At 43.6% G+C, this 144,179-nt stretch overlaps 2 protein-coding genes and 2 long non-coding RNA genes across 17 annotated transcripts in view; 1 reads left to right on the forward strand and 3 right to left on the reverse strand.

The window, feature by feature from the left end:
• Positions 1–11,923: 11,923 nt before the first annotated feature.
• On the reverse strand, positions 11,924–52,584 carry LOC118233220. Of its 5 annotated transcripts, none has more exons than XR_004766489.1 (5): positions 52,254–52,584; positions 14,488–14,707; positions 14,239–14,284; positions 13,939–14,049; positions 11,924–13,142 (listed from the first exon to the last, which is right to left on the reverse strand). It is a non-coding gene; the product is annotated as an uncharacterized LOC118233220 (long non-coding RNA). The 5 variants fall into 5 exon arrangements; XR_004766486.1 differs by having other exon boundaries at positions 14,229–14,284; positions 52,254–52,582; XR_004766485.1 differs by having other exon boundaries at positions 13,939–14,045; positions 14,229–14,284; positions 52,254–52,581.
• Positions 52,585–53,080: 496 nt separating this feature from the next.
• Positions 53,081–60,567, reverse strand: gata6 (GATA binding protein 6). The gene is made up of 6 exons (XM_035430884.1): positions 59,701–60,567; positions 58,117–58,283; positions 57,162–57,287; positions 56,536–56,623; positions 56,124–56,227; positions 53,081–54,655 (listed from the first exon to the last, which is right to left on the reverse strand). The coding sequence occupies exons 1-6, from the start codon at positions 60,539–60,541 to the stop codon at positions 54,488–54,490; spliced, it is 1,494 nt and encodes a 497-aa protein (XP_035286775.1). The 5' UTR covers positions 60,542–60,567; the 3' UTR covers positions 53,081–54,487.
• On the forward strand, positions 60,558–74,370 carry LOC118234390. Of its 2 annotated transcripts, none has more exons than XR_004766659.1 (3): positions 60,558–60,681; positions 64,078–64,247; positions 73,762–74,370. It is a non-coding gene; the product is annotated as an uncharacterized LOC118234390 (long non-coding RNA). The 2 variants fall into 2 exon arrangements; XR_004766660.1 differs by lacking the exon at positions 60,558–60,681 and adding an exon at positions 61,834–62,378.
• Positions 74,371–103,971: 29,601 nt separating this feature from the next.
• mib1 (mindbomb E3 ubiquitin protein ligase 1) overlaps positions 103,972–144,179 on the reverse strand; it is a 105,131-nt gene continuing 64,923 nt past the window's right edge. For 3 of the 9 annotated variants that reach the window (XM_035428832.1, XM_035428831.1, XM_035428830.1), the window contains 10 exons: positions 124,631–124,763; positions 118,688–118,774; positions 114,817–114,975; positions 111,047–111,228; positions 109,988–110,177; positions 108,806–108,884; positions 107,105–107,224; positions 105,441–105,512; positions 104,732–104,832; positions 103,972–104,125 (listed from right to left, as the gene is read on the reverse strand). In XM_035428832.1, the coding sequence (XP_035284723.1) occupies positions 103,985–104,125; positions 104,732–104,832; positions 105,441–105,512; positions 107,105–107,224; positions 108,806–108,884; positions 109,988–110,177; positions 111,047–111,228; positions 114,817–114,975; positions 118,688–118,774; positions 124,631–124,763 (1,264 nt within the window). In that variant the 3' untranslated portion in view covers positions 103,972–103,984. Of the gene's footprint in view, positions 104,126–104,731; positions 104,833–105,440; positions 105,513–107,104; positions 107,225–108,805; positions 108,885–109,051; positions 109,118–109,987; positions 110,178–111,046; positions 111,229–114,816; positions 114,976–118,687; positions 118,775–124,630; positions 124,764–144,179 lie in introns of those variants that run through there. The other 6 variants (XM_035428835.1, XM_035428834.1, XM_035428833.1 and 3 more) reach the window with 6 other exon arrangements.

The following is a 144,179-nucleotide window of genomic DNA, read 5'->3' on the forward strand; positions in this document are numbered from 1 at the left end:
AAACCCTTTTAAAGTCAGAACTTTGGAAATGGGGATATTCTGCATTTCGGCAATAATGCCACCTTGTGAATTTAAGTATTGTTATCATATCATTCTTACAGGCATTAGGGTGATCTCACCGAGTAATCTCACCTTCAGCAGAGATTGGGCAACATTTAGAATTCTAGCCACCTCTCCCATGATCCAAAGCAGGGTCTACCAGTTGGTTGCCGCTTTCCCCGATGACATCCTGATCCCAGTGTCCTGATAACAAGGTCCACCAATGCCTTCCCCCAACCATGACCAGGCAAATAGCAAAGACACAGCTGTAAGAAGACTTTCCATACAACAGTTTCAGTTAACAATTCTCCATGCTGTTACATCAGCTTATACCAATTTTATGATGCAATTAAAGGGACAGGGCAACAAAGTGATATGTGGACACGCCAACAACATCAAGGAAAATGATTAGCGGCAGGGTTAAACAATTGAATGTACTGCAATGGGATTATCATTCAGTAGGTCACAAGGAGAGAATATAAGCGACACCGTACCACTGGGAGAAGCACAGGCTATAAAAGAAGACAGGAATTTCTGTGGGTCCCATTCACCACCCCAATGCAGTTTACCATCTTCACTGCAGGAATACTATTCTATCAATAGAAATTCTATCAATGATGACTTTGTAAATGTTCATGCATCTAACTGGCATAATAAAAAAAATAACAAGATGAGTTTCCTTGAGCACATAAACTCCAACAGCATTGAAGCCACCGCCATCCACAATAAACTGTGCTGAGCAGGATGGATGGAAAAAATTAATAATATCCAAATAGATCTTTTACTGGCATGTGCAACACAGGATGTGCTCAAGGGGAGGCAACAGAATCCTGTGATCATGTGATAAAATCAATGCATACCATACAAAGTGCCGTCTAGACCCCAATGCTCCAAGCAACTGGAATCTCCACCAAACATTCATCAACTGGAGTGAGGTCAAGGCTGGAAAAAAAGACCTAGTGAAGGCAACGCCAAACTGAGGTGAAAAACATCCCTGGTCCCACTGCCAAAAAGTACACTAGCCAGCTGCTCCTAAACCCACTGTCAACTACCCAAGTCACTGACCAAATCACCCTGGTCACCAACTGCCAGCATTTAAAAGTGCGTCAAAGCCTAGGAATTCCAACTACTGCAACCATTTCCTGCATAGAGGCTCCAACAAGGTCAATTATGAGCTGGGCCTTTTAAAAAATAAAAGTCCAACTCATACTCCATTATATGAGAACCCTGTGCTGTGAAGAAGCCATCTTCACAGAAAAAACCGTTAGTTTTCCAAAAAGAACATCCTAATTGTAATATCCTGTGTCTAAAAGCGTAATCCCTTTATATTGCAAAGCTATTTTCGACCTGAAATAATATTAAAACTGCACAGACTTGTCAGGAAATTGTTTTCAACAGCAGAAAAGGAACAGGTAACTGTGTTTGCATGTCTGACGCCCAAAGGTTTGATATCCAGGTGTGGCACTGCAGTTGTATTCGAGTAAAGTAAATATCTAACTGTATAAATTGACTACATGTAAAGAATGTAAACCGTGTAAGTTGTTCTGGATAAGAGCATTTGTTAAATGCCTGACAGACTGCATTTGTAAGAATAAGACTGTTTGTCTTAAAGATGCCAAGAACATTAAAGTCCAATTCAAATCTCTTTCAGAGGTAAATCTCACAGGAAATTTCAGTTTTTTTGTCCAGTGCAAGCAATAAATATTTTCACCACCAGAGAGCGCCCTAGTACACATTTTAAGGTGATGTTCTGCATTGACCAAATCAGGTGTGTTACTGCATTGAAGGGGGTGGGCTAAGCTCAATAAATGCCTCCAAACCTACCCTATGGCTTTCTACAAAAACTACGACGACTTCATGGTGTAAGATAAATTTGAAGCATCTTAAATTTTACCAGTTGAGGATAGAAAATAAAAATATGATTTGCAGGATGTTTTTTATTTTATTTTATTTTTTTTTATAATATACATAAAAAGGTCCTTGGAATGACTCACCAGCCAAGCAGTTTTAATTCATTTCCATATAAGATATATTTGAGACTGTCTAAACAATATCTGAGACAGTAAATTAAGGAGAGGTCACAGCCAATAGTACAGAAAACTATGTAAGTCTTCATTTCAGTAACCACAGAATTCAGGATAATGAGCTCGGATAAAAAAAGTTATATTTAAATGTATTCTCAGATGATGAAATGAATGAATGCATTTTATGTGGTTTTTCTGACTCTCATTATGTAGTGAGTTTGGTAGCAAGGTGCAGGGCAAGCTTTCAGAAAGTCTATGTTAAAACTATAGCAACTTATCTATGTATGTTTAATGGATGATTTCATTCTTTGACTGAAAGAGGTTGGCTGGCTGGCTACTTTATATAAAGCTGGTGGCTACTTTAATCTGGGCTAAAACTGTTGGAGATTTGACATTTCACCGCAAATTGAATGTACTTTTGGGTAAAAATGTATTTTAGGCCTAAATATGTGTACAGCACCACAACCTGTATGTGAACATAAGTTTTCAACTGAAAATGTTGAAAATGTTTTTACTGGGGCCTATTCTTATGTGAAGTGAGAAGCAGATAAAGAGGAGCTACTGGCGCATGTACTTGAATACCTGTGTAAAGGGCAAATCTACTCCGATACGAGGCTTACCTGTCAGGGATGACTAGAATGAAACCTGAATCATAACATGCAGAATGGTTCTTCCGGGGGAGTGAAGGGTTGTGTTTCAAGGGATCTACTGAAAACTCTCGGCTTGAGATAACCCCTTACATTTCAAAACATGAGGGTCAATGCCATTATTATAACACCGCTGTTCAGTTAGACCTTCCCTGCTACTGTGAAATTTTGCAACTTTGCAATGTCTCCAGGTACAAATGCTTTGCCTCTCAAACTGAAATGAATAAACATAAAAGAAGGTGACTCTAGTAGAAGGTGAAGTGTTGCCACCACCAGCTGATTTGTAGTCTTGTCTTCTGTTTATATGTGTTATAATGTCACTCATTACAAGAGTTCATTTATGTTGTGTTCTCCTGACTCACCGACTAGTTTGAGATTTATGGTTTAGGCCTGCCTGCTATACTATGCTTATTTTTATTTTTATTTTTTTCACATCCTGACCTGAACAAAATAAGGAGCCAAAACATTGACAAGATCAGAGTTCTCAAGAAAAAGCTTGACATAAATTAAAAGCAAAATGGCAAAAAAGGAAAAGCTTACTGAGTCACATTCTTTTCCACCATCAACCCGGCGGATCACAGCACGCATCACGGGCAAGTCTGCCGATGTCAGACCACGCAACAATGAGGCGCTGGAACGGCAGGTGTTTTCCCAAGTTAATCTGCGCCGGCCATCGGCTGCGAGAGGCTCACAGTTCAGCCTCTAATTTCTTCAGCGTGAAATGCCCTGCTTCCTGTGTTTGTGTGAAACTTCCTACTACTCGAGAGTCTTGGCACCTCATTGTGGGCTGCTGTGCACATGACTCTACCTCTTCAGCAAAGTCCTGAGAAGCAGCAGGTTTTTTTTCCTTACAGCAAGCAGCAACTGTCTGAGATTTCTTACTGGTGAACGATGGCATAACTGTGTGGCTTTTCAGGTCAGGGGGAATCAGTCATCATAGTTACTATAGCCGTGATACCTATTAATAACGATTGACCTTCAGTCAAGTGTCTGGCCTTTTAAGAGAGCTGCATTTTCTAAAATGTGCATACTATGTTAAATAGTAGTACAAGGTTTTTATTTACTGAATATCTAAATTTGTAGTGCAAGGTAAATATGTAAATTATCCAAAATAATCATCTCATTGATGATTATAGTGGACATACTGAGCACAGTGTTTTGTTTGGGCTGCTAACCTGAATGAGATGTGTAGGTTTGTTGATTCAATTCCTGGGTATTGCATAATTTAAAGAAAAAATGATTGACTTGGCCATTGCATCTACAAATTCTGTCCTTTTATTATATCCTATTATTGAATATAATAAAATGCATGTATAATGACATAGTACAGAAATAAACTATCCACATGCATCCTAGTTCATTTACTGAAAATTAATTTGTCTTTAACTTGTTCTAAAACTTTGGTCAACTTAATCACCTCAAATCAAATAATTAAATACAATTTACACACATCACTTTGTCCATTGCAGGTTTCCAGTTCTTTATTTCAACCCTAAAACATGCATGCTATGGCAGTGTCTGGCACTTGGTCTAATTAAGATTCCTCCTGCTCTATTTTCAGACTGTTATCAGTTATTTCTCGGCATGCTCTGTAACCATGGAGATTGTGTGTAAACACATTTCAGCCATGCAGGCATCCAATCTGCTACATTCTCATTCATTTTGGATTTTGAAAGAACTTGAAACACATTAACATTATCCTGGGCACATATTCTAAAGATATTCTTATGAAAAAGTGTTTCCCTAGACATTTGGATGCAGTTTGACCAGATTGACCAGAACAAGATGCAAGATCCAGTTTGACACGAATACACAGGTTATCTAGAAACCCTCATAGATACAGGTGCACCACAGCAAGCTTGTAAATGTGTCTGCTTTAAACCCATAACAGCTCACACTTGCATGTTCAGGCAGCTGTGACCTTGATGTTGAAAATACAACATGATAACGATTATGGCTTCTCAAACTGTTCAGATGGCTTGCTAACAGTGACTTTTACAAGCTCTTTGCCTAGGCTCCACTACATTACACCTAACATTCATTGCCCTGCGACTGCGTCCGCTAGGAGTGGGGAAGGGGTAATCTTTATTAATGTGTATGACATGTTTACGTGGAACCAAGATAACAGCAGGGGTTTGGGTGAGGGCTCATTTGGAGAGCGTACAGTAATGGGCTGAAGTCTTATCAGCAGCATCTGAAGAGCCCCTTGCAGGTTCACATCAGTTCACAAAATGCATCTTCCATCAGGACACGGGCCATTGATAAAACTCCCAAACTTCTGTGCTGTGGGGGCTATTTGTACACCTTGCACCCACCCCCACCTCCCATCACCATGTTTTTGGAACGACTGAGACTGAAAGTGCCCCATTTTAAAATGTTTTTAAAATATGGGGTCAGTGGAGGAGAGGTCGACATCAATGATGTTCTAGAGCCCACCCATTTTTTCAACCTTTTCACTATTGAGGGGAATCATAAAGCTAAATTATGAATATTATGCACACATTTGTGTTTTTAAACAAATGAAAATGGAATTTTGTGTATGCAGATGATGAAAAATATAGAAAGAATGTATTAGTTGGATTATTCTTTTTGTTTTGCATTCTAAAAGGACAACATTGTTTAAGGATCATTTTTATACTAGATGACTAATGTTTTGTGATGACAAAATTCCAGAACAGTTTCTAAAGAGATATATACAGTACAATCACAGTCAGCACTGAGTGGCCACAAAGCAAAAATATCAGTGTTAAATCAAGTGTTTCTAATTGTTTAATAGGCCTGAAGGTAATTAGAATTATAGAAACATTGCCTTTCATTTTTTTACTGTTGTGCCAGGCAGTTTGCCTTCATTCCAATAACATACTAATCTGTATGGATTACAGTACGCATAAATAACAAGGGTTGTCCTGAGAAAGGGCCTCTGTCAAGAGCAAACTTTGTGCATAAAGATTTTTCTGTTATTTTCAGGGAGTCAACCTGTAAATCTGGGATCCCACAAGTTCACATTTAGGTTACACAACAATTAAAGTAGATATTGAAGCGATTTACAGCAATACTAAGTTATATTAAAGAGTGTATTAAAATTGGTATGGCACAGCTGTGAATCAAGCCCAGTTGTAAAGTAGCTGATGATGAAGAAGCTCTATCAGTGTGGTGAGATTATTCATCACTGCACTGTGTAGTTTAAACGCTATTTAAAAATACATCCTATCCCGGTTTTGGATCCTGTCCCATCCCTATAATTACAGTATTTTTCTGTTATGAGATTTGATTACTCTGGGAGCATTATATACAACCTTTCTTTATAACCCACAAGCTTCCGATGTCCACCATTGGGGGAAGGGGTGGGGTGGGCTGGGGTGGGTTTGGGTTAGAATGATTCCAAGAGCCCTGACTGCCAACATAGGATTTTCTGGGGTGCTGGGGCCCAATGCGAGACCTTTTTATGGGGTCCAAAATCCCTGGTGGGACCCCTTGTCCTCGCTACAAGCTCAGACTGAGTGAGTCAAGCCATCACAGGTGAGTATCTGAGCTATGTCACTGGCTGCTCATGACTGGGAGCTAAACAGAGTTTAAACATACAGAAACTCACTTTGATACTGAAAGCTAATTAACTGAGAGAATGCACAGTCCATTGAAAGCAATGCAATTAACAGCCAACTAGTACAACCTAAAAGCTCATTAGTATAACTAGGTGGCGTTTCAGTAAAAGTTTGTATAACATGGATTTGAACAAGGCTTCCTTGTAAGTGATTTATTTGCACTATACCTCCCTTATCAACTTTTTCCGTGTTCGGGAAACAGTTCTAAAATAATAACAAAAGGAAGCTTCGGTCTGACTATCGTCCAAGATGAAGTACTTTCAACACAGTCCTTAGGTGCTCCTCTCGTAAATTTCAAATGTCCCCCTGAATGTCCTGAATGGACGTCATGTCCCCCATTGTTTCACAGCCCAAGCTGACCGGGAGTAAAATTATTTCTCTATTAGTAGTCTTTGATATATTAGTCTGGGGATTTACGTTCGCTGTAATTTAATTTGTGGAGTGTAGGGTGATGTGTGACTGTGCGTGGTGTGTCACAGTTCAGCCTCTCGCAAAGTGCTTCCTGTTGTGGGTTTCCTTCGGTCAGAGTGACAGAGGTGGCTTGGCGGGGGGGATAGGCGGTGGTTTGGGTTCTGGCCCAGCCCCAAGATTGATGACTGCGTCCAGGGCTTGAGGAATACTCCACCCAGACCCCCCCCCCCCCCCCCCCGACATCTAGCCCACCCGCGCACCTTGGCCCCCTATCTTCAAACGCACTATGCCGGAATGATCTATGAAGATGAGCCAGGCGCCACTTTCAGCTGTCACTCGGGTGAGACGCAGACCAGACGCATCAAAGGATTCATCCCTTTTTCGGGATTAAAGGGGGCGAGGCGTTCACCGAACAACAGCCCACTTGGCAGCCATCGTGGGTTGAGGTTACTGCAAATGACAGGCCTCCTGACTCCATTGGTTGCAGCATTCAATCTGTCTCTGTGACGTTCATCCTTCAAACAACAGGATTAGCCTGACCAGATATCAAGCATGGGGTGCAAACAGTTCTTTGGGGTCCAACAATAACAAAACACAATGGATACAGAACAGAGAAGCACAAGGTGCCGTCGTATGATGTAAAAAATAATGATATCAGTAATTCAGTAATCAGAGTTATTTTAGTAATTGCTGTAATAATTTCCATTATGTGCTTGGCTGTAGGTTTCACACAGGGTTACTTACAGTTGTATTTGACTTTGCAATCAGTTGTCCATTCACACAGCTGGATGTTAAAAAAGAAAAATATGAAAAAAGTATTTCCATCAAAAGAGGAACCTTTCCCTTTCCCAATTTTAAACATGCATGCATCCTTACAGGAATGCTTGCTCTAACCAGTACATTATCTGCTGCCACACAAGGAAATTGATAAATCTGGAAATTGCATATTTATGTATAGAATTCTTGTGTTCCGGATGTACTGTTTTGCCGATGTGCATATCCAGGCACAGTTGTAGAGTGGTATGCCACTACGATGTAATCTATTGGAGTGGTAAACGTTATTTAACTTGATTCTAGGTACAGCCAGGGCTGAGCAAAAGACTGTGGGCAGCAAAAGAACATAAACTATAATCTCACCTTGGTAGGAGAGTATGGTGAATTATGAAAAGTATATTTTTAATTCTAAAAAAGTCTGTTACCGCATACACTCAAGTATATGGGTGTTTTAAAATTGACAATCTCAGTCTCATGTGTTGATTTTTTTTTTTTTTACACTTACTGATCATTTAAAACTGGTTGAAACTAACTCAATAACTCATATTCAAATCAAATGTAACCAACCTATTGTGTTCATAATTATAAAAAGAATGTTTTTTTTGCTGAGTGCACTCATATTACTCAGCTACATACATTCTTTATAACCGAAAAATTATGGGAAATAAAAAGCATAATGCTTTGTGGCAACAGCTGCAGTGATATCACTGCCACGCTGAGATCTAGCCTGACTCACCGTAATATGCATCACAGTGGCCCCATGTGGTGAAATAATTACAGAGAACCATTACAGTGCACCGCAAATGACTGAGTATAAATATGTATGCATCCCTACAGTGATCTATTAACCGATTTTCGGTGCCTGGTACTGGATTCTGTTCAAGCACTACATTAATAGCTCAAAATGCTTGACCTCTCTTTACCTCAATATTTCTCAAACCCAAATGAAATTGTCAACAAAAATACCCATAAACACCTCTACTGGCACATAAGCACATACCTGCTATCAGACGGCGAAGGACTGAGTATGTTTTCCAATCCTCCTTTACAATTTTGACACATTCCTGGCACTTGCCAAGATTCCGCAGTAATGAGGAAATCAACTTCCTGCAAAACATTCGCTTAAGTATAGATGATGTTTCGTCAACTTTAAAGTGAACTTAATTTGATCTCTTTTTTTTTTTTGCTCATCTAAGAGTGCCATCTTTTCTAGGTGTGAAGTGCATAACTGTTTGTGGTCCACTGTTTCATCCTGTGGTGTTGACTGTGAGAGAAAACTGATGAAATTTAGCTTGATAGCTAATTCTGGGACAGCCAAGTGGCTGCACTGAAATTATACTGAAGTTGTATGTGTATTTAAACTGCTGCTAGAGTACTTCTATGAGACGGTTAAATCTAGGGAAAATTTGTTATTGTAAAATGCAATTTGATAAATATAGGCTACGGTTGGTACATCCCATTTTTTCTTCATTTCATTTAAAAAATCTTTTCACACTTGACTTAAATTGGATTTTATGAAGCATTCATAATCCCTTTATTAGCATGAGCTGTCATAACCCTAATAAGAAGCATGAATACGTAAGCATTATCATTACTTATAAGAATTGATATTAAGATTCCATTATGATATAGTGACACAACATAGTTCATCATCTAAAATAGTGTAATTATAATAATACTGATGGTGGATTATGTCGATCTGTATTCACAAAGGCAACATAAGATCCACTTCAGGTTAAGTGCTATCAAGATACGTACTGTTGATCCTGTTGAAGTGCCTGGTATTATCTTTTTGGGAACATTTTTCATGACAATAAGTATTGAGTTCTTTATATCAATTAGATGAAAATATGTGCATAAATAATTTATTGATTCTATTGATGTTGTCATCTTTCTCTGTATGTGTACACTGATCTTATTGTCTTGTTTGTTTAAAAAAAAATTTTTTTTTTAATCAAAGATAGCGATCTCAGTACACGAGTGGACATTAAGCTAGAGTAGCATACTTTAAATTAAACATTTCCCTTAAAAAATGCAAGATCATTTTGTTCATGCCGGCGGTGAGAGAATTAGGACCCTTAGTGACTGCCTGACCAGAATGTCTCATAAAACTGTCAACTGCAGGCTAGAGGAATTAATCAAGCCATTATTCCCACCCTTAAATCCAGCGAATTGAAACACTGGCTGCAATTTTATCATGCTACGATTCTGTCTTTTCCAGTTTTGGTATTTATTTTTCTTTAAGACGAGATTGCTCCTGAAAAGTGAGTGGGTGTGTGTATGTGGTGGTGGTGTGTGTGTGTGTGTTTGGGGGGTGGGGGGGTGTGATAACATTCTTTGCAGTCTAGCTCAGTAGGAAAACACTCATTTGTATTCATTTAGTGGGAGTTGGCTAGGAGGGGCAGGGGAGGTGACCAGGGTAGGAGGGGATGTGAGCAGGTACAGGCGGTGGGGAGGTGGTGAGGAGTGTGAGTCAAATGAAAAGCAAGGTCACCACGGGGTCAGCGAGGAGGGCGTGGCAGACACACTGGAGAACTGAGTCTTGAGCAGGGGCGAGGTTAACTGTAAGGTGCAGGACACACAACTTGGGCTGTGTAAAGATGTTGGCCAAATAAATCAATGGCTGACTGATGACAAGGGGGAGAAAAAGAGGTGGAATGTCCAGGCAGGTTGTTCAGGTCTCCATTGCAGGTAGCACACTAATTGTCTGTATCTTAATATGAATAGCATCAGCAATCTGGATGCAGATGTCATTTTTGGGTCAGTTTCCCTCTGCTTTCAAACAGCCAGGACCTGGAAGCTGCATTTGCTGAATGGCTTGACCATTCTAGTTTAATGCTGTGTTTTGAAGTTTAGTGTCACTATAATGAAACTGTGGGGTAAAAAGGGCATTCATCGTAAAGCTGAGAGGGAGCACAGAAATGGTAGCCAACAACTACAAGGACTATTCCCTACAGCTTATATATTGGCATGGAATTTAATTTGTCTATTCAAAAACACACCGTTATCATTTGAATAAATGCACTTGTTCCACTCAAAACATAAATTTGGATGTATTTTTAAAGCAGGTTTATGATAGAGCTTTATTTTCGGCAAAACAAGGTATCCTTGGTAACGGACCCTCCAGTCATGATGCTTCTTGCTCACCAGGACCACAGGCAGGACTGGGTGTGCTCTGTTACAGCTGTGTGTCATATCCTCAAATATGTGTGTCCAGCACATTGGCAGATAAGTGGCCTCACCTTGTAACCTGCATTCCTACAACTGACCAGGACTGCTAACATTATCTGTGGAAAAATAAGCATGGTCAAGAAAAACCAAAACCAGGATTATATAGGGAAGGGTCGTGTTTTGTTAAAATAACCTTGGCAACGGTGATGTTTAGGCCTATTATCTACTTCCTGGATGATTTCCTAATATTTTTTTATTTCTAGGAATTTTACTTTCAGAGATTCAAAGAAGGAAAAGGGGGACTCACTGGTGGTACTCCCAGCTAAAACGCATTGTTTGGGTGCAGTGACATGTACCACAGCTCAGATTCATGTCCTGACCTTGCCAGCGGAAACAGGTGGCAATAGCTTTGCCTAAAGAGGGAGGGCCTCATCAGCAGGGATTCCTGGTGACCATGCAAAGAAAGTAACTCTTCTTGTTATTCAGGGACATGCCTACCAATTGCATATGAAACGCACTGTTCTACCCAATAACTGCACCGCCCAGCTGGCGTAGAGAGACTGCTGCTGTTCCAATTCACAATCTAATGGGTTTAATGGGCCTACAGATATGAGTAGGCCTTCCAAATTTGCAGAAAAAACTATTGTTAAAAAAAAAAGGTCAAGAAATGCTGGAACAGAAGAAGAAAAAAAAACTGAGTATACCCAGAATTCTTCTCTCAAATCCCTAGTCTTTTGAAGTTGCCAGTTTGTCTGCCTTTGAAGGCCGTTACAACCCTGCAGATACATTGATGCGCATAATCTGTTTCTCCAAATACTGCTCGTTGGCAGTAAATGCATAGTCGAAACTGCTGACCCGGGGAATAAATATTTAGGGCTCGGGCAAAGGTTTCTTCAGGAATCTTTCTTTGGAATGGCCGTGCTGTTATGACTGGACAACCCTGGTCAGATCCTGTGGCTTAACTGAGTGACCTAGGATGACCTCTGCCACTTCACCCTTCACCCTCGCGTGACCACCATGAAGCATGGACCGTGATGCACTGGGGCCATGACACAGCACACAGCAGTCTGAAGAGTTGGTGTCTCCTTGTCCACTTTGATGTGTGCAGAACTGTATACTGCATTCCTCAGGCCTGTTATGAGGGAGTTCATTCCTCTCTGTTTAAATGATCCAAGGAAGGTTCAGTCATCTTTGTCAGGGAAGCTCTTTTATAAACGTTCCCTACAGTATACACATTTTCAGAGGTCAGTAAAGTCTGAAATACAGAACACAGGGAGAGGCTTTTTGGTGAGTTCTATCATTTTAAGTTTACAATACATTCAAGTAAAATAGGAACTACTATCTTGCCAAGTGATAAAACAAACATGGTGGTACATTTATTCTCTTTTGAACTCCGGCAGGTATGTGCAGATATACATGCACACTATTGCAAACACTGGTCCCCACCCCACCATTTCTCTTCTCATTTAGGCATTACATCACATTAATTTTGCAGATGTTCTTATCCAGGCAGACTCACAATGAAAGAGAACATAAGTGCATCCACCAGAGTTATGTGAGCAATAGAGCCAGACCTGGCTAATAACATTCCGAGACCAGAGAGGCAAAGTGCAGCATCAGCATTCACTAAATGTAAGTGAACATATGCCAACCATAGAACCATAAATAGAAATCAGATTCATATAGCTAATGTCTGTATAGAACCATAAAGCATGCAATTATAATCTTTATTCATAAAATAATTGCAAGAGAGACAAGTGTTGTGGGGTGGAACAGATGTAGATAAAGGTGGGTGTCCAGACTGATTATAGCTTAGCATTCATTGACAGCTCTACTGTTAGAAAGACATTATTTCATATTGCGGTATTAACTCAAAACTAATTTCAGAACGCCACTCTTTCGATAGACCTTAGCATCTATGCTCCAATTTATTAATCAGTTAATATTTAAAACACAATCAAATCCCTCCTGATCTTCTATTTACTGAAACGAGAATAAGTGGTAATTGGGCTCTGTCCTTATTATGCATCAAGATGCAATGGGTCTTCAATCTGCATCACAAAATGACCAGGGAGTGGGCAGTCCCGACCTCCCTGAGAAAGTCCATTCCACCATTTGCAAAAGCGTCCAAAGTCACTTATTCTCTTTCACACAGCCTTGTATATGCGCTGGTGAGTCCCCTAAGCCTTCCTGGTTTCTGTTGTGTTTGAAGGCCCGGCTGGCCATGTTCAGGGAGATCCCCTGCTCCTCTTACAGGATGCATTCAGACCGGAGTGAGCGCTTCTTGGGTAACGGACCCGATGCTGGGAGGCGGAGGAGGAGAAGAGAATCCATCACTTTGCTCAGAACTGGCGGGGTCAGTGTTGGGGGGAGGGGAGACGGCTCTCACCGTGCCAGGCACCTGCAGGAACGGCAGTGGGTGGGACCAGCACCAGAAACCTCAGCCTTCCCAGAGGGGTGCTCCAACTGCAAAACTGCAACCGACAAATGGATCTCTCTCTCGACCTCTGCTTCTCTATCTCCGTTTCTCTCTGGCTCCCCAGTTTGGATGCCAGTTTGATTAATTAACAATAATAAGTATGTATTGCAAAAACATTACAATGGGATATTTTATGAATGTTGTTTACCATGACTTTTTGAAATAAACAAAAATAGTTAAGCAGATTATGCTTGTAGAAACCTTGCGTTGGTTACTTCACTCCGGTGGTAAGTTTCAATATGAGTGAGGTTTAGGTTCAAGAGGGCTGGCTGCAATCAAGCCTGGCTGTGTTCAATCAGCTGAATCTAATTATCAATTATAAATAAATTTGGGTAATTGGTTGATTGAGTAACTAAGGGGGCAATTCATATGAGTGCAATGGGTGTTTAATTACTTTTTTCATTAAATAAATAAGTAAAAATTCCAAAAAACATTTTAAATTTACACAGTTTCCCTTTGTCTAATATTGCATTATTACATTTTGTTCACCATTCAGAGCAACAAATACGCAATAATAGTGGAAATCAGTGAGGGGTCAAATACTTTTTCACAGGCACGGTATATTATTTCACATTACACATTTTTGTAATTTTGTTATCAAAAGATTATCATGACCATTTCAGTTTGATGTAATTGTTGTGTTTCTACATATATCATACTGGCACAGTGGATTAGTCGAAGCCTGCACGGGCCCATGGTAAATTTAGATTGCCATGTAACCATAATGTCGAGGTTGTGCCTAGTTAAGGCATGGAAACTCATGATATTGTGCGATGTTCTTGACAGAATACCTATGGTCCAGGGCTGTGCCTTTTCATTATCACCAAGCCTCTGCCAGTTGGATGACCTCCCCTGCCTGTGTCTCCTCTGAAACATCTGCAACACCTTCCCATCAGCCCTGTCTTGACAGAGAAGGTCAGAACACTGCATTTGGAATACGGCTAAAGCACAAACTGTGATGGTTTGTGACCTTTAGCCTGACTCTGTATCATAAAGTTCATAGGATTATACATGACAATATGACAAACAGCCAGTCTAGAAATTACCAAATTTAACTCAGATAAATACTAAGGTTACGCACAATTTCTCACTTTCAGTGAAATGTTATCCTTGATTCATCATGAGGGGGCCAAACACCTGTATGAAATATGGAATGTCATGGGTAACAGTAGATGCACTGTGCATAACATATATAAACCAATATGATATCTGCCCCCCTATAAAGTTACCAGGTATCTAATCCACAGTGTGCATTTGCACCACATTCTCAGACACTCATATCTCTATTCCCACTTGTCCTTGCCCCTTCAAACTCAACCACCACCACATAATGACTCAACTTTGCTCTTTTCTTTCTCCAGGGTCTGATTTGCTCCTTTCTTCAGCCGCTCTTGAGAGTTGTAAATTGTAATAATATTGCCAATACCCTTTGTCTTCCGTTTCGCGTCTGTGAAACTAAACAGAAGCATGCTCTCTCTCAGACTTGGAAAGCATTATCTGTACAATATGTCCAACAGTCTCTCGGTCCTCAGGAATGAAGGATGGTGCCTGTTCTGCATACTGTTGAAAGACAACATGAGAGCAGTTCACATTCCAGCTCTTCCAGAATTATCCAGCATGCTCCTAAAGCCCGGTGTGTTCCAGTAGGCCTAGGTTGCCTCTAATGCACGTTTCCCACTGTACCTCAACACACTCACTGTTTTCATACATTTCCTGTGTGTTTATATGGGCCTTCAGTATTCTTAAATACCCTGCTTCCAATGTGTCTCAATTTCCAGCATGTTTTGATGTGTCAATTGTGTCCCTAAGTGCTCATTTTATGTTTTACAAGTTGAGTCTCCTTATACAGTAGATTATGTGCTTCTACAGAAAGATTTGTGTAGTCTGTTTCTCCATAGCCAGCATGTCTTTACCTCCATTGTATTTCTATAGATCTACAGATTATTTGTCCTTAAACTGCTAACTATTGACAAAATCCACATTGGTTATATCACATGAAATGGCCACTTGCCCCCAAACAGTCTTGAAATGACAATTTATACATTTTTCATAGAACTCTTCAATGTGCTGCACAAGTCATGGTTTGGCTGCAGTGTACTGTGCATGAAAGCATGTGGCATGCTGCTGACATCAAAGGCACAATTGTGTATTTCAAAGTAGAGAAAAAGGGAAAAAACAAACTGTGTGAAACTGTTTCCTCTGTAGATAAAAACAATTGAACAATACTCTTTCATAGTAATGCCAATACATACTAAACTACAAGTTAGTTGATTTTGAGCCATTTTTTTGTTTCCATTTACATTATGCAAATCAGATCTGCCTCAAATAACATTGAAGAATGACTTTTATAGGCTAAATGCAAGTAATTTCATCACCATTTTCATAAAATTTGCTCCCTATTTTACAGTTCAGTTCATTCAGCTTGGTGGATGTTTATCTCCCATTGACTTCTCTCTCTGGCAACCATGACGCATACTTCACTTTCTGGTCTCAGTAAATTATAAAAAGAAATAAATATACCTGAGGAATATTTCCTCGTGTCTGACAACACATTTTAAAAATAATAAGGTTCTATATAACAGTAAATTTCCATCCATCCATTATCTATACCAGCTTATTCCTGATCAGGGTCACGGAGGGTGCTGAAGCCTATCCCAGGGTGCATTGAGAGGCAGGAATACATTCTGGACAGGTCGCCATTCTATCGCAGAGCACCATTCACACAGACCATTCACTCATACACTCATACCTATGGTTAATATAGAGTCTCCAATTGGTCTACCTGCATATCTTTGGACTATGCACAGTGCATCAAAATATAATTTGTATTAATATATTATTGCTATATTTCCATTTAGTTCTTTTTTTGCAATTATAACAATCACGGATGTCCAAAATTATAGTTGGGTCATTGTATGAATCAGATGACCCCTTTCCCACTCTCCCTTGTGTCTTGTTGGGAATTCTGCTCACCAGAGAAGGGAAATTCTAGTCCTGCAGTTTCAGTGGCTGCTTACTGTCCCAGTTAGAAGCATAAAAATACGTGCTCTGAGTTTTATGGCTTTGCCTGCATCTGTGACAAGTGCCCTGTCAGACAGGCTCTGCAAGATCTATGGCAGTACCCCTGGCCTGGGATTACAGAGCTTCAAATGCCAGGGGCTCCAGCATCTTCCCTTCAGTGCGCTAGAGCGAATGAATGTGACATGATCTGGTCTGATCTTCCTCACACTCATTCCCCTCGTGCCCTGTGGAGAAATGCTAGCCTGGAGAAACTCTGGTGCAGAGCTGTTCATATGAGTGAAATGTTTACTAGACGTTATGAACCTGTGAACCATAAAACAGGGTTGGATATTAGGCTATATAATACTTCATAAACCTGAGAGATTAATTGTGCAATATACTACTGAAGACTTCATAAACCGTAAAGTTGAGAATTGTGTGAGCAACAAAAAATATGAGTTTGTTTCTGGCATGAAAATTTAGAGGAAACATTATGCTCGTTGACCATAGAGGACTTCCATAGCTCACTGCAAGGCCATCAGTTGTGCAAGCATGCATGCATGCACACACTCACATTAACTGAAGGACAGTGTGTGTAGAGTCTTCACAGCCAATGGGCCTCAGATATGTATATTCGTGTGTACACACATTTTAGCTAATTATGGTGTGAACAGATTCACTAAGTCTGAATATCACGGGGCTCTGGAGTATAAACGTTCCTGTGATTACAGTGTCCATGCCGTCTACTTTATATAATTACAGAACTGAATTGTGTGTGTAATATGATTTTTGCACAAAGAAAGTGGTTATTGCTTTTATTTATTACCCCTGGTTATGACAATTGCAGATTAAGGTATTTGGAGTTAGTAGAAATATTATGCATTGGCTGGCTATCACATGAAAAGAAGGCTTTTAAGCCTACACATAATTGTGTGTGTGTGTGTCTGCATATTTAATGGGTTAAGATGAGTGTATACTTTAGCTTTAGCTAGTGTGTGTGTGTGTGTGTGTGTGTGTGTCTGTTTAACTTGCGGGTTTTTATGTGTGAACATCCAGTACAGACAGTGGGTGTGAGAAAGAAAGAGATGGAAAGAAAGAGGGGGGAGTTTCATAGATCAGAGAGACTGAGAGGGAGAGAGGGAGAGAGGGAATGGGAGAGCGTCACTCAAGGTCAGACATGGCGCAGAGGAGACTTATTGTTCCCTTGGGTCTGCAGCTCCAGGCGTCCATTTGGGTCCTTTGACCCGCTCTACTACTCATTTCCCCCTCTGCCCCCTCCTAAAGAGAGCAAGTGAACTCACTCCAGGCCACACCCCTCACTGCTGTGGCCCAATCAGATCCTGACTCGTACATTCCCTGCTATATTTGACCTAATCCCTTTTTCACACGTAAGGCTGCTTGAGTTTTCAGAAAGGCCACTGGAGTTAATTAAACTAAGGCCACAACATCCATTTCCCACCTGGGCTTTGTGCCAAGCTCTCTCTGGTCACAAGTCCAATGTCCTGACCCGTGAAACTGATCTCCAAAACATGACCGAGGCCACAGGGGACACGCTGAAGGGGTATCTACGTTAATACTTTTGTGTCTGTTTTTTTAGACAAAGATATCTAAACAAATGTATCCAACATTACAAGTATATCTGTACAGTAGTATATCAGTATCTGTATAATATATTCCAGATATACTGTATGTGCATTATATATATATATACACACACACACACACACACACACACACACACACACACACACACACACACACACACACACACACACACACACACACACACACACACACACACACACACACACACACACACACACACACACACACACACACACACACACACACACACACACACAGTGAGCTCCATTATGTTTGGAACAAAGATGTTTTTTTTTCTAGATTTGGTGCTGTACTCCAAGTTTAGATTTGTAATCAAACAATTAAAATGTAGTTAAAGTGCAAAATCTCAGCATTTATTCAAGGGTATTTTTATACATTTGGGTTCACCATATAGAAATTGTGGCACTTTTTATACATAGACCCCCCATTTCAGGGCACCATAGGGCTCCCTTTACATGGGAAACATTTGGTTGCCACATTGGTTTTTTTTTCTGGTTTGGTTGAGAATTCTGTTGGGTTGTCATTGTTGGGCCACCACAAGCCACCAGAAGTTCAATGCACCTTGGCATAGATTCTACAAGGCAATCCCAGTCACCTGAGGAAGAGTTGCCCTTCTGTTTTTTCTTCCATATCGCACTAATGCAAGAGCATCACGGTCATCGAATGTGAGCTTTCGACCACAATTTCCGACCCTAATTGCTGATGTCCTTCCCATAGATCTAAATGCAGATGTCACTTTAGTCACTGCTCCTATTGAAACAGTAGCCAGTTGAGCAGTCTTTATGACCGAAGCTCCTGCACTCCGTGCCCCAATAATGAATCCTTTTTCAGAGTCACTTAGATCTTTTCTTCTTGCCATCTTGATCCAAAATCGAGGTCAACTGGGCCTACTCAGCATTTTTATACATGCCACAGAGCATGATAGGATGTTAATGGCTTAATTGTATTGTGCAGTACACCTGTATGGAAGCACCTGCATTCGTTATGTTTCTCCAATCATTTATTCAGATTTTTTCTTTATTTTCTAACTTGTTTATATAGTCCATTGGTTCCATTGCTGGAGTCTGTAGTCACATATATCTCATCACCCCCACTAGATGTTTCTTAAGTTATCCCTACATTGATTTCCTAATATGATACGCAAGTGCCCGAAGGCATTTAGTTTTCACCAGCGAGACAGACATGCGACTCTGAAAATAGGCTCATGTCTCCAGCTGAACTGATTGTCGGTTGTAAGCCAGTCGCTAACTCTTAAGCAATGAGTGCATACCCCTACACTGCAGTGCTCCTGGCGTGTGGATGCAGGTGCAGTCCAAACAGAGAAGGAAATTACTTTTATTTAAACCAATGATGGAGCAGTTCTGAAGCCACCACCAAGTCTGCCATGTTCAATGACTGTTGGATGTTCTCCTTTAGGCTTATCAACCATCAGTTAGTAATAGTCACGTTTTCAGTCTAAAACTCTAAATAAGGAAAAGAAGCCAGTGTTCAAGAAAAAGAAAAACAAGCTTTCAGTTCTCTGGAACTTGCCTCTCTGTGAGGCAGTGGTCAAAGATTCATCACCATTTCCCCTGATTTTTCAAATATGATTTTCAGCCTCTGAATTACCATACAAGCATACTAAGTGAACTTTTAAAAGCATTACATAAGAGTGACTAGTCATGGGGTTGGTTTTCCTTGTAAAACTGATACAAATGGGAAATATGCTAAAACACACATATAAGTATTAAAAGTGGATAGTACATTACACATACACACAAAAAACTATTTTCATTTAGTCACCATGCAGACAACTCAGTTTGAGCACAGTCTGCTTTCTCAATTACAGACCCAAAGACTGATTTGGTACTGTCAATAGAAAGAATGGCCAACATCCATCACAGTACACAGCAATTTTTAGACACTCCCTAACGAGGTGCATTTTCTTAAGACATTACAGGATAATGAAAGATTTAAATAATATCACCCTCATGAAGGTACGTTTGTCTACTAAATAAATTCCATTTGACTGAAGTATTGCCAGGCAGAACCTAAATATTAAATTAAGGACATTTTTTGGCTTTTCACTGCAAACTGCAGAAAGTGTATGCTTTGTCTTTTATTGCTTATATTAAATAATTAGTTTCAAATGGTTTGGAGACCATTTGCAAGATAAGAGCAAAATAAAGTTATTAGTTGAGTTTCTTAAGTCTGGAGTCCATTTCCTGGTGCATTCAAAACACTTTGGACAGATTTCCATGGTAAATCACGACCCAGTGATGTCCCTGGTATTACTTTGCTATTTGAAAAGCTCATTACTTCAGCCATATTACAATAAATCAAGTATTAATGATCACTGGTATTGTGCCCTGGTGGCTATAACTCCTGAGACCTGGAGTCAGATCCCAGTACAGAGACTCTTCACTTTGTTGATTTATTTTCACTTTGCCGCTCTCTCTGAGTAGCTCAAAGGGAGCTCTTTTCTTCCAGGGATGAACCGCCAGGCCCCTCTTCCTCTCCAGGCAAAACAGAGCAGAGGAGAAAAAAGAAACGTCGCTCGCAGCTTTTCAAGCATTCTGCGACACAGTAGGTCATGAGAACTGCAGCGTGCGCCGTCCGGGTGACGAAATAACCCTCCGACGGGCGTCTGAAGCGGTGCCCGCAAGACCGGCAGGCCGAGGTCACGTCCATCTACGCTGCAGATGACTGATGAATGGAGAGCAGAGCGGGAACCTGTCATCCACTTTTGTAAGCGAACAGCAATTTAGCGATAATGGCAGACGGCTCCCCAGCCAGCCAAATAATGTCCTTACAAATTTTTTTTTGGTTGTGGACAGTTGTGAAAGCAATGCGTTATTATGAAATGTTTCTCTTGCAGAAGAAATACATGTCATATGAACCTATTTTTAAGATAGGTGGACAGTTGTGGTTTGGGTGTGATAAAAAAGAACCAATAGAAAAACATTGCTAACGTGTTAATTTTCCATAACCTTACTGCAACATTGTTCAAAGTTGAAACTGTATTTTGGGCTGCATAGTGAGAATGTCATGAGCTTACTTTTGTGGGAATGACTTAAAATGGTGGTAAGAGGAGGAGTCTGAGGGGTGGGGTGTGTATGTGCGTGTGTGTGTAGGGAGGGAGGTTAGAGTCAGAGCTTCTATTTCTGTTCTTGGAAATTCAAAATAAAGAGGTGACGGCGTTTCCCCAGAGGGTCCTTGTGTTTTCTGAACGGTTCAGTGAATTGGCCTGCTCTGGGCAGCCAGCTTCCCACTTAACCCCCCCCCCCCCCCCCCGCCCCCCCAATCAGGAAGGTCCTGCTGCCCGTAGAGGAGACGGCCTGGCTGCGCAGGCGGCCGGCTGATGCACTGGAGATAACTGTGTGTGCGCAAGCTGGGTCTCGACCCCCAGGGGCAGGACACAGACCAGGCCCTGTCAGGGAGAGGGCAAGAGCCGTCCCCAGTGCCCCCTCACCTCCCCCCTCCCCCCCCCGCCCCACCCCCCTCTCGCTGTCCGTCACGATGAACAGAGGGCCGTGTGGGAGTAGAGACCCGGTGGAGCCAGCGCTTTCCTCCATGGCACTGATTCCCCCGCAGTCCGGCTTTCACACACAAGCTTGCTAAGCACACACAATCTGCACCGGGATCACTTCCCCCCTGTCCACACACTTAATGGATGGTTGGGGAAGGAGCGGGATGGGGGGGCATGTACGGTTGGGGGGGGGGGGGGGGGGCTTCTGTGATGGCGACGCCTCGCCACTTGTGAAAACACTGCAGTCCAAAGTCAGCATCAGCAACTTTTCCTTTGTCTTGGGTAACAGAGAGGAAAAGCATTGTGGGGAAATTTGAGGGAGATGTCAGAGGAGTGCAGGGGCTGGAAAATGACTCCATGTGTTTATTGTCCTTAACAATCAGTCTCGCAATGCATGGCTGATGACTTGAATGTATGCTGAATCAGCAGTTTTGCATCTTGTCCAGGCAATAACATGGGATGCAAAATGTTTTGGCACAGTAAAGAGGTGATAGTTGACACTCAATACTGACATTTTGTAGTCTTTGCTATGTTATTTGTGTGTGTGTGTGTGTGTGTGTGTGTGTGTGTGTTGGGCAGCCTATTATCATTAGAAGGACTTGAAATGCACAGACACTGATCTACAGGGTTGCTTTTCATGATGAGGAATGATCTAAGAATGTCTGAAACATAATATTTTTTTATAAATCTTAAATGCATTTTATGGACAAAAATACAGTAAATAAATGAATAAAAATAAACCATTCATATCCAGTACAATTTAGAATTTGAGATTTGCAGTCTCCGTGCAACTCCTAACCCATTGTTTCATAGTGTCCTTAGTCCACAGTGCATGTTTTTGTTTTATCTTAATCCAAAGAGTTATCTATACATGAGTGTTTTTTTTCTCTAGGGAGTCCCCATTGATTCAAAGACCCACAGACATAATGGTAATTGCCTGATTCACGTAGAGCCTTTCAATAGACATAATGCTTTTAAGAGTTCCTGAGCTATTGCACTCTTGTTGCATTTCTTAGTCAAAAACATAGTATGACAATCAAAGTGTTACAGGCTGCCCACTTTAGCCAGACCACACCCAAGATGCAGTTTTAGGATTAAAACACTACTATACTGTACATCCCACTATATCGCTAGATTATGAAGAGCCTTTCTTACTTAAACAACAAGACTGCCACTATGGTTCAGACAACACGTTCCACACTCCCTGACAAGCTTCTCTTCCTTGATGCCAAGGGTCTGGCCATGCCAGAGAGGGCACCCATCAGGACCACAACCCCTCCCAGAGTCAACAGCAACTCTGTCCCATGAAAGCCAACATGACGGGCGTCGCTGATGACTTCCTGGCTCCATCCAAGTGCAGGACCCTCCTGGGTCCCAGGACGAGATGAAAGAATTGGCAGAACTTGAAATGCCAGGGAAACGTTGGGAACGCGCTTGCTTTGAAGTATGACTAATTGGGCTTTCAGGGTTTTTTATCTCCTTTGGAGAGTATATTTAGAATAGCAGGTCCCGCCTGCCCACAATGCATCTGAGTATAGTGTGCATAGTGGCCTGCGGTCACAAGGGTCATAGAGTACCTTTTTTGAAGGACCTCACTTATTCTTGTAGGGCTAGTGTTGGGGAGAGAATGGGAAGAGAGCAGATTGATGAGGTGGTAGACCAAAGGAACTGTGGAACCTTTGGAAACTTCTTTGGCAACTGCCATTTCAGTAGCTTTACGCAAACACAGGCTGAAATTAAGCTTGCAGGTGAACCAAGAATTTCAGCGCAATATATTGGTCACAGCCAAGATAGAGTGCACCAATACATGGCACAAGTCAACTGATGCTAAGATGATTTTTTCTGAAGCCGTCTATGCCCCAAGAGATACTACCATGGCTTGTCATACAAAAAACAGGAGAAGTGAGGAGATGTGGAGAAAATGTTCGGGAAAACAGTAGAACTATCCATAAACAAAACACTGTAAGGCTTAGGCCTTACAATCATCAGTTCCCTCCTGCTCAGTCCAGTAGGAAAGCGCAGGTCATGCACCATTAACACAAATCTAAGTGGGCCTGTGAGCGCAAAACCCTGATTACACAATGCTTTCAGTGGCTGGGAGCCCAACAGGCTGAAGCACGATTTCTGAGACTTTCACTCATGGAGGGTTTCAGTTGATAAGATATCCCTCAAGTCATTCTGTTACACTAGGTCTCCTTGCTGATTGGTGGCCTGTGGTTAGGCGTACAGTCTACAAGAACAGCACGGATCTGCTCATTGATTTCAGTTCTTACTGTATGATTCATTATAAGATTTGTAGTTTCTCCAGAACTTTCATAAAAACGTACTAGAAGACATACTAGTGTGGAATCCGGAACTCAGAAATCAGAAAAGAAAATGACATTCAAACGAATGTCGTCCATTGTCTCATCAAAGACCTCACATTAAGATAAATAAAATACTTTAAAAAAAGGACCACATGGAAAAAACTTTACTGTCTCCAGTGGCCTGTCAAATAGCCACCATAAGTTAACAAAGTGAATAAGGAGTGCAACAGTTTCCAGATTTAAAATGGTACAAAAGGACTGCAGGACGGCAAATATTTATCTAACAGAAGGGCGGTAGATGGAGGAAAAATATCAATGGGCATTTTACCACTGGGTTAATGAATAAGCGGCAGGAAAAACCATCAGAGATATGGCGTGGAGCTATCCATGTGAGAATTAGCAATAAGGCTTGAGCTGATATCTTTTACAGGATTAAACAATATGAGCCCTGATTAAGACCAAATAATCGCCCTGCCTCTGCTACACTCTTTGCTTAGCAGTGTTAAGCAAATGATATGTCCCTATGTGACATTTTGTCCCTTTTATTAGCTTGTGAAACAGCTCTCCAGCAAAATTCATCAGGAGAGATTAAAAGATCTAATGGCAGAAAATGAGTATGGATTTATATGCAGAAGATAATTCCCCCCCCCCCCCCCCCCCCCCCTCGCACTCCACCTACCCTCCACCCAAGGTTAGCCACTCCTATTGTTGTACAAATCACATGACTCATTCAGTAGAGGTGGGATACCGGCTTATGACTCACAATATGTTTTGATTTTTTGCTTATTCACAGATTCCCAGTATGTACCACTTAACAACCAACGAACATCCCCTCAACCCCATCTATTCACCAGTTCATTGGCCAAAATAAAAGACTCCTACATTCCTTGAGGCTGCCAAGATCCACAGGATACTTTTTAACCAAAGGTTAACACTACTACATACAGAATTCCAGCACGAGTAAAACTTGTAAGCACGGTCCAACTTCCTTTTCCCATTCTTACTGGAATGTTTGTAGTCTATTTCTTGGAAGCCAGCATCTGCTCTCATCTCCTGGGCCCTACGCCCTTACATTATGTGAAGTCCCTGCCTTCACCTGCCACAGCCTGTCTTTACTGTTCAGAATCCATTGGTGCTTATTCATATCCAACTGTCTCTCTGCTGAGGAGCCTTCTTTCTCACTCATCATTTGGCTCAGAAACCAGGCCAGATGGAGATGAAATACATTTCATTATATTAAATTTAATTGTTTAGCAGATGCCCTTATACAGAGTGAGCTACACGGGTTACAGGGCTTACATTCAATCAATTGCTTCAGTAAAAAATCCAGTCCGTACAGCTGGATTTTTACTGAAGCTATTCAAGTGAAGGTACCTTTCTCAAGGGTATAATGGAACCATCCCAGCTGTAAATGGAACCCAGAATCAGTATTCAGCTCAGTTTCCACTATACTCCTACTCTTGGTAGTGGGTGCAATTATATCAATCATCAGCAAGTCTCTAAAGCAAGTATTGAAATGGTGGTATTTGAATAGAAGGACATGCAAGCTGCCATTTGGGAAGATCTAAAACTAGAACTCTAAGTTAGAGTTCCACTAAGTGCGAAGGAGCTTCCGTCTATCTTAGCTATTCAGGAAGAACCATTCCAAATCTCCTTTTCCCTCTCTTCCTAAATAATACCACCTCTATCATTTCATGAATGTATCAAAAGGCAGAGATGTCCAAGCCAAATTTAGACAGTGGGTTCAGCTCAGGGCTATAAATCAAAGACAGCTGAAGAGACTGTGAGCATCAGGTCACAGAAAAAGATTCTGAAAAAGCTTTTGATCTCATAATAAATAAAAATACAAATCTTAATTTTAAGACTCCTGTAACTCTTTCTTAAACTGTACTGTATGTGAACAGCATTCTCTAACAAAATCTTTAGTGACCTCACATATGCATGAACAAACATGCTTCCATAAATCATGTTTGTTCCAAATTCCGTTCGCAGGCAAAATGATTCCTACTCTATGAATATGTCCTAAGTACTGTTTGTTTTAATCATCCATGAGTATGACAGATATTTCAAAATATCTTAGCCCTGAGAGAGGGCTATGTGGGGATTAACTGTGAATCATTAACACCCTGAAACGGATAGAGTATAACGGATACAGTAGCTTTCACAGGAACCAAAACAGACTCCCATGTTCAAGCAGCCACTTATTTACATTACTGTGTAAGAGGTGTGTCCCTCTCTTTTCCCTCATTGAATTTATTTTATGAGCAGTCCAAACAAAAGTCAAGACTCTGAGTCAGAGAGACATTTTCCTGACCTGCTACCATTTTAACTGGAAATCAGACGTGCATTTTTTCAAAGGTTAGTACGTCACTATATTATATGAGAGATTATGCAAGGCTTCTTGCAGCTGGCTAGAACATTTTTAAAAGCCATAACCACAGCAAACAAAATAAAAAAGAAACCCCATTAAAAAAATGCAAAATACCCAGCATCAACATATTGAAATGTCTGGGAAGGTGTGCTAATCAACATGTATTACATGTCCTCCTTCCTGTTTGTGGTTGAAGCCAACCGCCTCCCACTGAATTCTTCTGATATTCCAGAGAACAATCCAATATTCTATTCTGAGTCATACACTATGTAAATTGTATTTTATTTGTATTGTTGGTATAGCTGCTTGCATATGCTGAAATCATTTGTGAGTGTTTACAGTGTAAAATAACACTATTCTGTAGAGCAAAGTATAGTAATAGTAGTAATTTTTGGTGACCATAATAGTATTGTTCTTAGGCTGTATGATATTGGCAGGAGTTAATGTTTATTCCAGTACTGGGCTCAGCTCTTACCATGACATGTTGTTGTAATATAGCAAAGATAAAAGTTAAAACAATAAAAACTTTTTATTGAAGGTTTTATTGAAAGTTTTCCCCTTGAACATATTGGATACTTATGCAGAACTCAGGTTTCAATAAGGCATTATCCCATTTACAAACCTGGAGTAGGTGAACAAATACACAATTCAGGATCATGAAGGGCAATTATCTAAATCGTATGGCTGCCCAACCCTGTTCCTGAAGCTCTACCATCCTGTGGGTTCTCTTTCAACCCAAATTTGGCACACCCCATTACTACTGATTAGCAGCACAACAATATCTCTAGCTGTTGAATGAGGTGTGCTTTGATAGGTTTGGAGTGAAACATACAGGATGGTAGATCTCCAGGGACGGTGTTGGCAGTTCTGATCTAAATGATTGATCTTTAACTATTAAATTATGTACAATGGAGGATTTTATTTCTTCAAACTATTAAAAGCCTCCCAGCTTTCTAAAGTTCACTACTCAGCTGTTTTCTACATTGTCCAGTATTCTTGTGCTTGGCTGAACTATACAACTGTTCAGTGACATCTGAAAGAAGCAGGTCATTTGAAAAAAGAGTGAGAACTTCCTTTCCATGCAGAATGAACACGGGAACCACACAACATTCCAACTGCCCAACTGGACTCATTCTTACTCCTCCCACTTGAATGACTTATTTAAAATTATTTTTTAATTTTGTGCTCACTCTTATACCCAATAACAGACAAGGAATCCCAACAATAGAAACCCTCCCTTCTTGAGCAATGCCAGGAGTGTTGAGTCTTGAGTGTTGCCCTGTAGGCCACTATCCAGTCAGCACTAATATGGTCAGGATTCAGACCATGGGGCACATCCACACACTGGAACTCACTCTCTGACTCTCACTCTCTCTCTGCCATTCTGCCTTAATTTACCTTCTCATTCTTTGCCTCTCTCTTCATATTTTGCCACTCTCTCTCTTTCCTTACCCACTTGACTCCCTGGAGAGGGGGTCTGTCAGATTTACGATAAGATGGATGGGGGAGGGAGAGCCTCTGATCTGAAGGGTCATGGTGGAGGTTATGGAGAGCAGGACCGAGGAGTGTTCAGGCTGGGAGGGACACAATGTAAGGAGGACCGAACATTCCCCTGTGCATAGGTCACTACTAGAGGATCGGGGCTGCCTCACTGCAGTCTGAGCTCCCAGCTACCATTGAATGTGAAGAATGTAGCTGGGCCATGTCTGCTTCCACAGACATTCAAAGACGTTCTCAGTATCTTGCATGAGGTTATTTGATGAACTGACCTTCAAATCCACATGCTTTCACATCTGGGTCCTCAGGTGCCTTTCATTTTAGCTGTTAGCATTTCCCTTTTCCATACCATGTCAGCTCGGCAGAATTTAAATTATGTGAATGAGGTTAATCAAGGGTTATAGATGCAGGTTTTTGAGCATCTAATTTTCACTAGCTTATGTATTTCTTCAAACAGACAAGTAGACATTTACATAAAAGGCAATAGGCCTACAGACCTAACCAAGAAAAGTATCGCAGGTAAGCTTTAAGTAAGATTTAGCATTCTTTCAAGGGAACAGGGATAGCTTACAGATATTATTTCTGACCATTTTGATTTCCTAAAGAGGCAAAAGAGGCCCTGACATTTTAAAGTGCTATAATAAAGGTTTCTACAGATTCTGACAGAAAAGGAGCACACAAATATTGTGTGACATTTCAGAGTATGTTAATATGTGAAAAACGAGCATCACATTTTCACATAGTATGCAGCTATTTAACATTTCAAGGGAAGTGATTGCATAGCTGCTTTTACTGCCCATGATAAGGGAAACAAGTCTTTGGATTTAGTGCTAAAGCTCCTGCCTGGCTCAGCAATGTCTTGGCAACATTCCATAAGTGTCTGATAAATGACAAAGGACATGCAAGTGTTTAAAATGTTCTTGACTACCATTGTTTAAGTTCATAAACTCATCAATTTACCTGCTACCACATAAAAGTTAAACAGTGAAAATATATGCCCCAGTGCCTGCCTTCGATGCACATGCCTGTGGTTTTCCTGCCCATCGGACAGGGCACCATGTGGACACAGAAGAGAAGATGCGCGCTGAAGACGAGAAATCACCTTACAGACACTTTTCTGGTAGATTTTTTTGTTTTTTGAAATTTGGTTCAAATGCATTATAGTCCAAGTTTGCTATTATGACTAGAATAATTTGTTTTGACAAGGACATTGTTTTGATTCAAGTGAGGTCACAGGAACATTCTATGAAAACAATTTATCAATTTATGTTTAAAAGTGAAATAGAAAAGACGATAATGAGATTATGGATAATAATTGGATTAGCATATTACTGTTAATTTAATGGGAATTAATTTCATGGAAATTATCAAGAACACAAACAGAGCAAGAAAATGTAAAATCTCATGTGTATGTGCACAACAGACCATGGCCTTCTGGCAACTAGTGTTGTGTTTTAGTGAAATAGACGATCAGATTATGAACAGATATTACATATTCTGGTGTGTATAGAAAATGAGAACATGAAAGCATTAATATAAACATAATTACCCATCCAGTGCCATGAAGAAGTATTTGCCCCCTTCATGGTTCCCTTTATTATGGTATATTTGTCACTCTGAACAGATTCAGATCTTTAGAAAAAAATTATATTAGACAAAGGGAGTAAACATGAAACACATTTTTAAAATTATTATTTCATGAAAAAAATGTATCAAAGACCCATGCGAAAAAGTAACTGCCCCCTAAAACTTAACTGGTTGCACCACCTATAGCAGCAATCACAGCAACCGAACACTTCCTATAATTTGATATCAGTCTTTTACATCACTGTGGAGGAATTTTAGCCCAATCTTCTTTGCAGAACTGCTTTAATTCAGACAAATTAAGATCATATAGTCCTGGGATTGTTTTGCAAACAGTGTTTTGGACCAAAGTTAACCACTTTAACGAGTTTGCCCTCTGAGAGGAGTTATGTTTGTAAGCATGTTTCCCTAAAAGTGGGATATCGGGGGGCTATATTTGTTAATGTGTTCTGTCTACTGTAGTGCCACCCTGTGGTAACATATGGCAATTGCACATCTTGTAACAACTGGACTGGACCCATTATAGACTGGCGGCCTGTCCAGGGTGTAATCCTGCCTCTCGCCCAATGCACGCTGGGATAGGCTGCAGCACCCCCCGTAACCCTGACCAGGATAAGCGGGTATAAATAATGGACGGATGGACTGGACCCAATACTGGGAATACTGGTGCGGCAGTATGCAAGAAGATATTCCATCTTTTCACAAGCTGAAAAAAAACTTTTTTAAAAGATGGAGGGTGGTATGACACCCTCATTGATCTGCTTTTTGCTAAATAAGCCAAAAAGACCTAATGATGTGAGAGTTTGACTAATTTCAAAACTTGCCAATGTGATAAGAGTTTCAAATGACGAGCAAAAAAAGTTACGTCAAACAAGCAAATATTTTCTACTTGCGAGAAAAAAAGATTTTAAGTCTTATTACAAGACTAAAACCCCTGTTGACAGGCTTTTTTACAATGTATGAGACAATGAACTGACAACATGATAGAGCCTACATCCTCTTTAACAGTGGAGTTTGTTCAGTACAATTACAGAACAGTTATAACACACTCTCACACATGAACACACACACACAAATACATGTGCAAACTTAAAGGATTGTACTGCAAAAATCTACTTTTTGATGATGTCATACAATGACCGTTGGTCGGAAGAAAACCCACAAGGTTCAGGCTTTTCATATTTTTATAGAAACTTTTGAAAACCATTTTCAGCCACAAGGCATTCTTTGGAAGTTATTCACTCTGTCACATCATTGCATTGGGTCATTTACTGTTCAGTGAGCACAACATGTTATAGTTCCAAAAATGGCTTTAAATGTGAACCAGAAAAAATTAGTCACTTGTACTACATATCATTACACATTTAGTAGCCATTTAATCTTATGTTACTATCAGAAAGCTGGTATCTTGAAATCGTGCTTTTCAAAACAACTAGGTCACAAGATTATTAGTCTAATTGCAGAACAATGTATAACAAAAATAACTGTAGCACGTGGTGTTGGACCAAAAACAGTCGTGATTATGTAAATGCTCATTCAATCATAGATGCCATATTATTTTAGGCTAACCTTCCTTTAAGCTTGGCTGCATTTAAGACAAGTAAACAACATGGAAGCTTAGTAATGGAAAGAAGTCAAATTCTTCATCTAAGTGACTGTAAGTGACAGCAAATCTTCTTGGTATGGTTTGACTATCCGTTTCCAGAGTAAGCCATGTTATCTAACTTGCCTATAACATCTTGCCTGTAACGTGCTTTTTTCGTGAGAAAAGGATTGAAATGCCCCTTGTTGCACAACTGCAACACTGTTCACATAATTCTACTGACTGATGACTTCAGGCAATGTTCACTCAACATCAAGAGCAACAACAGGTTTACTTTGCTACCACGTCACACACAGGGCATTTGACACTGTGGGCAATTTTATAGATTATAATATACATATATTTGACTCTTCCAAAGAGAAAATTTCAGAGCATAATTACAGTATGTTACAGATGTTTTACACCTTGTCAGCACAACTAGTAAGACTTCTGTAATGAACAGAATGCTTCAAAAGGGTCAATTCACTTGCGAGCCTCAAACAACTCACATTTGAAGGTCATTTCACCTTTAGAGGCATCCAGTAATGCACTGTGGGACATCAAAATCATTATGATGTCATTTTAGTGGGCAGGTCAGTACGGTAGCTATGTGGTAAAGTGTGCTGATTGAAAGCAGGACTCTGGGCAGAGAGATAAGGCTGATTGTTCTACTTTGTGTCTCCAAGCCTCAGACAGAGACAGGACGCTGCAGAGAGTGGGGACAGTCACCTCCTGAAAGTTATCTAAATGATAGCTGCAGAATATGAAACCATGGGCCTGCGTCCACCCAGTACTCTTCCATAGTGTTTGCAGTATGCTGCTATGAATGTATGTGTATTTTTTCACTCAGCTGTCTTGAACTTGATGTAATAAAATTTTCTTTCTTGAAAATGTTTTTAAGAGAATAAACAGGGGGCAATAAATTTGATAAATATCAGTGGTGGTTTCCTTTATGGGTTTTTTTTTTTTTTTAAACGAGTGATGATCCCCCACTCCCCCACCCCTCAGTAAGGTATACACAGCAATGTGCACTTTGACTAAGCAGATCCTAAAGAGCAGCAGATATGCGAGTTCAGATCAGAGTGCAGGCCTGGGCCTAAATCCCCTCCGCCCGATGAGGTGGTGCAGCGTGGGCCCCTTTTGGGTTGATGGTTCACAGGAACGGAATGGCAGCAGCCGTCGCCGGCGGAATGCGAGCTGCTTTCCCAGAGCGCTGATGTCACGGCTCTGCAGAAGAGCCTTTCTGAGTGTCGAAGGAGGGGCAGGCACTGGGCCTGGAGGTGGGGGGGGATACAGCCCAGCCCTGCCTGCCACTGCCCTGCACCAGCCTACCCCAGCCTCAAGAGAACACTGGCGCATGCCCAGGAAGTGATGCGGCTGAAAACGGATGAACAAGGAGGCTACATGCTTGTTGTTAACTTTTTAAAACATATTCACAGATGGGAATATCTGCAGTCATTTGGCCATTTCCTCCAAAATAATAGATGAGGCCTTTTTAAGAAATGATTTATCATGGGTAAAACAAAGCATATTCCCAACTCCTATTACAAATGTTAAGGTTCTCAGGGGAACATTTAGAGTTTTCTACAGAAAAACAATTACTGAACTGTAGAGGGTACTGACTAGCTTCAAGGGTAATTTTTGTGACGATGCAAAATGGATGAATTATGGATTGTTGTTCACATCACACGGGAATTCATTATAATCAAACTCCACTACAAGAAACAAACAACTGAAGGGGATGATGAAGGTTTTATTGGAGGAATTGTCATTTGATCACTGATGGAAATATGCCTTCTGAGTGATGCATCTGGGTAAGGAAACCTGCTTGTGTGCATGGTGCAGTCATTGAATCAAATCAGTGGCCCAGATTAAATTGGGAGCATGCCAGCACCTTTAGTTTTACAGACAGCATGGCAATAGTGTCATCCATGGGAAGAAGACTTTCAGCCTGGGTAACCTCATCAGTCATAAGCAACTTCTAGATTGCAGACCTGCAAATGTGCCCACCTTTGTCCCTCCGGCTGCATGGTCACATAGTGCAGTAGCTGCAGTGGCCTACCTGCAGACTGAAGAGGAAGCAGTTGGCCTTTAGTTGAGGTGGGGCATTTCTAATCAGGAAGAGAAACCTGTGTGTGGATGGTTGACATTGTGATTGTGGACCAAAAAAACAATATGTCTTTAGTTACATGCCCATAGCATGGTATACTGTCAAGCAAAATGCTTCACAATAAAAAGCAGAATCTTTGTTTTGCATAAGGTAACCTTCTCTTTTTTCTAAGGGTTATGCCTCCATGCCATTTGTTGAGAAGCCTATGCTGCTACCATTTTGATTGTACATAAAAAGAAATGTAATCAATCGTATCCCTGAATAACATTCTCCATTTTATTTCAACCTTGTGCCCCCTGATTGTACAATGTAGCTAAACCTCGACTAACACGTTCTCACATTTTTTGGCAGCTATGCAGAAGAATAAGCTGCCCTGTTCCTACAGCTAATACATGAGTAAATGCCAAACAACAATGGGCCAAGTTGACATGAAAAATTTTGCTTGGAATGGGTGAAGCATTACTCTGGTGTATCAACTTCACACTCACCATGATTTAATGTTTAATCCCTCTTGGCGCAAGAGACACTACAAGAGAATTGCCTTTTGTGTGAAGCAGCCAGCACCTCTGGTGACTGTGTGTGGTGTGTGTAAAACCCCTACTGTACATACATGTCAACGCCTGATCAAAGGCCACCAGGCTGGGGTTTGTCTACAGTTGAGAGGTTGGGAAAGGGTCAACCATCGGCGGTTCGGTCTAGGCAGGTAAGGGAGGACAATAAGTGAAAGAGGCGGTCGTGAGTTTGGGGATGGGGGAGGGGGGTTCCGCTGACCTGAGGGGGGGCGTGAGTAGGCGCAGGGCGAGGCCCTGGCGCCTTGGTGCCACCGAAGCTATTCAGACACTCCTTAGGCTTTCCTGGAAAACCGCAAGGCAAACAGCAGCACCGCTTGCACACTCAGGAAACCCAGGATCAGATGCGTATATCATCCGGTTGGCAGTGGCAATAGTGCCAGATCTGTTACCAGAGCATTGCCCTGCTAGCAGCACCTGAAACCACAACACAGCTAGACATGTTCTGAGTTTTTAGGAGCCTATGGACAGCTTGCTGGTTTTGTGGCTACCATTCTATACTTCCTGCTGCACCCCCAGTCTCTATTTAACACTCTGACACCTTAAAGATGTGGTACAATGTAACTTATGGACCTCTTGGCTTTCATTCATTTGAATAACAGCCTGACTGAATGCTGGCTGTGACTACAGAACTGTTAAGACTGTCAAGTGAATTGTCCTTATTTTGTTACCTTCTTTTTAAGCAGTCATGGCACTAGAAAGAGGCATGCGCACGCACACACACGCATACACACACAAACACGCACAGACATACACGCACGCACACACATTGTGCTCATGCCCAGAATAAACCTCTTAGACCACACAGAGTGTATTTACACCTCACACTCCAAGGCCCAAACACTGTGTCTAATTAATTGGGCAATTGCTGTCAGCAAATGTTTGGAGGTGGGGTTGGGTGGAGTGGGGTTGTGTGGAGACAAAGAAGGGAGGAGGACGGGGGTTGCAAGGCAAGAGTTGGCATCCTTTTCCCTTGCTTTAGTAGTGCAGCCATTCTTAGGTGGGTGGGTTAGGGGATTAGTGCTTCCCCACCATTGTGACGTGTCATAATCGGAGGGCTTACTGGCCTTGGCCCCAGGATGGCCCCACTTTCCATTTTTCCCACCCCCTCACCCCCAAGGGCCTCTCGAGAGGAAAGCAAATAGAGGAGTGGACACAGGAGAGAGAGAAACAGAGAGAGAGAGAGGCAGAACCCCAGGTCCTTGTATCCCCGCCCACCTGCCTACCGTCTATCAATCAGCGGTCCCCATACGGCCATTTTGCGAATCAATCACTCGCTAAGTGGTCCAGAGGTGCCGGGCCTAATTATAAACAAGGCATGGATGTCCCAGGGGCCTGCGCGGGGCCCCGCAGATAGCTGGTGTGGAGGCGAGGGCTGGGATGGGGGGGTCAGGGGACGTTCTGCTTGAGGAAACCTTAAAAACAGGCAGGCGGCAGGCCGTGCCATCACCCAGGGACCACATCAAGATAAGAGCGCAGTGACAGGTGCTAAGGAGTGAAAGCAAAGCGAAATGGAAAGAAACTCACTGGAGAGTGAGGCACGGAGGCAGCCTGCTGTCATACACGGCCGCAGGTCAGTTCTCCTTCAGCACATCCAGCTAGTTTGCATTACAGTGTGAATAAAAGTCTGGAATAAAAAATAGCAGCTATCGAGACTCCCGGGTATTACATCTGGCATCCTGAGCCTGGAATCATAAGCCGGTGTCTGGCCATGGCTGTGCTAACCGTGGCAAGAAGTTCATCCTTACAGTCTACTGACCGTTATAGCCTTGTTGCAACAGCACCTCGATTGGGTGTTGTCAGTTGATTAGGCTCAGGTGGTCTGCACGCAAAACCTGCATCAGCTGCGAATCTGCAATATGCATAGTGACAACCGACACAGGGAGTTTTGGCAATGAGACAGGCCTGCAAAGACGGCAAGTCAGTACAAACAGGGGGGAAAAGAAAGGACCATGATTTTTTTTGAATAGCAGCTAATCAAATAATTTTATATACCTTTATATATATATATATATACCTATATATTTTTTTAGAGATATGCAACTCAAATGTTGAGACCTTTCCATTCATTCCTGGATTGGACGTTTATGGAAAGCATATGCAAACTAAAACATCCTCATCCACAAGAGAGACAGTTAAAGCTACTTTCTCTCTGCCTGCCTTCAGCTATGTTGAGTATCATTGGAGTGTGATCCAGCACAAAAAGCTATTTGCTCTGGCTGAGGTAAATCCACAAAAAAAATTAAACATTCAGCCATGTTGTAAACTATTGGGCACCTAAATGGTACTGGTGGTTAGCATGAGATCTGTTGAACAGAAACGTACCTCCAACATTCACCTCATATTGAAATCCATTGTGCAAAGGCAGTCAGACAAAGTTTTTATATATATTCATGGACATTCCATTGTTTTGCCTAGTGGCAAATCCAGTTGAGATCCAGACACTGAACTTAAGAGGGAGGGAGTTTGTTTTTGAGGTGGGGGTTGTTGAATACAAGTCAAAAGGTCACTTGAAATCAGCCAATTCTTACACAACAGAAAGAACATGTCTTCATGGTGTGAGAGATGTAGTCCAGTAATGGCACCAGGCAACAGCATTCTCTTTCGAGAGCTGGACTGTTACCAAATAAAAGTACATTTCAGGACTGTTTTTTTTTGTAGGGAGGAATTCTTCAGTTACATTCGGCCAATTTAAAGCCTCTCTCAAAAACATTTAGAAAAGAAAGTGTTGGCCTTTCTGCTGAAGTACCAGTGTGTCTGCCCCTTAGCACCGATTGTTGCCTTTATATACACTGGATGTTTAACTACTCACAATTGAAAAATATTGTAATCCATTCAGGGTGCCAAATATTTTACTAGAGCAGATGAAGTAAAGTACCATGACCAAACACAGAATGGCAAAGTCCTACACAATACTGAAACCTGCAACCTCCATAATCCCTTGTAGTCCTCTTTTATTCCATTAAGGTTCATAATGATCATTGTATGATTATATATAAGAAATATTCATCATTGTTCAAGACCAATAATTTTCAACAATTAACCTGACTGGAAATGGAACATACTGCATTGTATTGCAATAAAATATATCAAAATCCGAAAAGCCTATAGCAATGCATGAATATTGTATACATCTATTTACGCAAAAATAGTAGTTTGCCAAGTAAATTATTCAAAATAACAAAAAGGTATGATGGAAGGTATGATGTAAACTATTTAATTTCTTGAATAATAAAACTAGAAGGTTAAATCAATAACAGTTCATTTTTTAAAAGTTCTCATAACGCATTTTCAACAATCATATCATAAAGAATTAAATAGCGTCACTTCTCATCACAATTCTTGAATGGCTGGATTTGAGATGACACTGGACACATTCTGTTTGAATGGAAAACACAAAGGTGGACCTATTTTTAATCATTGGAGTGGTAGTAAAATTGCGATTCTCTTTGAAGATTAAATCAGCCACTCTGGGGCCTGAGCAAAGAGCTGAAGACAAGACAAGTTATACTTTCCAGACCCAGAAAGCTTTCCATTTTCCCTCAGTAAAAAAACAGCATATTTGGGAGATATCTCATTCTGAAACAAAGAGTCTCATCCCAGGCCCTGCTATTTATTTTGGTATCGGCTGCGTTTTCTTCCTTCAAATAATAAAATTAGAAAAACAAGCCATCCGGCGCGGGATGTGTGGGACAAAACTCCCTGCACAATTCCAAAGGGGGGGGTTTAGGGGGGTGTAAGGGGGATAGGAGGGCAGGGGGGCCGGATGTCCACAGCAAATCCCTTGCCAGGGTGACATCAGCCCCCCCCCCCCCCCCCTTCACCTCCATCGTGAAACGCCTCTGACCGCTATAACTGAAATCTAGAAGGGGGGGGGGGGGTTCCTGAGGGAATGTGAACAGATACGGAGGAGTTTGGAAGAGATCGGCAGAGCAGGACGGCAGGCGGAGGGGAGACAGTCAGGGTGTCAGACGGGAGGGAGAGACAGGCCAGCTTTGGAGTTTGAGCCCAGGGCCAAGTGGGACGACTGTGTGTGCTTGGGGGGGGGGGGGGGGGGGTGACATGCTCCAGATTGACAGATTGGGTGTAATGTACAGGAAACGTGATATTCCTGCCAGAGGGGTTGAGGAACTGACTTCCCCCTCCCAAGCTGACCACCTTCCTTTTCCCCGATATAAAGCCAGAGAAAAGGGTTAAATAAATGTTAGTGGTATGATAACGAACCTGTTTATTGAGGAGGGGGGGTGGGAAAGGAGGGGGGCATGACAGATTATTGGCGCTGTGGAGCCTCCGGTCACTGCTGCAGCTTCTTCTGTTATGATGTCAGATTCCCAGCATCCCCCGCACTCATAAGATTCCTCCCCAACCCCTCAATCCTACAAATGCATTTTTCCTTTCTCTCTCAAAAAATTCTCCTCTACACTGCTGCTAATTAGAATTTATGGGAGAGGCTATAGAGCCAAGACCATGTATAATCATCCCCAAACAAGAAGATGAGAAGAAGTGCTACCCACAAGGGAAACAGCATTCAGAGAGTGGGGGAAATTGTCAGGCACTCTCGACATACACCAAAATACGCCCTCTGGACTCATAATTATCCAAATCACAGCTTCAGTGCAACAGCATGGGTTGTTCAATTAAAAATAGTCAAGCGATTTTGATATGAAGAACCAATTCCCATTGTTTCTCCTTTTACTGCACTACTGAATTGTATGATGCTGTACTACGGCTTGCTTTATGCAATGGCTGGATTAGGTGGATTAAACAAATGTCACTTGTGACATGCTTCAAAGTGGGAAGGGAGAGGACTTACAGTAAGTAATGGGTTTGTTTTGTCATGAGCATTTAATAAATTGGCCTTTGCTAGGGTTCCTTACTGCGATGTCTATTGTTGTGTGCTCAAATTTCCCTGTCTAGAAATGATGTTACGCACCCAGTTTCCAAGGCTATTAAGAGAGTGCTTTATAAAAAACTAACAACATCAAAGCATTCCTGGTTTTCACTGTGGACAGAGTGGACAGTGTGGTGAAAGCCATGGGTTTCCAAAGAGTGATGCACTCACCAAAGATAGATATTTACATTGCAGTCACACTCAGAAAGGGAATGGTTTACTGCACACTATTTGAGCAGAGCTTAGTTTTTAAAAATCATTAAAGCATTAAAGGAACAAATTCTTTCCTTGAATTTGCCTTGCTCTCTAAAATATAGTAGAGGTTAAATGGAAAAATTGTTCCCATGATATTAAAAGTTGGCTGAAAAATGACCTTTGTTGGTGTGCGATGAAAGCGTCTCCTCGTCCCTCTTTCCTGTTTGCGTCTGTAAGGCCTGCGGGTAAAGCTGGAGGTGAGCTCAAGTTCATGGTGGAAAAGAGCATTACTTAAATACACTGACAATCCAACAATCCAAAGTGCGTTTTACGAACTGATTAATTATCCTGTTTAAAATAGCATTTTCCTAATTGGAGTGGCTAAAAATGACATCTTATTCCACCATATCTGTATTATCACACTGTCATTGACCACCCTCTATAGATTCTGCAAGCCATGTTTAAACACTCATGACTATGATTTATACCATATGATTTTATTTTATTTCTATATTTCAGAAATGGAGCATGATATTCAACTTAACTTTGTATTTTGTGTTCGATTGGTGTTGTAATTTTGAAATATTGTTGTGGTGTTTGAAAATGACACAAATAAAATATCTGATTTCATGAAAATGAACAGTATCTGAGAAGGGAGGTGAGAGAAAACGCAGAGTAAGTATAGCCTTATCAGCCAAAACATACTGCACTGTCAGCGGCCGGTTGGGCAGAATGGAGAACCGTTCTGTGCACAGCCCTACGGGACTGTGTGACAGACATGCACCAAAGCAAGAACAATGCAGGAACCCAGCAGACAGTTCTACAAGGTGCTATCGTCAGGACAAAGAAGTATAAGGTGCTGAAGTTTGACAGTAAAGCTACCAAGGAAGTGTTATTCAACCGTAAAGGACACTGAACCTGGGAAGCTGGGTGCTGCAGTGCTGAATATAACGCTGGTGGATCTGAATGTTCTGAACACTCATTGTGCTTGTGCAACAATTATTGATGCAACGATGCAGGGCGCAATGGGATGACGCCTGCAATGCTTGTGTGTGAGTTTGTGTACATGTGAACAGTGTGAGCTGTGGTCTCTGGAAGTATTAGCGGACACTGTAACTGCTATTCAGTCTTTCATTTTTTTACATACCTATCTATCTATCTATCCATCCATCCATCCATCCATCCATCTATCTATCTATCACAATTATGGGCTATCCCAAATTAAGGGCTACAGTAACGTCAATACAGATAGCCACAGACACAATGCAGTGTGAATAAACTGCTAATCAACCCAAAACAGAGAGTGAAACTACAAGTGTTTGGGGGTATGAAAATAAAGACAGGAAGAATAGAGAACGGGCACATAAATCACAGGGTTTTTTCTTCTTTCTTCTTTCAATAAGTAAGCGCCTGAATGCAATAATAAACAGCCCGAGTCAGAGATTGATGTCGGATGGCCCTGACTTCGGGCACGTACGTTCGTAGCGAGGCCATCAGCCGGGCTTCTATGTGCGCCTTTCTCCCTCGCCATTCCCACAATAATGCCACTGAAACAGGAAGAAATGACAGACATAATTTCCCCTCGATCAAACATTGTTGATCTTTACATTAGCGCGACCCGATGCAATCTGCTCTCAGTACAAAATAATTGAACGTGCTGAAATTGGGAACTATTCCTGGGTATTTCCTCTTGTTTAAGCATGATGCAGATTAGCTAATTAAGGGGGGGAAAACAGGAAGTTTTAAAGGCACGTCTGTAATTAATTGGCTGCCTGGCCGAAAAGGCCCTAGCGGTCAGCCAGTGCCGGGATCAAGGAGAGGGCTATGTTTTTGTTGCGAGCTGTAAAGGAACTGGGTGTCTGTGACTATTTTTAAGTGTACTCTATGCAATGTACGTAGTCACACAGAGCTGAAGTGAAGCGCTTTACGTGCAGTGAAAACACACAAGGATAAACGGTAAACCCTCTGTTGAAGACTGAAAAGTCTTGCACTTATGTAATGCGTTAAAACAGCAAGATCTAAAACGACATTGGTGGATTGGTTTACATCCTCCGCTGCCTGGCTGGGCCTAGGAACTCAAACCCCACTGGGTCTCTGGGAAAATCCTTATGGCAACCCCAATTTTTACACGTCTTTCAGACCATTTTTCCTTCGCAAACCGAGGAGCAAACCTGCTCAGAATCACCGTAATTTGAAAACATTTCATCAGGCATCGTTACATTCCGATGGTAAGACTATTCCCGCAGTGCTCTGACTTTAATCTCCGATTGTTAAAAATGAAAAAGGGAGACCGCTTGGCGCAGTCCGTAGGGTGGCTGACTCTCCTCCCTTATAAAAATCCCACGTGCGGCACATTAAAATCATAAAACTCCTCTGTTCCATTCCACTTTCCCTGTCTTCCCCCTCTCTGCTTTCTCACATTACGTCAGGCCCAGCTTTATGCTCGCCGCTTGCGTCGTTATCGGCAGCGGGACATCAAAGGGACGGGACAGGCTGGTCCCTGCGCCGCTCTCAGGGCCCTCATCCTGTGCGCTAATGCCGCCGCGTGGTGCGGGGGCCGTTTGTTGCTCTAATGAAAATGAATAGTGCCTGAGGCATGCTACGGGGCTAATGATGTTTACACAGATCGCAAGGCCCGGGGTAGGCCCCGGCGGTGCCCTGTGCTGCGTGCCGAAGACAGAGGGCGACCAGGGCCCCGCCAGACCGGTCGGCCTGTACGTGACCCTGGTGGGACGGGCTCCAACGCTGGCCCAAGCCCCCAGCGCCGTCCTGGAGCCAAAGCACTGATACCAGCCAGTGACTGATGCTCCCCCGCCCCCCAAGAATCACCTCTCACCGCTGCTTGAAAACACGCTCTGCGATCTCACACACACACACACACACACACACACACACACACACACACACAGCTGGCAGCATGGAAAATCCAGTAGCTCTCTCTCTTGCTCTCTCTCTCATAGTGTAAGGAAATCTCTGGGGATAACGGACTCCTCTCTTCCCCCCTTGTTTCCTGTTTGTGCGACGCTTGTGCGTTTGTGCTGCCAGTTAAGTGAGGAGCTACAGGGGGTTGGGTTGGGGGATAGAGTCACACACTCTGGGGCTTAAGAATCCAGGCACATTTCAGTTGAACGAGCTGTGAATGAGGTCCCTGAACTCCCATGTACCAAGCCTACCTGAAGCACCAGTCCCCCTACCTCATAATTCCCAACCCAGAGAGGGAGACATTCAGTATGCAGGACATCCTCCACCTTATCATGCATGAGTGGCCTGAAATGGGAGCTACGCGAACTGCCTGTACCAGCTACATAAGCAGAGCAGTCTCAGTGCAACAGCTACGCTGGTGCACAGTTGGACTGCAGAGGGGAAAAAGCAGCTGGCTGCCTGAAGGACGTACAGTGCATGCTACTCTGCAATCTCCAGAATTTATGAAGGAAGTTGCAGATGTGAGAATCATAAAATGGGCTAGGACACTGGATAAAAGAGATTAAAGAGTAGCAACTATGCTTCCATGAGGTAGAAAGAAAGAAAAGAAAATGCTGTAAGATCCAGTAAAAGAAATGGAAAGCCATACATAACACTGTAGGCAAGTAACAAATATTGTTAAGCTTCATACAGAAGTGTTGGAGATTACAGACATTGTAATAAATTCCCTTGGACACTAGCTACACCTCCCATCAAAGATTTGGAAAGAGGTTTTCTGGCAATCTGACAATTGAATGCGCTCCAGGTCCACAGTATCATGCACAGAACCAAGAGTTTAATTAAGGGAAGGATGGGAGTTAGAGTCCAGAGTCCAGAATCTGCAATGTATTCATAAAATGACAGTTATAAAATAAATGCAGCATATTTGCAGCATGCTCACCTCACAAATCTAACCATTTGTCCCATCCATGGCCATACATACAAAACATGCCATTTTTATATACGGGCCCTCCAGTGGTGGGATGAGCTACAGTACATGTATCCATCTGGATGGCAGAATCACTCAGAATCCTACAATGCAAAAAAATATTATCTTATGCTTGGCTTCTCAGAAATATATCATATGATGGTATTCTAAGATCACTGTTTGGCACTGTGAGTGAGGCAGTACAATGACAAGAGATACAAAGATAATGTTACTTTTATGGAGTACGGTTTGGCTGAATGTGGCTATGATATAAATAATGTTGTTTGTATGGATAATTATTAAAGTATGCAACATATTAGTATATTGCACCAAAGTAAAATTATTAGATGCTATGTGTGTGCTGATACAATTGCCATTTAATGCTATTGCTCCTGCGGTATGCATTTGATTATCAAGGCATTACATTGTTTTAATTCCCTGGTTTACAACAATTTGCAGAACATAAAATTTATAAAATTATTAGAGTATTGTTTGTTGACTTAGAACTAATTGAGGAACGAGAGAGTTCAGAGGAGTTTGGCGATGGTGCCATTTTAAAAGTCTGAGGCTCTGATGGGAATAGGGCTTGAAGTATTGCATTTGGCTCCATGTGCAGTTTCCCATACACAAAAGCACAGCATTCAAATCTTCTTGGACACAAGCTGATTGTCGAAGGAAAAGGAGCAGAGAGATAGCTGTGACCTTCCTGTGAACCCATTTAAAATTTTGGATTAAATCTGGGCTGGTGTGTGGAAACACATCTCTTCACTTAAACCCTTAAACGTGAACAATGATTCAAGAGCAAAGATTCGGTTAAAAGAAGATGAAAAAAAAAAGAACAACTTCAGAGGCCTTTAAAGTAGCTAATGCTTCAGAGTAAAAATTCCATGTTTTTGACCTGTCTGACATATTTCTTTGGAAAAAGGGTTGTTGGAAAAATATGGGACGTGTCTGGTCAGAATCTGTCTGCATTTTGTTAATTAAGTAGCCAAAGTTTATGAAATATTAACATTTTATACAACCATATTTTCATTTTGGTGTCATATTTCTTATAGTGTTGAATGCAAGTATTTAAAGATTATATCAGATGCTGGGTGCTTTGGATAGCACACAGATGCCTTCCTTCTCTTAACTAAATAAAGGGTTTTAAAACACTACTGTATTATAAAGTATATGGAACTGAACATTCCATAAATTAACAGGAATATCAAAACACATTTTCAAAATAAAACACGCACTGCACACACAACGAACAGAACAGAAAAATTTTGTTTTCATTACAAAAGAACTGGTCAATTAAAAAGAAATGTATATTTAACATTTTGAATTTAACATTTTGAAATCTGTTGCTGCGTGAACATGTAGCTTGAATGAATCAAGTTGTCAAGCCAAAACATGCCTTGTGGGTCCTAATTGTCCTGCATTTTATGCAGTTAGATCATATTTAGCAAAAGTATAGATGTTACATTGCATTCCTTCCCAGATCTCGATTTTCACTTGACACCGTGAAAAAGATTAAATTACTCAGGTCAGGTCTTCAAAAACATTATAATGCTGTACGTTACACTTAATAATTTGCACAGGTTTTAATGTTTAATCACATATGTTAATATGTTCATGATTATAAACTTGTTGACTATGAAAGTATTATTTATCTCCTAAAATATCATGAACCGCATGTGAAATGTATTTTTTACTGAAATGTTTCCTACTAGTGCATTCTAAGTAACTCTAGACCATAAATCTGTTTTCCCTGCAAAATAAATAATGGATAAAAATAATAATAGAATTTGAGGTATGGACATTTCTATATACATTTCTACGCAAAAGGACTTTCACTGAAAGTTGCTACTGTAGTACAGGCTTCAACAGTTCATGATATGAAAGTGTGGTTGACTCTAGCAGCCAAATTGCTATCGTCTGACTCATAAATGAAAAGCAGTGGAGTCATTATCTCATGAAGAGAGGCTGGTGCTATTGTAGCACATGCAAAAAAAAAAACAAAAAAAAAATTAAGCAGGGTGACACTATACCTGGCACGTCAGCAAAGTGTACTTTAGCACAACTTCTGTGGAACAAAAACAGTCTGTTCACATTACTGGTCCTTGCCCTGCACTTAACAAACAAGCGCACAGTCTAATGAGATCAGGGAAACGTTGCTTTCTCTTTCAATGTCACAAGGTCCTGACCAAGTGCTGGAGTGGTGGCAGTATGCTGAACTGATTTTACTACTGTACCTGAATCAAAGAAAGAACCCAGGTTAAGAGCAGCTTGAGTGTTGCCTATCTTGACCCTGCCAGGTGTTGATCTTTATCTTTTGTTTGGTACATGCCTGTTGTATTTGCCTGTACTAACACCACTCGTCTGTTATGACACAAAAACCAAACCAGGATTGTAATATGGTAGTCACTGCAAAACATTTACAAAGCAACCTTCACAATGTCACATTGTTTTATTATTTCAGGGTTTCACAAAATCTTTTGATCTTTTCTATGTGCTGGATCGAAGCGGTTTATGGGACGGGTGTCTTCTCTTTTTGAGGGAAGGAGAAAAAAAAAAAAACCTTTGAGTGAGAAATCCATTTTATGCCAGCCCCTCCAAATGAACATTAAGCAACATTAATTTTTTATATATCCATGTCCATCCTCAGCCTACCAACCTTTTCCCATTCTTAGTGCATAAGTCAAAATTCTGGTTAACAGATCTAAAAGAGAATATATACAAATGAATGAGCAACAAGATGAATAAAACTATAGGCCTATCTTGCTTGTTGGCAACTTAATTGTGGTGGCTTTCGTTAGGTACATACATTTTGTTAGAGTCTATAATATAATAATACAAATAATTCATTTTTATGGATTTATGACAGCAATTATGGATCCAAAGGAAGAGGCAAAAATATCACATTCTTTAAATTGTGTATAGCGTGAAGAGACACATCAAAGAGAGTTTCTCACTCTCTCTCTTAGAGTTTGTCCAGCCCTCATGATGCCGCATCACTTCCCCCCATTCACAGGGCACACGGGGGCAAAGGAGCAGTTTGGAATACAGAATAAGTGGCAGGCATGACTAATGCTCCCACTTCCTCTTCCTGTGTGCAGGAATGCTGGGTATTCTCCTGCACTTCCTTTAGCTCAGTTTACCTTTCACCTTTTACACATTCCTGCAGTTTTTTTTTTTTTTTAATCACAGAAGCAAACCGCTCCTTTATAAGCATTTAAGTCATTTAAGACTTGCACAAGGCTTTTTTTAAGGTAGACTATTCCATAGGGGTGCCGATGAAGTCATTAGAGTCCTTTAAAATTAAGAGAAAGATCTACAGTCAATGCAGAAACAAGATAAATAATTTATAATGTATTGCACTTTGCTGTTAGTCACTTCTGCCATAGCAAGTGTACTCCAAGATACTTTCACAAATTAATTAAATGCAATTAATTGAGGTAAGCCTTCATCAATGGAGCATGGACACTTAACACAGATGCAAAATAAATGGCCCAAATTATAATAATATAACACAAATAGGGACTTCCTATAATGTAGTAGTAAAATCACTTTGAGCTCTCTCCAGCACACAATTGAGACACAGCCACTGCTACCAATGCAGAAATACTGTGAGGAGTCATTTGAAAGGTGCATGAATATCTGACAGGTGAAGCAAATGTAAATATTTGCACATGCAAATTCAAAGAGGAAAGGTTTGTAAAGGTGCATGGTTTTCCTCGTTACATTTTTTCTTCATAAAATATGATGTATGTCTTATGTATTAATCAGCAGATACCTGTGGGTGCATTTTATGGACAGGGAAGAAATTCCTCTAGTGGGTCAGTGTGGCTGTACTCCTCTTAGAATACAAAGAAAAACTATCTATATAGCAGATCACATTCTACTACATGTCATCTTTTGTTTGGAGGGTAGAAAGGTGGAAGAAATTATTCAGGTTCACCCCTATATGACGAGATTCAAATTCCAACATATCCTAATATTTACACTCCGTGTGCTGTGGAATGTTCTTTTACTCCAGACAGTGAGAACTGCAGTTAATGTTTCATGGAAGGCAAAACCAAATAGGCTGTGGCACGACCAGCAAGTGACAAAATGAATTATTGTTTTGTCTGAAAAACGGAAGTCCCATGAGTCCTGCCATTCTTTCATTAGGCATATTATCAAATACATAAAATATTGCACTGGAAAGAGGAAAGGAGATACAGAATAAAGGGAATGGGGAAAAGGGGCAATGTACAACCTGTGCCATTACAGTACTTTTCTAAAACTACAGCCATTAAGGTTTTTTGTTACTGTATTCTAGTATTCTAATTTAGTCTAAAAAGCTGTTGGATCTGCCAAAATAGTCTTACTGAGAACACCTGATCAGTTGACCAACTGATCAATTCATTGACTGTATCCCTGTAGCCATGGATGCCTGTTTAAATCTTCATTGGCATTGCATTGTTTAATATCGAACAATATCTCTGAATGTATTAGTAGTCATGCAGGAATGCATAAGGCCACAACGTTCTCCAGGCATTGCGGTGATGGTGTAATAACTCAAGATGCCCACTAGGGCATCACACCAATGCAATGAGAATGGTATATATTAGCAGTGATCCTGCTCTTTCCAGAGCTGAACAGGGGCATCTTCCGGTCACAAGACAAACATTGTATTCCTGCTATCTTTCTTGATAAGATAACTCATCGTTATCTCAATCTTACTATTATTTACAAATCACAGTCCAGTATTTAATGAATGAATCTGAGCAAAATTCGCTATCAAGGAAAACACACTAGATAGCACTTGTCAATACACAAAAGCAGTATGAGAGTAATAGGAGGGTCATTTTGGGTACTGATTTACAACAGCTTATTGAGAATAGTCAGGTCACTCAAGCCTTCAGTGCACAGTATGATTATAGCCCCAATCTAGCCCCAATAATGACCATTGCAGTTTAGCAAACTTATGTAATTATTGTAACAGCTTGCTGAGGGTGCTTAAAATCTATTGGTAGCCATGAGTAGCTCTGAGCTGAAATTCAATTTCTGGTAAGTCAAAAAGTATTCGCCAGGCTCATAGTGAATGCTTGATTTCATGCACCAAACTTGTTTGGGGGCCATTACCATAGCGTCACAACAACTAAAAGTCATGGTAGGAGGACACATGAGCAGAAATTGGAACATAATCTCTCAGAAAGATGATGAGAGCCTTACAGAGTGCCAGGGTCAAAGCCATGCATTGGACAAGGAGATGTTTCCCTTGCTTTGTGGAGTCTGCATACCTGACTTAATCCTGTAGGTAGAGCTGATTAGAGCTTGATTGCCAGCTAATAGCCAAGTGGATAAAGCCTGAAGACACCTCAGTTGAAGATGGCTTTTGAGAGACTCCTTTTGGTTTTAAACATTCTTTTTAAATCTCCATTTGCTTCCTTGTGTGTTACAATTCATAGCTACGGTGTATTGTTTTTGGTTTATGTTTTGTGTTGGTAATTTTCTGTTGTAGGATGCAAGTGTCCAAGATTTATGGTTTATTTTAGAAAATGTGTGGCCTGGTGACATCTACCTGATGTACAATACAGAAACTGGAACAAAACTCATCTTATCAAGTTGGAAAGTTATCATGTAATGTTAGTTTACATCATCTGTAAAGCAACACTGCTACTGCAATAGCATCCTTAATTTCTAATGGTAAAAAATTAGTGTGAGCTTGTTTCCAGACTATTCCTTAATATTTTTTGTCAGCTGCTTTAAATGATTTCCACGGTGGCATCATCTAAACAAACAAAAAAAGGCTGAAAAGCAAATTTTCCAAATGATTTCCTGGAGAACATACCAGCCGCATAGTGTATATAGATGATATAACCATATGCTAGCAATAAAACTAAATACATTCCTATTATAAAGGAATCATGAAGTCACTGACACCTTGGTTGCATTAATAGGATTATTAAAGGCATGCTATGCAGAATTTTTAGCATGCATTTACAATTAAAGAAGTCTCCTCCTCTACCTTTATCCCCGCCCACTCACCCCTGAATACCTGTCCAAGTCACAGACACGTGAATTCATTCAAAACTACTGGTATATTTCTACCATCAATTTGTCGGACTGAACATTAGGCTACATTTCCCAGTCGGGACCACAAACTGGACCAGTACAAATAATCTTAAAGGTGGACATCCCAATCATAAATGGGATATCTGGCAATCCTAGCTGTTTACCTAGTGGTTACGCTACTTACAGGTCCAACGGAAAACAAGCCAACTCCACCTCGATTTTCATCCTCTTAGTGAACTTCAGCTGACACCACCGAGGAAAAGCAATTCAAAGGTTATGGTAACATTAATTCTTGAACAAAGCCTGTCAGCTCGTCTTTTTGCTTCGCTGTATCTGGGCCATTACAGCAGCTAGCTAGCTATAGCAAAAAACACACAGTTTAAATCTGTAGGCCATACCCACTCCTCCCCACACAGAAAAGAGCGCCATGACTAGAAACATCCCAAACATATTTTCAAATAACAAATACAGGTAAAGGTGCATGAATTTGGTAAAAGTGTGTGAAGACAGAGATTGCTAGTGCATCATAAATATGCATTAGCATGGTTATTTTATAATATTTTCAAGTTAAAAGTCCTGCATAGTATGCTTTAATGTAATTTCCACTGGGCTAATAAGTAACGTGTCATTGGCCAGAAAATCTCCAGAAGGCTATTAATAGTCACTTTTGGATGCCGATGTTCATTTACTGCTTTTGAAAGTTGCTTAAAGTTTTTCAAAATATCCCAAACAATACATATAAAAAACAGGGACCCAATGAAAACCCAAAAAAATACTTGTCTAAAATACTTGTAGGGGGAAAAAACATTCCTAATCGCCCTGGGAATCCCAAAAGGCAGAGTCAGAGATCTCATCTTTTCCTGTGGCGGTGAAAAGAGGGTCCCGCCTCAAATGCACCATGGGAGCACCAGCCCCGCCTAGATGCAAAACAGCCTCAGGGCCCGTGTGTAAGAGGACTTCTACCCTCTCATCCCCTGGCACACATCACCCCTGTGTTTACCTTGGCCCCGCGCCAAGTTCTTAACACAGACTCACTACTGCAGGTCACCCTACCCCCCCCCCCCCCCAACATTCCCATGAATATGAACACGAAAACATGAAACATGGGTTAATCTCTGTCATCCGTATTACACAGGCTTTAACGAGTGACATCATCATATGAATGATCCTGGATCAGGGGAAGACAACCCTGGACTTGTACTGGACTGTCTGTCTGTGTTCAGGACAGATTATCTGGATGGCCACATACTCAAGGAGCCTGACAATCAATTTTTGTGCAAGACAGGCAAAATCTGTGAGATTACAGAACTCCTGCTCAAGATAAACTGGCGGCATGTTGCTTTATCAGCAGAGAGTTTTTGCCACCTACTTTAAGGTTTGTGCGTAGCGTCTCATGTCTCTTGCTCACTACCATTCTGGCAATTACCTAGGCGCATGTTACAGTCATAGCTTTAAGTCACCGCCATCGGACTATGGAGGCAAACTATAAGAAAAGCTATCATTTTTAGTAGTACAATTTGATCATTTACTACGCTTAAAGTTTCAGAAAGTTGCTGAAAATGTATGGCAAAAATCAGTAACAGAAAATCCCAGTTCAAAAAGGAAAAGTCCTCTCCAATATTTTGTTCCAATCATCTGGATTTGATAATTAGCACAATTATTCAGCCAGGAGGCTGACCTAGTGAAATCAGCCGCTTGAGTTTGTGGGTGGAAGAAACACACGGCAGGACTTTTATTTTCTGACCCCTGGACTTTCCACCTCTGCCAGAAGTGGATTAAAAATCATAATAATGATGTGCATTTTATAATACATAATATTATAATGTGTTTTTATATAGGTGAAAGTCCCTATATTTGAATGAACAGACCTTCTGAACCACATGATACACCTAATACACAATTAGATACTTATAAATGTTTTAATAAGCCATATTAATAAGTCATAATTAACCTCAGCATTGCTCTCCAGAGTTTTAGTGTTGAGGAGTTTAGAGATGTTACCTTATTTGGATCTGCTTGATTATTTAACAACTTTTCAAATAAATCTGTTGTTTTATTATGGAAATGTTAATGAAATATCACACTATGCCAAGCTTTATGGACAATTTTAAGATTGTTGTTAATAATGTTATATTATTAGTTAATTAAACAATTTGATCAGGAGTCTGTGGTCTGCTTGTACCAACTGTTTAAGAAGTGCGGCCATGCAGTTCAGTGACTGCTTAATTCCAACAGTGGATTCCAGGGAAAAACGTTTTGGGGGATGTCCGTGCCTGTCTTCAACTATCCGAATTGCAGTGATGACATGGGCATAAAACTATGGTCACATGCTACTAATTGCATTACATTAAAAGCACCTAGCAGATGCCCTTATCCAGAGACGCTTACAAAATTTGAGAACATCAGTGTTACTCTCAGGAATACACAAGTGTGATGTCACAGAATGCTCCCACTACCCTACTCGGGGAAGTAAGGGAAAACAGTGACAAAGGTTATCACAAAAAAATTATTTTAAAAATACATTAATAAATCATGAAGGAATAATACCAGCATATGGGTTGGAGGTATAAAGTTTGAAGGAGGGTAGGCACAGTCCAGTTTCACAGCATCTGGTTGTGGTCCTGGAGCCTCCCCAAGGCACAGTGATAGGGCCAGATATGAAGGTGATTAGAGCTCTGAACAGGCATATCTGACAAGAGAACTAAAAAGGGGCAGCCTGTCTTTCATTACATGCTTTGATTCATACTGCTACTGTATCTCCATCCTACTTTACTAACCTTAATTCTGTGTTACATCTTGGGGTGTTCCCTCACTTATTCAAAGTATCAAATGGAAAGACGTCTATGGTGTTTTGTAAATCTCCCTTCCCAGCACCATGGAGACAAGGGAAATGGTGCGTTACTTTGCCCTGTTCATAAATTCACAGGGCCATAAATATTTGTTCTAGTTTTAGTTTTCACATGGTGGCTTTTAAATATTTAAAGGCCAGTTTGTAATTCATCTCCTTTAGTGCAGACCCCACCAGATCTGGGTGACACCAACTATAACACCTGCCGCAGCAACTTAATGAATCAGAAGCAAACCAAATCCATGCATTGGTCTTGAAGTAAGACTACAAACTAAATTTGCGACCAATGCTATAAATGCTGTATCTAGCCTATACTTAAAGATTTGCCTGAAGCCAAATATTTAGCAGAGAGATGTACTTATCCATGCTTTTTTTGAATATACGCAGCACACATGAGCAGAGACTTTCCCTTGTTTTCTTTTTCAGAGGTTACTCTCTCAAGCCTTTCAAACATACAGTACATGTCCAAAGTAGACTTAAATAACTGCTGAAAGTTCACTGTCACAAGTATGTCAGTTAAAACAAAACGTGCACCATTGACTGGTTTGTGTGTACATACATACATACATAAGAATGCAGAAGTATTGGGACATTGACACCATTTTCGCTGTTTTGTTGTAGTGGTTTGCGTACTCCAGCACATTGGTTTTGAATTAAAACAATGAATATGAGGTTAATGTCCAACTGTCAGTTTTAATTTGAGGGTATTTACATCCATACCGGGTGATCAGTGTAGGAATTACAGCCCTTTTTTATGCATAGTCAACCGTTTTAGGGGAGTAAAAGTAATAGTACAATTCCTGGCCAGTTGTGTGTCTCTGCATCATTAGTTCATGCACAAGAAAGCTAACAAAACTAAAAGGTCGTTGATTCTAGGTGTGAAATTTGCAATTCGAGTCTTGCTGTTGTCTCGCATCATGAGGACCAAATAAGTGTCAATGTCAGTAAACCAGTGGCCGATGAATAAAGAATAACCTGTAGGTGCGGCGCAGGAATGTAACAGGACGCTTCTTTAAAGTAATGTGGGTTTTGTCTTCCCCCGCTGCGCTTGTTATTTATGAGCTACGGTCGGTGGCGGCACTTACAGTGTGTCTCGTGGCTGGTTTTCCCTTCCAGCGCGAGGAGCAGTCGCAGATCGAAAGGGCATTTGAAGTCCGCTGGGGAAATTCTTGTTTGTGCCAGTTCAGTTACGTGTCTAGATAAAACGCCACTAGGTATACTTAGCCTACACTTCCTTTTTTCTGTACAACCTAAGTCGTCCAGAGGAACGAAGTGCAAAAATGTTCTCGTGCCCGTGAAAATGTCTAATTAGACGTGATTATTGGCTGCAGCTGCTTTATCCTATTGTGTGTGGTTGCGCCAGGTTGATTAGATCGAAGTGCTAAAGGAAACGCAGTACACAAAAATTACTATCAAGAACAACACACTTCATAAATTTGAACATTTACAAATTAAGTATTGATACAATTTCAAGTCTATCCCGAACCACTTAAGTAATATTAATAGTTTACATTTAAACCATTGTTCAATTATATTAGTTTTTATTAATATAAATTTCAGTGGAAGCTTTAAGACTGTTTTTAAAATTATAAGAAGTCTTCGATATCCGTAACTGTCTCGAGGGAAGGTGTGTACAAATGGCGGAATGTTTTGCTTTACCATGTTTTTCATCTTAGTATGTACTGAAAGGGGAAAATTTTATTGACTTTGCTTAAATTTTCCAAAGGCACTCAACTTTGTGTTGAATAATAATTTGTGACAACATTTATCATGCTCCAAAGATTCACATCGAAGCTTTTCCTATGGCAGTCAGTTTCACTACTGCAGGCAACATGTGTTACAGCAAAGCACTTTACACAGAGTGGGATATGTTGTTGTTTTCATATCGAGTGACACTTCAAGAAAAATAAAGTTTCTTGTTAGAAATTACTTGTTGTTTTTAATTAATTTTACCGAACAAAAACAAGGCAAATGCACTTCTTTTGAAATAAAAGACAAAATGTGGCTTCAGTCAAACTATACATAAATCTATGATACAGACTGTATCTTGAAAACGCAAGACACAAAGGCTGAATATATATGACTTGGAGTATTCACATATGGAGGCCTATCATTTAGGTAGTAAAGTATCGGTCACGTGCAGTATCTTCTTGTTTAGAATTTCACCACGTATCCTAATAGATGCATTACAAACATTTTCCCGAGTGCAAATTTTGTTCTGAGAATTTTTGCCAGTAATTAAACTTTTTGTAATTTGATTGTTTTCTATTGTTTAAATATGGATTTAAACGTCTAGAAATTTAGCTTCAACATTGTCTTAAAATAGAATTACATAAGTACCGTTAAGTTAAAGACAATTTACATTAATTGCAAAATTTGTTGTTAAATCTAAGACTTGATTTAACACTGATTACTGTGACAAGAACACACCATTGCACTATTTAAAATGCTTAAAACCAATGGAAGTCAGATTTTTTGTTACCCTGTATAAAACCATAACATTGTTTTTGAAACAAAAAAGAAATTTAAAGAGGAAAACGTGCAGCTTCGTCACAAACGAAAACTACATAAAAATCTAAATGCATTCATGTTTAAAAAGCACATTTAAAATTAAGATTTACTTCTACTCTATTTGCACATCTTTATTTTATTAACAAACATGATATATTTATTTCAACAATGAAAGGTTAATAAATATTTTGGCTTGATTCAGAATTTCTTTGTACTTCATCATCTATTCCAGTTGCTGAGAAAAGTATGGAAGTTGTGCAGGGACAGTGTTTTTACTTCTATAAAGCAAACAGATTAACCACCTTTTTCTGGAAGAGGGGGATTATCCATAAAGTAATGCACACACATATATTTAGCAAAACGAAATCAATTTGATCCATGTGACATTGGCCTTTCCCTTTTATCGTGCCTTCCACTGAGCCATGAGCCATCTACAGAGCCCATTCTGAAAGTACCCATTACAGGAACATACCTGGCAAAGTCAACAAACCTGCTGTCAAATATTTCCCTTTTTTAAAGGCACAGAAAAGACGACTTTCTCGATTAATGCAGGCATTAATCCGATGGTCAATCAGTTCCATGTATAGAAAAAGGAAGAAGTATGAGGCGACTCTTGTTTTGTTGCTGTTTTTGTTGACGTCAATGTCCAGCTGCGACTCAAAGCCAAAGGAATGAAGGGAGAGACACACCCAAAGCGAAATGTAAAATAGTCCAACGCTGAGTCTTTGCAGATTACTTTAATGCCAAGCCAGCAGAAGGTCCGGTGAGACGCTTTTGGCCCCAGTGCCAGCCTCCCAGGCGCTCGCGATCAGGCCAGAGCCATCGGGCACCAGGGCTCCCCTCGCACCGCCGCTGCCACGTCAGCCGTGGAGGTCAGGCCGACCCCCGGGTACAGGCCCTCCTGCCCCACGTACTTCACCGTGGAGCTGCCTGAGGTGGGTACCTCCCCCTGGCCTGTCATGGTGGAGGAGTTGACCTGCAGCAACACACAAACACAAGGTTATCGACTGTGGCCAGAGGGACCCCACTCCCTCCCTTGGGTCGTTTGTCATCTGCGGGCAGTTGGCCTCATCACTCTTTAGGGCTTGGGGAAAATGAATGGCAGTCAAATTTTAACCTTTCATCCAACATTTATTGGAGGTGCACTATTGCAAAGCTCTAGTTGTTAAAAAAAAAAACACTACTGATATAAACACACATACACACACGTGAATGTAAACACTGTTTAACATTTATCAATGACCAGGAAACAGGTCGGCCTTCACTTTCAAGGTTTCAGGCAATGCTGCTTTTTTGTCAATAATACATTTTTTTATTGTCGTCACTGGAAATATTAAGCTAATAATATGAGAAGAGTGATTTTGATTAAAATTGGTTAAAATTAGACTATAATGAAAGGTTGTTTCATGTTCATGTCCTGTTAGTAGACCCAAATCATGATCCTGCAAGAACATTTTTTAAGTGATCAACTGACTTGAACATTTGATTCTTTTTACCTTGTCCCTGGCAAATCTTTTATTCCAAATATGCAATAAAATAAATCATGATTTTCTATGATTTGGGCAATTTGTTCTTCTTTCATTATCTAAAGAGAAATCAGATTGTAACTTGTTGTTTTCATGAAGTACCAAGAGAATTTTCATTTTTTACTGTACCAGGCACAGACATAACTATTTCGGTAATTTAGATATGAAAAATGAATGATGGGAATGATGGTGTCCATCTTGTTTTCACAGCACAGAGAATCATGCTTAGGGCATCTGAAACTGTATAATGAACATACTTATGCCAACTAATACAGAACTATGAAAGATGTGTATTTAATGCTTTTCTGTGTATTTGCATGATAGAGACCCTAGAATTAACAAGTAATTAGCATTGTACATGATGTACATTACTGGACCATCCACTGACATTGTGATCAAAACTGAATGCCGATTAAATATGAAAAGGTGAAAGTGATTGCTGTTTTTACAATATCATAACTTCTAATTTAATTGAATTTAAATTCTTATCATACCATGTATGGTAGATGAGGTTGCTCTCATCAAAGATATAGTCCACATGCATAGAACTACTCAGGTCACATGTTTAATAAAAATCGCTGTGTAGTAGAAAACTATTTGTTTCCTTCCAGGTGTTTGACCTTTTCACCTCATTTGAGATTTACTGACTTCCACTTTCATTTTGTTATGCTTTATTAGACAAGTCAGCCTTTTTCAATATTGCACAGGATCATGGTCTGTCAAGATATGCTCGATGGGCAAATGCTGGGCCTGGTTCTGGGCTAGAACACCAGTTGTTGAGGACCACCTTGGTTTTGTTTTTAAATTTATAAGATTGAATATTTTCTGGATTCCTTCAGATTCAGGGCACTGTGGAAGCTGAAAAAGGTAGACATTTTCCAAGACTTATTAAAACCGGCTCAAGAGGATATATCTTACCCCTTGGACAGGTGCCTGTGCTGATGGAGAGCTATTCTTGGAGCAGTCTTCAGAATTGGAGGAAGACGTAGAGGTTGGAGTCATGGGAACTGGGTTACTGTTACCTATGGAAGGAGCAGAAAAAATGAGTTTAACTACTCTAATAAAAAATGCATATCCATCAATATGTATAAAGTTTACTCATGATACTAAAAGACCAAAATGAATTTCCCGGGACCTTAAATTTGACTTACAAATAAATGCATGCATGTTTTCTCCTCACAAACACAATATTGGAAATATTACAGAAACACAGAACTCATTAAACTGTGTTTGTAATGGGAAAAAACGAGTTTATTTGTAGTACAAATTTCAGCACAATGGGGATAAATCCTGGCCCAAATGTTAAATGTATTCATTTGCATTTGCATACCGGAAGAACCCTTGATCTTGCTCAAGGTCTTTGGTTTTCTTTTCCTCGTCTGAATGCCTTCTTTCTTCATGGCGAGTGGCCTTGGGACCTGTCAATAACATTTTCACATAGGTGAGCTCACAATAACCTTTTTAAAAGATATCCACTGTTAATGTGGTAGATTCTGAAAAATAATATTGTATTTATTATTGAGCCAAGGAAAGTCTGCTCCAAAATTTTGTTATCAGTTAAGCCATCTGTTCTTTTATTAGAAAACAGCAATAATTAATTCAGAATAAATCTCTAATTATATTCACTCCTGAAATATACAGTAATTTAAGAAAACTTGGGCCTGGGTTTTCATGCTTATTGCACAATGTTATAAAATTACGTCAATGATAAGCTTTGGGGCTAATTCAGACAATGGTCAGAATAGAAAATGTTTTAAAAATTACAGCATCCCTTTGAGAGCATTACATCTAACAACTTCATATTTAACTGTGATCCACCAAATGTCTAGACAATGCAATAATTAATTAAATAAAATATTGAAAACCCCCTACCCCCATCTTATACACCTTACACTCTCTCACACACCCATACACACATAGACGGTACACTCATGAAAAGCTTATAGGTACACTCACCCCATGTAATTTGGTGTAGAGTCCACATGCATTACACACCGGTTCCCCCTCTGCATTCCTGCGCCACAGTGTGGTAGTGCTGGTTTGGCAATTTGCACAGGAGAGCCCAATTCGTCTTGTCGATGACTTTAGAACAGCAACACAAAATTCATCAAATTACAAACTGCTACAGTAGATTGCAATGTACACTTTAGACTAACACACAGTACATCTACAATAAGTGGTGCTCCCACTGTTGATAGGAGGGTAGCTAAGGTGTTGAACTCAAAATACAGAAGGGTTTGTTTATTAGTCCTACACTGCACTCTGTGTGATTCAAAGAAATACGGCCACATTAATGGATTACTGCCAACTCTTCGTCACTACGTACTTTATACTTAGGTCTGACAACATGCTACATATGATATTCATATTATGCTGAAATACCTGAACTGATTGTGTTTTGCAGAAATGGTTTCAAGCATGGAACCTATAGCTTAATTTATGCCCATTAACACTTGTCATTTGGGTTTTCTTAAGTTGTGTATTTCTAATATGTTTGGTTTTGGACAGTTAACTGTTGGTAGTTAACTGTAAACAGGAAAGCCTATTTTTAAAGTTCTGTCTCTAAAATTCTTTCTGAGTGGGGACAGTAGGCCTAACAAAACGAAAATAACGTTTCCTACTCATTTAGACAGTGGGCAACGTCGGCCAAAAAATACCACTTTTATCAATGGGTTTTGTTGCATTAAGGTCGAGTTTTTCAGACATATCAAACAGAATGCTGCGATATCTCGTAACGCCATATCAGCTATCCTGTGTGCCATCATCAGTTAATGTAAGTAATTAATCAATTAGCAGTGTTCGGCATGCTATACATTGCCGCGTGTTGCGTAGTAGGCTAGGCGTTTTTGTCATTGCAACAGTATATTTATTAAGCTTTAAAAATTAAAAATAAAAATTTTAAAAAGCTTACCATCCGCTTTTGTGGTTTTATTAGTGGCCGACTAAGTCCGTTCATTTTGCTGTACAGGCCGCAGGCATTGCACAGAAAGTGACCCGTGCCATCGCGTCTCCATAGCGGCGTTGAGATGGACCCGCAGTTCACACATTCTCGACTTTCTCCCAAGTCATCCAAAATGTCTGTGATTAACGACACAAATTAATACAAAAATACAAATTAATGAATAAATACATATACTCATGTGTGTGTCATTTTTATTAATATTAATGAATAATATTAATGAATTCAAGAATGGAACAATACCACCTAACCTGAGTTTTGCTGTGAAATAACAGTGTGAATTTGCCAAATTGGTTTGGCATAAACCAGTTCCCCCTGTCCATGATGAACTGAATTTTGTTGTATGTTGTCTCTGTAAATTAATTTGGTACATATATCTTGCGTCTATATAGCCTACTTTTTTTCAAAATACATAGTTTTGTATTGAATAAACAGCCTTTAAGCCATACTTTTAAATACCAGGTTGAATCGAACCTTAAAATAATTCGGTATACATTAGAGGTTTGCTATGGTTTGCTATGATCATTAGGGCTATTCCTTTCCTTTTAAATAATTGCGTATAAAGCAAGGATTAGCTTACTTAGGTTTTATAGTCAATCATAGTCAATCTTTCGTCAAACGATCAATTGATCAGATATGAAATTGTGTAGGCCTATGTATTAACTGTTTAAATAATGTAGAAGATTCAGGCATAGAATGTCTGCATATTTAAACATTTTTACCATTATTATCTGCGTAGGCTACATAATGCAGTACATTTCACCCATTTTGAACATCTGCTACGCGTTCTGCTACAACCTACTCTCAAGTTTTTTAAAATTTAAAATAAGCCGCATTTTTACTTTGCCGAAAGTAACACGCAACACACTTTATCGCGCGTTTATAGCTTATGAACGGAAAATAAACTATTTTACATGGGAATCAAAATCGAAGAATGTTAAACAGTAAAATATGTGTATCTTCTGGCAATAGGGTAGGTTACACAAAGCACCCCGGGTATGTTAACAGCAAAACAGAAACAGAAATGTATGATCAAGTTAAATGACTCGATTGATTTAACTAATTAAATTCTGATACTTAATACAAATGTATATACTATATAGCCTATACTTTATATACTAAATATTGTACGCCAGTGGAGTTGAAATAAATATATAATTGGTTATCAATTCCGTCTTCGTAGGTTGTAATATTCTACACAATATATATCGTGGGCGCAGGTTCATGCTTACGCAATTAGCTTACTATTAATGCTAATGAAAAGGAACAAGTGATTATTACTTTAACTAATTTAAGTTATGTTTGAAAATCATAGCATTTCTATTGTTTAACTCCTACGAGTGGAAGATGCATGGACAACTTTGAAATCGGATTGATATTCTATCTCACACTGCAACAGTGCTACTGACAATATTCCTCAAGCGTTTTAAACGTAAACGTTAATAAATAGTAGTCAGCATCATAAATACTGAGATTCATGTTTTCTTATAAGCGCCAACACGCGTTAAAGCTCATTTCACTAAGGTTGTAGTTTACCTCCATTGGGTCCTCGAATTGGTAGTGACGTTCCTCGGCTTTGCAGAGAATGCAGCATTGTGTTGTCAAATGGTCCAGTCGGCCAAGCAGTGGACAGCTGCGGTCCCACGTAAGGAGCATACGGGCTGGGGTAGGGTCCACCGAGAGGCCGGGCCAGGCCGTACTGATCTCTGCCGTTCACATTCAGAGAGTTACTGTAGCCGCTGTCCCTGGAAGCGCCGTTATTCATGGGCGGACTTGGAGAGTAGTGAAAACGGTTGGAGGCGTGGGGACTCCCGGTGCTGTATGAAGGGCTTTCCGGGGTTGGCTGCGACCAGACCGAGTGACTGCTAACCCCATGACTCGGCTGTGCAGACCCGCTGCCCTGGAGGTAAGGGATACTGGGAATCATAGGTCCCACGCGGGAGGTCGGCACGTACACCGGGGAAGTTGATGTGGAGTGCATATAGCTACCAGTAGGGGAGTCGTATCCTGCCTGGCTCTGAGCCGCCGCTATGGCAAGGGTTTGATACATGTCGCTGGGGTCGACGATTAAACCTCCCTTGTGTGCTCCGCTGGAAATGATGAGTTTGTTTCCCTGGTCAAGATCCGTGAACAGCGTGATGTCCTCTGAACTGGGCAATGTGTTGTTGTGATGTCCGAAGTGAACGTAGGGGTGTAGTGCTCGCCCCTCAGAGCGCCGGTTTCCTGTGTCAAGATGAGCTGTCGGGGCTGACCTCAGCTCTTCCGAGGTGTGCCGGTCCCTCCTATCACCGTGAAGATAGTTCTGCTCCACCGGCGACCCTGGGCTGCTGGAGACTTCTCTCTTAACCATGGACCAGCTGTTTTCGCCCAGGTCCATCCAGGATCCGGATTATGGACTGGAATTCAGAAAATCGATAGGGTATTCCCTGTGGAGGAGAGAGAATACGCATCTAAATTCTGAAGGATTACAGGGGCTTTTGAACACGATCAAAGAGCTGTTAGAAACCCATCGAACAGGTAGTGCACATCAGCTTTCATTCTCAGCGGCAAGACTACAGCAAAGTGCACTGTAGCAACGTTGAACATATGTACATTTAGCTAAAAACTCACAACTTATCCGCTGTAATTTAGAGTTCTTCATATAAGACTATTTTAAAATTGCAACCCATTATTTAGGCTATTTAGCGAATGTATTATACACCTGTCCAGCAACCTTGGCTTTAAAATTCAAATACTTCCTATATTCGATAATATTCTGACATAACAATATGATTGTCTTTTATCTTCACATGGTTAAATCTTTAAATATAACTTACAATGTCACCGTCTTCCATTTCGACTGGAGGTATAACTTTTAGCACAAGTCTATAAAATGCCTGTTTTACGCAACAAGTTCATAAGAACGCCGACAAAGCCTGCCCACTGGAGACGTGTGTGCCAGGCAGTATACTTTTTTCGAGATGTAGTGAATAACTCACATTCATTTTGAAATTCGAGCGCATGATTTAAATCTTCTACAGATAAGCTATACGGTCAAATCTTATATAACATACATATCGTATTTGTGTATGTTTCAAATTAAAATATTTCCTCAAGCAAATCATTAAGTTGATTAAACATAACTGTAGCGCAAATTCAAACAAATAAATACACGCAGGCAGTATCTTGCAGACAGTTATGAACTGAAGAGCAGTAGGCATCTTTGTGGCGTAGCTCGCAGCTTTAACTCCCGTCAACGGTCTCGTGATAGCTTCATCATAATTACCAAAAACCCACACAGCTCTATAGATAGGAAACAAAATGCAATATGTCTTTGCTGCAAAGAGATAACCGCTTGATAAGACCCATAACAGATAAGAGCAAGAGGCAGGATAGCCATGACAAAACAATACCCAAAATGATTTAGCTTCTTTGCAGCTGGCGCGTTAAAGAACCCCGAACCAGATGTTTTACTCGCAGCGAGAAGAGGAACGTCACAAGAAACTTAAATAATATAAGGAAACCACTTCAGACCTATTGGTAATGTGCCATCAGCTCCTGGTTGAGGTATTCCACCGTAAGTTGTAGCTGGTCTCTGCGAGGATAAAGAATGAAAGGGTTGGTGCGTTCGTGACGAAGTTTAAGAGAGGAGGCGCCTCTTGTAGCTGAAGTTAGAAACTGCAGGCCGTTTTCTGATTGGATTCAAGTTGAGCAAACATCGGCTCGACGGGGGTGCTAGCCTCGACAATCAATCAAAGCAGAAAGCGAGGCTTGATCATTACCCCTCAAAATGTCTAAAATAGATTGTAGCAAATTAGATGGCCTATAAACCACGCGTTTATAAACAGTGGTACCTTTTAGAAAAAACGAAAAAGTTGTAATTGAATCACGTAATAGGAGGAATAGCCTGGAAATTTGTATAGCATAGTTTTTTAAAAAAAACAATCATTGCTTAAGCAATTCACGAACTAGATTTCATTAAAGCAAATCAGTCAGACAGCCTTAATTATTTGTTGTAAACGTGTCGTGTAAGAAATATGGTTACGTGGTCGGGTTAACATAAAATATATCGGATGAATTTTATATAAATGACATCTGTGTTGATCATCGCTATTCCACTGACAACTGCACTCTCAGACTAATCAATAACGGGATCTTGTGCTATCTAGACTCGCAGGAGTGAATGGAGCTTTATCAGAAGATATACAGTCAAAAACGAAGATAAGGGTGGATTGGTAAGCTTTAAAATGTAAAAACCTGTTCTTGGATATGGAACAGGATTACTGCTACAACAACGATGACGACGACGACAACAACAACAACAAAATTAATAATAGAAGTATTAGTAGTAGTAGTAGTAGTAGTAGTAGTAGCTAGTAATAATAATAATAATAATAATAATAATAATGTTATTACATTGCAGTTAGTCGTGGTGTATGTTTATTATTATTATTGTTATGTTATGCTATTATTATTATTATTATTATTATTATTATTATTATTAATAATAATAATAATAATAATAATATTAATACTACTACTACTACTACTATTAGCCTATTATTAAAGTTTACGGGACTGACGGAATGAAAATAAGTTCAACAATAAAAGCTTTTGGTCATTTAAAAAAAAAAGACAGGAATTCCCTGAGAAATCCTTGCGCTTATTATAAAGCATAAAATACGCTGACTCTGATGCGAATAACTAATATTATCAATATCAAAAGAAGAAAAATAATATTGGAATTATGCGTTTAACGTAGGCTATTAGGAAATTACATAATTTAAACACTATCCTTTGGTCCGGAAAATATTCTTTTAAAATCAGCATAATAAAGTATTATGGATTTAAATATAAATCCATCGATGGACATTCCGTTAGCCGAAATAGGCTATTACAAAAATGGCATAGCATAGTTGTAAAGCCAGATTACATTTGTTTTTTTAAAAGAATGAACATTGTTTCATGATGATGTTGTCACAATATGATACATCTCAATGCGGATTTAATCACGGCCTGGTATTCGATTGTCATTTGTAATGAAAGGGATCGTTTTCTTTAGATCGGCCATAGTAATCAAGGCTGGTCGCTAATTAGTTTACTTTAGTTAAGCGCCTTGATATTGGATTAAGGGCTCCTACCTTCAGAATACCTAACACTCAACACGCATCTTGTACTTAAAAGAGATATCCTTTCTTTCTAAGTGATGATACATTCAGTTACAAAATGCGTTGCTTAGTATAAATAATTAACCGCGTGAAGGTGTCAATTAAATTATTCACTGACAGCGCCTCGTCAGTCACTGTGTTTTATTATTGTAGTAGAAAAGCGACATAAACTGACCTGAGGTCTGGTCTTCCAGGAATTATGCAATTGTCCCTTTTCAGTTCCATTTTCTATCCTGTGCTTGTCTTGTTATGCTTATGTCTGTTTAAACCATATTACATTTTTTTTTTACAGTTGGTATTGCAGACCAAAAATGTTTTTTTATTTTTATATTTATAATAACTATGTTACCGAGCTGTGTGTCCTTCTCACAGCACTCATTTTACTTAAATTGCGTTATACTACGACTTTAAAACTAAAAAGTAAACATTTAATGAGATTTACAACCTTCATTTGCCATGGCAGTTCATTCAACCATTTGGCTCATGCTGTACGGGCTGATTACAGCAGAAAAGTGTATGACGAATAAAAATATGTAGGCTTGTAGATGAAATAATTCACAAAAATTATATATATATATAGACACACACACACACACACACACACACACACACACACACACACATGTTCAATTTATTTTTTCAGTGTCTCGAACGGCGTGAAATGCATAAATTTGAATACACAGGACGGGTGATGCTGTCTGTCCGGGCTCTCGAGACAAATGAGGTGTTTCAGGCTCTGCTGCCATGATGTGTGTTTTTTTGACAGTGACTGTTATGGGTCGACTTGGAAGAAAGGAGCCGGACGCCGCACTGTCTACTCGTCACTATCTTCACATTAACCAGGAACGGGTCTGCGCTGGCACCAGCGTCACAGTTAAACTGGGGGATCAGATGAGTAACTGTCGACTGTTCATTTAATGGTGTAATTTAATCCAGGTATGATTAACGTATGTATAAACGCATTAATTAGCCTAACAGAATATGATGATACTTACATTTAAAACGTGTAAAATGTTTTATCGAGAAAACCGATATTAACCCATGTAAGTTTTTCAAGCAATCATGTAACACACACACACACGCACACACACACACACATAGGTTTATTTATATAGGTACAATATGGAATATGAAATGTATTTTTTATTTGATTTTTAGAATTAATCTTTGTTACTTATGCATGTCAATATGGACGGAAATTTATAAGCAACAACAACGGCAGTAATAATAATAATAATAATAGGCCAAGGGTGATATGGCTTTCTCTCTAATAGTAACATGTAGGCTTAGCCTGTTTTTTTAAAAAGCTCCATAATCGCAAGCCTTTCATTGTTTTTGTTTTTGTATTATTTTTTGTCCATGGATGATTCGTGTTTAATAAATACGTTATAATTATAGAAGTATTTAATAATAATCAGTTTGGATGAGAGTCTTTGGTTCGGCCCAGCTAACGGTATTGTAAATGACAAAAATGAATATTTCATCTAATCAAATTGAGCATGTCTGCATTAGTTGCGGTCGTTGTTGTTATGGTATTGCTTTCATAATCTCGGCCTACATCAATATTCTTATATTTCAAATTATTTCCAGGAGGCACATGGCAACTTAAAGTAAGCCAATTCTTAGGTTAAATTATTTTTGTGGAACTATATACTTGGTATGAAAAGGCCTGTAGTCTGTTTTAAATTGACATTTACAATCTAGATCACAAGCTCAGTGGTACATGTGAATAATTGATAAGCTGTATTAATGTCGACATTACATAAATTACGCCTTATAAATGACGCCATTTTCATTAATCATGGTGGATTGAATGTGTATTTTTCTTTTTCAGTGGGTATATGCTATAGTATTAAATTCGTTCGTAAATAGCCTACCCACGTTATCATGTTGTGTAGGCAACGTTTTTTCTTCTTCTTATTTTTAGAATTTATTTATGTATCCTTTATTTTATCATTGCATTTAACGCGCATTGCAATTTAACTATGAATGACATGTCTATTGCCTGCTTTTTTCATTCTGTGGTTTGTGGAATTAAAGCACGTGAATGGTAAATGAAATAAACAACGAATATTTTACTGCAGGCCTGCATGCCCTGTATTTTCCTCCGTGGTTCATCAGTTATCAGGTCGTTTGTAGTCCTAGGCTTTCGTATCAAAGTGGCCGCTGAACGATGTCTGGTGTCTTTTTCATTACATAATAACATTAATCTACTGCCTCCGAAAAGTCAGTGCCGTAGCCTATATACACTTCTGACTTGATAATAATTATCTCATGGCGCATTTCGCGATACTGAAATGCCAGCAATGGATTTCTGATTATACTACAGCTGGTGTTGGAAATTGGCTTATTTCATGTCTCAATTTAAGATAAGATAGAATATTTACAGAGCAACTCATTAGAAGACTATATCATCGAATATATTACGCTATGCCGCTTGAACATCCGCGGCATGCAGGTAGCTTATAATGTGTATCTTCATTCTATTTGAAAGCCCCTATATAAACGTAACGACTGCATGGTACGATTACATGTTCACAAACTGACATTAGTCCTAGTTTTGCTGCCTAGTCTGTGCTCGATGTGCATTATCGGCCTATATATTCTCCAGACTAAATTTTCTGAAAATGCATGATTAATTAAATTTTTCCAGAGCTACCTGAAGAATGAAGGATAACAACTATTTTGTTGGTCTATTTGATTTTAGCTTCTGAAAGCTCAAGCCTGTGAAAGTAAGCCAAGGCAGAAGGTTCTACATTGTAATTCATTAATAGATAAACTGAGGTGCCGGAACCAAAAGAAGATATGCATATGCAATGCTCTGGGTAGTTCAGATGTTTCAGAATGAAACGCCTGGTGTCGAAGGACAGTGAATAGTAATTTGAGGAATAGGCCACCATTTAGAAAAATGTATGCGCGCGCACGCACTTACACACACACACACAGACACACAGAAAGACACACACTCATGGTTCGTAGCTTCCGTACAAGTAGGCCTATGTATTCAAAATATACAAAAAGAAAAACGGCCAGTTATTGGGATATATCATATTGGCCTACTCTCATAAAGGGGAATTGCTTAATGTGCTCGGCTCTGTCCTGTAGAGAAACAAATATGCTTGTGATCAGTGGGAGATCCGAATATTCGACTTAATTTGACACGTCGGAGAGAACTGCACTGACGCCAAGTTTTAAGTTAACAATGACGCGTAACTGGTTGGCCTATCTAATCAGCTATGCTCTCGAAGTCCTGAGCATATTCCAAAATGTATCCAGGCCGCATACTTGAGTAGTCAGTCATGTTTTTCTTCAAATAGCATTTAATTAATTACGGGCACATAATAAACAACATTATTTCGATCTATTTATTTAGTCAGCTAAATTATTTGTACCATTAATAGGCCTATCTCTGGAAAAACAAGCTCACTATTGCTATAAATATATATTTAATGTAGACTATTGATCACCAATACATGTTTCACAGAGACAGAATATAAATAATTTGACAAGAGGGTAAGAAAAAGAGTTGTGCAGATGGATAAACTTTATCCAGTGGTTTCGGGATTCCCAGACGTCTTTTATTTACCGCTATTATTAAAATTGATCTTCTTTGAATGTGATTTACGCAGTGTTGTCAGTGCATTCGCTTTATGCACTCAAACAACTCGATAAAGTTCGAGACCCGTGAATGTTTCAGATCTCCTGAGTTCAAACCTTTAATTCCCAGCGTAACTAGAGACAGATGATAGAATCCGTATGAACCACTTTGAGTTGAACCAGACAAGAAGATGCGCTTGAGAAAAACGTAGCCTACATACGCTGTTTCTCTTTGAAGTTAAATACTACCCTTGTCTAAACAGACAGTAAATTACTTTTTTATAACTTTTGAAATAGTTATATAGCACACATTGCTAGTTTTATATTATTATTATTATTATTATTATTATTATTATTATTATTATTACAGGAATGCGCAACTAAAATAAAATAGCATTTAACTGCACAAACGGTTTTGAAGATAACCTATATTTAATCGCTGTTTTATTTGATTAAAACGTTGTTACTGCTAAGGATATAGGCCAGTATTGACTGGGAGAGGACGGATATGATTTCTGTGTAAATATTATGTAGAAAAGGGTTTTTTTTTTTCTTTGCGTTTGTATTTACAAACAACTTAAGCATACAATTAGATTCTTAGACAGCCTGGCCTTGTTCAGTTTAATTATTTACGATCACTATTGCTGATACTGCAGTCTCCAAACATGATTTTTATTATAGCCTAAATACTTAATACATAAACATTTTTAATGATCGATAGTTACTCATGTTATGGCTTTGTTAATTGTTGAAAGAAAGAACAAATGTACAATTTTTTTTTCGAATAAGAAACATTTTTAGAACAAAGAGGCGTACAAAGTTCATTTCGGATCTTAAAGAGGTCTTCACTAATAATACATCCATGGAGCGCAAATCTTCTATTAAATCTTTAATTTTATTCAAAGGGATCTACTCTTGTCCTTGCAGCGTTGTGCTTATGTCAGATTTTAACCTACTGGCCATTGTGTTTTACACTTAAGCAGTGCACATGGCTTATTGCCTGTGGGACTCTCCCATTGGATTTAATGGTATCTTTCCTGTCGTTGGTGAGTGAAATGAGGAATCGTTCAGGGAAGGAACACCCCCCGTGCAAAGGAAAAGCGGCAATGGTCTGAGTCTTTACAGGAAAATATCGAGTAAATGGAGGATGTCCAGCATACCCCTGGGACACTCCATAAAGGGGAATAAAAAATAATAAAAAAACAGTGACTCAATCCATGTCGTCTTAATTAATAACAAATCATTATTATTAAAAAAATAGGCTACTACACGAATTAATACAATGCAATATCGAAATTAATTCAAACAAATGTTTCTGAAACCGAAAACAACAAACCATCAGTAACATATTCAACATATAAATTAAATTGGCTACACATTTTCCAGATATCCTACAGTGAAAACCCTCTCGTGGAAAAAAAGAGAGACAAATACCATGTCACATATATGGTGTAGGCTATTACATTTTATTTTATTCCTACAATACATTATTTATTACGCTATAACAATATTAAATAACAATATGGAATTGAGATTTTTAATACAAAACTAAAATCATCTGCGTCAGCGTGTCCATGAATCAGCTGTCATATAGAAACCTTTGATATACTTGCCTAATATTTTGCTTTAAAAGAATAGAGGACGAACTTGTGGGATAGTGAAGGTTTTCAGAATAATACTCTCTCGATATATAAGATTACAAACAGTTTTGTTCTGTTTCACTCTCTTGCACACATATACCATCACCACCTCTAGCAGTTGTATTCCTAAAATTTACATTTTGTATCAAGCACTTTATTTTGCTAGTTATTAGAAAATGTGTTAACGTGATTATTTTCCTGCTTGTTAACTTGCAACAACCTAAACATAAATCCAAATGACCTATCAAAAAGACAGTAACTGATGTTCACTATGAGCTATTGCAGCTATCACTATTGCAGTTCGTTGCTGCACTGAGTCAATGTGAATTAAACAATAACTCACAGCAGGCAGTGGTAGCCTATATTTTGATTATATCACAGCTACCCTCTTATAACTGTTTTATTAACAAAAGTTTTATTAATAAGAATAATTTACAAGAAAGTCGTCGGCTGCCCAGGCAGTTGTTGCACCGTTAGTAGGCTACCTTTCTTTTGTTCTGCCAAACTAGCTAGCTTTAGTGAGCTAACGAGAGTTTATGCCTTCATATTTACTTGTACGTTCCCACTGATTGTGCAACCACTGAAAAACTCTCCAACATCAGTGGGATCACGTTGCGTAGGTCTTGTCGTTTTGTTAAGTGCAGGAGGCGCATTTCTCGGCGTGGTGAGGATGCTCTTCCACCTTCTCCGGTCCTCGAGTTTAGGTCGCCAATAGCTCTAAAGACAGCTCTCGCACTTATGTCCACTTACGAACATAATTTCTCTCCCCTCAAGACCCGTATCAGATAGGTCAAATGTTTCCATTTAGTGACTGATGATGATCGTTGCATGTAACGGTTTTTCATTTTGACTTGAATGACTACTTAGTCATGGAGTGATAACTGAAATAGAATTTTTAGATCCACGGCTATTTACCAATCACATTGCAAGATTTGCCCTACCATTTTTATAATTTCCATTAAAAGATAGCTTGATGCAACTGTATATTCTTTAATAGCTGAATAGTCTGTTTATGGTGACACAATGTGACTCTACAAGCATAAATGGTCTATTTTAAGTCCTGTTAAAAATAATTGTAACTGTTGCAATACATTGACCAAACCAGACAGACACAGTCCTTTGAGGAACACGGGGGGCATATGTGTATACCTGAGACTGGCATGATGAGGCATGATTTTGGCATACATAAGAGGCTGGAAACCAAGAGTATGTATCACAACAAAAAAAAAAACACTTGTAATACCATGTCACCTTTACAATGAGGGCTTCCGTAAGAGCACTGCAATCTTTGCCATGGGTTCTGGGTATTGCTAGACTACCTGTGCAGCAGTCCCACCAATGCTTTGCAACCACACTTGAAACATTCCACTTCTCAGCTACCTGCATGAATTAGGTAGAACTGGGGTAGGGAACTGGGTTTGTCACCCAAAGGTGAATGTGTGTTTCTCAATTCCTGGGACAATTCCAGGATCACACAACCTGTCTTAGTGTTACAGTCTGCACTTCTCCTTTCCCCAGTATATTATGTCTTCCAAGTTACTCCATTCACAAAGTGATAGACTTGGGATGGACAAGACCTTGATGGCTGAAATGACTGATGTTGCCCATATAATTTGTCTTAGCTACATTTGGCACCCAGCGAAACAAGTCTAGGAATGCTCAAGACATCATAACAGTTTTCTGCTGTAACGTACTAAGCAACCACTTAGTAGTAGGGGGAAGCATTATGAACATTTGGTATGGGTCCAGTTAGAGATTGAACCTGCAACCCTCCAGTGTTAAACAGACAGTCTAACCACGAGGCCAGTGAACTGTTGTAATCCAGTAGGTAAAGGACAGTGATATTCCCCAGACTGGCCTCTGTTGATCTTGGCGAGCATTCATCCGCAGTCCTAGGAGCCACTGGTTGCTGCCGCCAGTCATTAAATCTCCAAGCACTATTTGCCGGTCATCCCTCTCCCAAACGAGCCTGAAATTTATTGCGTCATAAAGCAAAAATATATGTATGTGTGTTTTGGACGATTATTTGCTGGGGCTCATAGCTTAATTTATATGAGGGGATTTTTTTAAAGTGTCATGTTTGCCAAGTTAGCACTAACCGTCAGCTCCTCGCACTTTACTTCCAGAACCTGAGGAGGAGAGGCACTACATTCCAATATTGCATTTAGGAGATATAGCTAGTTACACTCACAAACAGAAATGTGACCTTTTCGAAATATGGGTTCAGGTTCAAGTACAGAGTCAATGACATTACTTGGGCCATGCGCTTAAGCCACCAGGTGTTTTCGACAGTTGACAGTTGTTTTCAAGGAAAATATGCCTGTAATGTTCCACAGCCGTCGAGACTGGTGCAATGATTTCTGCTAAGGAACATTTTAACAGAAAATACATCTCATTTTTAAAAAAGCAGTCAATGAATAAAACTAGCCATATATACTTTGTGACAAGGGGGGAAAAAATATAATTTGTCTTTTACTTGATTTCATTTCTATTAGCCCAGTATGGTAGAAAGTTCATCTTTCATTTCTTTATCATTTGCTCTGTAGTTGAACCTTCTTAATGCTGAGAGAAAAATCCAAATATTAATCTTATTTCACAGCAGTGTATAATTTGAGCATAGAATAAAAAAAGCCAACTCTATTGTAAAGACTGTGATAGTCATTTCCTGCCTTTTATTAAAATCTATGCTGTGGGTAGGTAGGGGTGTGGGCGTTGTAAAAAAAAAAGTGACCTATTTACACACCTCATATGAACGGTGCAATAAAGTTTTATGTGTGACTCTGCCCCACCTTCTGAGTTCTTGCACTGTGCAAGGTGAGGGCGCCTGCAATGGTGGCCATGGCGGGTTTGAGGCAGTGTTTTTTTGTGACTTGCGCGCACTACAGGAAATAGTAGATCATTAAACAGTGTGAGCAGGTGTAAAAGCAACCTTTGCCATTTGGACAGTCTGAACCATCCTCGTGTCAATACCACGCCCACAGTGGAACCCCAGACTAAAATGTGTTCACGACTGTGAATTATGAAGATGGTGAAGCAGTGGCCAAAAGTGTATGAAAAAAATCTGGCATAGCATGGAGTGTTCCCACATGCGATGTGGGTTTACTGCTCAAGGCTGACAAGCCTTGACAATTTCATAGTCCAACTTGACCACTATTTGGGATTATTTATTGTGCACACACACAAGAAAACAAATATTGAAATCCTAATATTTGCCAATAAGTAAATAAAATGCAATTATAAAATAAATGAATTACAAAAAAATCTATTACAAAATAATTACAAAAATCTACAGAGTGACTCTGTAAAGTTACCAGTGACATTGTTTGGATGCAAGGCTATACATGCGTCTGCAGTTGGTTTACCTGTTGAAGAAGCATGTATTTTATCTGGCAAAGGTCACTCAGGTTATTGTAGCATTAGCTCCTGCTAGTGATGTACCAGGTGACTACAGGCTACTAGCTTTCTCCAAAGTGGGAGATGCTTCTCCTGTAATCAGTGCTGGCTGTCTGCTGTGGTACTGAGGTGTGGAAAATAGCCCCTGGCTCCCAGGGTAGTGTATCTGAGCAGCATGTGTGCTTCAAAGGCATCACTCCTTGTGCATGCGTGAGCGGCAAACAGCACACTTGGCCGTTTGAAGTTGGGCACAAGAGGGGGCACAACATTTTTAAACCCAATGTTCTTGTCTAATGATGTAGGATGGAGTGTGGATCCACTCTTAATTCTATATTTTCTTTGCTTGTGAGTTATGAGTTTATTCATGATAAAAACACCAGCAGTGTGTATGCAGTTCAAGATGGGGTGAGGCAGAGGCAAGGGGGGCAAACGTGTGTCTGTATAATGGATTTTCCACTATTATTGGCAGTAATAATGACAAAAACAGGATTACAAACCATGTTTATAAATGATTGAATGAAATCTTATGATTGATGGTAGTACGTTGAGCTCTTAAATCCATACCAAACACAACAGAATTTTTGCTTTATGTCCAACTCAGACAATATTGTCAGTGGTGCGGGGTCTAATTTTGAACATCCTAAAAACTTCCAGATGCATCATTTATTCCTTTAATAGCCGCCACATGTACAAAGACCTTACCGGCCAAGGCGTCTTTGTCTTGTCCACAGAGCACAAAGGCCCCCTCAAGGTTTTAAAATATCCTTCTAAGAGCCAGCAGAAGTTTAAGTAAAAAAAGAGAAACTTTATGTTGTGGTGAAAATATTTTCTAAAATATTATTTACTTTATTTCACTTTTGTCCCATTTAATACTTTATGTCCTTTGTAGGGTTGGTTTCAGTGTAGTAGAACATATGGATCTTGAGATTAGGACCAAAGACTCATGTCCCCTACAGGGAATAAAAGGAATTGCCGGGTTTTTAGGAGGAAATATATTCATACTCAAGGTAGAGAAATTATAGGGGTGTATCAGATCCCTTGCCATTATTATTACAAGGTTTGATTAACCCCTATAGGAACATGAGAGGCCAGTAGTAACTCTGGCTCTGGCAATAAAGTTGTGTGCTTTCCTGTGCCAGTGCACAGCCTACTGTGTGCTTTTATCACTATATTGCTGCCCTGAAAAGGGGGATTTATGGTGGCCTTGATGATCTCATGCTGTTCGCTGATGTGTCAGTGACACCATCACACCCGCCAGGTCTTACGTGATGCATTGCGTCTGACCCAGATGCCAAGGCACAATGAGGTGTATGCTTCACAGAACAAGCATTGGCAAAATATAAGTCAAGAATTTAAGACTGCAGTGGATTTTTCTGTAAGGATGTCCAAAAAAGGGGGACACACTTCAGAAATGTTAGTAATGGTAATAAACAACATTACAGAATATATCATTTATAACAGCAAATAATAATTTGCATACTTTTATTTATTTATTTTTTTACTTTTTTTATTTTCTAATCATCAAAATATGTTGAGGAAACAGACATTAGCATTATAATTTTAGAACGGTGGCAGAATGATTTGCTGATCATGAAGCTGTTCATTTCAGTGTGTTCTGATTGCCATTATATGGACATTTTGGAAAATAAGTGTTTAAATGAAAACAAGTGCTCACTGACTGAACTGCAGTGTGAGTTTCTTCTGTAACTGTATTTAGATTATCTCTGTGTCTTTAGCGTAGACTGTAAATGTTTAATTGTTGTATCAATTGTATGTTACATGTTTCCTGTCACTGATGTGCTCTGTTGCTGTCTTGCCAGGTCTCTCTTGCAGAAGAGGTTATTCATTTCGAGAGGTCGAGGCTAAATAAATAAAGAGGATGGAGAAATGAGGAGCACAAGAGAGGAAAAGTAGACACTCTCACATTACCAGTTGCAATGTACGGGGCTCTACAGACTGGTAGTGTTTCACCGTGTCAAAATGTATTATGTGCTGTTCAGTTAAGCAGCAATTCAGAGCCTACAGGATCAATGTTATTGTTCATCAGAATTGTGTCAGGTGATGCAGTAGTGTCTAGCGTGTCCCACTTCTTCCCACACATTCCTGTGCTGCTCTTTTCCTTGTTGTTTACCCATTGTCCTCTCCACTTGGATCGTTGTGATGTTTTGTGAAATTGACAAGGAGGAGACAAAGGTAAGACACAAGGAAATAGTATTAGGACACAGACACTGCGTTGTTAATCATCTCCATTATTGTCCAGTGATGTGGGAGTGTCCACCTTGCTGATTGGACCTTTAAAGCAAGTGGGTGTGGCTATAAAATGAGCCCTCTCTATTGAGTGTGTGTCTATTGCGGTGTCCATATTAAGTGTGATCTTTCAAAGATATGACATGAACAAAAATAAAATAAAATGTATTGCTGCAAAAATCGGTCAGCCTCTGATCTGTATAAAACACGAAACGTTGAAAATCATATTTCTGACTTGGGCAGAAATGGGACATTTTTTACATTACATTACATTATAGGCATTTAGCAGACGCTCTTATCCAGAGCGACTTACACAACTTTTTACTTAGCACTTTACATTGTATCCATTTATACAGCTGGATATATACTGAAGCAATGCAGGTTAAGTACCTTGCTCAAGGGTACAACGGCAGTGTCCTTACCCGGGATTCGAACCTGCGACCTTTCGGTTACAAGCGCAGTTCCTTACCCACTGCGCCACACTCCGTCCTTTTGAGTTCTAGAAGGCAGCCATTTAGAAAGATTGTTCATGAGCTGCAGCAGAAACAAGCATTTCCCATGGACAGTTACAGGCAAACCACCTTCCATTGTAAGTACACAATGACAGTGTGCAAGAAGAACACATAAGCCTATCACATGACACCCACTTCAAACTCTCAGTACAACTAGATGAAAGGGAAAAAAGCAATTATCTGCCTCACCAGCCCTCCTAGATAAGAAGCCTGTAATCACTGAATGTGATCCCCTGATTCTCATTGATATTTCAGTGTTCGGCAACAGGATTAAACACTGTTCTGAAAAGCGATACAATGGCTGTCTCTTGTGCCATCCCATGAAAGTTCTTTTTCTGTGTTTTATAGACTTTTAATCCTTCTCTGACTGGAGTATTTACCACATAAACCCTCAAAGCAAAAATGCTGATTGCATGCTGCCTAGCTCTTCCAGAACCTGTTTTTGGAATGCTGTGGTTCATTCAGTTTTGAAATTAGTTGTGGTCCATAAACCTATGAATATACAATAAAATTGAGTCACACGTCAATAATGTGTTAGTGTAATAAGCAACGTTCAGAAAATAGTGGGTTGAGGATTTATGCAGATGCAATCTCTTAAATTATTTTGTGCTGAAAAGGGTTTAAACTTGGATTGAAGGCAGACAACTCAGGAATATGCGCAGGACTATTGGTGTCAATGCCTACCAAGGGTCAATCTCTGACTTGAGTGAACCAATAAAAAATGTTTGATTTCTACAGCAATGTGTATGATTGGTTCAAATTCACTTCAGCATATTTTTGTGAATTCCAGGATAGTTTGCAAATACCAATGCTTGGTGTCCCCAAAGAAAAAAATGCCTCCCAGGTGTCACCCTTCACTTCAGTGAGGCACCCCACAATCCATAATCAAAGCCTGGATGTATTAATAATGTAGTTTCCCCTGTATGACAGGACATTTCAATGACTGGATGGGTCTGGATGGGCCCACAATTATGACTGACACATCTAAATCTAAATAAAAATTAAAAGATAAAAACCCAAAAGTATGATGCCCATTGTTCATTTTCCAAGGAGACGTTTGTTGTTTCTGTGTTGCACTTGTGATGCCTCCATCCTGCCGAATTGTCTCTGTGTTTTGTCTGCGAGGAAGGTCAAACTCTGAGTACACCTTGTGACTGTTCCTGGATCAGCTGTTTCTGAGTGCTAATGAAGAGAACAGCCTTGGCGCTGGTGACGCTACAGATAATGAGAGGGGGGTGTTGTGGGGGGGCAGGGATGTTCTCGGAGAGCACGCTAAGCCGCACGGATATCATCGCAGATGCAAGACCTTGCAGTGCCTGGGCACTCGGCCATCATCAAGGCCTTCACCCTGTGAAGGGGCCAGCTGGTTATAATGGAGTCTACAAAGGAAAGAGGTACTGATCTTCTCTGTACTCTTAACATTAATAAAGCATTTGAATCATGCCCTGAGAGACATAAGGGGGCTCCTATATATCCCTTGAGAGCTGGCCACACTGTGGACTTTTCACAAAACTTTTCCTTTTAAAAGAAAGGTACATGAGCTTCTTGGCTCCATTTGACATTTGCGACATTTGTCAGATTACGAAGGAACAAGCCATTACATTCAGTTACTGACCCAGTTCACTTGTGGTATGCAGCCGTCACCTCGGACTGAACCACCCCATGACTCCCGACCTGTGCTCAGGGGAGCAATTTCACAGGGCACCCCAACAGGCCTTAAAACGGACCAAAAGTGAAACTATTCAAAAGTTTATGAATGTCGATGCTTGTAAGCATGATGTGTATTATATTGTACTGTGTAATCAAATGAGTGTTAATTGTGGGTGTTTATTATCTTTACTGTTGATCCTACATCATGCCCCTGGATGGCAAGTGATAGGGGTCTCAAATCTCCTCCACCCCTCGTCTGTAGTTTACACCCCTGTCTGGGCTGGCGACTGAAGACTTCTTCAGGAAGATAAAGCCAAAATTAATCACTAATTTGCTTCCAGAGAGCAAGCTTTACACTTTCTGAAGCACTTTGTGACCCCTGTCCTTGAAAAGTGCTTTATAAATAAAGTTTACTTACTTACTTTTTCCCAAAGACATTTCATTAAGAATGAGCACATTTGTGTTTGTAGCATTCCATACTTCGAAAAGATATCTGTTGTATGTTGGCGAAGACGACTAACAACTGCTAAGCTAACAACTGCTAAGCTTACAAAAAAAAGTTTTCTTTTTCTGTTACAGGCAAGAAAATCATCTCTCCTTGGAGGAGACTCAAAACATTGACATGTGTGAGCCACTGGACCTCACTGTGGCCCAGCAGAACATTGTGTTCCATGCCAATTCTGTGCCACAGTTGAGAGAGGAGAGCGGCTTGGTTTAAGAGCCTTGATGTAAACTGATCTATGTTACTATTTTCCATGCATTGCTTCATTTGTAGCACAAGCACATCACAGCTAGCTGCTCTCCTTGCATTAAAAACTGCAGTAAGGAGGCAGCTTTAAACCATGCGCAATCCCAATGACACACATGGCTCTTCTGGTGCAAAATTCCCACAACCGATTGCCAGAGCATTTCTTTTCTCCATTTTAGTTGCACTGCATGTTTCTGGACGTTTTTCATCTGTGGGGAGCGGCTGTGAGAATAAAAGATTTCAGTAAATAAATCACAAAAAATATATTTTTGAGAAAAACACCACCCCTTCAAATTTAAATTGATTGTAATACATTTAGGCTGGAAAATTCTCTCTCGCAGTTCGTATTGAGCTGTCCCACCCTTTTCAGCCATTCATCAGTGTCTCTGCTCAGCGGCCATGCCTTGACCCCGTGCTGATACGTGTCATCAAGTCTGCCACTGTTAGGCCGGGCAGAGGTTATGCAATCACCCTGCATGTTTCTGTTTGCTGGTCTAACTGTGAACAGAATATCACAGGGTGGCATGAACACAGTTAAATGATACTTATTCAACGGTTGAATGAAACTATCAAGCTAATAGGGACACGCTTGATGACTGAACATTGCATAGGAGATACGCACTCGCCCAAATATCACTTTCATCACCAGCAAAATTGACATGTTCACGAAGAGCGGTTTCCCAGACCGCAATTCTAGCCATATGGTTGATGGCAGTGGTTAACATTTTCCCACCAGTGATGTATTTCTTAGCCTAGTCAGTTCAAAAGGTCCATCTCTCTGACCTTCTTCAAGTACTTCTCCAAATCAGAGCATTTTGTTTAATGCTGGATATATTGAAAAGATAGCTGAATGTTTGCTGCACTTGTTACTTGTTCTAAGAGTGTTAATTATCCTTTTCTGGCATCACTACTGCTTTAATAAGCCTATGCACGTATGTCCTTAATATCATAAGTGACTCTTGTAAGATAAGGACAAATTGATGCAATAAAATGCAGTATTCTATAGGAAATGAGGTATTTGCATGGATGTTGAAACTGAAATGAGCTGTCTGCAGCCTTTGACAAATGACCTTAAACTCCCTTTGTGTTCATTATGTTTGGTGAGAGTTATTTTCAAATTCCATGCTCTCGGCAGACAACATAGTCTGACACACAACACACTGCAGTCTTCATTTCCTGTGAACTTCAGCCATCATAAATCCACAGTCACTGAATATCACAAGTCATGTGTCATGTGTTTTCTTTTATTTTTCTTTCATTAATACTTATTATGTTCATGGTTTTAGGGCTCAAGAACTCAAATATGCAACTTTTTATGCTTTAGTACATTTATAAGCTCAGGGGGACTTTGTTTGGCTGCCTTAGGCACTAACTTAGGCACCAAATGTCACAGGCCAATGGTAACATAGCCAATTTAGGAGGGGCAGATTTTGTAACTTGCTCAAGAAACATGTAGACCGTATGTTTGCTAACAAGATGTAACGACATGTCGTTGGAAATATGCTCCATTTTCGTGGTACAGCGTAATGAAGCATTCCTTTAGTGGAGCAGGTAGATACTCCACTCACAACACAACCCAACATTTTGCCCAAATGTGGAAACCAATTGTTTTTTTTTCTCTTCCACAACCAATGAAGGAGAGTCTTGATAAAAGGGCAGCAATGTGCAATGTTACAGGAAACTGCAGAGTCATCAAGGTCACCGAGGAGAGAGAGCGGTGGGCCTGGTCAGGCAGGGGCATGTTTCTGTTTTGTCAGGAAGGCTTCAAGGCTAAAGAAAGGTTCACTGATGGAAGAACTGATGCATCCAGATTATTTCCATTTCCTCTGTATCCTTCTGTGAATAAGCCTATGTGTTCCTTCAAAAAAATGTGAAACGCACCTCCCAAAATGTCCACCAAGATGTACAGCGTGGTCCCTAAGGCTGCCGGCTCTCAGCCGTACGCGATTCCCCCCGCCGGGTTTCATCCCTGCAATGGCACTTTCCATTTGTGGCCCCTTTTCTGTGTTACTTCCTCTGTTATATCTGTCTGCAATAAAGCAAAAAAAAAACATGGGAGGGAGGGCTGTTCAATCGAGATAGCGATGCCAATCTTTTGTGAAAACGACCATGACCAGATCCTAAAAAGTAATAAACAAGTAAATAATAAGAAAATTACGAGTATAAAATTCTCAAACAAATACATGTGTAGGTTGATGCTCTGCTAAAGTTTCTACACTGTTGGAAACAATCAAGACTCTCATCGACGTATATGTGCACTGTGAACATTTCAGTATGCAGATCTTTTTTTTCTTTCAGATGAAAGAAAATGTGTCCATGTTTGTTCCGCCTTTTGAAACATAAGAACAAATGACCGCCCCACCATACTAGATAAAACCTGGGCTTGACAGAGAAGACATGGTGGCTCCACTGACTACTCACTGGCATGTGTGCCAGAGTCACTCTGTTGACCTCCAATGACCGTGCAACCTGGTCCCTGCCACTGTTCCGTTTGTCAGCTCCTCATTGGCTGAGAGCATACACAAGCTCTCCCGTAGATGGCTTCCACTTTGTGGCCCCACAATGAAGGTATTGAGAGCTGTTCCTTCGGTGTGAACCCACTGGCTTTGTTTGTCTAAAATCCCCAGCACTCCACATGTCGCAATTTAATTTTTATCAGTCTTCCTTCAAACAGTCAAATCACGCTGGTTCTTTTGTGCAGTTTCAGGTCCAGTGTGCTGTACCAGGCAGTGCCATAGCCGGCTACTTTGTGTTTGCCTGCGGTTGTTTACTCATGGTGGGAATATGACATTGCAGGTGTGCTATACTCCTTATTAAAAAAATAGAATGTGACTTAATGGTCTATTTGTTCGTTTCACTTTAATGGGTGTTTTTAAAGTTCTACTTGTGTTTTCCAATATTTCATGTCACGAGGATGTAGTGGGGCAGGCCACTGTCTGCTCAAAGGGAACTTACTTCACTGTTGGTTGAGGCAACCCACACACTTGTGAAATGCAGCAATATCACAGCAATCTACAGTGTGCACCATACCATATTGTGTCCTTCCAGCATAATTTTAAAAGCTAAGCAAAACAGGAGGAGTTGGTGGGCCAAGAGAAAATTTTGCTTTTCTCATTGTTGTCTGAAAAGCACGTATCCACTTTAAAACAACACTAAAAATCCTGCAAATAATTTTTTAGTTTTTGTATTGTTTTTGAAATGTGAGTATTTTTCATTTTTGATGTTTCATTGCATGTCTCAAAGAACTCTTTGCAGTTTTTATTTTATTTTTGCCTATGTTAATTTCCACCGTGCTAACCATGTTGTTAGTTACCCAGCTCCAATGGTGAGGGTCGGCCATTAGTTGAAGACAAATCTTTTATATCCACATTTACTGTCCAATGATCAAGTTAAAGACATTTTCTGTTTCGCTAACATAATGACGTAAACTCCTTTTGTTTAAATGTTCTTACTAGCTCCTCTGAATTAATACAGCTATCACAATTAGTTGTTCAAGTATACAAGGCCCCATTGGACAATTCATTACTCTCAATCAATACTTCAACTTAATGCTGTTTATTTTCAGCAGGCTTAAATCAATCATAACTATCTTACAAGAAGAACTGAATTTGGACTCCAATTGAAATATCATCACCATATGCAGATACTCCACACCTGGTGATGTCTACAGGTAACAGACTTCAAAATGCTGTAATTTCTACATGGTGAAACCAATGCAATTTCTACATGGTGAAACCAAACTATACACCCTTTAAAAAAGCTGAGAAAATGTACTTTAACAACATGTGAATTTTTTGATTACAAATCTATAATTGTGGAGCGCAGAGCTAAATCAAGAAAAAAATGTCTTTGTCCCAAACATTATGGAGCTCACTACATATACTTTTATATTCCATATATATACAGTATAAAAGGGGGTTGTAATTCTGACACGGATCACCCGATATTGATCTAAATAACTTCAGATTAAACTGGCAGTCCACACTTTAACTCTACATTCATTTTTTCATTTCAAATCCAATATATGATTATCTCAAAACGAAACGTTCTCTCATAGCTCAGCTATTCAGCTTGTGGCCCAGGAGCCAAATGTGGTCTGCCAGAGATGTACTCTTGGTCCTTTAGTCATGGAGAGGAAAGGAAAATGTATTATTCAAATGAATCTAAAATTGTGTTCATGTCTAAAACAGCATCTGCGCAGTGTCAACATGCCTCCCACAACAGCCTAGAATAACAAGTAACAGCTTTGCATGTTTCAGGAAGGCATCTACTTTGTTTACTCATTTATACAATATATACATTGTTTTATAGGGCATGAAAAATGTTTGTCCTGCATGCACCATTTGTAATGTAGTTGAAGAACCCTGTTTGATTATCAAGTCATGTCTGAAATGTTTGGCCCCAAACAAAAAGAGTTGAAATTAGAAGAAATATTGTATTTTTTTTTCAATTTCAGCTGTTTTTGTTTCCTCATAGTCTCCCAACAAATCACTTTCATAGCAGATACATTGCAAATATAAATATTTTTTAAATAAACGACCCGGTCTTTACCATCAGAGCTTGAATCTGAAATGACAGATTTGAAAGAAAGAAACATGGACCACTGACATTCTCTCTCAAAAGTGGACCTCTCCATAGGTGAACCCAAGACCGTTACCAGCCCCAATCGATGTGTGACGTCAGACACATTTGTGAAAGATGAAACCAAAGACCAGGCGGAATTGTGCATGAAAACTTGCCAAGCTAAACATCCAGAGACAGAACTCAGGCGTCGCCTCGGCTAATGACCCAGACGGCTACCCTCGCCAGCGTTAGCGCGACTTTGGGTGTTGCCCCTCTTTGCACCCCAGCCCCTTCTCCAGCCATACGATTAATCTCCATTAGGCTGCCGGGAGCGGGGAGAGCGCTGTGCAAACAGGGCGGGCCTTCGCGGCTCCACAGCGCCAACGCCTCCCGTAGAGGAGTGACAGGCGAGGCCAGGGGAGGTACAGCAGAGCTGACTACTGTCGCGGGTCATCGGCCTCCATGCACTGTGATTCAGGGTAGCTGATAGATGCCATAATTTGTCACAATACCTGCATATTGTGTTTGTATGCATGAATGTGTATATACATATATATATATACACACACACACACATTAAATTGTTGGGTTGTTGGGTCTTTTCTAACAGTGCAGTTTTGAGATGATAAACAAACACGAACAACATTTTTTGACAGAACTAAAATAAGGCTTTGGCTGTTGGGCTTATCTATGTTTTAAATAGAAACCTTTAGCGTTGTGTTTTTTCTCCGCCCAGTCGAGGTGAAGGTGTTGAAGGGTGACGTTTTGAAGAACCCCTGGTGCCTGGTTATGGACATGTCCCTCCCTCTGCCCTGTCCCTACTTCACTCCCAAGAAACGTGAATGCTTCACCCCCACCCCCCTCTGAAAACAACCCATCTGTTACTATTGTGATACCTACTTGTTAAGAAAAGGTTAAGAAGGAATCATGCCAAGAACTTGTCTCTCTCAACTCATAATTTTTCTGTAAACAGGAGTGAAACTAATATTATATTGAGTTTTCTCTTGAATGATTCTTCTTTCTTCCAACTGCAAATTCTTTAATAATCCTTTGATTTATTCCATCAACCCCTCCTGACTGCTCTCTAAAAATCTGGGTAGTTTTCATTAGTACTTCAGTCTCTTACTTCAGTACTTCACTTTATTTCTATGTCTAAAACTAACCAAAGGTACTTTATTTTGTTAGCACCTGGCAGATGTGTTTCAGTGATCATTTACCAAGACCAACTGGGAAAAAAATGAGTCACAATCAAATAGCACTGGTTTACCTGAGAGTTATGAGGTCAAACTCTGGGTTCAGTAGCACAGGCCTCATTTCAAACATGGGGGGGGGGGGGGATTGGTGTTGCATGGTGGTGGAACTGTTGTTCATAAAAGGCAGGGTATGAATGATGTGTGCCCCCCCACCCACCCCAAAGGGTGGAGGACATGGAGACCACTGTTATAGTTTTTGGCTTGGTTCTTTAGTTGCTCTGGAGAACAAGGCTAGCCAGAGACCAAAATCAGAACTTGGTGAGTTGCTCACAATCCTGTTAACGTGTCGTAATGCAACTGGAAGGACTCAGTAATACAGGGCATCACAATATTCATCAGACTAGCCTCAGATCTCCTGTTCCTCATCTCCTCATTGTGTTTGTAGCTGTTCCAATGACTTTCGGTATGCACTTATCGTACGTCACTTTGGGTAAAAGCATCTGCCAAATAAAATGCAATGTATGCAATGTCATTTAATCTCCATTATGATAGCAGTTTCCTGCCGGGCCACCTGACTTATGGAATTTGTACTCGAATATGGACAGTGACCTGCTTGAATTACTTTCACCAAGGTTCAAGGTAGTCCGCTCAGGTCGCTGCACCTCCCACACCTTCTTAATGCTATTGTAGGCTGTTTGTTTTGATTGGCTGGGGCATACAGTGTAGGTGTTAGCTCCTAGGGGGGTCGGGTGGGAGGGGGAGGAGTCCATGTTTACAGAACACAAGAATGCCTTGCATAAACCCATGAGCTTGATAGAATGCGAGGGGGTGTGCTTCCCATTGCTCTGAAGATTAAACAAGAAATAAAACAGTGAAAGGAGAGACACCTCCAACATTTCTCATCTGTGGAGACTCATCTGTGAAGTGCTCCAGAAACCAAAACGCCATTGAGAATTTCACTGAACGTCAGACCACGTTATGCCTTACAGTACACTCTCACTGAGCCATCCAGGTGGTGAACATCATGCCACTGAATTCACGGTAAACCACATTCCTGCCTGTAGGTGAAGGCTGATGTTACATTTGATATACATTTGAAAAGCAACATTTTATATGAAAATGAAACAAAACGTAGAATTGTTTATTTTAATGAGAGAGCCCTGCCTTGTTAATCACAGTATGTTTCAATTGGTTAAGAAAAGAAGTATTGAATAGCAATCGCCCACAGCACAAAGCACAGTCGGGAAACAGGGGGTGGGTCAGAGCTTTCATTTAAACCTTGGATTTGCCATTCTCAAATAGAATTCAGTAGAACACTCAATATAGTTGTATTGTGTTTTCAGTTGTTCAAAACTGCATCTAAATACAATAAATAGAGAATTTCAATATGTTTGTGTTTCTGTAAGATTTGTTCGACTAAAGTTTTGATGTGCTGAAAAGACACTACTCTTATCTCTTAAAAATGTTTTCAAAGATAACTTGGCCTTCAGTAATGAAACCCATTGGTTGAACATGTGAAGCAGATGAATCAATCAGCTCCATGCAAGGCATTTATTTATTATCATTGGTTCTTTCCCTACAATTGGTAGACCAATAAACCATATGAGAAGCTTATGCATTTAATGTTATCTCACATACCGTCACATTTCATATTTGATACTGTGCAGGCTTCCAGACATTCTTAAAGTCTTTTCATTGCAGTATGTTGAATGCCGCAGTATAATGACTTCCTGACTGGCCAAGTGAAAGGTTTTTTTATATGTGGCTTCAACTATACGTTTATATAAGTTATAAGTTCATGAACATGAAGTTATGGATTTATGAGATTTTATAAGAATGCTTTATGGTCCTTTTTTTCTATTTTTTATTTTATATTTTCAGTAAAATTGTAATTTTTAAATAAACATTTGTGCATTTTCTTTGCATTGTTTGTATGTAATAAGATGCATTTCAATATGAAATATGCTTCCAAATAGTGAATATGAATATGAATAGTGAATAGTCAAAGAAGTTAAATGTCTAAATGCAGCAAATGATGTGTTGATCTGACTGCAGACCCAAGCCTCTCTGCACTCTCGCTCAGTTTTCTTTTTAAGAATCGCCTTATCTCAGTGTTACAGCACTTCTCTGCTCCGACACTTTGTGGAGCTCAGCCGAAAAAAAGCAATTAACCTCACTCTGCCCGGGCGAAGAGAAAAAAAACCTGTGCCCAATTGTTTCGGGGGTGTTTACATGAAAAACAAAATGTGCCTACGCATTCTCTCACCTGCCTCACTTCAAAGCCCCGTCACCTGGGAACAATGAGCTGAGATTTGCAGACAGTAGGCCTGTGTGCCTGATGGTGTTTGCCCCCACTCTACGAAGTGTACCAACACAGGTATTCAAAAAGACCCGGCCTGCCTTTCCACGCCGTTTGAACAATCCCAAATAATCACCACGAGAGCAGGCCTTTTATTAGCATAGGCCTTGGCCGACCTGGAAAGCAACAGAAACTGTTTTAGCTACGTATTAGCTATTCAATGGACTGACCCTTCGTACACACAAGATGAAAGCGCATGTAAATAGATTCCTTCAGCAAGACCCACGGCTGTGCCCATCAACTACACAGTTTATGTGTCTTACATGAGTCTAATAAACCGTATCCATTATCAGAATGTTTAAGCAAACAACGGCTGTTTTGATACAAATGTAAAACTATTCTCTTTTTTCTTGAGGGATTAGCATACAAGGATGTTTTCACAATGTTCAACGGTTGGCATAAATCAGACTCAGACCTTGCCTTTGTAGTATAGTACCATGTTCCACATGTAATTACAAACAAAGCAAACACACCATTTGGCAGATATTAGAACATTCAGGACACATGGCATTGCTACTCTGCTGTTGCAACTTTTACTTCCCAGCGAATGTGGCTGCACCTGAAGTGAACTCAAAATGTCTGTATGACAATTAAAGAAACAATAACATTGTGGGTCAGAATGAAAGGCAAAACACATTTATCAACTTTCATTTAGACCAGGGCTACTCAAATTAAGGTCTTGAGGCCCATAATAAACCTGTTCTTTTACTAACTCATAGGCAATTGATTCATGTCACTAATTTCCCTGAGATGTGCACACACCTGATATCGGGGCTAAATAAATCTCTGATTACAGGGAAACGATGAAACGACTAGCAGTGCTACTGGCATCAGGGCCACATTAGAGTATTGCTGATGGAGACCACAGTCCTTCGGCACAGATTTTGCTGTTCCCTTCTGAAGTGTGCCCTCAGGAAGCAAACGAAACAGTGCTCACTCGAGTGGAGTGTGCCAGCCTCAGCCCCTGCACTTGCGGTACAATCACATTTTCGTTTTCTCGCTGGCTGCCCTTGCCATATACTTGCCACAGTGCCGTATATCAAGAACTCTGAACTTTTGCCCTGAGAGCGAGCGGGCTTGTTAAATGTCAGACGAAGCTTCCTACACTTTGCAGTGGACACATTCAGGGGCGTGTTTTACAACATACAGGAAAAAGAGGCCGCGCTCCGAGGTCGACCCGAGCACTCGACGCCAGCGGAGACGGGTGCCCGTCGGAGGGGGAGGCGGAGGCGCGGCCGAGGGAGAGGGGAGCAGGTGGGGAGCGTCGGGCCCTCAGAGACGGGGAGGAGGAGGAGCGTTCGCGGGAGATAACAAACACCTGCGCTCGGGGAGGACACCCAGAGGGTCAGCCGGAGTCCCGAGAACGAGAAGAACGAACAATTAGTAACGTGTTATATGAGCACCGTTAATGGTTAACACGCTCGCCAGACATGTACCCCACACCCAGAGGGGACTCGTTTTACAGGGATTCAACAAATGCTCAAAGAGCGCCGTTTCATTCGCACACTATGTGCTTGTTTGGGGTGTAATTACAATATTTACATATTTTTTGTAGCTTACGCCTGTGTTCACAAGGATGAAATCATATTTACAGAATTCCTTTGGGCAATGTTTTTTTTAAGTTTATACTCTAGTTATTTTATTTTACAGTGCCAACCGATTTGAGATGCTAAGAAGTAACTCGTGAGTCTCCCTATTCCTAGGCGTGGACTGAATGTGATTGAGAGTGAATTTGTTTTTGTTTTTTTGTTTTATTTATAAAACATTTTTAAACAGACGAGAAGCTTACAGCAAAACTGTTGGCGAAGCTGAAACATTTCTATGAGGGGTGTAGGGTCTATATAGGCATGCAAACTGTATAGGCATTATCATTATTATTATTGTACTTCAAATATATAATTTTTATGTAGAAAAAATGTATAGTAATAGTAGTATTTTGGTATGAAATAACCTCTGGCTGACACTAACACACCGTTCCTTCCCAGTCTCCCAGGGTCAGAGGCAGTCCACCCAGCATTCGCCCCCCCCCCCCCCCCCCCCCCCCCCCCCACCGCCCCCCAGCCTTGTGGCTCCAAGCAAGGACCATCGTCCTTGACAGACACCTTCAGTGAGTTCTGGAGCACACACTGCTCCTGCCCCCTCCCCCCTCTGCTAGCCCTGACTGGGTAAATAAGGCCTGGAAGACTCAAGCATAGGTCAGCCTAACCCCCTGGTGACCTGTAAGATCCTTTGCCCGGTGCTTCCCCCCCACCCCTCGCCCCACCACCCCCAGCCCATCCCCACCCTGCTGGCCAATCTCACCTATGAGGGTCTCTTTTTGAAATGAAAAACAGATAAGTGTTAAAATGCAAACAACAGTCCACAATTCTGACTTGATGGAAATACGATTGTCAACTGCAATCGAACAGATATGAATTTAAGCAAAGCACAATTTTGAAATTTAATTGTTTTAAACATAGCAGAATGCAGTCTCTGACTAGGCAATGCAGTAGCGGTTGCAAAGTTTCACTTACAAAACCTTGATTACCAAGAGCATAATTACTTTATCATGCTTCTCAATGAAAGACAATGCAAATAATCCCCACCCTACATAGGGAGGTGAGTATGCCATGCACTCACTTATTCTGAAGGAATAAAATGTGTCTTTAATGGATTTCTTTTGGCTAAATTGCTATTTGATGCCGTATTTTTTACCGGATTAGTATTGTCCCTGCCCTGCATAGGAACCACCTGGAGATTGATTGTTTTTTCACTATGTCTGACATCTGTCAGCAATTTGGCTTCAACATGAGTTCAACAATTAGGCAAATTGTATGACTGGGGGTTATAAATGTATTCTGGGAAATTAAAGGTTTTACAAAAGCAGGAAAATCGGGAAAACTAGAGAAAGATTAAATATACAATTCAACAGACTCCTAGAGACTCTACATTTCGAACAGACTACATTTGATTTGTCTGGTTGAGGCTTACATTTTGATGGGCATTTTTGAAAAACTAAATGCAAAGTCTAAATTGATTGAACTGATTGAATTTTGCAGGGCTACTTGGATCAGACTATTTTGCCTCAGGCCATAATTTCACAGACCATTGACAGTCATGGTCTTTTAGTAGGATTTTCACAGCTTTTGCCAATCAATTTGACTAAAGATGTGACTCAGTCATAGACCGATGAATCTGTGAATGCCCCACGCACTGACTGAGAAGTAGTTAAGATTTACGACAGTGGAAAACCATTCAGGGGCAACCACTGGCAGGAGAGCTGTAACCGTATTAGACCGTTTTCCTTCTGCAATATCTGCTGTACTGTAGACATTCAGACTTCTCCTGCTTTCCTATTTGATTTTAAACCTCCAACAGGCTGGTATGGAGTGATTCATGCTTACAATACCATTTATTGCAAAATGGTAATACACACACCTTCCTTTGGTTTTGGTCAACATTATGTTATTACTGTGCACATAAATTTAATGTGTTGTGCAAGACAAAATGACATACTTCTCATATAAATCATACATAACTTGATTACAAATATGAATCATTCATTTGGCACAGTGCTGCTCTTGATTATTTATTTAATTAGCTCAATAATATGTTGATCTGGCATTTCAATAAGCACCAGCTACAGCCACAGTCTGTCCTACATAAGATTCTACTGTGCTCAAGTACGGGAGTGAACCATCATAGTTTATAGAGCTACTATATGTGTACCCTCGTTACAAGAGATTTTTTGGGAAAGGGGGGATTAATGTGGTGGAGATGCATCCCAAGGCCTTTACAGACCAGTGTAGGTTGATCGTCATCCACAGGGAGCCACTGGTGGAGGGTAGATGAGGTCTAGATCAGTTTTGATAACATATATTCTTATTGCTAATATGATGGCGGCTGTGTCTTATACATATTTATATGAAGCTAACCGAGTAAATAGCTACAGGGCAAATGTAACTGCGAAAACTGGCCTACACTTACACGAAGGTGTTTGCAGGCTGTGTACAGAATATTCTGTTTGCTATTAACAGATGGGAATCTCTAATGTCTCCTCACTTGTATGTTTTTATGGTTGCTGCTGCCCTGGCTACACAACGGAGATGTGACAGAAAGTGTCATTCTCAGCGCTCCAGCAAAATCTCACACATTGTTCATTCGGGCGCCTTCATCACGATGCCCTCATATACGTAGGAGGAACCCTTGGGAAGATATATAGGACACTTGTGTTTTCCCAGAAAATTGATATGCGTTTACAGCCGGATGTCGAGCATAACATTAGCAGCCAATGTGACGTCAGGATCAAACGAGTGGAAAAAAAAACAGATTCATAATCCATTGGGCTGGAACAAGAGATGAAAGAATTTGAGTTTTTCACGATGCTAGTTTCCATTTACCTCCAAAAATATATATTCTACAACTAGTATTAGTTGGAAATGACATGAATCAAAGCAATAAGTAGTGGCACAGAGCAATATGCTTGGGTGGTGGTTTAGCATGTCTGTTCATTCATATTGACACAAATTGGGTGTCTTCCTGAAAATCACTTATTCAGTGACATATTGGTGAAAGGTAGCCCACAAATGAGGGTGTTCAAGTAGTCACAAATTTTATACAGTTGAATTAAGGAAATTCAGGAATTAATTTAAGGGTAAATACAGCCCTAAATACTTAATCTTACATAATTCAATTGAAAAATATACAAAGAGGAAATATTCAGTCAATACAATGCAATGCACAAATTACCTATCTTCACATGACTGACAGATAAAAGCTTGGTACGTCCAGTGCCACATATGATATGTTAGTTTACAAGGGGACACCGTAGTACCTTGACCGCTCCTGCAGGCATTTTTTTTAAGAAGACAGCCCATTTAAAGTGATTCTGAGACAGGCCATCAGCAGAGAACCTGGCTACACTAAAACCTTCCACAGACCCCAGGACTGTGTAAACTTAGTCCCTGCTGGGTCGGGAACCGACTCCCCGCTGGGTGGCCGTCTGGCCATCTCCAAAGGGACAACCCTGGCAGAGAAGCTTCGGCAGGTCCCTGTCACTCACCACCCCAGGACCTGCTTTCCATCGGGGAGACAGAAGAGCGTCACCCTGCTCTGAGACAGCATCAGACAGCCTGTCACATGAGCAACAGACAGGTCCACACAGCAGGACAGGGAAAAGGATCCTGGGATAGATAACTATATAGATCTCAATGCAGAACTATGTTTGCTTGTATAAGCCACACCTCCAACAGACTGCCAAGCTTTAGATGTTTTAATTGATAAATGAAGCTAGAAACAAAACAACTAATTCCTGCCAAGACGAAACATGTAAATGTTCTCTTGCGAGGTATATGGCAGAATTGTATTCACATGTTGCAAATCATCCAATCAAATTCTTCATTAAATGCTTATAGGAGTGCTCTTAGTCTTCCCATAGCCCTAATTCTCCCTTACTTTGGTTTTCCTTGATGTCATAGTGTTTTTTTTTCTTCTTTCTTTCCAGGGAGGGGGGAGGGGGGCGTGTTGACAAAACATATACAAAATAAATGACAAAGTAAATATTTTAGGACAAAAAAATAATTCAGGGACCAGCTTCAATCCATAATATCCTATGATATGTTTTCAACAATGCTTTCAGATATCCTATGTATGATTTTTTTGCACAAGAAAATAATATAAATATATAAATATATATTAATTACAATACTTAGAATAGTGACTTGTTTTTCTTATTATTGTCAATAATGATGATAAAAAAATAATATGAGTAGGTGTTGTTGCTCTTCTGATTTCAATAAAGGCACTTCCCTACAAGGCCAGCCATGTGCTTTGCAAACACTGCACCCGGGAAAGGTGGACAGCAGGCCTGCTCCCACACAGCCTGGCAGAGGACTATCGTTCAGAGCTGCTGGTCGGGGTGGGGAGGCATGCGGATGGAAAACAGTGACCGTGACACATGGCTCCCAGGACAGGCAAAATCAGGTGACCATGTGCGCTTTTCTCACGCACCAGAATAAAGTCCTGGTGAGCGGCGAAGGCTGCTGGACTCACCAATGGCACGTCTTTCAAAGAACACTGTAACGTTACAATTTTTTTGTGTCTACAGTGTGTTCTGTGCATTCATTTCTTAGATCTGGATTTACGACTGTGCAGGACGTGCCTGTTTGCGAGAACAACCACAGATAAAGACCATGTGCTTTCACACAAGCCAGCCACTCTTTTACACCATAAAGTACTGCCACACAGCACTGCAGGACAGAGTACCACCAGTGCCAGGAGAGTACAACTCCCACGTAATAATCTTTCAGTTATTCACAGCCTGTTGGTATCATTGGTACTACGATCCACTGAGCTGAACAAGGTGGGACAAGGGTTGTGGGCTTGAATCCCTTTTGCTGTTGGGACAGTGAATATAAAAGGTGTAATATAGGATACAAGTATCTACTAGGTTCATTAAAAAGTAAGTGACAATATGTAAATTGTTGATTAAAAGCATCTGAACTTACCACTAGAATTAATACAAAGTCTTTTTATAACTGGTGACACCCACTGCGGAGCCAATGAACCCTGCTGTGGACCTGATAACTGACACTGAACTGACTTCATTGTAAATCTGCTGGAAAGCCAAGGATGAATATTATGACCTTGCTTGCATGACGCAGTTATTTCAGTTTTGTCTCTAGAAATCAGCCATGAAGCAGAGCTCAGGGCACGACACCATTTTCCCTACTGCAGCCGCAGCTTTTCTTATTTACAGCATTGACTATAGCTGGAGAAATGGCAAGGGACTGTCACTGACCTATATCTTTTCTTACTGTAGATAACAAAACGATGATTAGTTCAAGATAGTAATTGAAGTGTTTTGAGGATAAACAGGGGAACTAATCAAAATGTTGCCATATGCTGATTAGTTAATCTCTCTTCCATGCGTATAATACGCAGATTGAGAACCACAAACAAGCAAGGGGCTCACGGTGATGACCATTACTGATTTGTTATATTTAAACCAACTGAGGGCTGGAAGAACACAACAATTTGTCTGATTGTGAGCATGCCAATATTCATGGTATCGTCTCAGCTCCTGTACTCCCGTGTGGAGATATACGCAGGTCAGAGCAGGCAGCTCACTCCATCAGGCCTCCTCATTTTTATCTCTCTCAAGGCCCCGACTGCAAGCCACAGCAGAAAAACAAAGGCACTTCAACCGAGAACAAAACAGAGCCGAGTACTGCACCCACCTTGCAGCTTGTAACCTTGAAGGGAGTGGACCGGAATGTTGCCACATTATCTCAAGAAAAAAAAATACAGACTTTTCTGAGAGAGAGAGAGAGAGAGAGAGAGAGGGAGAGAGAGAGAGAAAGAGTGATATAGAGAGGAGGGGAAATCAATATTTCAGAGTCCATTATTAGCGTGCCTTTCTACAGGGCCTATGTGAAACAAACCCCTTTGACCCCAGGGAAAAGTTAATGCCTAACTTCTTTATCTCCTCTTTACAGCCAAGGGGTTGTACCCCTAATCAATAGATGATGCACAAATATTTCAGTGCTCCGTGTTCAGGGCAGAGAGCAAGGGAGAGGGACTGACATTCCCCTGGCGTCCCACCATCTGGAGAAAAATCTCTTTTTAACAAGCACTTTCTGCTTGTTGGACTTCCTGGTGCAATACAGTTGGTGTACAAAAGCATATTTCACAGGGAGCAAGTGAGAACGTTAATCCCACGCTGTGCAAATGAGAAATGAGATAAGGCTTTTAGCTTTACATTACAATGAAGTGACAAGCCACTCAGTCCATTCTGAACTGCCTACTTGTAGGAGAACATTACGGCATGATACTCTGCAACAGTAATGTGGATTCCACCCTGATGCTCACATTGAGTTGAAAGCTAGGACAGGGACTTCCCTAAGGTCCCATTGGTTCCTCAAAAAACATTCAATTCATAATTGTAATATCCAGGGCCTCTAGAAAATGTTCACTTCTTCTGTAGCCAGCAGTTTTGTCCTCCCAGCATGAAGAGGTCACCATTGTTTCTTCCCAAGCCTCTTGTTAAACAATCACCCCACTGGGATCTATTAATCATCTGATTACTACAGATGAAGCTTCTTAGCATGTGGATTGAAGTAAATGTGCGCCAGCACATAATAACTTACTTGTCCACTGAGCAGTAGGGGCACACAGATGAGAGAAAAAGAATTGCATATTTTGAGATCAGAAATCCTTTGTAAAGTACATTGAATTGGATCTGAAATGTGCTATATAAATAAACTTGCCTTGCCTTGCCTGACAACTGAAATTCACAAGCTGGCTGAAAGAACATTCTGCCGTTTATGGTTATTGTACACCATGTGTTTTCATCAGTTTTTAAGCAATAAATGATTTATTACAATACCACAATTTTATTTATTGTTTTATTGATTCATTTAAAATATGTCTGTGCCCAAGATAAAATGGTGAGACTTCATGCACATTACAGTGCACATGAGAAAACAGCCAACATATTTAAATCAAAAAAAAAAATAGTCACTTTCTCTATAATGTATTGAAACATTCAGTTCAAGTAAACTGAATTTTCTCAAATATTACTTTTAATAATTAATGAACAGTTAATGTTTGTTCTCAGTTCTGAGTCATTCAATATCATAGAAGCAGAAGTTGAACAGTGGCATGCAAAACGTACTATCGTGAAAAAACATGGTTACATGTATTGTGCTATTGCGTAATTTATTTTCGCAATTGTGTTTCACATGAATTCATGATTAATTAAATGGACAATACATAGTTTGTTACTCATTGTTCCACTGCATCAAGGAAATGTTAGCACTGAATATGCTTCAAATTGAAAATAGTCAGTTACACATTTGATTCTCTCTGGTGCAGCATCTGTGGAACAAATATGTTCTTGGCTTGGCACCTTGCAATCAGACTGGACAGATCTAATTCATTTGCATCCACCCAGAGGAATATTCAACCAATGGGCAATGCTACAAGATCTAGTCACAGAAGCAGAGGGACTGTTATATTCAAGTTTTTATGACAATAGAAATTGTCTTGATCAGGCTATTTAAGTTGCTTATAAGGCTGTATATCTGATGGGTTTTTGTCATACAATAATAGACTAGCAGATTTACTAAACCACAAAAAAGTACCAAGAGTTTGTTACCTTGATCCCATGAAAATCACATCATTAGCCATAATTAGCTTGCAATTGTTCTACCACATTTAACTTTGTTTCTGCTTCTAACTGTATAGTAATATTAACTTGTGCTGACAAGTCTTTTCAAATTAATCCATGATGATGTCATTTATTTAATAATTTCTGATATCAGACTGCCTATAGTGCCACCTTGAGGATGAGGGTCAAAACATCAATCACATGTGATCAGGAATTTCTACAGAGCATAGCAATAGCATATACTGTATGCTACAATATACAAAATAACTCCATATACACTAATATTTTGCGCCACAGGACTAATATCCCACGTAGGCCAAAAATATTCTTGAATGCCGAACAAATTTGCTGTGAAAGTCAACAAGTGACATGACTTTTGCCGAGTCTCGGACAAACCAGCACTCCAGATTTTTATAGTGTCACCGTGGGTGGTTTCTGGGCCAAAGCCAACATCCTTCATAATGCTGCGCAGCTACCTGCATGGCTGAGCCGTGGCCACGATTCAGAGCACCTGCCCTGACCTGCCGGGGACAGACTCTGGCCATGGCAGACACCGGTGCCAGGCCTCCTGTTAATAATTCCCAGTAAGGCATATTTAAGGTGTGCCAGGCAGTGCCAGACATTAAGACAATAACACGGCCGAGTACATTAACCTGTGTCAGCCAGCACGTGTTCAGGTAAGAATCTGGTGAAGGAAGAACAGAAATATGCCATCTTTCCTGTTCAGGCTGGAATATGAAAGTTTCAAGACAAATGACAATCGACTGTCCCACACGGTTATCTAATGCACTCTGGTTTTTTCTCCTTCTACAAAAAAAAAATTGAAAATTGAAAATTGAAAATATAAAATATTGTGGTTCAGATTGAGAATTATCTCTCAGATATATGCAGTGACACAATTTTTGTTGTTTTGGCACTGTACTTCAGCACATTGGATTAAAATAAAACACAGCTTTGATTTGAGGGTATTTATGTCAATATCAGCTGACCTGTGTTGGAATTACAGCCCTTCATATACATAGTCCCCCCATTGTTAATTTCTCGAGGTACATTCCATTTATTGGGCAAAACACACACAGGCACATCTAAACTGGTTTTATGTTGGGGTTATCAAATGACCAAATTGTTCTGGCCAAAAGAACAAAAAAATATTTTCCTCATATATGTGGATATATCGTCAAAGATGGCATAATTCTCTGGGCACAGTAAAAAAACAGACGGCAGGATTGCCTTGTCCCCAAGGCCAACGCCAGACTTGGTCGAACCCTTGGGAGTGTGGTCATAAGGGTTGAGATGGCCTACAGCACTTACCATTCACAGATATGCTTTTCCAAATATAGAAAAAGCTGCAGCTTGCTGCACAATCTTGTGAAATTGTACAGTACGGTACACAGGCTAAAAAAAACCGATGAGTTGTCAAAAAGCAAAAAGCACCAACCAGCTCTGGATGACCGTACCGTCCTTTGACAAGGCTTCAAATCTCAGCATCAAAAGCACTTTGACCACTTTGCGTTTACTGCCTAAGCAAAGGTTGTGCTTGGAGAGGTTTATAGAATTATTAAATAAGCAATTATGATAACCCTCTGTTTTAAAGATAATAGAATGATAAGATTCTGCCAGTCATATTACAGCCCAGAACAAAGAACGTCTACATCTCCATTTCAAAAAATCTAATTTGTTTTTTGGACTTAGAACTTATTTTGTCTTTGGTCTTTTCAACATTTTCCCACTGTTGGAAGTGCATTGCACATTAGCGCTGTAAAGAAAGAGACCACCATTCATAATGACCCTGCTCAGCAAGTGGCATTTTTATCAAAGCTCATAAACCTTGAATGACTATATATTGATAAAGGCTGTTTAAAGTGTCGTCTGAATGATAACATTTGCACTGTAAATGTGGCCTGCAGACTCCAGCCCCAGGCACCATGTCGCTATCGCGTAATGCTAACCAGCATTGATAAACAAATTGGTTTGTGGGCCATGCTCTCCAGAGGAGCCAATCAGAGTTCCAGTACAAAGGTCATGACCCTCCCTCAGGAGTACTCTAAGAATATAATATTAATCTTTGAAAAATTTACATACAGTAGCAGGCTCAGTATTAAAGAGACAACACTCATAGAAAAGCTGATGTCCAATAAAGTCAAAATGGCAGTGAGGAAAGAAGAGAGAGACGAAGACAAATGTGACCTGTCCAATGCAGGAGAAATTTCTTGTCCTTTTAAACAAAATATTAGAGGTCCTATGGAATGAACTGTGCAGAACACAGAGTGCCTTTTGAGCTGCTTAAACCCATAGGTGCTCTGTTTAAATGACTAAGCTGACAGAATTTTTCCTAGAATATCTGAAGACATGGTGCCTAAGAAAAAATAAGTTGACTGACGATTCCTTTAAAAAGGTCTTTGATAAGAGGGACACTTCAGAGCACAAATCTGAGAAAAAAAATTATCATGTTCATGTATAGTTTTTCAGCTTTTTTTTAAGATAATTGGTATATTCTGGCCTGTGATGACATTGGTGAGGCATCTAAAGATGCAGCACTTTTTGGCATATAATAAAGTCAAGAATTTAAAAGAAAAACTGGCAACTTCAGATTTATAATGTAAGCCCCTGATTTGTAGACAACCAAATTCTTGTTTTTCTTGTGCTTGTGTAACAAAACATTTTCTATGAATGAATGTATACACCCTCACACAGGACTTTTAGTGAGGCCACATAATATAGGCACTACCGCATGTTTTGTACAAGTTAGTGTCCTTGCTCTTATTTATATTAGAAAAGCAAGCAGCCATTAAAAGTGAGAGTAAGAGAATACAAGAGTGCTATTAGCAGATCAGATCTAAACTGCTCCATAACAGAACACTTCCAGGAAAACAATTATTTCTACTTTGAAGTTTTTTGAAAGAGAAAATGCTCCAGAAATGGGGCAATGTGGAGATGAGTTACTTTAAAGTCCTTTTGGATTTATAAACTCTAATTTAGTCTTAATGTTTATGAAATGTGTGAACAAAAAAATGTAAAAACACATACATGTTTACAATATATATTAGTATATTTGATATAATAGTATATTTGATATATTTGATCCTCAACTTAAATGTATTTTAAAACAAATATAGTTATTTAGTTGACAATTTTCAGACTAAATAATTTAAATTATACCTTATATTACTTTTTGATAATGAAACATTTATGTTATAATGACAATTTTTTCTGAGTGGTCTGCACTTTTTGCATGATATGAAAAAAATTCCAGTGCAAAATAATCCTCAAACAAGTATTAAAATATTTTAGTAAATGCGACAGCAATCTCAAGAAAAACACTTTGCGGGAGGAAAACTCCCTCTAAAAATGAACCTAGAGTAAGACTGGTGATTTCAAAGACCTCTGCAGATATATATGAATAATCACTAAAGAATTTTCCTGGTCATCTCCATGGTTACATAAAATGAATTAGCACAACCACACATTTGTAGTAGTCATGTCTCATGAAATGTTGGGATATTAAAAATGGACTCCTGTCTTGTATCCTGAAAGAAACACATTTACAGTACGACAAAGCCTAAAAAGCTGATACGCGGCCATTTTGGTGTGAAAAGGGCAGAAAAGAGCTAAAGAAAAACTTTTAAAAATTAAAAAAACAAAACCCAAAGAGCACACTTAATACTTCTGAGAGTATGTTGCCGCGGTTACAGCAGACGGGGGAATAAGGAAATGGCGCTGCGTGGCGCGACTTGTTTGCTCGGTTATTGCCCCGCCGTATGAAACGCGCTTTCCTTTCATTTCCCACCGGAGCTGAGCGTAGGGAGATTACCGAAACTTTGCCCCGATCAATACCAATAAAGCAATCAGTGTGTGGGAGCACTGTGGAGCCCGAGCGGAGGGGCGAGGGAGGGGAACGCAGCCGCGTTATTGCTGTGCGAGGGGAGATGGGGGCGGCTGTTTTCTGGGATCTGTGGCCTCCTGCTCCTTCCTAGTCAACAAAGTGCCTTCCCAGATAAGTGCACTTTGCCCAAACCTGTCATAAAAAGGGCAATATATAGACTATATCTACATACACACACACACACACACGAACACACACTTTCTCAGTGGCCACTTTGTTAGGTACACTTGCTTGTTCTGGCAAGTAGCCTGTTTCTACAAACAGCAAACTATGTGGCTGCAACTCCATACATAAAGCATGCAGACACGGTGAAGAGGTTGAGCTGTTGTTCAACCAGATAATTAGAATGGGCGATCTAGGTGTGATCTAATCGCCTTTCACTGCGGTACGATTGTCGGTGCGCGACCTGGTGGTTCCAGTATCTGAAAAACAGCCGCCCTCGGGGGATGTTCACACACTACGATCTAGTGTTTACAGAGAACAGTGCGATTAAACAACAAACAACCAATGAGCATCACATCTGTGGGCGAATACACCTTATTAGTTTGAATGGGGAGACCTGTTCAAGCTAACAAAAAAGCCACAAATTCTCAAATAATAGCCGTTTGTAACAGCGGTGTGCAGAAGGGCATCTCAAGGCACAATGCGTTCAATCTTGAAGATGGGCTACAGCAGTAGAAGACCACGCCAAGACACTCATGGCAGCTAAGAACAGGAAGATGAGGCTACAGGGGGCATGCGATCACCAAAAGTGGACAACTGAAGAAAAGAAAAAAGAAAAAAAAAACGTTCCTGGTCTGATAAATCTTGATTTCTTCTGCTGTGAAATGCAGATGGTGCGGTCAGAATTTGTCATTTGAATCGATGGATCCATCCTGACTCGTGTGTGTGTGTGTGTGTGTGTGCGCGCATAAACGCATGCACGCACACAAGCGGGACAAGCAGAATAAATCACTCCGACCGAGCCAGGTCTAACGACATACGCACACCTCTGGGCCCGACCTCATTCTGCTTTACCACCCCAGACGTGCTCGTACATCAGGAGAATCGTGCAGCTCGTCTTGGTTTACATATGGAAGTTTCCACGGGTGATGTGTACGGACCTTCAGACTTACAGAAATCAATCCCTCCAACGGGGCTGACCCCTGACGAGTCGAGAGCACCCGCACATCTTAAGAACACAAGAGTTCATGTGTACAGAGCTGTAAACACAGACAGTACAGTAAAGTCCACAATTTATTGCCTATTTATTGCTCTGCTGATCAGAGCTCATTTTGTCAGCCGTGTAACTTTTTTTTTCTTCTTCCAAACTTCATGAGCGGAACATATCCCAAGAACCTTTGGGACAGGTGGGCTGTTGCCGTTAACTGCATCTGTCTGCCACAGGCGGCCAGCTTTTTAAAAAAATTTTTTATAGACTTTCCTGAAGCACAAGTCTAGTAGCTGCACCAATCCAGACTGAGCAATGGTGTGCTACCACCTTGTGGAAACATTCAACCTACACTTCCATTTCTCTCTGTGCTCCTGCAGTCTCTCATTGGGCCTGTTCAGGGAAATGGAGTTCATCCACACGATTGATTTGGGACCCGATAAAAATGCAGCACAAAACAAATAAACATTAAATTTTAATTCAGCTACACAAATATTTAATGCATTGTGATACTAACATTTTCTCTCAGCTTTTGTCAGTTTTCTTGCTATGCTTATGACTTTATGTTCATCTTACAGTGCACACGATTTGTACATGATTTACTCAGCTTATTTGGATCAGATCCCCATTAGCTGTACCTTATAAGGTGACAAAAGGACTTCAATTGACTGTTTTAAATTATAAAGCTCTCTGCGCTTGGAAGGCCCTGGAACTCAGGACCAGCAGGGGATCAGTCACTGAGCTGTGGCTGCTCACCACGGGCCAGGCGTACGGCGGTCGCAGGGGCAATGACAGATGTGCCGTAATCTCCCCGCCCATGGCGGACAGCTGACCGGCGGGGTCAATGTCATTGCCCGGCAGTCTACCGCCACCACCCGGGGGGAGGGGGGGCTCCGTCAGTCTGAGCCCCGGCGGCTCGTGGCGGGCCGCCGCCCCCCCGTCACGGCAGGGCGCCCCCGTGCCTGACCCGTACCCAGGGGAGGAGTAACGACCCGGGCGACCCCCGAAAACAAACACGGGCGCCCCCCGCCCGGGCCGGGGAAGATAGCGCCGTCTCCAGCGCCCCGGCTGAGCAGCGGCCGTCGCCTCGGGTGACGAACGACCAGTCGAGCCGCCGCGACGCGCTGCCGGGGGAGAGGGGGAGGGGGCTATCCCGGCCTCGGGGAATAACAGCACCCAAGCCCAAGCCCGTCAGCTACAAGCTACCAAGAGCAGAGCAGCCGTGTGTCGTACGTGCAGACCAGGGCAGTCCGAAGGGCTGTACTGGCATTCAGAGGACCGGATCGGCAGCACTTTGCCTCAGCTGAAAACTCCTAAGAGCTTGACCGACTTTAGCCCAGGGGTAACGCAGAGGCACAGGGAAAGCCCTTCCCACTGGAGCCTTTCAGAACGGGCTTCAGAACTTTCCCATGGTTCTGCGAACCCAGGCGTGGAGGCAGAAAGGTAGATGAACCTGCAGAACGGAAGGGGGGGGGGGGGGGGGGGGGTTCGGTATCGGGAAGCGCCTGCTTTCCAGCGCAGAAAAACGAGGAAGGGAAAGGCCCGGCACGGCAGAGTTATTAATGTGCTCCCTGATGAGCCGCAACACCGACGGGGCATTTGACAAAGTGGGAGAGATGGAAAGACGGCTTCTATAATGGCCCCCGTCGCTCCTCTATCTAGAAAACGTCCGCTGTTCCACTTTGGACGGTTAGGGCTGAGTTTACGGTGATAAATGGGCCTCCGGTTAAGTCCTGGGCTCGTCGCTGAAGGATGGCGTCTTCCACTGGCTCCCCTTCAGCTACGACACCTGAAGCCGCCTTGCTAAGAGAACATAATGCAAAATAGATACACCTCCCAGTGAAACGGCTGGGGCTTAATCTCCTCCCACAACACTTAAGACAGTTTAACACCAAAGCGCAACAATCCGCTAACACACAAACGAGGCACCAGGCAGCACTGGCGTTGGTCTTCAAAGCCATAGTGTCATAGGACCTTTATTTTAACAGTACATTTCTTTTAAAAGCACTCAGCAATACAGAGCAGGCCACTTTTAATGTTACAAGCCATTAATAAAAATACAGTCTGCAGCAGACCCATTCCGATTACAAAGGTGGAAAGCTGAACAGGAAATGGATTTCTTTTAATTGGCCTTTGCAATAACTGTAACAAAAGAATACAATACAATACTACCAACACTACCATGAAGGTACATTAGTGCATTCTAGCATTACATTTTAACATGAACATATAAAATGGATAGAAAATTAAATCAACTTTGATGTCAAAGTATGAAGTTACTTTGTATATGACAAAAAAAAAAACATCTCTGTGCCAGTGACGTCAGACTGTTCTCTGCACCTTGTTTTATTTCATGGAGAACCTGACTACACCTTTCAGACAACAGATAGAACTGGCTAGATATGATTTTTTTTATTTTTTACTTCATGATCATTAAATCACGATCATACATTAAATCATGATCGTGTGACCTACAAGTCAGCAAAAAAAAAATGTTCGCCAGACCTTTGGGACAAAGCATGTTCTGTTAGCATTTACAGGTGGTCCGTCTGAATGACCCAGTTTGTCAACATTAATGTTTAAGCAGAGTTCCGTAAAACAGCAGCAAAACAGCCACGTTCAGCTTCGGGAAAGCAGTGACACCTATCAGCCTATTTCGAGCAACAATACAAAATAAAGTCATTTGTCCTCTACTACGAGTAAATAAAATATTTATCTGTGTTGGCTTTACATAACATTGTAGTTTAACTCAATCTACATATAGAGAGGAAAAACATTTTCAGTCGACAAAACTCAAGATGGCACCGCATCCCCACAAGCGTCTATATGCGAATATTGGGCAGAAGCACGGAACAGCCAAGCACATTTAGCTTTACACTGTAGTACGAGACAATACCATTATTTTATCCCTTTAAGGGCGACGGACTGCGAGCGGTACCCTGACGCACTCGGTGAAACGTCACGCCCAGTGTACTGTACATGGCGCGAGGGACCTTTCCTGTGAAACTAACCAGTAGCTACGCACGCGTTTCGACCCGTCGCTGCCTGGGCAGCCCGGAGAAGAACGGCGTGCCGAGGAGCCAGGCTGGCGCCTCGTTCTCAATGTGCAGACCGGGCGGCGGGGGTCCACCGACGGTCCCACAGGACAGGAGGTTCCCCGCAGGATATTCGGCGGCGGTATCGGCGATTTAACAGTGGGCCGGAGGTGGACCTGCGGTGCCCGGCGAGACTGCGCTTTGTTAGGATGAATTGGGCCGCGTGCCGGTGAGAGGGTGGGGGGGAATCAGAGCAGCTAGCCCAGAGACACGGACGACCGGGTGGGGGGCGGGGTTAAAGACAGCTCCGCACTGGAACCTGGGTCTGCGTTCTTATCGACGGGCCGATATGATCCAAGGGGCTGGGGGGGGGGGGGGGGGGGTTGGCAACCTAGCAACCTTGTGCCAAGAAGCTCAGAAGCTGGCGCCTTCACAAAGAGGACTTTCCACTTCAATTTGATTAGATTTGATTTGCTTTCTTCGCAAGAGGGGGCAAATAGAATTACATTAAAGATTAAATAAAGAAAACAAACAAGCTGTAATGCAAAATTCATGACAAAATTAAACATAATATTCGCATAAAGAGAGGCAGTGAGTAAATCCAGAAATGAATGAAGAAAAAACGAAAAGAACTTAAGATGCCCGTGCTCCATTTTGAACTGGGCGTCACAGGCAGGCTAGGCAAGGCCAAAGATCTGACCTCACAACACCCTAAAGCCCCTTACAGCAGCAAGCTGCTGCAAACTGTACCGTGTCCATGTAACCAAGTTAAATATCAGCGATTTATACGACGGACCGTACATCCACAACGGTAGCTGGTGGGAAGCCGACGACGGTTAACACTAATTAAATATGTCCGCATCAGAAGCAATAAAATAAAAATAAAAGAAAATTAAGGCTTTGAGACAGAAAGCCTTCTGAACAGAAGTCCACGCGGGTGGCAAACGACTGCTCGACGGCTCCCCCTGCTGTACACAATACTGCGACTTGACGTTTGATGGGGGGATTCTGAGAGAGTAGGTGGGTCCCACCAGTGAATCTAAAGACATAAAGAAGCACCTCCTCTGAGGTCTGGAGCAAGGCAGGAAGCGAGCGGGAGCGGGAAGACCACACCGCGCGGCCAGAAGTCCTAATGGTGACACGGGCGAGAGAACAGCTGGAGGGCTCCACATATTCAACTCAGCCTTCAGGCTCCAAACAAGGGCATTACTTCAACGACACCTTTCGCTGCTTTATCTGGCGGGTGTGGTTTCGGGGGGGGGGGGGGGGGGGGGAGGGGTGGTAGAGGGAGATGGTCTGTTATCCTGCACGATGCCTACGGATGCACGGGGGAGTGAGGGAGGGAAGGGGGGGGCGGGGCTCTAGGGCAGAGGGCGGGGCTCTATGGTGGTGGGTGGGGCTCCAGGGCAGAGGGCGGGGCTCTAGAGTGGTGGGCGGGGCTCCAGGGCAGAGGGTGGAACTCTAGGCCGGTGGGCGGGGCTCCAGGGCAGAGGGCAGAGGGCAGAGGGCAGGGCTCTAAGGTGGTGGGCGGGGCTCCAGGGCAGAGGGCGGGGCTCTAGTACAGCAGGATGCGCCGCTCGATGGCCTTGCGGCAGATGGGGCACTCGCTCATGCGGTCCCCACACAGCTGGCAGGTTCCGTGGCCGCACATGAAGATCATGTTCTTCAGCCGGTCCAAACACACCGGGCACATGGTCTGAGGAGACACCACACAGCCTCATAAAGTTCAAACACGTCACAATTACACACACACTTACACATGCAGTCCTGTGAAAGACACCTCCTGAGATCAATTATTAGATTGTACTTAGTTATAGTTTTAATCTCACGACCAATTGCATATTTAAACATCAAATATTAAGGTAAAATGCACCAGCATACCAAAATACCTGCTCAAGAAATGCTACTAAACGTATCCTTTATTTAAAACGGAAGCCTCTGTGACATTCTTTTTCTCGCAGGACCTGACATAATCACCAAGTAACAACCAAATGACAAGACAAATTAAAAGAAAAAACAAGTTAAAAAAAGTACATAATGTTATACTAATATAAGAATATTATCATATCGATATTATCATTATCATATCGCTTTTAAAACGACCACATTGCTATGACATTATCAGACTGCTATATTATCATGTTGATATTGTCATATATACAGCATCATCATAAGATCACAAAATATTAAAATACTATAATTACAGAAGTTCTAATTTTAATCGACTTAATCGAATGAAAAAATTGAGATGTATGATGCAATAAACTGGCGTCTGTGCAGACGACTGATGACATCATCATACCTGCTCTTTAATGTCCTGCAGCTGCTGCTGCAGTTTCTGCACGTCGGCGTTGACGTTGGTGTTGTCCTTGTCCCTCTGCAGGGCGGGGATGTTTCCGCTGGCTGTGGAGGGGGGGGGGGGGGGGGGGGGGAGCGCCAGACACACCGATTACCCGACTGGCCCGAAAAACCGGCCCGGAGCAGAGAGAACACCGCCGTCTTTTCAGAGGGACGCCTGCCGCCCCTTTCAGCTAAAGCAGGGCCCCCCCGCCGAAACGGAGAAGGGGAGGCCGCGGCGGCCGGACTGCGCCCGGGGCCACGCGGGTAAGAGCAGGGGTTTCAGACTGGTACCAGGGGGCGAGGCAGACTCCCGTGGTGGGCGCTCGCTGGCCGGGCCGCCCCCCCCACTGCAGGGAGCTCCGCCCGTAGGCCTCTGCATCGGGGCGTCTGTCTAAAGGGCTATGCGCTTGCACAGGGGGAAGCTACCATGCCCCAAGCACTGGTCCAGGATCAGCCCCCTCCCCCCAAAGCCTTATCCGAACAGCGGGTTAAATAAAGGTCTGCAGCTGGTCCAGGATCAGTGTTTCGTGACACAGTACAAGGCAGGAGGCAGTGAGTGAGTGTCAGAGTGTGAGTGTGTGTGCGGGGAGTGGGGGAGGGGGGGGGGGATTTGAAGGCCTGGAAAGCAGGGCAAACTCAGACCAGGTTGGGAGGGGGGGGGGAATACTTACACCAACTCAGCGCCAGATTGTTGGGTTGGAGAAGATCCTGCGACCCCCCTGCCACAGAGTTTGAGCTCCCTGCTGAGAAGCAACCAGTCACAGTGTTACGTTGGCACGCTCCTGCGCCGCGCACCAGTGCAGTTCAGAGTTCACTCTAAGCTCCGCCCTCAGCGGAACCGCCAGGAAACCGGGGACACTTTCGTAAAAAGAGGTCGGGGAAAAAGGCGATGCTTGCAGTGGTTAAGCATCCATCTGGCAGAGGTTGGTGCAATACTAATGTTAGTGTTAGTAACATGAAGGGCAGGACTGAACAAAAGCGGTACCCCTCAAAACCCGCCAAAAAAACCCACAGGATGACATAAGCTGTGGGGCGGGGCAGGGCGGGGCGGGGGCAGAGCAGGGGGGGCAGGGTGGCTGGTTCGAGATTATTCAGCCTTAGCTGTGATTCACAGCAGCAAATCTAGCGGTGGTCCCTGAGGCCTTCAACAGTTGCCTTTTGTTGTCATTCATGGGAATATAGCCCATCAACAGTGACACTGAAAAAATGGTGATCTAGATATCAAAGGTAGAAGGAAAACCTTTCCCACCCTTGAGGTACAACATTGGGTGCATGCTGCCCTCTAGCTGTTGGAGGTATTAAAGCACTCTCTACTCATTGTGACCTTCCTCCAGGTCATCATAATCTCTCCAGTGACAGTATGTTATGAGCAGAGAGATCAGGAGAGAGAGAGAGAGAGAGAGACAGAAACACAGAGAGAGAGAGAGACAGAGACAGAGAGACAGCGAGAGAGAGAGACAGACAGAGAAAGAAAGAGAGAGAGACAGAGAGACAGACAGAGAGAGAAAGAGAGAGACAGAGGGAGATGCACTCTGCTGCCACTAATACATATGTATTTTAGCTGAGTATCTTGGTGACCTTGCCATAGTTTCCCTTTTAACTAAAATTAAAATACAAAAACATAATATAAAACTAAAAACATGGGAAACTTATGAGAACCTTAATAAAAAACTAAAAATCAAAAGGTGGAATACATGTATATACAAAGTGTGTACACAAAATGATTTTCAGCAGACAGGAGATGACACACATTCAAACAAATTCAATCAATCTATCGAAAGCAAACAAGAAATACTGTGTAGCAAAATGCACTTCTTTGCTCCACCAGGGGAACAAAGTTAAACTTAACAAGTCAGAACACCACCAGTAATCGACATGACCTGCCCGCATGGAGGTGAATGAGCGAGGGCCCAGACAACACGCTTTCACACCGTCCACAGAGCCCATTTTTAGGAACCTGTGGTGTAAACAGGACGTCACACAAGCGCAGTTACTGCGTGTCCATCAATCTCAGGAATGACACGTTCCTGTGCTGTTTGTCTGAAATGGCTCAGTTACGCAGTGTGAGTGAAACTGCACTGCGCTCACACAGGACGCAGTCCGGCCGAGAGGAACACAGGCCTGGAGTCCATGTACTGCGGGTCTGACTGATGGCGGTGCTTGAGGAGAACAAACACATCAAATACAACGGCAACAATAACAGGAAAAACAACAGAACAATGGACAGAGCATAAAAATAAGTTGAAAGGAGCTGGGATAGAGGAAGCAAACGGGCGAGGAATGGGAAAGAAAGGAAAAGGAGAATTAAAAGGGAACGCGTGGAAGGTTCACTCACTAAGGTGCTGATCAGCGGTGTCGTCCTCCATACCTTTCCCCCCGCAGCAGAGCGCGAAGGGGGTGCGGCGCTCCACCACCGCCCGGCACTGCACGCACTTCTTCATCAGGCTGGCGCAATCTGCGGGGCACAGCACCGGGTCAGCCAATCGCGGCCGGGGACGGGCACGGCAACAGCAACGGGTCAGCCAATCGCGGCCGGGGAGGGGCACGGCAACAGCAACGGGTCAGCCAATCGTGGACAGGGAGGGGCGGGGCGTTCGCAACAGGCTGACGGTGTAGGGCATGGGGGCAAGTGTGTGGACCAAGAATCGGGCTGCCGTTCGTGGCGGGAGCGGTTACGGGGTCCCACTTCCGCCGCCGAACAGCGAAAACTCCACTCGTCCAACCGCGAGCGAGCTTCCTGTACATTCTGTTCCACCCGGCCAATGAACCGTGCCGTTGTTACAGCGTGTCAGAAAGCGCCGGGTCTGGAACAAGGGTGCCCTCCTGGCGGGCGAGCCGCTGGCGGCCTGGCAGGCAGCACAGCGGGGCGGGGCGGGGGCCCTGTCGTGTGTGTGAAAGCGAGACGGCCCGGCTTTTACCCGCAGACTCCTCCCACCTCCCCGCGGCGCATAAACAGTAGCTTAACGCTAACACTATTCCCTCATCCCCAATCCAGCCTTCTGGAGTCCCTGTTTAAGTTCCGGCTCTCTCTCTCTTTGCGTTTGTGTCATGGTGTGAAATTGAACACGTCTGAATTCCATTAGGGATGCCAGGCTCAAAGCCTTAGGGTCTCTATCTGCTTTCCTCACTGAATAACTCCGCTGCTAGAGAGGAAATGTGTAAAATACTTTAGAGTCACCCTGGATAAGGAGCAAAACTAAGCAAATAATATACTTTGAAGATTTAAGATATCTGGAAGTACCCAGAGACAGCAAAATGGATCCGTAACAGTGAATTGTTCTCTGAATATATCATTTGCGAGGGAGGACGGGGAATAGAACACAAAACGAGGAAACTGAAGGAAGATGAAAGACAAGAAGGAAACTCTTAAAGCATTCAAAAGGGGCTGCTGTTTAAAATGGCTTCCATGCTAAAACAGGCCATGGTTTGAAATGACAGCTCAGCAGCAATCTTATTAAGAGAATCTTGTTTAAATAAGGAAAGATAGCTGGAAGCAGTTTGCCCACTGAGTCTGTGCTAATGCTGGTAACTGAAGTCCGCCAGGCTGGCCGAGGGTGGTCGAGTGGTCGAGAACTGTCCCCAGCTGTTCAGCTAAAACTTAACCTTTATACCCGTAATGTTCCCTAGTGCTGTAGGGGATTTCAGCGCACTTAGAATGGCCATCCGTTTCTGTTAAAGCAGTCATTATTTGCAGTACCATTATTACATCTCAGAGCAGACATCATTTGGGTAAATTAAAATGGGGGGGGGGGGTGCTCTGCCTGGGTCTTAACGGGGTACGCAAGCTGCACAATCCAACAATGTGAGGTTACAAGTGGCGGTGGGTGTGAGGTCACAGGTGGAGGTGGGTGTGATGTTAAAGGTGGAGGTGAGTTTACAGGTTGGCGGTGGGTGTGAGGTCACAGGTAGCGGTGGGTCTGAGGTCACAGGTGTGTGAGTCAGTGGGTGTGAGGTCACAGGTGTGTGAGTCAGTGGGTGTGAGGTCACAGGTATGTGAGTCAGTGGGTGTGAGGTCACAGGTGTGTGAGTCACTTACTTTCACAGGCGCACATGTGACCACAGGGCTGGAAGAGTACTGCTGCTTTCTTGTCCGAGCACACAACACACTCCTCAATCTGAGGGGAGATATACACATTCAGGGTACAGAAAACGCACACACACGCACGCACACACACACACACAACACACTCCTCAATCTGAGGGGAGAGATACACATTCAGAGTACAGAAAACGCACACACACGTGCGCGCACACACACACACAACACACTCCTCAATCTGAGGGGAGAGATACACATTCAGAGTACAGAAAACGCGCGCACACACACACACACAACACACTCCTCAATCTGAGGGGAGAGATACACATTCAGGGTACAAAAAATGCACGCACGCACACATAAACACAAGCGCGCACACACACGCACCTCAAAATGCAGACAGGAGAAGTGGTTAAATGCCTCGGTCAAGTAGACCGTGTAACCCCTGTGCCACTGGGAGTTCCATCATCCACCATTACACTCTCTGTACCGCGATCCCTCTCTATCTGCAACCAGCCCTCCTCTTCCCCGTCAGAATAAAGTAAAAAAAATACATAAGGAGGGTTGGATCGTCTGCTCCATACCGTTACTCTAAGAGCACTTCGCCGTAATGGCTGCCGGGATGAGAAACAGGACTCCTATCCTTCATTTTAATGGGCTCAAAATGGCCGCCATGATCTTCAAAAAGACATATCTCTCCTGATATCTGCAGAGAGGAGTTACACTTCCCTGCCCTTACCCATTAGCTTAACGGACTGCGTTTCAAAGACAGGAGTAAGATAGTGATTGAGGAGTCGTGGGTCAGTTACATTCATCACTGTTTCTGACGCACGTTTTGCACACCGCGCATCGGATGCACAAGCTGATCAAGCACAGCAGTCCCTGGAGGAGGTTTCTCAGGGTTAGGAAGTGTGCCCAAATGTGCGACCGGCGCAAACAGAAGATGGATTTTAAAAAGAGGGAACCGCAAACACGTTAAGCCAAGCTAAAACTGTACGCCCAGTTACGAGGCGTACCAGGCCGCGATAATCTCGTAAAATTCTGACGCTACAGTTGGAGACGAGGTCCTCCGTCGCCGTCCTCTCCGACCGCAGCCCGCAGGCGAGAGAGCCAACGGCCCTGACCGTGCGCTGGGGCGCGGGCTACCCGGTTTTGGGCTACCCGGTTTCGGGAGGGTACCTTGGTCCTGGACTGGACCTGCTCCTTGCAGATGAGACACTTCTTGACGCGGGGCGAGCAGAGGGAGCAGGTGGCGATGTGGCCGCAGGGGCCGAACAGGGTGTCCCTCTTCATGTCCGAGCAGACCATGCACTCCTCCAGGGTCTCGTTGTTACTGTTGAGAGAGGGACTGCGAGAGCCCACCTGACCACTGAGAGAGAGAGAGAGGGAGGGAGAGAGAGAGAGAGAGAGGGATAGGGAGGGCGAGAGAAAGAGAGATAGAGAGGCAGAGAGAGAGAGAAGAGAGATGCATTTAGTTAGGCATGTGTATAAGTCACACAGTGAGGTCACAGTTAATGGTGATACTGTATGTCACACTTCACCTGCTAATGTAAATAAGATCAATGACACTAATATAAGGCCTCATTGAATTGCGAGAGGGGCAGAAATAGAGAGAAAGATGGAGGAAGGGGTTGTAAAAGGCAGGCAATGAGGACAGGAAGAAAGAAGACAGAAAGACAAAAGGAAGAGGGGGAGAGATGGATATGAGTTGGGGGTAGTAAGAGAGAGAGAGGTAAAGAAAGAAAGCGAAAAGAGAAAGAACCAAAAAGCAAGAGAGTAGAAAGAAATAATAAAACGGGAGGCGAGCAAATGAGACCGATTACAGTCATCCTGGATTACAGACCGTTTACGAACTGACCTGCTAGCAATGACAAAAACCATGCTGCTAATGTTCTAGGAATGATGCTCAAAACTACTCTGAAATAAATCAAACCCGCTAATGAATTGATCCAATTTATAGACATTATGCTCATTTTCCTTGACTAAATTTAGTTTTGCTTATCGTTCCATTTCCCCCAATTTTATTAGATTTCTGTGCAAAGGAATTTTGTTAGGCTGCCAAAGACTCTTCAGTTTTGGGTTTTCCCCAGTTTGCTCCCGACTGAAATGTCTTCTACCCAATTATGCTGGCTGGGCAGGGGGGAAAACCGCAGGGTTAGCGGTCGCGGTCGCGGTCGCGGTCGCGGTCGAGCCGGAGTTCTGCACGGTCCCGGGGAGGGGGGCCCGTTCTGAACCGACCTGCTCTTCTCCTTGTGGCACTTGGCCAGCGCCTTGCAGAGGCTGGGGTCGGGGCACAGGTCCAGCGGGGACTGGCCCTTCTTGTTGCGGATGGTCAGGTCGGCCCCGTTGGCCGCCAGGAAGCAGGCGATGGAGGCCGCGCTCTTCTTCTCCGCCCCCTGGGTGCCCAGGCCCATGATCAGCTACAGGGAGGAAACGACAGGAGACGGGTCACAGCTGAGGCTGAACGCCAATTCGGATTCACAAATACAAATACAAATCCAAATCCAAACAGAGAGGGGGGGAAAGAAATAAAAACAATTACGTGAGGTACAATTAAAAGACTGAAATGTCAGAGTGTATCAGGGGGTTTAAAGGTCAAATGATAAAACTAACTCAGTAGTTTATTTGGAAAACGCTTTTTATAAACAATTTCAAAATTAAAAATAAAAAGCCGCTAACCCCTGTGACAGACTGCGCTCGTGTTACAGATGACCTAGTTGTAACCGCTGATGAATAATCTCAGATACGGGGCATAAACAGAAATCCCTGCGATGCACTGAAACGCTTTCGGCGTGATTGATGGCTCAGGCGCGCAGAATGAATCTAAATTCATGTGTTCTCCTGCGCGTCTCCTGACACAGTGACTGATGGAGTCAGATTTGTCAGACTGCCACGTTTGACGAGTGACAGATGCGTGGCGCGGAGAGGAGAGATCGCCTGAGCGCCTGAAACTAACGGAGGATTTCAGTCTGGGGCAGCGTCACAACCCAAGGCCCTGCACCAGGTACACCATATGACCAAAGGTACCTGGACAAAGGGTGTCTTGGGCCTGTTTTTCAGGGTTTGGGAAAGGCCCCTTAGTTCCAAACCTCAATGCTAAAGCATACAATCACAATCTAGATGATTCTGTGCTTACCCCAACAGTTTGGGGAAGGCCCTTGTCCTGTTTCACCATGACAATGCCCACGGGCACACAGCGAGGTCGACATAGAAAAGGTTTTGTCGAGAACAGTGCGCAAGAACTTGACTGGCCTGCCCAGGGCCCTGACCTCAACCCTTTGGGACCACCTGTTTAAGCCTGGGCTTAGGACCGCTTTGGGCTTTTAAAAATCCTTCATGAATTACAAATGCATCGCGTGGCTTGCAGCAAAACACCACTAAACTGCGATCGATAAGGAATCCACCTCTGACACAAACTCCAGCAACGGTGGGGAAGACATGAACCTGGAAAACTGGAAAAACGAGCAGAAGTAACTTCCTGTGGGGCAAAGCAGAGAGGGGGCGAGCGGCCAGCAGAGCTCTGACGGGTTCTGAAATGTGAGGAAATGGGAAATGTGAACGTGGGAAATCGCACAGGGAACCAGCCAGCATTTGCTTGGCCCGAAATCTTCTGCAGAGCTCTTTCTGGAGTGCAGGCAGGCTTCGATCAATCGCCCCGCACTACGTTTACGCCCTGCGCCCCTTGCGCTGACACCATCAAACTGAAAATGGCGACTCCCGGATGAACGCGTGGCGTGTTAATGTGCGTCGCAGCGCTCGCCGGCTCTCTCAGCTTCCCGGGTCACTTCCCGCGCCGCGAGGCTCCGCCCCACGCAAAGGTCTGAGCGCAAAGGCAAGCGAACCCACAAAAGCCCGTGAAACTAAACGGGCCAAAGGCTACACTTTTAATTCCTTCGAACGGCGTCGTTAAACCGGCGCGGCTACACTGCGGCAGAAGAGCGTCCGCTAAATGTAAATCTTGGACGGGGGGGTGCGTATGAGGATCATCGGTTTGATGCAGGCGACATCTTTAAGTGTTTCCCCGACATCTCCGACATAAAAAAGATGCAATGAACTATGGATGCTTCTGCAAGGGAAACGCATAAATGGCATCATTACACTGTCTTTCAAGACAAAGGTTAAAAGATATGAATATGGTATTGAAACACCAACTCGCTCAACCGTGTCTTCAAAGGACAAGTACCTGCACAGTGCATCATGAATGCAGATGCGCATACTGTATGCTTCTCATAGGAGACGGCTAGAATTTTCCTCTAACACCTCATTAGAAGTCATCTGCTCAACTTTTAGGAATGCCATCTCATTGCGCACAACATGGTCTGAATGTTGATATTGCTCTCTGCACACAATAAAAATAAAGGTTTTAGTTTTTGGGTGGATTTTTCCTTTAATGTACAAGTCTGATCATTTGGCAAAAAGGAATGGCAACCAAATAGCTGTAATAATGGGGACATGTTGAAACTGAAGAGCTGCTGGGTCCTTGACGGAGTTGGTACTGACAATGTCCGAGTCCTGGAAGGACGTGTGGATTGACAGTTTTAATAGTGGTTTGTCGGGGTGGTTGCAAAGCGTTGGGATTTCTCGAGTCGAAATTCAGCTGTGAAAATGACTAATGGACTTCTGAAGATGTAAACATTACACATTTCTATGCAGGGGCATCGGCCAAGTAAAATCAATAAGGACATAAGAAATGAGAAACAGGCCGGAAAGTTGTAATTCCAGTATCAATACAGGAAGATAAATACTCTCTCCCCACACTGTCATTAAAAAAAGAACTAAGCCATACGAAAACTCAGCCACTCTAAAGTTCACTCGTCTGAACTACATTTTTTACTCAGCCGAGTTTGCCTTGTAATTACAATGAGACGAGGACTTCCTGGTCTTGCTAATTTAACAGCCGTTCCCACGACTGTCTTCGGCTGGTGGCTTTCATATTTTTGCGCTCACGGACCCGCCGGGCCGTGTAATTCGATTCCTGTCTGACGGCAGCGCTGTGCGAGAGGGCGAAGCGGCAGCAGCTACTTCCACGGCCGCTGCCAGCTCTCTTCTGGGAAAAGCGCCCCGGCATCAAGATGGCGGCAGCATTACGAGGCCAAACAGGGGCGTGCTTCCTCAGGTGCTTTACCAATGGGAAAAGACTGCAAATTACCATTACGCTTACCGTAGGCCTGAAAGCAGCATGTTACGCTAAACTAATGCTGCCACCTGTAACCTGAATAAGAGGGGGTTACAAAGTCTTCACTTGTACCCTCTGTCAGCAAGTATGTAGAGAAGACTCCAGGGTCTCTTATGAGAGGTCTTTAAAAAGAGGATTGTACCCAACAGTAAAGGAACAGAAGTTTCGGGTTTTTACTACACGGTGAATAGACTTCTGGTGAACTATGTTTATGCTACATCTGCATTGGCATCCCTTGTTTATTTCAAAAGCTTGCACAGTAAGAGCCAACACTTCCCATTGTGCAAAGATGTTGCAGTTTCCCCCAGTGCAGCAGCAAAAAAGCAGTTTTTTTGGGATATAAAAAGTTCTGTTGTTGCTTGTGAATATTTATCAGAGGTAAAATTGTTTATAGTTCGCTTTTGATTCTAATCTCTGTTGATATGTGAAGGATCTCTGAAACTGCCAATCAGGCAGAATCAAAACATGTTCCATGTCACCGTTCTCATGAATATTAATGTAGACAGAGACAGCAGTGATTATACAGGCTTATATAAATGCCTAGGATGCATATAAATGCCTTGTATGCAGATCACCTCAGATTCATGTTTTCTTTACAGCCTACAATGTCACTTAGTGTGTTTTTGGGGGGTGGGGCACTTGCTGTGTTTTTGGAGGGCGGGGCACTTGCTGTGTTTTTGGAGGGTGGGGCACTTGCTGTGTTTTTGGAGGGTGGGGCACTTGCTGTGTTTTTGGAGGGCGGGGCACTTGCTGTGTTTTTGGAGGGCGGGGCACTTGCTGTGTTTTTGGAGGGCGGGGCACTTGCTGTGTTTTTGGAGGGCGGGGCACTTACTGTGTTTTTGGAGGGCTCCCAGGGCTCCACCTTGCTGACGTCCTGCATGTCCTGCAGCTGCCGCAGCTGGGACAGCGTGTGGTGGCGGAGCGCCTCGTGCAGGGGCGTGTCCCCGTCCTTGTCCTGGACGTCCAGCTTGGCCTCCGCCCGCACCAGCAGCTGACGGGGACACGGACAGGGCCGTCAGACACAAAGCATCGCGGAACCTTCCGGCTCCACGGGCCAACCGGGGCCCTGCGAAACGACAACCCGTCAAGGGTACCTAGGGCCAAAAGCTGGGCCAAAACAAAAGCGCGCGTGTGTGTGTGTGTGTGTGCACGCGCGTGTGTGTGTGTGTGTGTGTGTGTGTGCGCGCGTGTGTGTGTGTATAACGTTTCATTTGAAATGAAAGATACTGAATCTCAGCCTGAAAGCCAGGAGCGTGTGGGCGCGCGTCTGTGTGTTATCAGGGGGCGATTCCATATCTTCCATTTTCAAACGGAACTTTTCCCAGAAATGGAAATTGACTTTTCCTGAAGAACTTAAGTTTAATACGAAGCCCCCAAGGAAATGTGCTTGCGCTTAAACTGCCAGATCAAGCTGTGATCGTTTCCCTGAGAACGTCCACGGGTCACCTTGTAGCATGGGGATTAAGTTCCTGCAAGTTCCTGTTTCCTCTCTTGCAACTGTAATATTATATGCGCAGTGCATCAGTGTTAATTTCAAAATGTTTCCACAGGGCTAGAAACAGTGAAAGAACTGAGTCGCCATGACTACTACGTTTCTCAGTTTCTTTCAGCCACAGTGAGCTTTTTTGTCTCCCAGCTCCTGTCTCCTTGCAGTCCCATTGGTCAAAGAAGCAGCCAGGGCTCGGGGCTTCTGGGCCCTGATTGGCTCAGATGACAGAGGCTCCCACCATAAGTACAGGTCCACTTTGCAGCTTAGACATAACAGGGTTGAACCTGAGCTATGTCATATGACTGAGCTGTCATAAGCGCCTATGACCCAGTGTCCCACGCGCTAGTTCTCCCATAGCACTACCTGGAGGGCTGGGTAGAAAACATTTTGTTTTGCTTAGGGGCGCACATTCCGACTGAAGTTCTCCTTGTATGGGTCACACAAAGGTAACATGGCACAATTGACAATTCCCTCCAAAATGAAGAGAAAATAACTGGGGGGAAAGATTAGGAAGTTTTAGCTTTATATAAAATTATGTCAAAGTAAATCGTGTAGTAGGAAAAATGTAGGCATAAAATGTCAATATCCAAGTGATTGTGCTACATCAAGCGTATACTCCTTGTGGAGTATGTTGAAGTAGTGTAAAGGTTTAATACAAATGTGCCCAATTCATTAAAGCAAGGCTAGAGACACTGCTCTTCGTGTGACCAGCCTCTCAGATAAGCAGCCTTTCCCAGATGAGCTGCCACCCTGACTGGCACCCCCTAGTGGGAAGGCAGGGGCTTTGCAAAGCCATTTTTTCCCAACTCCCAACTTCATGAAACATGGTGATGACAACTTCATATCTTAAAAAAAGAACAGACAATGATCCAGGATAAACAGACAAAGAAAATGTTTCAGAAACTTTCAGATTAAGATTAATGACTAAGCGTTCATGAGGTGTTCCGATGCGTTTCAGGCACTGAAAAATAAAGGTTTTCAGAGACTAAAAATGTTGTTTGTCTCAGCGCTGTCGGAGCAGAAGCTTATTTGGCAGGAGCAGTGCGTAGGGAGAGGACTGAGAGCTTTAATTACGCTCCTGTTGTGAGCGGGCCCTACACAAAATAAAATTTGACTGGTTGGCATACGTAATCAGAGACAAAGCAATTTGTCCCTCTGTTCTGTCAGAAGCGGTTAGTGAACCCAAACGCGTCACCCTTATTCAACAGGAACCAGTCATAGCACATTTCACAATACAAAAATTTTAAGAAAAAAAATACTTCATAAATAATATAGGCCTGCATTCGTTTTTGAAAACGTATTTTGTGTGAGGACCGCCGTAAATCTCCGACGCCGAGCCGCGCCCAGCGGCCCTCCCGCGGCGAAGCTCGATCTGTTCGGAGGGAATGATTTTCTGGGGATTAGTCCCCAGGAGCCGCGGAGCAGATGCCGGGTCCGTGGCGATCGCTCCCGCTCGGCGGCAGCAGTGGGATCCTCACAGCCGCGGCTAATTGAAACAAAGCCTAAACAAGCGCTCTCTATTATGTGTTAATGTGATTAAGGTTCAATTACCACGGGCCTGACACTTCCCTCCTTCAGACGGGCCGCAAAACGGAAGAGACTGATGCCTCCGCTACTCAGACGTGAAGATGCGGATTTCGAGTAACGCTGATTAAAGTTTCGGGTGGTCCTGATGGGGGGGGGGGGGGGGGGAGGGGGTGGGGACAACTGAGACATACTAATTCAGCTCTTCATCAACTCCAATATTACTGCAGCAAAGGCTAATCATACATTCAATTTTGCTTACTAATCTCCAGTGTCTCTGGGATATTGTTTAAGTGGCTGATTAAATGTGTTCTATTAGGTGGAAAAAGCAGGGCCATTACCAGCACTACAGAATGTCATTTATAAGCATCCTGTTCAGTGTTAGCGGATGTAACGTGCCACAGATGCCATTAGGAACAGCTCCAAGATGGTTCTGTGACAGCTCCTATCAGGTGCAAGGCAGCGACGCTCACGGTAATTACTGACATTGTGTGCTTAAAAAAAAAACCGCTGTTTAATAAACACTTGAAGTGCCGGCCAAAAAGACAGCCTAGTTAAGCATTCAGAGAGAGGCTCGCTTGGAGACTCACCGACAGCTACAGCAGGATATCCGAAAAAAAACAGTTCATTTTTCACACGGGAAACCCACTCTATGAGGAGAGTCCAGACTGAATGGTGTTACTTAACTTTTTAACCTCAGCAAGGGTAATTATTAATTATGAATAATCAATTATACATTTCTTTGATGAGGATTCTGGGAGCTAAGGGCAGTCTGCGGGTGTCTGAGGAGCAGCTACAGGTGGGGGGTGCTGGGACAGCCGGGGGGGGGGGGGGGGGGGGGGTAATGATGTATCTGCGAGATGCCGCTTCTTATCAGGGGCTTGGAAACGCGCGGCTGGGCCCGGGCCCGGGCAGTGATTCATCACGGACCGTATCGCCTTTGCAGTGAGCGGCGGCCTGGCGAGCGGAACGCGGCGTAATTGGTAAACAGGGCAGCTCCCCGGCGCGGCGCTGGGCGAGTGGGCGGAGCTCGGCCCGCCCCCGTGGAACGTCACGCCGTCATTGCGAGGACTCGCTTCGGGCTTCTAAACCGGACATCCAAGGGTATTCAGGAAACGAAGCTAAACTCCTTCAAAAATGCACACTTGTATTTTTGAGACGACAGAGACGGCCACCACCGCACCTACGTTTAAAACGCCGCTCTTACCACGTGGGAAGCGAAACCGGCTGAAGGAGCCTTTCTGGAAGACGCGCCGCGCTGACGTGCGCTAAATACCGCAGCCCGGCTCTTTAACATGCAAGGCCTTCGTTCTGCAGAGCAGCAGCACGGCTCTCAGCAGGTCAAACTCACCCAGGGGGCACAGTACCGCCGGCGTCCACAAGATGGCACCCTTTCTGTAGCCTTTCTCTGACTGCCCCCCCCCCCCTCGCGCCTCCTCCCTCCCCCTTCCCGCGAGATAACATTTTCCTTGGCGCTGCATCAGTTTGATCCGAGGGGCTAATTCCGGCGCAGGAGCGCTGCGATTTTAAATTAAACTTGTGCCGCTCCGCTGTCCCCCCCCCCGCCCCCCCCGCGCCCCACCCGCTGCGGAACCCCAGTAAAAGGAGAGAGGGAGACGGGCAGATGAGTGGAAGGTGCCATCGTGTCCCGGGAGGCGGGGCGGCGGAGGCGATCCGGGGGTCAGCTCACCCGTACAATCTGCGTGTGCTGCCTCTCCACGGCCAGGTGCAGCGCCGTCTGCTGGTTCACGTTCTGAATGTCCAGACTGGCACTCCCCTGAGAGAGAGAGATAAAGAGAGGGGGGGAGAGAGAGGGAGAGAGACAGGGGGGAAGAGAGAGAGGGAGAGGAGGAGGGGGGGAGAGAGAGAGAGGGAGGGAGGGAGAGAGAAAGAGAGGGAGGAATGGAGGGGGAGAAAGAGAGAGAGGGAGGAAGAGAGAAAGAGGGAGGGAAGGAGGGGGAAAGAGAGAAAGGGGGGAGGAGAATGAGAGACGATCAGTTTGCAGTGATCGTAACTTGTATCCTAACTAGGATCATAATTGGAACAGTCGGCTTGTGAAGTGGGCAATCCTTCTGTAATCTCCTCTAAGTGAGAAATACCCATCTCTGTCAATCTCATCATTTACATGCAGGTTATCGCTCATTAATACTCATGCAAGATTCATTTTCTCAATTCAATGAAATAAAAACCTTAACACTCCCGTCCCTAATGTGAATTAGAACCCCTAACTCCCCAGCATTTAAATCGAGACGTTTGGGAGGATCTTTCTGAGCTGGTGTACGGGCTCAGCGGTGATGTGAGCAGCGGGCATTAGCAGCCGCGGCGCGTCTAACGGCGGTCAGAGTGTGCGGCGGCGTGGCGGGCGGGTCAGAGTGTGCGGCGGCGCGGCGGGCGGCCCCGTGTCCGCGCGCCTGCGTTACGAGAAGGCCAGCGCCGCGATCGCGACGGGGCCGGCCGGCGCGGCTCACCCGTGACTAATGAACCGCCGCCGACGGGCCGCCGAGCGTGTCGAACACCGCGCCCGATCGCCGTCCGCCGCGCTCGCGGCTGCTGCCAACGGGGGGCCGTCTCGCCGGGGGAATCCAGAAGCAGCGGCCAATAGGACGGTGGGGCCCGCGTGACACCCCCCCACCCACCCGAAATTGGATTACAGGTGTGATTTCTCTCCTGCTAGGAGTTTAACTTTCGCCCATCTACGATGTGTCAGCACCTCCTGAAAGGCCAGGGAAAGAGATCCTGTCTGCGCCTCTGTTCACTTCCCCTCTAATCAGTTTTCCTCCAAAAACTAGAAAAAAAACCCCTTTCTACCTCATGTTCTACAACAAAGCGCCTGAGGCAACAAGTTAAGAGGACAGACTCTCTACAGAGTGGATAGAAATGACACTGGAGCAGGTGAGAAACACAATTTCCCCAGCACACTCACTAGCGCTGCTCAGGCTAAGGCTAGGCTGTATTTAAATATGTAAATAAACCTGGGGTGTGGCAACAAAAGAAAAGCGCTAAATGAGGAACTCAGAGCAGAAATGGCATGGCTTTTTTAGCGTGCTGTGCGTTTTCACAGTAAGGCCGAATCAGCTCGGGCTGAAACACCAGCCCCGCGGGCGTGAGCGCAGAGGCCCGCGAGGAGCGCAACCGCGTGGCGCCCTCGTTAGCCTGCGCCGCGCTCCCTGCTCCCCGCTCCCCGTCCGCCGTGCGCCTCCTGCGCTCCGGGCTCGTCTGACCCCCCGCCCGCCCCCGACCAGGAGCCGGACACCCCCGGCGGGCGCCCAACGGTCCTCATTACGCACCCCGATGCGCGCAGTAATGCGCTCCCCGCTTCGCCGCAACGCGCTCGGGGAGAGGCGCGCGCGCTAATTATGACCGTAAGTACGCTGACGGACCACGGCTGCGGCTGCTCGGCCAGACGGCGGCCGGTGGTTTAGGCGGGTTCTGGCGCCCCCATCGCATCCCCCCCCCCCCCTCCACACCACCCCCGAGGCCGTGCGCACGCTTGGAGAGCTCATTAGACACGGCAGGATGTGGCGGGCAAGACCGGGAGAGTGAACAGGTCACCCTCTCGCTTAAATTTCAACATAATGCACCCATTTTACAAAGAAGATTCTGTACTACATATCTTAGCGTGACGCATACAAATATACCCTTGGTTTTTAAATATTTTATATAAAATAGTCAGGAGGGAGGTTCACAAGGCACATTAGACGGCTACAAGACTAAAGGTATCCATTTGACAGTCGTGCCATGATCCAGGTCCTTTGTGAGGTCATCGCCCCCAGTGCCATCAGGATTGGCTGAGAACAAATTAAAAGGAGAGTGAACTTGCTGAAGGGATGTGAAGGAATCAATTGGTAATGAATCTGCATTGACCGGGGCCTCTGGGTGGCGTGTCCGGCTAAGGCACTCGCCCCTGACACTCCTCGACGACCGGAATCACGTGCTAACTGTGCTACGGCTAACGGCAGCTGGGAGCTCCGCGGGGCGAGGGAGGGCGGGGCTTCCGCTGCCTCGCGACGCAAGAGCGGCTCCGGGGGTCCGTCCGGGGCCCGCGGCCTCCCTGCGACAACCGCCAAGTGTCGCAGTCATCCGGCGTAATGCCTGTGCAGCACAGCCGGCGGACCGCAGTCTGCAGAACGCAGCGCGCTGGTGAGCGTTATCCCAAACTGTGCAGCACAGCCGGCGGACCGCAGTCTGCAGAACGCAGCGCGCTGGTGAGCGTTATCCCAAACTGTGCAGCACAGCCGGCGGACCGCAGTCTGCAGAACGCAGCGCGCTGGTGAGCGTTATCCCAAACTGTGCAGCACAGCCGGCGGACCGCAGTCTGCAGAACGCGCTGGTGAGCGTTATCCCAAACTGTGCAGCACAGCCGGCGGACCGTAGTCTGCAGAACGCAGTCTGCAGAACGCAGCGCGCTGGTGAGCGTTATCCCAAACTGTGCAGCACAGCCGGCGGACCGCAGTCTGCAGAACGCAGCGCGCTGGTGAGCGTTATCCCAAACTGTGCAGCACAGCCGGCGGACCGCAGTCTGCACAACGCAGCGGCGCTGGTGAGCGTTATCCCAAACTGTGCAGCACAGCCGGCGGACCGCAGTCTGCAGAACGCAGCGCGCTGGTGAGCGTTATCCCAAACTGTGCAGCACAGCCGGCGGACCGCAGTCTGCAGAGCGCAGCGCGCTGGTGAGCGTTATCCCAAACTGTGCAGCACAGCCGGCGGACCGCAGTCTGCAGAACGCAGCGCGCTGGTGAGTGTTATCCCAAACTGTGCAGCACAGCCGGCGGACCGCAGTCTGCAGAACGCAGCGCGCTGGTGAGTGTTATCCCAAACTGTGCAGCACAGCCGGCGGACCGCAGTCTGCAGAACGCAGCGCGCTGGTGAGCGTTATCCCAAACTGTGCAGCACAGCCGGCGGACCGCAGTCTGCAGAGCGCAGCGCGCTGGTGAGTGTTATCCCAAACTGTGCAGCACAGCCGGCGGACTGCAGTCTGCAGAACGCAGCGCGCTGGTGAGTGTTATCCCAAACTGTGCAGCACAGCCGGCGGACTGCAGTCTGCAGAACGCAGCGCGCTGGTGAGTGTTATCCCAAACTGTGCAGCACAGCCGGCGGACTGCAGTCTGCAGAACGCAGCGCGCTGGTGAGCGTTATCCCAAACTGTGCAGCACAGCCAGCGGACCGCAGTCTGCAGAACGCAGCGCGCTGGTGAGTGTTATCCCAAACTGTGCAGCACAGCCGGCGGACTGCAGTCTGCAGAACGCAGCGCGCTGGTGAGTGTTATCCCAAACTGTGCAGCACAGCCGGCGGACCGCAGTCTGCAGAACGCAGCGCGCTGGTGAGTGTTATCCCAAACTGTGCAGCACAGCCGGCGGACCGCAGTCTGCACAACGCAGCGCGCTGGTGAGCGTTATCCCAAACTGTGCAGCACAGCCGGCGGACCGCAGTCTGCAGAACGCAGCGCGCTGGTGAGCGTTATCCCAAACTGTGCAGCACAGCCGGCGGACCGCAGTCTGCAGAACGCAGCGCGCTGGTGAGCGTTATCCCAAACTGTGCAGCACAGCCGGCGGACCGCAGTCTGTAGAACGCAGCGCGTTGGTGAGCGTTGTCCCAAACTAAGGCAGTCACACCGATAGGACAGGATATAAATCGGCATGCCTAGCTAAAAAGTCAAAAACAAAGGGACGAGAGCGTTAGTAATTCACTTTGACCGCCGGACGGTGTGAAATGCCGCAGGATTAGGTGGCGGGAGTTGGGGACCAGCGACTCCGAGTCGGGCTGATCCCCAGCATTCGGGGAGCAGCCCGTAAGGAGGCACTGAGAGAGGAGGTTAAGGTCAGACTGCAGAACGTTTACCCCACGGCTGCATCGGCAACTGCACCCATTATGCTCATTTACAGGGAATGCAGACACTTCAGAGGAAGGGAAGGCGTGGAGAGAGAGAGGAAGAGAGAGAGAGAGAGAGGAAGAGAGAGAGAGACAGAGAGAGAGGGGGAGAGAGAGAGAGAGAGAGGGCACTTCTCCGTACTGCAGCAGAGTTTCGAATTAGAGATTCTGTGCACTGACTGAGGTGGTGGAAATGGGGCATCTCCGCTGCTGCGTGTGTGAGAGAGTGAGATAATGTTATGTGTGTGAGGAGGAGAGGGAGCGCACGCAGGCATGCGTGAGCGTAAATGTCCTTGTGTGTGAGGAAAATGTGGATTTGAGTGCCAGTGTGTGTGTGTGAGAGAGAGAGAGAGAAATGGCATGCGAGTCAGATTCTGTATGGATGCGAGTGTACTTGTATATGTGTGAGCAGGAGAGTGTATAAGGATGTGTGTGACGAAGACATGCTACACTAAACACATGCTGCATTTTTTTTGTCTTTCACATTCAAATGTTAATTTTCACGCCCAAATGTCATTTTTGAAAAACAATCTGAATAGCACTGGAATATCAAGCCATTGTTTGAGAGCCCTGGTGTGTGTGTGTCAGCGTGTGAGAGAGTACACGCAGTACCTGGTGCGTGTGTGTGTGTGTGTGTGTCTGCGTGTGGGAGAGTACACGCAGTACCTGGCGTGTGTGTGAGAATACACACAGTACCTGGTGTGTGTGTGTCAGCGTGTGAGAGGGTACACACAGTACCTGGTGTGTGTGTGTCAGCGTGTGAGAGGGTACACACAGTACCTGTGTTTGTGTGTGTGTGTGTGTGTGTCTGCGTGTGGGAGAGTACACACAGTACCTGTGTTTGTGTGTGTGTGTGTCTGCGTGTGAGAGGGTACACACAGTACCTGTGTTTGTGTGTGTGTGTGCCTGCGTGTGAGAGGGTACACACACTACCCGGCATGTGTGTGTCTGCGTGTGAGAGGGTACACACAGTACCTGGTGTGTGTGTGTCTGTGTGTGAGAGGGTACACACAGTACCTGGTGTGTGTGTGTGTGTGTGTCTGCATGTGAGAGGGTACACACAGTATGTGGTGTGTGTGTGAGTCCATGTGTGAGAGGGTACACACTGTACCTGGTGTGTGTGTGTGCGTGCGTGCGTGCGAGAGTACACACAGTACCTGGTGTGTGTGTGCGTGCGTGTGAGAGTACACACAGTACCTGGTGTGTGTGTGTGTGTGTGTGTGTGAGAGTACACACAGTACCTGGTGTGTGTGTGTGTATGTGTGCGTGTGGGAGTACACGCAGTACCTGGTGTGTGTGTGTGTGTGTGTGTGCGTGCGTGCGTGTGAGAGTACACACAGTACCTGGTGTGTGTGTGTGTGCGTGTATGTGTGCGTGTGGGAGTACACGCAGTACCTGGTGTGTGTGTGTGTGCGTGTATGTGTGCGTGTGGGAGTACACACAGTACCTGGTGTGTGTGTGTGTGCGTGTATGTGTGCGTGTGGGAGTACACACAGTACCTGGTGTGTGTGTGTGTGTGTGTCTGCATGTGAGAGGGTACACACAGTATGTGGTGTGTGTGTGAGTCCATGTGTGAGAGGGTACACACTGTACCTGGTGTGTGTGTGTGCGTGCGTGCGTGCGAGAGTACACACAGTACCTGGTGTGTGTGTGCGTGCGTGTGAGAGTACACACAGTACCTGGTGTGTGTGTGTGTGTGTGTGAGAGTACACACAGTACCTGGTGTGTGTGTGTGTATGTGTGCGTGTGGGAGTACACGCAGTACCTGGTGCACCAGAAGCTCAGCCACCTCCACGTGGTTGTTGAGGGCGGCCAGGTGCAGGGCGGTGTAGCCGTCGTCCTTCTTCTCGTCCACAATCCAGGGGCGGGGCAATTTGGAGAGCAGGACCCGCATGGCACTGCACGGGACAGAGAGAGGGAGGGAGGGAGCGGTCATTCGGGGTGGACCCCAACTGGAGTGCACAGTCACTCTGAAGAGACTTGGCTAAACACCTCAGCGTTAACTAAGTCCAGTCACTTGCTTGAGCGCAGTTCACCTTGACTGCCAGCCAAGCGCCAGTGTGCGAGCAGGCCAATCTGAGCGTCCTAAGTGCTCCATTGGTGCAACGCTCCTTTTTCTGAGCTCATTTCTGCCACCCTAGTTAACAATCCACTCCTTCTCTGCTGTCAAAGCACCCAGAAAGTAAGTCGCGCGGGGGCCAAGACAACCGCACTGCGCCCAACAGCCCACTCGCAGGGAAAAGTTCTTCTCCTACTCCCAGACTGATTTGGCCCCCTTCCCGCTCCAAATCTCCAAATCCTACAGTTTAATTAAAACAATAAATCTTCTCGAGATGACCTGTTAAGCCCATGTATCCTCAGAAGCAAACGGGTGATTATACAACGGTGAGCCCCGCTCCATCATCTCGTCTCCTGCAGGAGACAGATCCGCCAGGAGGAGCGGGAGAAGCTTCGGGGGGTTAAATCGGGGCAGGGGATGGGTGTGCTGTTGATCATCTGTAGTTATGAGGCAATCAAAGCGCATTGCCCACCCCTCAAGACAGAAAATCACACGTTGGGCGAAGTCACTCAGTCGCTGAATTGCATGCCACAGCTCAACCCATCGTGGAGCTAACAGGCCTTGGATGACCATCACCGGAAATCCTGTCTGTGAAATCGGTCATTTACGACAGCGTGTTCAATATGACTAGTGTGTATGCACTAGAGCGGCTGAAGGAGGCTGACTGCACTAGAGTGGCTGAAGGAGGTTGACTGCACTAGAGTAGCTGAAGGAGGTTGACTGCACTAGAGTAGCTGAAGGAGGCTGACTGCACTAGAGCGGCTGAAGGAGGTTGACTGCACTAGAGTAGCTGAAGGAGGCTGACTGCACTAGAGTGGCTGAAGGAGGCTGACTGCACTAGAGTGGCTGAAGGAGGTTGACTGCACTAGAGTAGCTGAAGGAGGTTGACTGCACTAGAGTGGCTGAAGGAGGCTGACTGCACTAGAGTGGCTGAAGGAGGTTGACTGCACTAGAGTGGCTGAAGGAGGTTGACTGCACTAGAGTAGCTGAAGGAGGCTGACTGCACTAGAGCGGCTGAAGGAGGTTGACTGCACTAGAGTAGCTGAAGGAGGCTGACTGCACTAGAGCGGCTGAAGGAGGTTGACTGCACTAGAGTGGCTGAAGGAGGTTGACTGCACTAGAGTGGCTGAAGGAGGTTGACTGCACTAGAGCGGCTGAAGGAGGTTGACTGCACTAGAGTGGCTGAAGGAGGTTGACTGCACTAGAGTGGCTGAAGGAGGTTGACTGCACTAGAGCGGCTGAAGGAGGTTGACTGCACTAGAGTGGCTGAAGGAGGTTGACTGCACTAGAGTGGCTGAAGGAGGTTGACTGCACTAGAGTGGCTGAAGGAGGTTGACTGCACTAGAGTGGCTGAAGGAGGCTGACTGCACTAGAGTGGCTGAAGGAGGTTGACTGCACTAGAGTAGCTGAAGGAGGCTGACTGACTGCACTAGAGTGGCTGAAGGAGGCTGACTGACTGCACTAGAGTGGCTGAAGGAGGCTGACTGACTGCACTAGAGTGGCTGAAGGAGGCTGACTGCACTAGAGTAGCTGAAGGAGGTTGACTGCACTAGAGTGGCTGAAGGAGGCTGACTGACTGCACTAGAGTGGCTGAAGGAGGCTGACTGACTGCACTAGAGTGGCTGAAGGAGGTTGACTGCACTAGAGTGGCTGAAGGAGGCTGACTGCACTAGAGTAGCTGAAGGAGGCTGACTGACTGCACTAGAGCGGCTGAAGGAGGCTGACTGACTGCACTAGAGTGGCTGAAGGAGGTTGACTGCACTAGAGTGGCTGAAGGAGGTTGACTGCACTAGAGTGGCTGAAGGAGGCTGACTGCACTAGAGTGGCTGAAGGAGGCTGACTGACTGCACTAGAGTGGCTGAAGGAGGCTGACTGCACTAGAGTAGCTGAAGGAGGCTGACTGCACTAGAGTGGCTGAAGGAGGCTGACTGCACTAGAGTGGCTGAAGGAGGCTGACTGCACTAGAGTGGCTGAAGGAGGCTGACTGCACTAGAGTAGCTGAAGGAGGCTGACTGCACTAGAGTGGCTGAAGGAGGATGACTGCACTAGAGTAGCTGAAAAAGGTTGACTGCACTAGAGTGGCTGAAGGAGGTTGACTGCACTAAAGTAGCTGAAGGAGGTTGACTGCACTAGAGTGGCTGAAGGAGGCTGACTGCACTAGAGTAGCTGAAGGAGGCTGACTGCACTAGAGTGGCTGAAGGAGGTTGACTGCACTAGAGTGGCTGAAGGAGGCTGACTGCACTAGAGTAGCTGAAGGAGGTTGACTGCACTAGAGTGGCTGAAGGAGGCTGACTGCACTAGAGTAGCTGAAGGAGGTCGAATGCACTAGAGTAGCTGAAGGAGGTTGACTGCACTAGAGTGGCTGAAAAAGGTTGACTGCACACTGCAGTCGTACATGGGGGCTGCAGAGGTCAAAGTTCAAGGTAAACAGATGAGCAACACCAAGCGAGAAAAAGAAGAGAACGGAGAGAAAATGGGATGAAAAAGACAGAAAGGCAAAGAAACAAACAGACAGAGGAGGGTGGGAGGAGGAGGGGAATGGAGCCGAAAGACAGCGATGGAAGTGAGAGATGGTGACGGGAAGCAAGAACCAAACGAGGCCAACAGACGCGCAGGACGAAAGGAGGGAGGAGACAGGGATGAGAAGTGGCAGCTAGGAAGCATGCGAGACAGAAGCAGAGGACACACGTGCACGCCCATACGCGCACGTGCGCGCACACTGCGACAGCCCCCCGCTGAGCACACTCCTCAGCCCAGGGCGACCGCTCTTCCAAACCTCTCCTCCCCCCCTCCCCCTCTCCCTGATAGTCCCACTGGCACTCACTAATGTGTGGTGCAAAGCAGACGTTTGACCATCAAACAAACACACACACACACACACACACACACAGGCGCACAGACTGCGGTCAGTCTCGTCAGTCAGGTAACGCTGACCCTGAGGTGACCAGGTGGTGTGGTGACCGTGTGAGACGGTCTCTGTGGGATAATGCTAAACGGAAGGAAAACGCAGTCTGTACGCGTCTCATTCCAAACACGGAGAGGCGAGAGCACGAGATGGAAAGCCGACAGCACAAGCCGCTCCAGAAACGCGCGTCCCTCACCAGACGCCCGCCACAGCGCAAAGCCCTCCAACCTTCCGCAAAGGGGGGGGGTCGTTGCAAACGAAAACGTGCCTATTTCACAGAAATCATGCGACGGGCTGCCTGGGACATCTACAGTCGGGACGTCTCCACTTACGGCACACACTGGCGTTTTTACACATACATTTAAGGAGGTGTGGTGGGGGAGGGGAGCGGGCGGGGCGGGGCGGGATGCCCCGAAGCAAGCAGGCCCCAGAAGCCGAACGCTAACCCCCCCACAAACCCCCCTCCCCCCGCGCAGGAGGCTCGTTCCGCTATCTCCGGTGCCTAACGTGGGAAAGCACTGTCTTCGCCCGCTTCATTGTTCCCTGAAAAATAGACACGTGCACCAGATCTGACAGCAGCAATTAGATTACATTGCATAATTTAGCTGGTTTGTTCGGCCGACACCCTTATCGGAGGTTGATTTACAGCGCTTGCGATTGCGAGGCTTATGAACACCACCCCAAAAATACCTCAGGGCTTTTTTTTTCCCTTTTATTATTTTGCGACCGGAGTAAATGGTCCTTGTTCACAGGTACAAGAGCATGTTCGGAGAGAGTGGAGTCCGTGACCTTTACGTCCAGAATGCAGAGCTCTCGCACTTTCCCACTCTGCTGCCCCGTTCCAGTGATTTTGTAACAATTAAACCTCCAGACCAGGAACAGACAAAAAAAAAAAGTGAATGAGCAAAGCAGAACAAAATACTAATGTACTACAGAGGACAGCCCCAAGAAAGCTTGACTTCAAAGATCTGAGACTCTCCTCCATATCTAAGGCTTATTTCACATACATGCATTCATGCAAATGCAAACACACACACATACACACACACACCCACACGCACACATTTTACCCAGGCAAAATGACAAATGGGGCAGAGGGAGAACACTCTCGTGTAACGGTCCCTGGCTTCATGTTCCTCCATGCCTGCAGAGGGCGACGTTACGCTTCTGGCTCCTAGCTAACCTGGGTGCAGGGCTTCGGCCACAGCACTGGCTGCCGGCCTCTCTGCCTCGCTCAGTGAAATGGGCAGACATAAATATTAATGCCCCACCCCCACATACTATACCATGACCAGCGTTGCTGCATTGCAGTTGGCAATGTAAAAATAAATAAATAAATAAAAAAGGTGAACTCTGGGATCTTCATCCACTTCCTTATATTGTGTACACAGGTTTCTGTAGGGAAGGAAGTCAGGCCGGGTGCGTTGTGGTGGGGAGAGCTGGTTGGACAGCTTTTTCAGGTGTTCAATTATTGACTTGTTCAGAGCGCTGGCAGAAAAGGAGGAAAGGGGCTCGGAGAAAGAGAGGGGTGAAGAGGAGGGAAGGAGGGAGGGGGGGAGAGAACTGAAATGGAGCTGATGTAACAGAACAAAGAGTTCAAGTGCGAGTGGGAAAAGTCACCATATTCATTCTGTTTTTTATATCTGAGCGCCAGCTTTAGCGGACGTGTGCAACACTGCCATCTCCGTGTGGCTCCACAGCCGTTCAGAAAACAACGGAGGAAAAGACAAGACGGGGGGGGGGGAGGGAGGGAGAGAGAAAGGGACAGAGATGGAAAAGGGAGAGAAAGGGACAGGGGAGAGAGAGAAAGTGCGAAAGAGAGGGAGACAGGAGAGAAACAGGGAGAAAGTGAGACAGAAAGGGAAGGAGAGAGAGAAGGGGGAAGGAGAGGCTTGATGGAACTGGGTCACCCTGTGAGAGAGCTGGGGTCCCTCAGGAGTCCAGCGCCGGCAGAGCAGCGCGAGCGCCGGACGTCTCGGCAAGCGACGCCGCAATTCGTCATTCTTTGAGAACGCAGGATCGTTGGGGGGGGGGGGGGGGGTCAACGTGCTTCCTCCATACCCCCGCTGGGAGTCTGACAGACCTGGGAGTGCGTTGGGCAGCCATCTGCGCCATGCCCAGGGCTGACCGGTGCCCCACACTGCACTTGGAGCGAATGTCGCTGAGCGAGGGTTTGGGGGGGTGGTGCGCAAGTCTGAAGGTTAATGCAGTCTGACACATGCTGCTGGGGGGGGGGGGGGGGGGAACATCAATATTCATGATGGCCAGCACCTGGCAGGTTCAAAGTAAGCCATTTTGTGATCGGGGAGGCAGGAATTCAACCCAACCTGACTCATCGATGTACCCATGGGAGCCAGAAGCAGAAATTTGCCAACAAAAGGGCAGAAGTCCATTTCACGTATGTACTGCAGACTGATGTAACAGCATACAACTGTGACCCATATAAGAATTCCACAAGAGGCCTGCATGTACTGTACATGATGGATGGTGCGCTATCACCTGGAGAATACCTTCACAAATTTGATCAATATGTTCTATAGCAAGAATATTTCAGAATGTGAAACTCCGCAGTTCACTCTAACAGAGCGGTTGCATCTTTTAACGGTGTGTGCCGTCCAGAAGCTGGAACAGCTCCATGAGACTTCCCTCGAAGTCTCAAAGCGACAGGCCGCAATTCCCCATAGCCAGAACGCTCCGCTCTGCTTCGCTGGGGCTTGTTTGTGTGGGCTCCAGTCTCCCCAGTCTCCTCACCGATGCTGAGCCCCACCCATCGCCCCCAGCGCGGTCCCGCAGTCGCTGGAAACCTCTTTTTTTTTTTTGCTTCTTCCTCACGCTCAGGCACTGTTTGCTTAAGCTTCCCCGTTCCCCCAAATACATACTGACATCCAAACCGGCCATCCGTATTAAAGCAAATGCAACAAATACAAAAAAATAAAAAAAACAGATCAAAAACACAACTGGTTTTTTCTTTCTCTGGCCAAGTCAGATCAGACAGCCAACAGCATAGCAGGGCGCTGGGACTGAACGGTTAAAAAAACACCTCGCACGACGAGACAAATTTTAGCACGCAGAAGAGAACGAGCTCCGGCTCGGCCCGACGCGGGACGGAGGGAAACATACCGCCACAGGGAACGGAACGAGCGAATCCTCACGTATCCGAGAGACAGACAGAGGGACGAAGACGTCAAGGAAGGCGCCCGTGCGGACAGACGGACACAGTGCCGGCTGATGTCTCTCTCTCCGTTTAAATTCCACCACAGAGCCGCGCCGGCAGCGATGATCGCTGTGAGAACGGGGGACGGGCTCTGTACGCCGCTCGCTGTCTCTGGCTCCGGCGACAGGCTGGACACTGACTTCACAGCTCAATTCAGACCTCCTATCGGCGTCCCTGATGGAATTTGTCACCTCTGTCACCTGAGTGGCAGTTTTGTGCTAAGCGTGTCGTTCCCGGCCGCCCCGCGCCGACCCCGCTTTCACGCTGACGCGGGCCCACAGCGACAGGGCCGGGCCGGCCGGGCGGGGGGGACGGATCGAAAGCGGGACGCCAGGGTGCGGCTCCGTTCGACAGTGTCGTAGTCAGAAAAAAAAAACCCTCCTTCCAGACGCATGACGCTCGCGTGCAAGTCTGGCAGCTCTCCCGCAACCTGAACCGCAAAGGCCTCGTTAGGGATCAAAACCACCCTGCTGGATCGTTTCTGTCCCATCTCTCATTTCCACTTTTCAATCACCTCCTCCATTACCTCCTTCTCTGCCACCATTTCCTGTTTATAAATGTAATTTCCTGTTTTTATGCAGCTCATTAGGCCTTAGAAACCACGTGACTTCAACTCCCATTTTCTATACACTGGTTCAATGGCTCTGCGGCCCAAGTGGCTTATGTTCCAATTCAACACTAGTCAAGTCGATTCAAATAACTGCACTCATTACCGAAACGATCTTTAAAGCTGCGAGAGAATTGGTTTTGTGAAGAGTGTGGGAAAGCTTCCAAGACTGCTGCCATTTAGGATCAGGTTTAAAAGTCTGTGACAGACGGGAAGAAGGGAAGTTCCGGACCGTCGGGCAGGAAAGTGCGCAGAATCGCAACTCCCACAGCCGAGCGGGCGCAGGGCGGGCCGACGCTCGCAACTCCCACCGCCGAGCGGGCGCAGGGCGGGCCGACGCTCACAAGTCCCACCGCCGAGCGGGCGCAGGGCGGCCCGACGCTCAGAACTCCCACCGCCGAGCGGGCGCAGGGCGGGCCGACGCTCGCAACTCCCACCGCCGAGCGGACGCACAGAGCGCCGGGGTTCCTCCTGACGCCCCACATGAGGGGGGCCGGGAGGAAAACCCTGGTCGCTCGGCGCCCGCGGAAGGGCGAATCTGACCGGCGCGCGCGTGGTCATGCGCTCTGCGACCTGCCGGCGGCGAGGCGGCGTCTGTCAGCAGCGTCCCGCGGCGCCGCTCGTTTGCATCTCCGGGCCGCGCTCTTGTGGCGGCTTGCGCGCTCATGAATAATTTAGCGGTGCGGGCGACGGGCACGGCGGGCTGCGGGACTGAGATCATTTTCTTACGACCTTAATTTATCGATCATGAACGATCCTGAAGGGAGCGTCTGAAATGCGGCGGGGTGGGGGAGGGGGGCGCGGGGCCCCGTCGATGCGCCGCGGAGCGGAGGGGAACAAATCGTCCCGATAAATGATGGCGGCGTGCGGGCTTTAATCTTCTTAATCTGCGAGATGATCATTTTATTTACGTCTTAAAAAGCGACCGGCGATGCCAATCTCCCTGTGGCTGGCGCTACAAGTCCTGCGCCGAGGTTCGCGATTTGTCTCGCAGTGATGCGAATCTGTGTGTGGAACACAGGCTCTTGTATTGGCCCTTGTTGCTGCGACACTTTATCTTTGACCTGCCACAAAATTATTCAGTCAAAAATGTTATCATCTATTAATGTAGTGAGGCCACATATTTGGAGACAACTGCTCAGCATGAACATCCCATGTTTCCTGCCTGTACATTTAACACAGTTCATCGCAGTACATGTGTTGACACATTAGAGGCAAATGTACGTATGTAGCCACACAGGGCCACACGTGTGCGGCCACATCCTTCATTAAAGGAAAAACCTGAGGGTAGCTGAAATGCTAAAGTAACAGTTCCAGCCGTATCTGAAACAGCCAGCATTTTAGAGACTGCAGTAAAAAGCTGGAGGGGAAAATGATGCACCATTTTTTTGTTGCTGGGGCAAAACACCAGCGCTCGCAATACTGACAGAATACTGGAACCTAAACTGAAACGGAGTAAGAAATATGACCCATAGATTCGCAGCCTGAACAAATTCCACAGTTAATAACTTAAGTCCAGATAAGCACTTAAGGGTATTAAATGTAAATCCGAATGGTTAAAAAATAATAATAATTACGATTAAAATGTACAACAATACAAAGCTTAGAAACTAGATTTGTTCCCTACGGTCACATATAAGTATCCTGAATGTGGTCTGGACAGGATGTGCAGGGTCAGACAGAAAGAAAAGAACACCTTTTAATTTCAATGCAAAATGGCCTCCTTCCACCATAGATAGGTAGAATGGTTACAGCATTCTCTCCATGCTACAGGACTGATGTCCTGATATGACATCTGCAGCTTAACAGCTACCTGACATCCCCAAATTATAGCCTCTTCTACCACATATACATATTCTACCGCAGATATAGAATTACCCTACGATGTACACAGCACACCTCCCCCCACCCACAAGCAGTATCGATTTCCTTCTGTCCTATATACTGTTCCCTGGAACGCAGATGTCTTTTCCAGGCAATCGTTCGCAAAAACAACCAGACAGCGTTGCTGAGGACCCAAGGTCGTAATGTTCCCGAAACACTGAGCTGTCTTCAGGGCTATGATCCACACCTGTGCTGGCAGCATTTAGCAACGGTAAACAGGGTTGAGCAGCAGGAGAATACTGGTACTGGTTTCACACTCCATCGAAGTCGCCTTTATTTCAGACACGTTCAATGCTTCCATTGCGACACCTGATTCAGACCAGCTGCAATACTATTCAACTGTGTCACCTGGCCTTTAATCTGCTGTCGGACTAACATTTTTGTGTAAAGAGTTTTTGTCCAGTCTCAGAAGGGGCCTGTGCACCTTTAAGGCTGGCCTTCCATTCAGACGGATATTTGGCGATACCAGAGAATATGGCGGTATTGCCAAAATTGACTTGAGAAAACGCACTCGGAGGCGCGGACATTCACCGCTAACAAACAAGCTCCTCCTGAGCACCCTCTGATCGGACCCCACCGTCGCCAAAGGGACTCACCAAATAAGGCCCGCTGTTGAGCGGACAAATGAGAGACCTTTGGCTGGGGGTACGCGGCCATAATCATTTCCTCTCCACGGTGACCTTCCCTGCAGGCGCCTTTGTCAAGCAGATAACGTCTTTCGTTAAGCTGAAACTCCCACGGGTCGGCAGCGCCGGGACGACAGCGCTCAAGTAACGCGGCCGTTCCGGCGTCTTCCGGCAGATGGGCCGCATTACTCAGTTTCCCATCCCGGCCAATAAGCAGACATTCCGCATCGCTCCAATTAACCTGAATTCACTCTGCATTATGAAGACTCCTTTCTCCTAGCAATCAGCTGAGACAGTAATGGAAAGAAAGGGGGACCGAATGCCGCGGCAGTATTAATATCTTGTTGCTTCTAGGTGACCTAATTATATCTCTCTCGTACTCTCTTTCCTGCACACTTTTCTCCTCTCACTAGAACCAGGAAACAAAAGCCTCTTCATTATTGCCAAGTGCACCGCTGTGAAAGGGAAGAGAAATGGACAGGTTTTATACGGCACGTCGATTCTTTTAAACGAGCACCCTTAAGCGTGGAGAGGAAGTGGACAGAGACGTATCTGGTGCCGGAGCGGCCCAGCCCCCGACCCACTCGCCGCGGCTCGTGTTTTACAACAGCGCGGGCCGGCTCGGCGGCACCGCCCCCGTCCCCTCAGGTAGGGCTGCGCTTTGCGAAACGGCGCAATCTCTCTCCATCTCGAGCGCGACCGGCGAGGGGCGGGCGGCTGAGGCTTTCCGCCTCCCGCCTCTGCCCACTGATCCGAGCGGAAATAGAGCCGCTTTGTCACTCCAACAACAGGTAAGTGAAACAATATTCCACGCTTGGTTTCCTCCCCCTTTGTCCCCGAGCAGGAATGGTATTCCGGAAAATTTGATTTTGATTCTCATACCAAGAACCATGTTGACCATGCTTTCAGAAAATGGACGAGAACAGTACAGCAAGCTCCGCCCTCACGCACTGGAGCCCATCCGCTTCTAAAGGTTTCCACGTCACCACCCCCCACCACCCAAATCCGTCTGGCTTTATTACCAACTACTATCCTTCCAGATGATGGAATGGCTTTACTGGGACACGATCTGTTAAATATTTCTTATCAGATCATTCATTACAGTCATTAAATAGGTACACTGCATTATATAAAAAAGAAAGATGGCAATTTAGTGGGGAGCTTCCGCATGCCTTTTCAATTACAGAACCAAAGTGGGTACGCAGCCATGGAATTTTATAAATAACTTTATTATGACTAATTATTAAATTAAGCAAAAAATGTAAAATGAAATGATGCGCATGGCTCATAAGCATTGTGCTCTGAGCCCATTTCGGTGAGATTTACCTTACATTGAGCTACTCCCATAAAATAAAGTTTTTGGATTTGGATTGGGACTAGGGGTGATGACCCAGTCATAACATAAGTGATGTATCCATAGTCTCAACAAATAAATATTTTAGTTCTATTAAAAGGAACACACAAAAAAAACCCATTCACGACAACATCTGCTCTTAGCCGCCTTAGTAACCCACAGAATCTGTGGAGAGCAGTAAATCACCTATATCTTCAGCATTTACTATTATTGCGGCACTAAAGAAAGTGCTGAACACTCAGATTTGGATGTGGGGGAGGGGGGGCGTCAAAAATAAATTTGCCGCTTTCTAGGTTTGGCAGGACCCCCGCAATCTGCCACTGCCAGGTAGACGCAGTACAAAAGCGGATTTGCTGTGAAGTCAGTTTCGCAAAAGCCCAGAATGTCCTTGAAGGGAAAGACCCCCCCCTCCACCCCCACCCCCACCCCAAGCGCATACACCAATAAACGTGCGTGCGCACGCACACCACTGAAGCCTAGCACTGGCCAAGCCCGAGCATTCCTACACTGACGGAAAGCTAAAGCCCAGCCATGCTCGTCAGTTGGCCTGCCGCCACCGTTTGCCTCATCCCCGCATCCTGATTGGACGCGGGGGATTCTGGCTTGCTTCAGCGTGTCTTCTGGCTGCTTTGGCCAGATTTATCGTGCCGCTTCACCGTGGTGGAATTGGACAGGGGCGTTTAAATGTGCTTCTCGCTGCGCACTGCACGGTGGGCTCCTCCTATTGGGATCAATCTTAGGATACCCTCAAAGCAAGTCCATTGCAGAGAGACTGAAGGCAGCGACCCAGATGTGGTTCTGCGTTGTACACGGATGCACCAGAGAGGTCAAGAGTGCAGCAATGTGTCCTACGCCAGTGGGGTTCAATTAAACAAACCCAAATTTGACCTTTGTACACACCCTTGTTTACAGTTTCTTCCCAATAATATGCCTCTTGTTTATTCACAATGGCTAAACTGGATCTTACAAATAACATACAACTGAAGGGTTTGACTTGGGTTTGCAGCTGAATTTCTATCCACAGCACTGAATAAGTACTACAAAAAAATAAAGCAGTACACATCACCCTCTGGGTATACAGTTTCTTTGAACTTCCCCAAAAAGAAATTTAAAGGTTACGGACTGAGAACTTTGTAATGGAAGAGATCATAGAGACAATCAAAGTCAACAGAGCTTTCCCCAAACATCATTAGCACAGACCTCGGGACAAGGTGGGGGATGAGGTTCTCTCGAATGGAATGGCTGAAATATCTGACCCGCTTATTTTGTTCAGGGTAGCCAAGAGAAGGTGGAAGGTTGGGAGTGGGGGCATTGAAGGTCCTGCTGCACATGTGGTGTCCTGGTGCACACGTCTGTGCAGAGAGGTCTGTGGTGTACCAACATGTGCACACACCTGGTGATGTTACCCACATTGCCCTTCCATGTGAAGGTCATGATTCATTGATAACAATGATAAGGGTTCGCATTTGCAAAGCACCTTTGCATTCTCTTCGAAAATGATTGGCTGGTCATCACAAGACCATTACTGTCATCAGTGCTCTTAAAATCCAGGAATTGCTTTTGTTATCTAAATTTGTACTAATTTACAGCTGCAGACAATCAAAAACAATTTCAAAAAATGGTCTATGACCTTGCCAGGTCAAAAAGGTGAACAGAACGAAATGCTACAAAGCACTGCACTCAGTAATAGCGTACGTCTATTTCACTCAGAAATGACAAGGAAGTTCGCAAAGTCCTGCTGCGCATTGGAACAGTTTCATACACCAGCCACGCTGCTCCTGTCATTGTTGGGCCGGCATCCGTTTGTGAAGCTCATCTGGATTCAGCAGGTTATTTGAACGTATCTTCTTAAGATCACTTATCTTTTAATGAATTACAACAAAGCACTTATCCCCCTCCCTTAGCCACCTTATCATCTTCGGCACTCTGTTCTTCCGAATTAAAGTCCTGTTGGGTAAATATAGAGGTATTATGGATCTGAGAACAGGAAGGGATATTCCTTCCCTAATGAAACAGCAAAAGCACACATACCTGGCAAACACTTTGAGGTCATGAAAGATAATTATTTTTTTTTACAGATTAATACTTTCCAAAACAGCGGCAGCAGCCACACATGAATGTTTGAGTGGATTTACGGGCCAAGGGAAATGGGTGAACTTGTGTTTTCTAACGTTATCGAACTAGGGATGGGGAAAACAACTGATTCGGTTCCACAGCACGATTTTTTGCAGACTATTCTTATATTGTTACACTGATTCCAGAATCGTTATTTGGTCTGTACTTTATTGTGCAAACAATGTTATCTTGCAAGGGTGCCTCTGGGAACAATGGTGGCAAATCGGCGACAAAACACACAAGAAGAAAAACAAGACCTTGTGTAATGGGTGTAGCACGGCTAGTTCGCTAGTGAAGCACAGTGAAGTGTGGTAAAGTGAAGGCCTTGTAGCAGATTACCGTTAAAACACTCACAGGCGACGCAACCCTCAAATTAAAAAATAACGACGTCGCCCATGGCTGGGGCGATTTTGCCTTTAGCGGACTGGTAGCGCGTTTGCCTATGAAATCTTTGGGCGAGTGAGAGGCCCAGGTTCAAACCCAACACCAGACTATTACACTTGGATTATTACACTAACTATTACACTTGGGCGGTGAGCAAGTGCAACTCTCCATGCCAAAAATGCACATGGTAACATCTAGCTGCAGGCCTGCGGAACAAGCCCCTGGCTGTGCGGAAATGCCCCTGGCTGTGCGGAACATGCCCCTGGCCGGATGGAAATGACGCTACTTCTGCGACGCACGTTACTCTTTTTCTGTTGTGAAATATATTCCTTTCCATTTTTCTCTTTTTCCATTATTGTGAAGGATTGAAATATTCCATTATTATTTTTCCGCTATATAAATAAAACTGAACTGAATTAAAAAAACTCTGCATTTGACCAGACCACACAGTCATGCACAAAAGGATGCAAGAGGAAATGTTATATACACACACACACACACACACACACACACACACACATATATATATATATATATACACACACACACAAACATATATATACACACGCACACACGCGCGCATACATACTTTTTTTTTTTTGAGGGGTAAGGGAAAATTTGAGACCCCAAAACTTAATGATTGTGAAGAGATGGCTCTTGTGACATGAAAGCGGGCGGCATAACAGGCTCAGGAAAGGACACGACTGAGCGCTCACTCTCCTGCCAATCACCTGCTTTTAGCCTCCCCCTTTTGTTTACAAAGTTTTAATTCTACAGGGAGAACACTGTCAATGTTGGCCACGGAAACAACCCGTACATAACCAGGGCCACAACAAAGCGACACGGCAACAGCAAAACTACACAAAGCAGCAGCAGTTCCTGCAATCCATCCAAGCTGTCAAGGTGCGGTGCTTCAGCGACATCACAAGAACACTGGAATATTTTTTGCTTGCCCTTGCAAACCAACGGGTTCCGGGATTCTGTGCAACACTTCTAGGAAATCCCAAAACCAAGGGAAATAAAATATATTGATTAACTATTTGGGTAACTGCCAAAAAAGGAGACTTTGCTTTACAATGAGTTTATCCAATGAAGCAAACGCTTGGGATCAAATCCTTGCCACTGAAAAATACCTACAGGTTATTTGCATAATTGGATACATGGCTCCAAACCTGACCTGAAAAAAATGCATTACCCAATATGGGCAGCTGAGCGTGTGTTAATTCTCTAATAAATATTAAACAAGGAAACATTTTTTAAATTATTTATCAATATACAGAATTATCTGTTTTAAGTAAAACACAAAAAACTTTAAAGGCACTTTTAAATAGTTTGCTCACATGGCGCGACCGTTTATATTGTTTTAACAGCTTTAGCTCATAATTCATTTCTTAGGCACCCATTTCTGAAATAGGATAGACCGTCAAGTCAGAAACCCTGAAGAAAGAGCACCTGCTGGAAGAACGCTGGCTTATTTGTCGATGATAATAATTGTCTAGTAGCTAGACTCTACCTGTTTATCACTACTCGGTAGTGATGGATTCCTGAATGGATTCCTTAGCCACTGCAGTACCTCATAGGCCAGTGACACTGCATGCTTCCACCATGACATGCCAAACAGGAACAATGTCCCAGATGAGGCATTCCGGACATCGGATCTGGACCTCCCCCGTGCCAGCTGTGACTGGGAGTCAAACTGGGCAACGGGCATTTGGCCATACGTGGGCCCATGACTTCAGTTAGCAGAAGGACCACCCAGGGCGCCTCCTAACAGCAATCTCCTCTACTTGACTAGGCAACTGGGCTGTAGTTCTAACAGCAGTTATTGTACAGCTGTAGCTGCAGTTATTGTACAGCTGAAGCTGCAGTTGTGGTACAGTTGTAGCCATAGTTGTTTCACAGCTGCAGCGGTAGTTTTAGTAGTCATACAGCTGTAACTAGATGAAGGGAATGGAAAATGAGCAGTTGGGGGTAGCGGTGTGCAGCCCTGCCGATTGGATGAAGGACAAAGCATTGATAGTTGGTCACTGTCGATCCCATATTAAGATGGAATTTTATGTTATTTTTTCCACATATGATGGGAATACACAACTAAGCAGCAGAAATCATTATATGACCACAGAGTCAAAAACTGACTGACTGACTAACTGACATTACTCGATTTTTCCCCTAACCACGTGCTGAGAAAATACGGTCGAATAACCACTTAACACTTTGTTTTGTTTTGTATTGCTTAGTTAGGTATGCACAGATTAGTCCAACCAATAAAGAGTGCGGATAAGTTTATTACCTTTTTATTGCCACTGGTCTATTCAATACGTGCCAGGTTTGTTTGCAGCTCAGTGAAGTATTTGTTTGTAGGTACGGTAATTCAGTTCTACCGAGAGTACTGTGATCACATATCCACCCACACAATTACATTATAAGGTGTGAGTACGTGCTTTAATGGATGCATTACAGTTCATTTAATGTTTGTATAATGAAAACAGTTCCAACGACATGACTCGAGCACCGTTAAGAAAATAGAAGTACGAAAAACAGCTGATCAGCTAGCTATATATATTCATGAACAGTAGATCCATGCCCAAGGTAATTGACTAAATCTTTTTGGATTCATCTCTTTTTTCCACACGCTGACATTTTTACCTCAGGTTGGAGGGCACTCACAAACAAACCAGACCATTTTTAGGCTAACTTGAGCGTGGCCTGAAGAACGGCAACAGACCCTCCTCTCTGGAGCTCGACGCGGCCGAAAGCAATGGCGTTAGCGTGACCATGGTCCGCCCATGGAAGCCCAATGCTTTCAACCTCCTTCATAAAAAAACAAAAACCGGTTGACTGAGAGCTTCTTCCGTGCGTACGAGCCAATGGTGGAAACATACAGGGAGCAGAAGGCATATCGAAGGCATCCTTCCTAGATGTTTCCAGGCCGTTATGCCTGATGTGAGAGAGGGCGTGACAGAGGTGATCCCTAAGTGGATTTAGGTTGTCTCTTTTGGCTAAACAGAGTTTGGGGGGGGGGGGGGATTTGTAGACACCTAGGCTTGGAGAAAGAGAGCCAGCAGACGTCTGGCACTCTGGCCAGGCAACCTTTTAATTTAATTGAATGCCTCCCTAAGAACAGTAACGACTCCTGCCACTTCTATTCTGACAGCAGGCAAATGAATGCACTTCAGTCTTTAAAAAAAAAAAGCACTCTGAAAATAATGCGACCATGTCTAATTGGCATAAGATTAATTGTTCCAAGAAATATCCAGTGGTGGGTGATATACATTACGTGGCACAGAAACAACCCCCTTAGCGGTAAAACAATACATATCCATTAACTGCCATCTCACTCCCCCCTCCCCTTCTATATACTGATCGATTTACAGCTTGGTTGAACGATCAGATGGACTGTTAATCACTGAAAAGATGTGAATGTGGCCACAAGTGTTGCACAGATCACTGGGAATCTGTGGGGCGGACACTGTCCTTTGTAAATCAGTCTGACAGCTCCTTTGACCAATCGAGGCGAGAGGAGGCGGAGACAGCCCAAAAAAAGGCCTGTTAAATCCAGACTGAGTCTGTGGTTTCAACGCGTGGGCGGGCCCTGCAGTCTGGTATCGAACCCGGAGCGCGCCAGCGCTGACTGCGGGAGGCGGCTCCTCTCGCGTCACCCAGGGACGGGAGAGTTTCGGTCTGCCGGCGTGCCAGCTGCCTGTCGCCCCCCGCTGGTCGATCAGGAGCCAGCGGGTTGGCCAGCTGAGCCGTCTGCGCGAGCCTCATTCGTGAATGGCGGCGTGATTAGAAGAGGCAGAAGACATCACTTGTTTCGGGGGAAGGTGCATGCTTGTCTGCTCTCTCGACAGTGAAGGCTGCGATGAGTGTTGCAGCGCCAGCATGACTGGGCATTCCAAATTGGGGAGAAATGAGGGAAAAGCATCTCACACACGTACACACACACACACACAGTGTACAGACTGCTGTGGATTGTGTCCATATGATTGGCAGTGATAAGGGCCTTATGACTGGTGTCCTGTCCAGTGGATGCACTGCAGTAGCATCCAGTCATACCAGCCACATAGGCCTGGACACCTCTGCAATGAAGGGGGGGGGGGGGGGGGGGCACCAGCCCTGTCCTGGCTGAAGGCCCCCTGGTGGAAAGAGGCGGCAAACGAGCAGCTGGACCCCCCCTCACCCATCCCCCCCACCCTCACCAGCGAATGCCTGTCACCTGTCACACCGACACCTGGCCAGTCAGCTCCCAGCCTGTCTCTACGCCACTCCTTACTGCGTGAATAACCCTCAAACACACACACACACACACACGCGCACACACACACACACACACACACACACACACCCTTATGCGCCTGCACAGCTTCATCACCAAACTACAGCTTCGATTGTCTGGGATGGCAGCGAGACGGTGAGCCAAAGGAGCATTATATTACATCACATTACAATCACTTAGCAGACGCTCTCATCTTATTACAAAAGGGGAGAACATCCGTGTTTGTCTCAGGAAAGTGTGATATAGCTGAGAAGGCATGGAAGAGCACTTAAGTGTAAAGAATGTTAAGCAAACAACCCTAAATAAAAATAAATACCACTTCACAGCTAAACAATCTGCAGGTGGAAAGAGGTGGAAAATCCAGGTTCGGAAAGTCAAAGTTTTCCCTAGTATTCTGTTCCAATGATCTGTATTTGGCAATGAGCAGTTCTTCCTGCAGGTAATACTAATTACTGAAATCAGCTGGCTGGGTTCATGGGTGGAAAGAACACACGGCAGGGCTTTTATACCAATTGCAAACAAACGATGCAATCCATTTGCGGATCTCGAAAGCAAATGTGAAAGGCCTCCAAAGTCTGCCAATAATGGGGACGCAATCCTGAATCAGATTCCCCGTTGCCCCCGCTGGCGCGTCACCCCCAGGCCTGGCGGGGAGCGGCGTCACCTGGCCGTGATCGAGTGCGCGCACTACGCGCTCTCTCAGCACACGCAATCCCCCAACATTCCACTGGCCGCGTAAGATGGAAGGTCGAGCTTTAAGCGGACACATTAGTCTGGGATCCATTAGATACCTGGCAAATAGTCAATTCCTGTAATAGCCAAGAAGATAATGTAATTGAATGGCTATAAATTGCAGTGACACGGCCACTACATTAATTGAATTGCATTTTTAAAAAGCAGGTAGAATTCCCCCCCCCCCCAAAAACACAACAGGCACATGCACTGTTATTTTCTTTAATGGTCAATTACTGTTTGCCAGTTATTTATCCCGGTTCATGTGGAGAGTTTGTTGCTTTCACCTGTTTAAGAGCGATGGGCGATTAGCTGAAAATGGCAGCTTGAGGGGGATTTGGTGGCTTGATGCGAGCAATCGTTAAACATATTTCACAAGCTTTGTGGTAAAATCAAATTGCACTGCATCTCAAAGTTTTGAGACCATACCAGGAAGTCAGCAGGAAATCAGTGCAAAAGAATTATGATATTTATGACTTAATTGTTTTGTTCCACATTCATTTCTCCTGAAATAACTAGTTGGTGCAAGTCAGACAGTAGGGGCAGGTGCAGCTCATGTTCGGACCTCACACTGATCTGTCCCCTCAGCCACTGTTCCAAGATCAGTGCCCACTTTTTTCCTAAAAATAATTCTCATTGTGTCTGGCTGACACATGACAAAGAATGCAAGCGCTCTATAAAAGTGCAGTGATATTACTTCTCAGCTACGTCTGGCCAGAACACAAAACCACACGGAGGTGAGAAACAGACTTTCGCAGGACGTAAAGACCCACTTGGGAGGCCCTCAAGGTCTGCCTTTTTAGTTGTGATTTCTGTGTAACAGTGGCTTTATTTGGTCCCCATAAAGAACTAATGGGGTCAGAGACTGAGCGTGTGGGAGGTAGTGGAACAAGGTGTTGATCCCCTGCCAAAACCCGGCCCGCCTGCAGAAGGTGATCGGTCCGTCACACTTCAAGGCTTTCGAACAACGCCATCCATAACAGCGGCCGCTGTCATTATTAGATTCATTTACGAACATCCATTCATAATTGTGCATTTCACCATTTTTGACCCATCCAGATCTAGTTCTCATTCACAGCAACGACCCGTGCAATTGGCAGCGGTACAGGTTACACAGCGAAACCAGCCAATGAAAACAGCACTTACTGTACCTAACAG

This window comes from Anguilla anguilla, chromosome 8 (genome assembly GCF_013347855.1).
Source record: "Anguilla anguilla isolate fAngAng1 chromosome 8, fAngAng1.pri, whole genome shotgun sequence".
Lineage (NCBI taxonomy): Eukaryota > Metazoa > Chordata > Actinopteri > Anguilliformes > Anguillidae > Anguilla > Anguilla anguilla.

Excerpts from the sequence above, each read along its gene's own strand:
- gata6 (XM_035430884.1), bottom strand. The coding sequence starts at position 60,541 with ATGGACCTGGGCGAAAACAGCTGGTCCATGGTTAAGAGAGAAGTCTCC. Across the intron at positions 56,624-57,161 it reads TCTACACCAAATTACATGGG|GTCCCAAGGCCACTCGCCAT; the intron begins GTGAGTGTACCT and ends TGTTATTGACAG. Across the intron at positions 56,228-56,535 it reads CAAGATCAAGGGTTCTTCCG|GTAACAGTAACCCAGTTCCC; the intron begins GTATGCAAATGC and ends CTCCTTCCATAG.